We start from the raw sequence: 144179 nt of genomic DNA on the forward strand, positions 1-144179 counted from the left end.
CTCCTGAAATTTGTTGCCATCACTGTGATGCTGTGGACCTTTTCTACATATTCATGTCCTGAGCAAAGACAGAATGCACTGACACCTTCAGCTCAAGTCGTTCCTGCATCTGTACATGCCCACAGTGTTCTCTGTGACTCCTCACTCACATCTGTTCCAAAGCTAACAGGAATCACTGTGAAGTTATTCTTCAGTGAAAGGGAAGATGAACTCTGTTTTCTCAATCTTGTCTTATACAGCAGTGCAAGAAATAGAGCCCCAAACCTGCAAAATAATGGTATTAAAGGCACACCCCTACTAGGAGTGGCAGGTCCAGTGAAGGCAGGAGGTTCAAAACAAAAGATTATTCCTGATGGCACAAACTTCTCTCCTTTGTGTCTTATGGCTTACATTTTTTTCTTCTTTTTCTTTAATCTGAGCCCATCTGACACACTGACTCACAGTGAACATCTTTGCTTTTGAGTATATTTGCTCCCAACTAAGTTCCAATGTAAGATAGTTGCATTTTTGAGTGTTTTCCATCAAACAGGAATGGTTTCCCATTTTAACACTGCTTGTTATACTGTGTGTATGGAGGTCATGATACACCCCTGTAGTTTGGTATATAGGGAGTCTTTTAAATCTTTTCTTTGTGTCAGAAATGCAAATGAATGATGTCATCTTCCATAAAAAAAAGACCTTTGGAAAAATCCCTACATGATTTAAATCTACCTGAATGTGCAAATGCATGGGTGATCTGGTGCACACTGCCTGTATAGACAAGAAATTGTACTATTGATGAGTTAGATATACAGAGAATCTGCACACACTCGTAGTAAAATATCACTGATTTAATTCTGGTGAAATAAAGGGTACATAAAGAGGTAAGACTGTGCTGAGGATAAAATGATGCTAGATGGTGACTAGATAAATCAGTGAAATATCAAACTATGTGATCCTGGGTTTTTTTTTTAAATATATGACCCTGGCCATCTCCTGGAGGAATTGTTAGATTCAGGATATTGTATTGGCTAGACTTTTGGTCTGACCCACTATCGTCACTCTTCTGTATTTAATAGCTTCAGCATAATTGTTTGCACTTCTTGTTTGAAGAAGACTTGCAGAGTGTGAGCAGTCTCAGGCAAACAAAATTAATCTATTGCTCAAGAGCACAGTTGCATTGTTATGTTGAGTCATCTCAAACAGGGTGGGTGAATTTTCTTCCTTCCCAAAGGTATAATGGAGGCATTTTTGAAGAACACTCTGGCAGAAATACATAAAAGGAGTGGCATGAATTGCATTATGGAGATGATTCTTTGTCAGCTATGGAGGGCCAGCAGACAGCTGCCTAAAAATAGCTGCCTAAATTTTAAATCGTAAAACTTAGGAGAGAAGATTCTTTTTTTGTAGTGACGTTTGTCAGCTATTCACTTTTAATGGCAGGGAAAGATCTAGCACAGGTCCAAGATCTAAACTGTACCATGTTATGGATACAAGACGAAGAGTATGCCTCAAATCATGCTTATCCTTTGTGTATCTGGGAAGTATTTCTGGTTAGTTCTTGTGTTATGTCTTGCTCTTGCCCCAATGTTGAAATTTGCTGAGCTGAAGTACAGTGTCCTTGGATATATCTCATCTGTAATGCCATCCAGTGAACGTCAGGGAGAGGCTGATGGTTGTTTATTACCCCCTGGGAAATTGCTCTGGCTAATTTATGTGTGGAGCTCTGCTAGATGGGTAAGAATGCAATCCCATCAGTCTCGGTGTGGAGGGGGAGGATTAAAAGACAGCCTCATCTGCTATGAGAAAACTTCTGTCTGACACCTGGGCCATTAAAGCAAATGACAGGTTTTACTGCAGTGTCCATCTCTTGGAGGGACATTGACAACTTGCTGCTTAAAACCCAAGTCACAGCAGAGCACTTAGGTGACAGCTGAGACCTTGGCATCAACGGCCAATATTGATAATATACAGCACAAACTCAACAGGAAAGGTGCAAAATGGCACAAAGACACAAAGACATGCCTTCTTGGAGTAGGTCAACAAATAATGTTCTGTTGTGCTCCAGGGAGAGAACCTTTTTGCTCTGTGCGTGCTAAAGACAAGGAGGTACCAGCCTTGCTTCTGGTTTTATTTATTCCTGACAAACAAGATTTATGAATTAGAACACTTGCTTCATTACTGAAAGGATCTATCTGCTCAGGGCCCTGACACAAAGATTTCCTTCTAAGATTTTCTGCGCATGCATTTCCTAGCCCCATTTGTACACTGTCTTGTCAGTCCAATAAATCATGACAGATAAGTAAATCCTTCTCTTAACCTTCTGGGTTGATAGCATTGCTAACATTTTCTGAACATATTAGTCCCAGCTTTTCCAAAAGGAAAGACATGTTGCTTTGTTGTGAAGCACAATAAATACAAAAGCATACTTGTTCCCCTTTTGGGTCAAATTGGTAGTTTTTAACCCTTTGTATTGCTTGCATTCAAAGTCTCTTAAGTGCTCCATCAAAGCTTTGAAACTGCTTCTGAAGTCTGTGTGCATCATCGTATTTGAGTGTTTTATCACTGAATACAAATATTGAACAGTGCATTAAGCTTCTTAGCAATTTCACAAACTGTAAAAAAAAAAAAAGAAAAAGAAGTCTGTATTTTTAAAGACTTTGAACTCCTCTCTACTAGCAGACTCCTCTCTCTACTAGCAGAGTAATTTGGTGTACAGTAACTTGGGATTCGAATTGCTTTAGTTTTATCTCAGTTTTTCTGCTACAGGTCTGCAACATGATTAAATTAATTTGACTTAGAATAAGAAAATAAAGCCTGGAGGTTAATGCAGTTTCATTCATATGGAATGAAAATGGAAGTCAAACTGGACTGCAGAAAAATTGCAGCAGAGACAAAAACATTCTGTTTGGAAAAAAACCCTCAAGAAACATCACATTGCCTAAATAACCTTTTCAATATTTCTCAAAAAATTATATTTTGGAGTTTCAAAGGATTTTTTTTCCTTCCATAATGCTCGAGTGCTCAAAGAGTGATAGGATTCTATTTTTCTAGCTCACTGAAAGGTAGCCACAACTTTCCTCCTCTGTCCAGAGAAAAGATAACTTGTTTTAATTAATTTCCTATGACCTTTTAACAAATATGCAAGACAAATCTCTCTTGCTCACCTTTCACAGTGATATCTCAGCCCCTCCCTTTGAAGTTTCATGTCTTCTTTGATGTCCGTGAGTAGCCAGCTAACCAAGCTGTGACATGAGTCTGTGACATGAATTTATTCATGGAGACAGGAACAAGTCAGGAATACAGACATTCCCTTAAGCATTAGTGCTTTATCAGAAGGCCAACCATGAGTTTATCCCTGACAGTAAGTTGAAGTGAGGTCTTAGGTATGTTGATTACCTCTTCCTTTTTGTTAGGGATTCTTTTGCAGCTTTCTAGGCTCAGATGGCCCACACAGAGATGAACTGCTGCAGCAGTTTGCCTTTACAGCAGTAAGTGCTTTCTACTGGAAATTTGGGGGGGACAGGATGGCTGCATAGCTAACCAGGGGTCGGATTCTGAGATGCTTTGAAAGTGTGAGGACTTAGCTGAGGTGATTTAATTAATTTCCCTGGCTTGCTCCAGTAACAAGGTACCACACACTGTGAGCACAGGTCACACATAACAAGAGCAGTTGCTATAATTAGCTGTCATCATTCTGAAATACAAGCACTAAAAAAAGGTCTCCAGGCAGGATTTTTTCCCCCTCTTTTCTTCTTTTTGGCCTCACCCTTTCAGATGAATAGGTCTTCCCTGAAATACATCAAAAGACTGCCAAGCTATGTTCCACAAGGCAATGCAGCAGGTTTCTGATCATACTGGATCTTCCTAGCAGTGAATCTTTCCACTCATTGCATTTTTTAAGGCTGAGACACATCACCTTATCTTTCCTCTTTCAAGGTATCCCATCCATATTTAATGTTTCCTGGGACTTCATCTGTATCCAATTTCCTCTGCATGTCTTGGCCTAAATAGTTGTCAGGTAGCTGCCATTCACAGGACTTTTATTCTGTTTTCTGGATTTTCCAGTGTTGGGTGTGCCAATGCTTACACTTTAGGAGAAAAAAATATCCAATGCTGTCCACAGAGGTTGTGGCTATGATGTTTGATATACTCCATCTCTATTAATCTTATTGGCTAGTGATGAGTGATGAACATAAAATATGCATCATTCACATCTTAGAGATAATTTGTAATGGAAGATGAGTATGCTTCCAGAAAAAAAAAAAAAAAGAAGTAAAAAGGTAGATGTTTGATACCTCACTGCACAGGCATCAACATATTCCAGAGCTTGTTGAACTCTGGTCAAGGAGCCTTAACAAGTGAAAGCTGCTCAGACTGTGGTGTTGCTCTTGCCTGTGATCTGTCTACAGGGAGGAAATAAGCATTGGGTGTTTGAGAGAAGTGTTAGTCTCCAGTGGGATGCTGTGGCTCCTGATTGTCAGACAGCTAGCTAGAGCAAAGAAGGTGCTTGACTCTATGACCTGTAACTCTGAGCAGTAAGCATGCATTTAACTTTCTCGTGGCAGAGATGAACCTCCATTGAAAACACAGCTATTTACAAACCTTAATGAAATTGCAGCAGCCAGAATTCTGAATATAGAGTCAAAAGTGCTCTTCACAAGCAGCAGTGATCCATTCTACCATTACCCATAGCTAATTATTGCTTGGATTCTTTCTTTGAAAAGGAAAGATAAAATTAATGGCAACAGGATCAGATTTTGTAAGCTCTAATGCATGAAAATATCTGCATGTTGAGTCCTGCTGAATTTTACTGGAAAAAACCCAGAAGTTATATAAGGCAGAAGTAAATCTGGAGAAGCATTAAATCAATGACATCCAGTGAAAGTTGCTGCATATTACTTTCACTGCTCAAGGACAAATAAGAAATAGAGATCTGCTCTGCACTGTCTGGGAAGGTCAAAGCTGCACAAGACAGCAGTTGTGCCAGCCGCAGTTGCAGAGATTGCTTGCCAGTGATGTAGCAGGGGCATCTGGCAGGTGCCAGCAGAGTTAGAGAAGGGAATAAAGCTGCTCTGTGGAGGTAGTTACCCAGATGTTAGGCAATGAGGCCTGGGTCCCCTCCACAGCTAGAAGGGTGAGAGGATGAGCTGGCAAAGCAAACTTCCTGGTGTACAATGTGCCTGACACTTGTGTGTTTTGGAGTGTGGACTATTAGACTGCCTGCTAGACACTCCACATCCTTCCTCTGGATAACAAATCAGGTTAAGGTCTGATTTGTACTGTCAAAGACTGGAGTGAGAAAATTTGATATTGGTACCAAGAAAAAGAAGGTTAAAACATCTACCATTTAACATACAGTGATGTTTTTATGTGGTATATTTTTTTGATGGTGGTAACTCAGATGTCTATCAAAAAGTGGAATATAGTGCTCTCTAAAAATATGAAATACTCAACACTATCACACTCTCAGACTTGCATTACTAGTAGCACTCCACACTGACATTATAATAATTGCCATGAAGCTGATCCTACTTGCACTTTAATAATTGTTATTGTGTCTGCTACTGCATCTATAGGCACACTCTGCTTATATTGGAGTTTTTAAATAAGTTTGAAGAATATTTGAGTAATTCAATGCAGACATGTTGTACTAGCTGAGAAGGAATTTCTAATGAACTGTTTTGTGATGTAACTTGAAGGCTTCTAACAAGCAGAACATGACATTCACACTCTCTGACATAATTTTATAACTCCTCAAAACTTTTCTGTCATCTAGGCAATGGAGAGCACTGATCTGTTAGTGTTTGTGTTCTTTATTCCTCTCCTAAGTGAATCTTCTGGTACTTATTTAATTTTATTCCAACCTTTTTTTTTTTTTTTTAGTATTTGAATGGAACAATCCAGGAAAACCCTAGAGATGGATCTTGGGTCAAGCACATACATGCTCTGATAATTTTGGTACCATCAGTAGTGTGAACTCCTTATGCTTTCCCATTAATGCATCCTAATTTACTGCTTGACTGACTTAAACTTGTCCTCTCCACCCTCTGCTGAGGTTGTCTGTAGGACTCTTCTTTAGCACTGGTTTTACTCTTAATAGCAGGCAAAGTCTAAAGTTGAAGATTCCCCTTTGTTTTGTAGCGATAGCAAAAACCACTTGGGCTGTAGAACCAGAGGAGTATGTGACAGTGTGCAACAATCCAGAACCAGGCAACACATTGGTTGTTGCTCTAAGAACATATGAGACTCTCTTTCACCCTTCCAACCGGTGTGGTTTTACACAGAATTTCTGTTTCACTTATTCCTACCAGACACCCAAAGAATTTCTCTCAAATGCGAAACATTCAAAACCCTTGGGAGACCAAATCAGGGATCTAATTTGGACACTGATCAAAGGCCATCCATTAAGTAACTGTCTCCACAGCACTTCATGGAAAAAAAATCCAGCAAAGATGATGGAGAAAGAATGTTCAGCAGAGTCTCCACATTTCCTTTGTATGAGACCTAACTCAATGACTTTCTACTTTTGTTACCAAATTCTAGGTTAAGACAGACAAAGTAATATGAGCATGGAGAAAACTCCAAATTTCCCACTGTTCCAGTGGGTACTCAAGCCTGTTTAAGACAAAGTTGTTTTCACAAATCACTTATTTTATTTGCTCCAATAATGGAGCAAATACTGCTGCATTAGTGCTGTCCTTTGCCTGGGTGAAATAGTTCCATCAAGATTAGCTTGGGATCGTATAATTTCAGTTTTACTGAGCCTGGGATGAAGGTAGGAGGATATCTCCATGCTGCTTCATTGCACTGTATGGCCTTTGAGTCATGCTCTGTCCTCAAGCTGCAGCAGCTTCAGTCTCTAATTTCCCTTTCTGCCCTTGCTTGACTAAAGCTTGGCCCTGATTTAAACAAGGCCAAGTGCTGTCATTAATGCAGCTGCCTATTGATGTCCATGACATGGGTAGTTTATTCTGCAGATGGTATTCAGAGTGGCATTGACTTTTGGGTTGCTCTCAGCACCCCATCCATCAGCTGAGCACTGCATCAGCAATGCTCTGACACTTATTAAATTTAGAGGGTTTGGGATTTTTTAGACAGCTTTATCTGTCTTAGTAGCTTACAGAGAACACATGTTTTTGTCCTACCAACAAAACAACTACTCTCTTTTTCTCTGCTTGGATGTCTTTGGGGAAGGAAAGGGCAGGACAGGATTCCATTCTTGGGCAGAAGGACACAGGCCAGGTGAGTGAGACACAAACCAGATTAGTGGACCCTGTAGGACCCCTGTTTGTCTGTGCTGAGGCAACAGAGTTGTGGGGTAAAACTTATAGAAGGCCTGAGTATGTCTCTTGATGACTTGACTTCAACGTAAAGAGAATTTTCTAAAAACTGAGGAATGGAAATATTCGGAACCAGGCTGTAGAGCTGTAGTTTGCTAAGCAAGGAGCAGAGCATGAGAGCCTTTCCTGTGATTTGAGAGGGAGCTGAACTGGATCCTCTGTCTTAGGACAAAGCCTCCCAAGTTACTCAGTGACAGCTTTGTTCCAGAGATACCCTTCTTTCCCTGCCTCTTTCATGTGCTTCCCTTATTTCATTCAGAAATGACCAGAACAACAGGAGGTCCAAGGCAAGTAAACCCTTGCACACATCTTTGTGCAAGGCAGTCCCTGCCCCCCAGCCTCCTGTGCTGCTCCAGGAGCTGCATCCAGGCCGCTCCATCTGTTCAGCTGCCCTCTGACAGCCCATCTCTCTCATGCTCACCCTCCCTGCTGCTCAGTGGCCTCACAGCTGTGCTGTGTTGGTCCCGCTCTCACCACCAGTCCCCCAACAGATGTTCCCTTTCCAGTTTGCTGGCTGAGGTGGGGAAAGGTCACTGGCATGGCAAAGCAGAGAGGGAGCCAAGTGATGTCATCTCTGACAGCCATTCCTGCCCCTCTTCTCTATGGACTCTGGCCAGTGAGGACAACAGCGAGAGCTGTGATATGGGATCAGGAAGCCAATCCACCTGACTCTTTTTCTGCCTTGAACATGGGTTAGCTGAGGTCTAGGTGGCAAATTGTTTTTGATGCAGGCACTGGGATAGCTGTGAATGAGGAGGATTCTGGATTTCCTTGCATGTGCCAAAGCAAATAACAGAATCATTGCTCATCCAGACTTCTCAGGTTTTTTTTTTCTGCCCCTTTATTCTGTATTTTGTAGGTTCCCCAAGTGGCCAAGCTTTTTCAGGTATCTAGGTTGATGGGGTGGCATCACAGTCTGGCTGCAAATGCCTCCTGTCACTCTCTAAATTGAAGAGGGTTTGCCCTCTTCAATTTAGTCCCTATGGAAATGAGCCTGTGTGAGCACGCTCTCAGGGGATGTGTCCACCTACCTACAAATTCTTTGCCAGCATCATTCATATCTGACAGAAGTGTATTTGTCTCAAAGTGTCCTACAAGTCTTATGAAAGTGTCTTGTGGAGGAGAGGGGTGCATTCACAGTGGAGAGGCTTGTGCTACATTGGCATCAGAGGGTCACAAAAGTAAAGAGACACTGGAAACACTGTTCATGAGTTTTATTTCTAGTATTTCTAGAGTATAATCATTGCCATTTAAGCAAGAGGGGAAATTTCCTAATGACTTGCCTACTTTTTTCTGCATCTATTTATAATATTGTTTATAGTAGTTATTTTTGTTTTGGTGTTGCAGAGTGGCAAAGAATGGCAAAGCACATATTTTCAGTGCTGTTCAAAAACAAACACTAAAAGCAAAGCATTTACAGGCTAAAGTAATACAGGCCTTTCACAGCTCCCTGTAAAGGTGAGCTTGGTTTAATGGAGCACTCAAGAAGTGCTGGCTGTGTTTTATCTAAATATCTCTAGGAGTTCTGCAGAGGAGCCCACAGACTAAGGTATGTATATCACTGGGATCTGCTTGAACTCAGAAGCTTGTGGATAGCCCCTGCATTGTGGGTTAGTATCTCTTCGACCTTTCAGGTCATCAAAACCCCTAGGAGCACCTTTGGATTATGTAGATGAGCCAGGGAGCACATGAGGCTCCTGATGGCTGGTGCTACAGAGCAGTCATGAATTAAATAGGAGATTAATGGGGTTCCCATAATCTGTACCAGCATGCAAGAATGTAAAACTGGCTTTCTCTGAGTGCTTTGTGCATTATGATCTGTTATTAATTTTTCCATCTGCCTGAGCTACCCTCATGGGACCTCCAGCTCCCTGACCCTCCTCCCTGCTGTACTGCTCTCTAGCCAAGCACTGATTGTCAGGCTGTGCCACGTGGGATCATGTCCACCATGAAATTGCAAGTGTTTGGGCCAGCACCAGGGCAGGAAGGTGAGGACAGAGGAGGAGAGCAGGACAGAAGGTTGTGTTTCGCTCCTGGCACCGGTGCAGATGTACTGTGCCTCCAATGACACATTTTCTCACTTGCCTTGCTGGGAGATGCTCAGCAGCGTCTCTGGGAAGGAAGATGTGGCTCTGGAGATGTCTGATCTAGCTGGGGCCCAGGATCCATGGGGAAAATGGGAGCAATGGGGAAATGAACTCCAACTCCAGCAGTGCTCACAGCAGCTCAAAAGCAGCAGATTTTCCTTTTCACATGGCTGCAGATATGTGTGCCTTTCCTTTCATTAATTGTAAAACAGAGAAACAAACAAACATTGGGGATTTTACTGATCCTCAGTTCAACAACTTACCATTTTCCAGTGGAAGCATATATAATTCCCAGAATTTGTAACCAGCTGTACTGCTGTCTGCTATTTTCAATTTCCTTCCCATGATGTGGAGGTGCACCCTGCAGATGTGCTTTCATCTACTCCTTAAAGTAGGTGAGTATATCTCACTGTAAATTAGCCAGACTTTTTGCAATTTGTCTTTTGGAAATGATGTGTAGTCTTTTTATATGTGGCCCTTAGCTGCAAAACCCTCTTAAATCTCTGCCAAATAGGTAATAATGAAGAGAATACATTTTTATGCAGCATGGACCTTCTGACTGCAGCACACAGTTATCTCTTACCCTCCAATGTTCCTGCAGTACATTGAGCTGTCAATCATCAAATGACCTGAAGAGAAAAAGGGAGACAAAGAAGCTGAGGAAAATTCTGGTACTTGAGTGAAAGTACATTTTGCCAAGAGATATCTAATTAAGATCGCTGCAAAATGTGCTTAATGGCGAACTAAATTAGCAGTATATGCTTAATTTGGATCTGCTAAAATTGATGTCTTCCAAAGATGCAGCCCTTCATGGAAAAATTCACATGCAGCAGAATGTCCCTTTTTTAGCTGTCTGTACAGGTGCACAGCTACACCCTTATCCATCTCACAACCTTGGTGTCCCCTTGGACATTATGAGTGCTGTGATGCCTGTGGAGAACAGCCAGAGCACACGTGCTGTGCACATCTCCAGGGAGTCTGGGCACCTGTGTTGCCTTCATCCAAAGGTGTTGTAGGTGGGAGAGGCTCCAAAGGGGATGTGTAGAAGTCAACAGCAATGAGAGCATTCATTGGTGTTGACCAGCTGGTGGCTGCTAAGGACTGCAGCTGTCAAAGTCAGCTGAGGGCTGCTACGTGTGGGTGGGTATCGGCAAAAGCATGAGGCAGACAGATGCTGACAGAGATGATGAGAGCAAACACGGATGTGCCTGTTCCTGATAAAGCACAGATTTTTAGAGGTTTTGCAGCTGGGCTTCATCTTCAAGCACCAGACTCAAGACAGTCTTATCTCCAAGTTGTCCAAGAAGGACTTTTGCAGGACTGATTTTGGCCAGTGAGTGAGGCAAGTGAGGGGTGTTGAAACCAGATCAGGCTGTTTGTTTTGGCTCTAGTTAAGGTGTCTTACTGTTAGCATGAAGGATCACCCCACACCTTTCATGTCCTATTGGGAATTTCACTGGAGAAGCTGTGTTTCTGGGAAGATAAGCTGACCACAAAGCACTTCAGAACCTGTCTTGTGATGGATCCTCATTTTCTGAGTATCTCAGGAGTCAAAGAAACTCTTCATGCCCCACACAAGTCCTGTGTTGGAATTGCCCTCTCTCATCTAAACCAACCTGATGCTCTCTTGACAGGCTCCAGAAATAACTTGCAGTCCACATCTGGTCAGTGAAAAGGAAGATCAGTTGTTTCAGTCTCCAGGTCTCTCAGCATCAGTGGGGCTTATTTTGCTCTTCTCAAAGTGTCATATAAAATGTTTCTCACTCACATGCAATATTTAATACATAACTCACTGCTTGTACATATGCCAGTAACCCTTTAGGTTCCAAAAATTGAAATATATATTTTTTTTCTGACAATATGTGCTGTTGTCAGTACCCTATTTTAGTATTGTAGGATTCTTCTGAAGTCTCAGGTTTGTGGAAAATCTGATTTCTGTGCTTAAGAAATCACTGAAGCAAGTGATCTGAAGTGCACACATTATTTCATGGACATGAAAACAGGGAAGGAAAATATTAGCTCACACTTTGAGCCTTGTAGAGCAGTCCGCCTGTGGTTTCCTTCTCTTTGCTCACCAACCTGACTCATCTGTAAGTACAAAGTTAATTACTGTCTTTATATGGACAAGCCTCAGATCAATCTCTCTGTTTCAGACCCATCTGCTTGTGTCCAAATGAAATTTCAGCCTGTCTGTCTGGCATTTCCTCTCGATGTGTCACCCCCGGCTCCAGTTCAAGAAAGCTAAAACTCAGCTGTTCATCTTTCATCACAACTCTTAGCTGTTATCAACAATCTCTTTTAGGGCAGCTCTGCTGTTTGGTAGGCTGCCCATGTCTTGTATTTTTCCAAATATTTTCAGTTTTCTGCTTGGTCTTTCCATCTTCACATTTAGAAGATACTTCTTAAGCATCCAGAAGGGTGATATTTAATCTTTTGTTGAATCTCCGAATAAAACTACCTTTTGTTAGGAAACCAAAAAACCCTCAAAAAACCAAAGAAACAACAAAAAAAAGTCAAGAACCTAATGAATAACTAAAGTGACTTGTGCTTGCTTTCCTAAGCTGAGGCTCAAATTATTCAGATTATTTTTCTAAAATTTGCTAGTGTTGTTATTTAAGCAAGAACCTGGCACTTGTAAAAGCAGTGTGATTTGGAAAGGAGAATAATTCTATGATTTTCACTATAAATTCAACAACTGTTTAGAGAGAAAGAGATTTAATTCTTTCTTCAAAAGCCTCCCATAGCAAGAATCTGATGGCAACAAAAGCACAACATCAGAGTGGAGAAAACACCAGTCCCCTATCTGAAATCAGTCCTTCAGATCCCTGCATTTAGCTGTGATTAGACATCCTTCTCTGGCCAGGCAAAGGAGCTCTGCAGTTGTATTAGATCTGTGTCGCGTGCCTCTGAATTTGTGTTTTTTCCTTGTATGGGGCTTTGTGGCTACAGCTACAATTTGCAAAGATCAGTGTTTTCTAATTCACTAATTTGCTTGTTGCGGTTTCCATGGTGCTCTCATTTGGCAGGCAGGGAGCACTCTTAACAAGTGCACTGAAGTCAAGCTGGAATTAATTTCTGCTTCTCTCTGTTTCCTTTCCTTACCCTTCCAGTGGAGAGGTGTGGAAAGGGCCCCCAGAATTATTTATTCCAGTTTGGTGGGAAGTAACTGAAGCTGGAGCAGGGGCACTCCTGCCCTCAGCAACACATCCTGTCCCCCATCCTGCAGCAAACATGTCCTGGGGCAAGAAGGAGGGTGAACCTTCCCACACAGACCTAACCCTGATGGAGGAACTCTGCTGATGGAGAGGGAAGGCACAGCAGAGGTGGCAAGAAACACCTCAGTGAGGCATGGCAGGAAGGTGTGATGTTGGCCTGGAAAACCATGAGGTGCCCCCTGTGAGCACAGAACTCAGGGCAGGAGGCAGACACAAGCCCCTGCCACCAGGGTGTGGCTGTGCATCTTCCAGGCCTGAGGTGGTCCCCCAGGTTGTCTAGTTGTCTCTCTTTGTGGAAAGACAACTAGACAACCTGGTCAAGAAATCTGTTTCATTCCCACTCTTGAGGTCAGGGTATTCACCCCTTGCAAAGGTTATTTTATTGAAATGCAAACTGGTAAGTAGACTGCAACAGATCTAAATCCCTGTGCTTTCATTCTGACCAATATGTGTATTTCTCCTTGAGTACTACTTGCTCTGTTTCCTCATCAACCTTTTTTCCCTTTTACCTAAACCTGCAAATACAATTTTTTTTTTTCAATCAAACTTATAAATTCACTCCTGTGGTACACTACGACAGTGTCCTTGCTCTCCAAACCTCAGATATGGGCAGAATCTGTCTGGAAAGCTGTCCAATGGAAAAGAACAGCAGAGCCAGGGCAGTGATCATTCCCTTGCACTCAGCACTGGTGAGAACTGGCTTTGAATTCTGTATCCAGTTCTGGAGCCTCACTGCAAGAAAGATGCTGAAGTGCTGGAGCTCTGCCAGGAGAAGGGCAACAGAGACAGGGGCGAATCTGGAGAAAAAGTCTAATAAAGAGAGGTGAGAGAGTTGGGGTTGTTTAGCCTGGAGAAAAGGAAACTCAGGGCAACCTTATTGCTCTCTGAAAATACTTGAGGCAGTAGCAAGGTGAGGATCTGTCTCTTCTCCCAAGTAACAAGCAACTGCATGACAGGACAGGCAGCTTGAGGAAATGGCTCAAGTTGCTTTAGGTTAAGATTGGATATTAGGATAAATTTCTTCACTGAGAAAGTGCTCAGACATTGGAACAAGCTGCCCTGGGAAGTGGTAGAAATGCTGTCCCTGAAAGTGTTTAGTGAATGTCTGTGGCACTTTGGGACATAGTTTAGTGGTGGACTTGGCAGTGTTGGGTTAATGGTTGGCCTTGATGATCTCAGAGGTCTTTTGCAGCCCTAATGATTCTACAACTCTGTGATTCTCAGCTTCATGTGGCTGCTTGCTGTTGTCACCCAGAATTCACAGCTTCTTTGTCGAGTTTGTGTCCAGGTGACTGTGTTCACATCCAAAGCAATTTGATCTGACTTTAACAGTGAGATTTTGTGATATGGTGTTAGATGCTTTGCAAAATCACTGCATATCATAGTTGCTCTTTTGCCATTTCATACAATTTTTTAAATATTCCTTTGTATTGACTCTCTTCAGTATTCTGTTTGCCTGGTGTCTTCCTTTCCTTCCTTCCACTTTTCTGAGACTTGCACTGTGGTTATTGGGAGTGTGGGATTCTCTGCCCCTCCCTTCTGCCTTCCTCACTTTTTAAAAAAAGTCAAATAATAATGATTACATTATGCTTCAACATATTTACTTGGTTAATAAATATATTACAAGAATTTATTAAATACAGAGAACATGTTGCTAAGTCAACTCCACGTCTTGTAGCACAATCCTCAATTATGTAAATAATCGCCCCACAAATAGTCCCTTTGGGTTCAACAGCAGTACATGGACAAGGGAGGATTTCTTATTAAACATTAAAAATTGGGTCCAATGCACAACATAATGAGACTATATTATGGTAATGATGCCTGCCAAGGTAAAAATAGGAGAGGCAGATGGTAGAGGAGAGAAAAATGCTGAATATTTATCCCATTAACAGTGTGAACCAGTTTGAGTCTTAAAATGAGGGCAGGGAGAGGCAGCAGTGTAAATCCTTTCCCTTGGGGGATCAGTTTCAGTTCTCTTGGTCATTAATGGTCATTAATTCCATTAGCAGCTCTATCTCCACTTCTATTATGAATAATATCACATGAATACTTACCGTACAGGTTCCTATTTTCAATTTAGTTCCTATGATCAGATCTATATTCCAATTCCATGTTTAAAAAAGCAAATGAACAGTGCAGGTAACTGAAGCCTCCCATTAAGAAGTTAGCAGTATAGCCCTTTCTCTTGTAAATTTGATTTTCTTGACAGCAGTCTCCATTCTGCAGCTCCCTTCTTGGACAGAATTCTTTTGGGTGGTAGAGAAGAGTCAGAGAATGGCAACTCTCTTCAGAATTTTTGTTTTAAGATCTCATTGAAAAGGGATTTGTGAAGTTTTTGTGATCCTCAGTTGATTTTCTGGGTTTGTCAGTGTAACTGTGAGCATCATGGTCTGTCATCTAGCCAAGGTAATTAGCTCTCTGTACAGGGAATGAATAGGAAACCTTGAAATCCAAGCTCTAAGCAGAGTGCAGGATCAGTGTGAAAAGGAGCAGTGGGGATATTTTATTTCACTGGACTGTATCACTTCAGACAGCATCAAATAAACTGATGGTGAGAAACACAAGACTGAAAATGGGATAACCTCATGGTATCCAGAGCTCAGATGGAGAAGAGCAAGAATCTTGCCTTGTTTTCTTTCATGTCTTTATGGCCACTCAATTATTTTTTCTTCTCTCTGTTATCCCTTCTAAAATGAGTCTTCTTCCACCCCTGTGGCTATTGAAAGACTACATTGTCCTTCAAATGGGGAGGATCTAATCTTTTCTTGTTTCTGCCCATCATTCCTGGTCAGTTCTTCCCTTTCAACAAGCCACGTGGCTGCACTGTGCAGAAGCTCTGACAGAGCAACTTTCAAGTTTCCTTTTCCAATTGGACTGGCTTGGTTACCTCTACAAGAGTTTGCTCAAGGTCCAGCAGGTGTAAGACCTGTTAAAGTCTGAGGATGTTCAAGATGTTCCATATTGTGCAGTGTTTTAAATCCAGCAGTAACAGTGCCTGAGAAGAGCTGGTGTGAAAATTTTACCAGGATTTTGTCTGAAATGAACAATGTTAAATTGAAGGGGAGGACATTAATAAGCGTTAGGAGCATTGCAAAAATAATTAGAAGTACTAGAAGCCCTGTGCAAAATAAATTAATTGAACCCATACCAAAGATTTCTTTTTAATCAAACTACTTTAGATTCACTATGTTTAAAAATATATAGCAAAAGGTGCGGATCTGATCATTGTAAAAGTACTATAAATAACCTTAAGTTCTTGGAAGCTGCTCAGTTTCCTTAAATGAAGTATTCCCATCTTATTTCAGGGAAATAAGGGTTCCCATTTATTTTTTTATCTCTTGCTTTGTAAGCTAGATTTTCTTCTCATTTGTGCAGATCAGTTCTACTGCCGTCAGAAAGGCTGCATTTTATTCAGAAGTATATAATAGTTGCATTAAATGCAACTATTTCTTTTACTTGATAGTAAAAGAAAGCTTCTGTCATGCCCTGTTTCCATTGGCTTACACTCTCCTCTCCATGGTGAAATAGATTGATTTCTGCACATGGATTATAAATATCAAATATATTCTGCACTAATTTAAATTTTCAGGGATGTAGTTTTTTTCCAAAAGCATCTTAGGGAAAGCAGGGATGCAATTAGATGTAGAGATTATTGTGACTCAGTGACTTTAAGTGGTCAAATTTTACAATACCAAATGTCTGCGCAAGGCAAATCACCCCTAAATTAGTCCTTCTCTGATACCTCTCATGCCAAGATTAGCCTTAGAGCAAGTATTCATTTGTTCCCCATCATCTAAAAACTTATGTGCTTTCTCAGTAGAAGAGGCTGGTAATGTTGTGGTCCACAGCAAGGCATGAAGTTTGGCTCCCTGAAAGGATCTGGGAAACTGGAGACTTGGAAACCTTAAGGTGAATTGGTGGTTTAGAATGTTTTTTAATGCCTTGGTCATTTGAGACATCACTTTATCTCTCTTGTTTTTTTAAAACTTCCTTTAGTCTCCCCCTCTTTCTCTTACATAAAAGCAAAGGAAAAGGGTCAACAAAGGGCTATGGCTCAATTTCTCTATGAGGCAGGTTGGATTAAATGGAGAAATGAAAGAGCTTTGTGCCTTGTTTATCCTTTTCATAAACAGCTGAAAATTAAATCACATGTATTCTCGGTTTTCAATAGCCAAAGCTGAAATGATAGATTTCCATCAGGCTTAGTTTGTTTACTGGTGCACGGGCTACAATATTTGGAGGTCATGTTGCAAACAGAGTTTGCCTTGAAACTGATGCATATCTCACACTCCTGTTTCTTTAGAGTGAAGAGATGGAAAATCAGCATTTGAATTGAAGAATGTCTTGTATTTCAAGTAACCCTACCCTGCAGAGAGTTTCTTGTCTGTATTTCAACAAGTAGCAGGGCTGATTATTATTACTGAAGGTTGCTGAGACAGTTGAGTGTTTGTGGATGTGCTCCTGCTTGTCAGAATGAAAGAAGAGGACCATGTCCAGCTCCCATTTATCTAGGCTTGTACTGTGGCTCAGAGTGACAGGGATGTGACTGAGATATTTGGAATAATAAAATAAGAGGGTACCAGCACAAAGTCATTGGAGGTGGGAGAGACTATGTTGGTGAGGGCTCTTATGAACAAATTCAAGCAAATATTAAGATTTGAGGAGAGATGCAAATATGTACTCAAGGTGCATGTATGACCTGTGGCATGAACTGAGCACATAAAGAAAATTCATGTTATAATTAAGATCCAAATTCACTGTTTACCTTCTACATGCCAGTGAGCTAAATGCTTATTTGTTATTTGTATGCAAACTTGTGATAGAACACACTGGTGAAAGACCATATGATCCTGGTCTAATTGATGTTAGTCTAGGGTCTCCAAGTCCTGTGAATAAAACAGGTTAAATAGAATTTCTGTTTAATTTTTTTTCTGTTGCTCCATGAAATAGTCTCTAATAGCATTAGGTTAATTTGTGCTATCTCCTATAATGGACAATGAAATGTATTTATGGGTAGAAAAGCAGTCCTCGTTGATTTCCCTTCCCTGAATGCAACATCCACTCTTCCTCCCTTTCAGGAGTGAAGAACAAAGTGCTGTACAGCAGCTTCTTGGTGATGTCAGAGTTCAGAATAGTTATGTCTGCAGCCTGGTGAGGCAAACTTTTTGTCCCATTTACACAAATGAAGATAAATCCCAGTTACTAAGGAAAGGCACGGTAATGTTTTAATTGTTTTTATTTTATATTCAGAAACACCTCCTTTAACAGAAACATCAGTGTAGGTACTGCAAACTGAGCTAATGTGATAAGAGAGATACAAGACAAGATAAGCATGGTAACTCACAATGATCTTGTTTCCAGTCCTGTTTCAAAGATTTCTGTTACCCTGAACCTGAAAAGGATAGGTCCTTTCAAAGGCTTTGGGTAAAGCTCTGGTCATGATGTCAGAAATGTGGGGGTGTTTCAGGGAACCAACACAATTCAAAGGACAGACATTAAAACACATTTTTATCTATGTGGGACCTGATTCCCCATTCCCATATGTTTAGCAGATCAATATTAGCTCCTCTGCAGTCAATAGAGCTCACTGATGTAAAATTGCTGTGTGCATGTTCTTAATGATTCATAGTTTTGAATCCTGGCCAGTTCTATAATTCAACCCTCACAAAGGCAAACAACCTCCTGCCAATCTGCCCTTTCTTCTCTCATCCTGTTATTTGTGAGGCGTCTGTAGCCCATTAGCTGGCTTACTATGGTATTAATAAGTGATATAATTATTCATAGCCAGATCTGCTGATAAGAAATCGAATGCTCTGGTAAACAACTGACTCCTTTTTTTCCGTGACATCAACAACAAAGTCAAACAGGGTACTGGAAAAAGGATAATTCCCAGGACAGTGCTAAAAGATTGCATAGTTATGTAGAAAAAGAGGAAAGCTGCTTTCAAAGCACTGATCAGGAATGTTCTGTGTCATTTCCAGCAGACACCGACCACCATGTCTTCTGCTCCCACCAGTGACACAGGAACTCATATGGCTGATCACTCCATGCCAGGTCTAGCCACCAAGGGAACCTGTCTGGTCCCACCACCTTTTCCTCCATAAAACCAGTGCCTCAGGGTATAGGAGAACACAAGTTGGATTATTGGATTAGTTTGTGGTACTTCCCTTCAATGCCAGTCCTACAAGTGCTTGCTGAGCCTCCCTGGCTGGGAGGGTGCTTTAGGGGGAAGCCTTTTGCATAATACAGGACTGGCTGGGCAGGTGTCTGTCAGCAGCCAGGGCTGCTTCTCACTGCTGCTGAATCATGTGCCAGTCATGTTGGCATGGGCACAATCCCCACAGTTAGAATATGTATGGTTTGCAATATGTGTGTGTTTTATATTAAATGTGCTTTACATTACTGTGATTTCTCTGGCTTTGTTAGGGTTGCTCTGACACCCTGTGTGACATCAAACCCTTCCCCTGCTCCCCTTCCTCTCCTAGTCACTACTTGACTGTTCAGTGGTTTTGAGGCTGAGATTAACTGTGGTCAGAGAATTGAAAACTCTGGTTAATGCTGTAAACACTTGTGCAGCTTTTCTTGACAAAGTGCCATTTTTAGTGCTTAAAGTAATTTAAACTTCTTGTTATTTTTTGTTCTTTGAATACTCTGAATAGGAGTAAGGATACTTGCAGGGAAACACATCTCAGTGATCGAATACTATTTTATGTTTCAGGTTAATAACAATGATTTTCAATGATAGTTCAGAGGTTAAGTTCTGACATGACCCTTATACTGTCTGTCACATTTCCTGTGTTACTCCTGGTCTTGCAGTGTAACTACTTTTTTGAGCCTAGAAGCTTCTGTGCAGAATGAAGATGGTTTTCTAAGTCTTCTCTTTGTCAAACTCTATCATTCTTCTGGCATCTTGTCCAATCAGTCAGTTACCCTTGCAGCTCAAAACATTTCAGAAAAATCTGAATTTTTCTAATCTTTGAGGTCTTGGTGCTTTTTATGTCTTCTTTGGCTGAAAGAACTTGTCACTGGCCTTGGTCTTGCTCTCTGAAAGCAATAACATCAAGTGAAAAAACTCACTCTGAAACCATGTTTTTGATGAGTTTCTGAGTAACTGTCTTGCTGAAAGTAATTTTTGATGTGTCTGACATCATTTTTTATGCCTTTTTCAGCACTAGGTTTTTCAGCACCTAAATTGCAACTAGTTCTGTAGCTAGTATTCAACTTCTCTGTGTTGCCTGCACAGGTAATACAATCTCCCTTACAGCAGGTCACATATTAATTTTTAAAATGTGTACTAGGATTTTTTATTGAATCCCTAGGGCTTCCTGCTGAAACTTCTTTTGTGCTGTGTGGGAAACCTGTAGAACTTGCATTCTTTTCAGTGAGTTCCAGGATGTGACTGTCCTGATCTGAAGGTCTGTGGTATCTCTAAAGGTCTGTCTGGGAGAGATCTTGTGTCTGGGGACTGTCAGAACGCAGGGTATTTGAATGGGTCTGTTTACAGGTGATTCACCTCCTTGTAGTATCTCTTGTTTTGGCTTTCCAAAAAGATTAGAGCTGTATTTGCCTAGTGCTGAACTGGAACTTCAGCATCAACATTAGCAGTTCTGCGAGAGCCTTTCAAGACTCTCAAGTGATCAAGTGAAGCAGGATTCGGACCTGTTTGGTCTGAGCCATGAGCCTTTGACAGTTATAACTTTTGCCTACACAAAACCCCAATGGCACTTCTGGGACTTGACTCAATGGGGATGAAGGCCATCATATTGAAAGTAAGGATGGAGCAGAAGTATTTCATTTATTTCTCTGAGATTCCACTCTTCTTCAGGATAACAGAGGCCATTGTCAGTGTTATTTTACTCCCAGTTGTTTCAAGGGTGGTCAAAGCTCAAGTACTATAGGCACTGCTCAAAGAAAGATGTAACCTGCTCTGTTGGCTTTCCTGTGGAATTGATTTAACAAAAGATGTCTCTAAAGTGGGAGGATGAGTGGGTGGGCCAACACAAGATGACTTTCCTGGGCACATATATCCTGGCATTTCTGAGAAGAGTTTTAGCAGTCAATTCTGAGTATGGAAAACAAGGTAGAACAAAAGGGCAGGTGGCATGCCCAGTGAAATGCTAAGGATAGCAAACAATACATGAGTTGTCTGGATTTAGGTTTCAGTGTTGTGGCAATTTGGGCATGAAAGCTTATCAGCTCTTACAATAACATCTGATTATGTTTTTTCTAGAAGGGTGCTTATGTTCTGGAAAAGCCATTATGAAGTTATTGTTTTATTTTAATTCAATTTAAAACCATCCACCCTTTTATAACATCAGCCTCTGCATCTTGCTTCAGAGTGATAGTCATTTGGGAAAAAAAAGGAGGCCTGATAATTAACTTAGTTTTGTGTGTATATCTACAGAGCCACTACAGCAGCAAGAGATTAGAGAGGACTGTTCCTTCTCTTTGTTTGCCTTCCAGCTGCCAAACATGCCATCTCTTCTGTTCTCCAAAGGAAGAAGCAGAGGTGGTAAGTCATGCTGTGCTCAGCTCATGCACTGTGCTCTGCATATGTATTCCATTCAGTGTGAAATACTGGAAGTAAAAAAAAGAATTTTCCTTAAAAACGGGCAAAGTTTGTACAAATATTTATTAGTTGTAAGCAGTGCTTGAAGTCACATAATGCCATAAGAGACTCCACCTGACGAATACAAAGTTCATAGGAAGAACTTTGAAACAAATGTTCAAGTCAGATTATTCAATAAAATACCCCAAACAAACAAACCATCAGAAATAACATTTAAAAAATTGTCGTGGTACTTGTACCACAGGGATCTTTACTGTGGGGTCAAATCTGGACTGCAGCTTTTCCTCCCAAGGGAAGGTGTGTGGCTGTTCTTGGACCCACTACACCCAGAGCAAGCAGGAGGTTTGCTGAGTGGGAATGGGTTGCAGTGCTGAGACCTGAATCACTTTGCTGTGAATTGCTGTGGGTGTTTGTCCTTGCAGGATGCAGGGGGGGTGAGCTGACTGGTAGTCTGGGACTGCTTATCAGAGGACTAAAGGCAAGAGGATGCTGGAAAAAAATACAAGTGTTTGATCCTCAGGTACCAGCACACCTGCACTTGGTAGCAGGTGGCCTCATGCTGCACATACAGTTATCTGACTCTTCCCTTAGGATGCTAGAAAGATAAAGTATGTCCACAGCCCACTTCTGGGGTTGGATGACAGGCTGAAACTTATCCTGAGACATCTCATTTGTATGCTCCAGACATGTCTGTCTATTGAATTATTTATTCCTTTGGCTTTTCCACTTTAATTTCACTTTTCAGAAGCTCAATTTTCTCTAGCTATCATTCTGTATCATGAGTCATGCCCCATATACTGAGCAGTAATAGTGCATGCAAAAAGAATTGTACCAGCTAACACATTGGAAGAAAACATCGTTTTGGAAAGTGGAATCTGCCATGTTGCAGCAGAGCTAGTTTCAAGTTCTCAATTTTAATGAAACTGCCACCTGAACTCTTTTTCCCCCCTAGATTTATTTGCAGTTCTTTGAGATTTATTTCCAATTAATGAAAATATGATTCATGTGATTACAGCAGCCTTAGAAGACATCACAGATCATTGCAGAACAATTCCTCTCTGCAGCCAGCAGGACTGTAATTAGTATAATGTCCACTAAATGACAGCTCATTGTGTGAACCTCACTCACAGCTGCTTTGGGTGCTATCAGTCTTTCAAGACTTAGTATGAGCCAAGTCATGCATAAATGGTGTTTATCTTTGCATTGCAAATATGTCTGAGAGCTTATTATGAATGTCTCCAATTTCCTCAAGATTGATGCTCTAGATCAACCTGGCTCTGCATGCTTTAGCCTAGGAGCTGAACAGGATATTTATGCAAAAATGATTATAGCACCACATATTGAACTTTGAATAGAAGATTTATCAAAATTGCTCTTTTATTCAACAGGAATTCAAAAGTCATGACTAGATTCTTCACACATGTAGCAGAGGAATCTCTTGTCAGCTCCAAGAGGTGGGTGGATGTCTTTTTATTAAGCTACCCATCACAACTCAGAGGGGACTCTTTCAGTTCCCTTTTTTTTTTTTAATGAAGGTGAACTTCATTACTAATTTAGTAATTCAATAGCAATTACTAATAGAGTAATTACTAATTTATCTGGAAACCACCACTCCAGGACCAAAGTCTGCTCCAAGAGGTAACTTCCTAGAGGATCTGACCTTTGATGGTTGCATGCCAGAATTCAATAAGAGATGGACATTTGGGTTGCAGAGAAGATGAAAACTCCTCTGCCCTAGTTTAAAGACTGTGAGTTATTCAGTAAGAGAATGGAGAGAAATTCTGAAAATATGGCTGTCTCTGAAATAAAATCTTAGTCCTGTTTCCTCCTTTCTTCTAGATAGAAACAATTAATAGTCGGCTGATGATACTTATGAATTTATAATTAATTTTTCTTCCTGGAAACTTTTCCCTTTCTCAAGTTTCCTCTGAGACCAAGGGGTTTTTGTGGCAGCTGCTCCAATGGCAAATTTGGATTGTGACAGCAGCACAGTGGGTTTTCCCTGTGTTGTACCAGACCTTGGCTGAAAACACATAGTCTCAACAGGGAGGAACAGCAAACCCTGCAAACTGACGCCACATAACCCTGTAGCCCCTACATTGTCTTTAAACATCTAAGTAAAAAAGAAACAGTATCCATTGTCATGTTAAATTTTTTTCTAATGCCATTTTGCTATAGAAATGGCAATTTGTAGTAGCTGAGGTTGGGATTTTTTGAGCTTCTAACTTAGAATATGCCATCAGGAAATTTTTTGCATTTTGCTTGGGTATGGTACACCAAATTTATTTAGTAGAGAATGTATTGAACTCAATGAAGAGGTGAAAGTAGCCCATGTGAAAGCTGATTGCAGTTAAATTATTGCATTCTGGTCAAATCTTATCTCCCAATGACTCTTCTGAATGCAGGCTTTTTATCGCTGAACCTGGCAAAAAAGATTTCAGTCCAGTTGTTCTTAACATAAGACTTTTCAGAGGAAAGGCCTCATAGGAATCCTGTCAGTACTTTTAGATTGTGGGCAGGATTTATTGTGTTGTGTTTGCTCTTCAAGGCAGTCCATTGCCTCAGTTTTTTGGCACCTTCTTCAGAAAGGACAGAAAAGCAGGAGATGTTGCAGTCATTTTGTCTGCCCAGTAAAAACCCTCTCTGTGAATCTGCAGGAAATCTGGGAGAGGTGAGTGGTCAGCAGAAGCTTCCCAGGGAGACCTTTCCACACAGGAAAGTTTGCATGAAGAGAAGGCTGGTGGAATTGTTGGCAGCTGTGCCAAAAGCACAGGGTAAATAAAACCACCAAAAGATAAAAAGAGAGATCATGCAACTCAGCAGCTGCAACATTCCAGGATATATACCTGCAGTTTCTCCGGAGTCTAACTGGGAGAGAAAACTTTGCCACAGATGTGCATAATGCAATCACTGCTTGAAGTGCTCTTCTTTGGGAGCCTGAAAGGTGCTGCTGTTTGGCTCCCACTGCTTCATCTGTGTAGTACTGACACAGCTAACACAATAAGGAAGAAAAGCAGAGCCAGAAGTTTCCAGCTGAATAATTTAAAACAATAAATAAACTGGGATTATCACTATAAACTTTTCTTCTCCATTCTTTAACTGTTTTTTTCTTTTTACCTTATAACTAATTTTCTACTTTCCATCTTCATCAGCTAAGTTTCTTCACTCAATTTTTATTAATAGCAGTCCAAATCTGTTGCCTATCACCTGCTACTTACTTTTAAATGAAGAATCTGTCCCCATTTTACTCATTTCAATTAATCGTCATGCTTAAATGATCTTCTCCAGTCCTCTCTAACCCCAAGGCAACTCCTATATGCAGTCTTGATAGATAATTAATGACTTTCCATTCCTGGAACCAATGTGAAAGACAAAAGATAAATAAGACAACCAAGAAAAGACTCTCTTTTTTAACCTTTCTTTCACCTCAGTCATTTCAGGAAGGAAGACAAGAAGGGTAATAATGTTTCACTCTTCTTCAAGGAACATCAGCTCTGTTGGTGCCTGGTGTTAATTACCAGAAAAATATTTAAATGAGGGTACACAACTTGAAAAGATTAAGTTCTTTTCTCTTGTCAAGTTGTAGTCGAAGCACAAAATAGATTTCTTCTGTGCCTGTTGACACTGTTAACACCACCTTCCTTCAAGCTCTTAAGTTGTTCCTCAAAATCTAGATAAGCTTAAGAACAAGAACAATGCTTTTTCTGTGTGTATATTCAGAATTAATCTAATTCAATCTACAGTGATTTATAGAGCACTAATTGCTGCCCACTGTCTGTTTTGTGGAAACACTTTGGAATTAAGAGGTACAAGAGTCAAAGTGCTTTACAGTCTGAACTCCTTGTCCCATGCTTAATGGATTTTTTTTTCTTGTCCACTTGTTCTTAGCTCTCAGTAGCAAAGATGAACAGAGATCCAAACTTCACACAGAATACAATTGTTGTTGTGATATTCCATGCAGGAAACAGGGGATTAAATTGATTCAGAAAGTCTTCTTGCTTCCCTTCATCTTCTCTGGGGCAACACTGAGCACTCAAACATATCCTGCCTATTTGAGTGATGATCTGTCATATTTGGCATATTTTCAAGTGCTTGACTGTGATTTGACAATCACCTGTGGCTTTTGCATGCTTGAAGGTCCTTGTGCCATTCCCTCCATGGTGAGAGCTGCCTCCATCCCTCAGTGCCACACAGATTGACCAGGTGAACACCAGCTGGTCCCTCTTTCCTACAATAACCTCAAACCCATGGTTAACTAGATTATGCTCAGCCTGCAGCTGAGTAGAGAGTCACCATTCCTCAGCAGCTCTGTGCAAAGCTGATGATTCTGGTTTGAGAATAAGGGACTTATGGTGACATAATAGATTCATGACAGCATCACAGATTCTCAGGAAGCAGGAATGGCATATTTACTTAATTAAGAGTCTTTTATGTCCCTGTTTACCGTTCCTGCTGGGACTCCCACTATTTAAGAGAACCCTTGAGTACGGCTTTGGTATCACCTACAGTTATTTGATTTGACTCAAACCAGTTCATTTAATAGTAGTCTGTATCTGGTGTGCCAAGGGGTGGATCACATAAGCTGGTTAGCAGGTGCCACTAATAAAGCAATGAACCCTAAAAATAACATCTGCCTCATCCTACGCAGGCTCTCAGATGATAATTACATCACCTGCTACATTGCTCATTAGCACTGTCAGCTCTTCCTTCCTTGGCTCCCAAAATGGTGGGGGAAGGCAAGGCACCTACCCCACCTGTGTTTGGATTTCCACTAAGCAGCTGTTGACTCTTCATCCTTTCATGGAGAGGCTCAGAGACTACAACATTACATTAGATGCTGCTCTGCCTACTTGTCAGGAATTTGCTTGACTGGTTGGTCTGAGACCAAGGCAACAGTGATATTACTTAAAAGAAAGTGAAATCTGACTTATAAAAGGGTGACATTTTTAAAAGCTGGCTATGAAGGTAGTGTTCGTCTGAGGGGCCAGAGGGTATCATCCTGATCTTTAAACATGCAAAGACCACTACCTGGTGATGCTTGACTTTTAGGGGCTGACGATGTGGCTTAGTCTGGAGGCAGAACCTGGAACCCTCGCAAAAGAATGAGAGCAAAAGCGACCATTGCTATTACCTTTACCACCCAATGCTACCCTGATCTGGCAGCAGAGGAGTTCACTCACAGATCACTGAAGACAAGAGGCTCCTTTGATGCCCCTGGCCTGCTGCAGATTGTTTCATTAATTGCTAGCATTAAATGTGACTAGTGAGCTAACTCTATGAGGGGCGTAATGGGAGCACTGAAGCAGGAAGACTTCTAAAAGAACACTCAAAACTCAAGAAATTAAGGTGCTTCCATCTCAATTAGCAGACCTCGTGTAACTGAAGTCTGAGGGGTGAGTACAGTGCAGTCAGATGAAGAACTGTGTGTCTGCTCCAGAATCTAATCTCTCAGCTCATGTGTTATGGTGATAGGATTTGTGTGCTGGGAGGTGCATTATGCAGAGAAGCAGACTGTATTTTCACAAACTTTACTAATGTCACATGAGCCAACATAAAGGCCACAGGGATTTTTGAGAAACCACCAGACTATAGCATCATGGCCTGTGAATACAATATGGACAACCCTGGTCAGGTGCTTCCTGACCCCAGAATGGGGAGTGGTGCTTTCTACACAGCTAACATTGACCCTGCACTCCAGCCCTGCTGCAGGGCAGCTGAGACCCAGCCTAAGAAAAAAGCTACATAGATACAGGTGTGCCCAGCCTGCCACTTTTATTTGATCAAAATGCATGCAAGTATGCAGGGTACAGAAGCTGTGTCCATTAATATTCATGCAGGCTAGCATGTCCCATTGCACTCCTTGGTACTTGGGTGGAGGATCAGCACAGGTTCTTTGTGGTGTCTCTAAGGTCTTTAGAGAGCAGACCCTTGCAAATGACGTGGAGGATAGGACTGCTCTTGGTGCTGTAGTCTTCAGGAAGAAATGTCTTCCAGTCTGGGTATGTGGGAGCTTTTGCACTCCTAAGGAAAGTGTAAGAAATGCCTTAGCATCCAATGAAGATTTATGTAAAGCAATGAAACATATTTTATGTTCATTCCATAAAGCACCTGTGAGTTAGTTCCAGGATGTCAGTAAAGCAGATTTGCCTGCCAGTTGTACTAATAATACTGTACTTACAATAACCTCCAGAAGCCACAGGACTGTATGCATCTCTACAGAAAAAACTACAGCAGGCAGTTTAAAAGCTGCAGGTATAAGATGAGGGGTAATAATAGATTACTCACTATTAATTTTGTCTTGACTATTTTTGTGCATTTACCATTTTATTTACATGGTAAAATGCTACAAACCATATAAGTACCAATAACACAAATGGAGGTCTGATCACACTCAATTCCACAAGTCAAATAATTCAGCTTCCCAGTACTTATCTAGGGTCTACTTATGTTTAAGTTGCCCACCTTGGAATTTTAAAGAACCCACATGACCCTATGTGGCCTTGCAGCAGGATGAATTTGCAAACCAGTTGGCTGTGCTGGCCATATTCAGTCCTGGCTGAGATACAGGTGTATGATGTTGGATAATATACACAGAAAGCATCACTTGTGACAGGAAGGGAAAAGCCAGGGCAGGGACACCTTTGCAAGACTGCGCTAAAAGACACAAGGCAACAGCCGATTGGATGTGGAGTGAATGAAAGATAAAGCAAGGAAGGTTTGCAGTCACTCTGCATTTCTTGAGCCCAAATGTGGCTATACAGAGTAATGAAGAATGTGGATGGGCTAAAACCAGAAGTTTTTCTTCCATGTTTAGTATGACTAATGCAACACTTGGGCTTGGAGACACAGACTTGTTCCAAAGGCTCAAAATAAGATAGTTTTCCCCCTTCCATCCTTCATCACATGGAAGTGGACCCTGTGCCAGTGGGGATGGGGCTCACAGCAGACCCACACCCCTCTGAAAGAGGCTTTTTCAAGCAGCTCATAAATGTCCATGTGGGAAGGCTGCTGAGCCAGGGCCAAGCCAGCACCAGATTTCCCTTTTTTGGGACAACTAGGTCAACAGCAAACATTTAGCAGAGCAGATGCATTGGATAGGCCTGAAAGGTTTCTCCTGGCAGAACAGAGTGAGACTTAGTAGGTGTAAAATGAGGATAGCTTGTGAGAAAGATGCTGCAACCTGCCCAGACAGAGAAGGACCAGGAGCAGAAGAGGTGAGTGACGCCTCTCAGGAAGGCACAAAGAACCACCATTTTTTGCAGGAAGGCCACACTCCAAGGTTTTGGGGACTGCTGCTTTGTTTGGCTGCTGTTTTCCTTGGGATTATCATCATCATCATCATCATTATTATTATTATTTTCTTCTCCTAGACACAAGGGCAAGCAGTTGGCAGCCAGAAGCTGAACTGGCATGGCCCTTGAAATGAAGAATGGCTGGAAAGACAGTGGCTGAAATGAAGAGTGGCTGGCTCTGTTGGCATGGGGTGGGCAGTCTGGAAAGAGCCCAGAGCTTTGCTTTGCAATTGTGCCCATGTTCCTGCAGTGCTGCCCTTGGAAGAGAGCAAGGGGTGGGATCTGCTGCCTGGGCCTGCCAGGGAGAGAGGGTTACATGGAACAGACAACACAAATTGAAGGGTTCACTTCAGTACCACTGCTGCACTGCTTCTGTTAAACGTTGAATTTTACCCACAGCTATGTCACATTTTTTTCCTGTTTGTCATGCAAAGCTGAAACAACTCTCGTGGTCCCTCAGTTTTGTGTTGTCAGCCTCTGACCCTGTCAGCTGGAAAACTGCTGGTAGCATAGTAATTATGCACACATTGATTTACTTCATTCTAATGAAGGTAGATTTAGGTGTGCTTCTCATGGTGTGCATGTGTGACTGATTAACACATTTTAAAGCCTCCTGGCTTCCTCTCCTTCAGGTGTCCCAGGAGAAGTCATTCTTTATTTTCAGTATCTCATTATTGTGAGTCACTGGGTCAAAGCAGTATGATCTACATGATGTTCTGACGATGTTTTCAGGCTGCCAATTTGTACATGGCATGCAGTCCTCTGTCTTTGCCTGATGAACAACGTGCACTTCAGAGCAGTGAGCATCTAGACTCTGCTCGATGTATTGCATTATTTCCATTTCAACTGCTGCAACTCTGGCTTTATATATTATACACATTGTCTAATACAGATAAAACTTCTAGACTTTGCCCATCTAGCTGCCTGTCTCAGTACTTACTGGGCACCATCCACTACTGTAACTTGGTCCTGAGCACACTAAGATAAGGAAAAATTCAGTCATGATAGATTTTTAAGGGAATGTACTCTTGCAATTGGATTGGTGGTAATGTATGTAAGACATAAATACATATTTATGCATGTGTTGTTTGTAGGTACATGAATAAAATAAGAAATTAATTTAAGCTCATTTGATTGAAAAAATTACATTAACGTAGGCAAGTGCTGTGCAGAGTTTCTTGGGGCACTCAGGAGATGGATGTACACGCTGACCTGCAGCAGTCCTACTAAAATTTTTCTGGGCCTCTTTTGTACCAGCCCTGTAAAGTGTTCATTCTCCAGGCACATAGCAGTTTTCTATATAAAGGATGGCTTTAAAAATAACTCCCATGTACCTCTTAGATCCAGATGCTCTTTTTAGCTATGGAAAACTCAACATTGTGATGACATATATTCCCACTGGGGAAAACATTTATTCTCCTTGCATTGCAAAATGGAGTGTGCAAAATCTGGATGATAATTTGGGATCACATTTATTATGAAATGCCTCAAATATGAAATGAAACACTCGTGTTGGTCTGATCCTATTTGTAGTAGAGCAAAATACAGGACTATGCATGGGAATATCATTCACACCCCTCCCTCCTTATATTTTATGTGTTCTATTTAGGAAGCGACCCTTACCCACCAGCCAGCAAAAGAAATTCTATAAAAAGAAAGAGGGCAAAAAATGCATCTCTTTCCTCATTTCTAACAATAATAATGAGCAGTACCGTCAGAGGCACTGTAAAAACTACAAGATATGTGGTAGTCAGGTGTTATCTGGTGCAGATATAAATAGATCAGACAAATGACATCATAGGTTTTTGGGAGAAGAGTAACACTGACAAGGCTTTTGCAAAATAATGAACTTTAGTCCCTATGGCATTTAAGGGTTCTCTTTTACTTTGGATTTAAATAGGATAAGATTGATATGGCATACTGCATTTATTCAGCATCCTTTACCAAAAGAAAGATGTCTTTTAAATGCTCAATAAATCAGACTTGTCTGCACATATTTAAGATAAATGAGTTGGGTTAATTTTACAAAGACATCTGTCTAGTTCCATTTTAGAAAACCTGCATGGTCTCCAGTGGCTTCTTTAGAAGGTTGCAGCTCTTCCAAGTCTCCCATGACACTTTCTGCCAGCCCTGTGCGTGCTCCTCTGATGGCACTGAGCGCTATATTTAGTCAATCAAATCTCGACAAATGATTAGAAAAAAGGACTGTAAGCATTTCTAAGGTATCCAAAGTTTGTAGGCATAAGTGTGGTAGTTCCACTGGGGCAATGAATCCACAGCTGAATGGTGTTGTGCTGCAGCACTCATCTCCAGATGGAGTCACTGAGTCCAAGTGCAGGAAGAGAAAGAAGAAACTGTGATACTGTGTTATTTACTGAAGGGAGAAGATCATGATTTGGGCAGCTCATACTCAATTCATGTTGTTCAGCTGTTCCCAGTACATAGGAAGATATTCTATAGGCAGTTTTATGCTGTGATGAGATGTTAAATGGCTAAAACTACTTTCTGATATGCCAGAAACAAGTGCTCAGGGTGGCCCCACCACAAAACTTCCCTCTAAGTCCACGTTACATACATTGCAGAAATACGTTAGAAATGGTTTGCTAAATGTGGCAAGTGCAAGTGCTGTAAATTTTAAATGGAAATGCTCAGTAACATCTGTTGCTGATGGGTTCAGTGACTGTGCTTCAAGTTGGGTAACTGAAAATTCCATAGTCTGATGCAAAAAAGCCAAGACACATACACTTCTATTCTCCTTCCAACCATCACATAGTCTTTATTAAGCAGAATATTAAATTAAATCTGAGCAGCATTTATCTCCTAAAATTCAGTTTTTCTTAACATATGTCAGATAAAATCCATTCCATCTTCTGTCTGATTTTTAACTGCTTGCTAACACAGTACCTGTTGCAAACTGCATATGGTAGTAAAAAAAGTGATGAGATACTTGTCTGGATTAAGAGTAAGGCATCCAAAATAAATTTGAGTAAAATGACCTTAATTTAGCAAAGTACTTCAGCTTTAAGCATGGAAATAGCCAATGAATCACATGCTTAAAGTAAGACTCATGTATGATATGTGCTTCTTGCTAAATTAGGCATAAATTACATCTACATATTGAATGGCAGCAAAAGCCCAGTAAAAAGACAAAAGCAATCAAGCAAGCAACCAAAAACACAAAGAAAAGATAAACATGAAAGCTTTGGTTCAGAAGCAATAGTTTCTCAGATGTAATGCAGTCCACATAAGGCCTGTTTTGTTTTTTCTCAGTCACTTTATTATTTATTGCTCAGTATCAAAAGGAATAAAACTGACATTGATTAAAGGCCATTGCGATCTGTAGGTAATATTCATATAATTCTTTGAATAGTATGATGCACATTGTGGGGATAAATCAAAGTCATAGAAGACTGAAAAAGGGGGAATCACAGTATGACGCAATCATGTAAACAATAGCACATATGTATAGATTAATACAGATTTCCTTTTCTCCACTTGACAGGCCTGATCAAAAGTAGCAAATATTTCAGTTGTCACAAACATTTGAGTTTTTCCTTTGAATGGGTGAATATATATATATATATATATATATATATATATATATATATATAAAATAATCTTATAAAGCAGACTGGATTAATATGTCTCTACTGCTTTTCCTCTTGATCTTTAAGGATTATCAGAATCCTCTCCCACTGAGTTCATTAGTTGTTTAAGAAAATGAGCTGAGCAAATGTTGTTTGAAGTCAAAAAAAACCCCTGCTGATATTCCCACAGAAGGTATGAAATCAGATAGCTTTGATCAGCCAGGAGTTTGTTAATAATCAATATGGACTGGTTGCATTATAAAGGGCTGTGTTTCAGCAGCTGGCAGCCCTGCAACTTCCTCTGCAATAAACGATGTATAAGAGCAGCAAAATATGTCTCTAAGAGACTGAAGACCAATCTACTCTGACAACTTCTGGTCAAGTGTAGAGTTCACCTGGATTTTATAAGGCTTTGAGCAAAGTCAGCAATTCAAATAGGGCAACTCAGCTACTGAGACCTGGGCTATTCAACACAGCTTCAACCTGACTCAATACATGGGAACAGGATCAGCAGCTGCTGTTTTTAGAAAGAGCATCAACTTTGCAAAGGCATATACTAGCCTGGCATGCAGCAGCAGGATTTAGGACACCAATTTGTGGTTAGTCACAGAAAAGACAGGCATTTAGTTTCAAGCTAGTCAAAGAAGGCATGAATTCAGCAGGGAGCTTTAGGATAGGGCTTAATGTCTACATCATAATACATGCTAAGCTGTTTAAGTGTATTTGGTGCAATTACATCCAATTAAATACTTGGAAATTAGGTTCTCTCTCTTCAAATATCATAGGCCCCTGCTCTACAACAGAATTGGCACCAACTGACTTGTGTAATTTAGTCAAGACGTCCAGGTCCCAGAGACTGCTCCCTGAAAGGTTCCTGTGCCCAGAACACATTTGAAGATGGAGGCTTATATGGACAAAACAGGGATATCTGCACAGTCTCACCAGCATGGAAAATACTCAAGGGGTGATCATGGTGGTTTATGCCAAGGAAAAATTTATGTTGGTGTATTTACTGCTGAATCTGCAAAACTTCTATTTAGCAAATGGAGAAGAGAGCTTTGGTGTGCGAACATACCACCAAGACACCCAGTGCCTTTCTGTCACAAGTTCTGCATTTTGATAATTACAGACTTCAGTCCTGTGTGCAGCCTGTCCTTTCCTAATATTTTCAGCCTTCCAGTGGGTTAGATAACTGTTTTATTTTTTTATAAATAGGATTAATATAGAAAATGTTTTAAGTGCAATAAACACAGAAAAATATAAAATGTTTCAAGCCTGTGGCTGTCTCCCAGCATTTTACTCATTTTCTGTATCACCAGTTCAGGGTGAAGGAAACACAGAGCGATGCTTCCAAGCAGGCTCGTGAATCCAAGGATCAGCTATTTTTGTGACCTATGAGAGCAGCCAACACACACCCAACATACGCTGAGAGCTTTTGTTCATATACAGAGAAAACAAAGGACACACAAATTTGCTACTCTTTCCTATGGGAAGATTGCACAGAAAGAGAAAGTTGCCAGCTTCCAGCGCACAGTGCATTTCTCGAACTGACATTCACACGGTGTCTCCAAACTTATTTTTTGTGAGACTAAACACCAGGACTAAACGCTGAAACTCAGTTGGTATTGGGGACAAATCTGTAGAACCACAGCCACACTCTACTACAAGCATTGGACTGTAGTACAAGGACAGTTTGAACGGTATTTTCCCCCCTCCCCCAAAATACACACTTCAAACAAGAAAGCAGTCCAACATTTTCTAAGACACAAGAACAGGACGCTAGTTTAGTCCTTCAGAACAAGCTGTCTGTCTCCGTCAGGGTTGTAGCAGCCATCTTGCACCAGAAATCAGCCCAGACTTTGTTCTTCGCCCTCCCTTACCTTATTCCTGTTACAATCCAAGGGCCTCTCATTTCCCTGGTGGTTTCTGACTACATTTTCTTTCAAACATTCAACTTTTCATATTTTTTTGTGTTGCCGTGGCAGTCTAAATGTCTTTTTCTTCGTGTTGTTGCAGTTTTCTCACAATTTCCCTGAACATCTGCAAGACAGCCCATCTGGGTTGACACAGTGTGAGATGAGGCAGACAGGCATTGCCAACAAAGGGCTCCCACTGCAGGGAGTGGGCTGTTGGAATCAGATGTTTTCTAAGACGTCTATGGGGACAAAGCCTTTCTTCTTCCCGCTGTATACCTTGATAAAGCCATCGTGTTCCTTTTCAGAAGTCACACAAATCTGAATAAAAAAAAGGTATCAAAATGTTAAACTCTTTGCCATGATCAAAGAGACAAATTATTCCAGGGTATATATCAGGCAGGCTAGACATCCTGCTAGTTACATCTATAAGTAGAACAATCCCTGTTGGACTCTCACTGCTTTGATAAGAATCTCAAACTCACATATTTAGAGACTTACCTTTCCCCTGTCTCCCTGAAGTGCCACATAAGCATGAGAGATATCAAAATTGTTAGGGACTTTGTGGTGGATAAAAGATTTTGAAACTTGAATGTTGACTTCAGCTACTGTAATGATCATGCTGAAGTTGTCTGTGTATGAGAAAAATGGGTATTTCAGATCATGAGCTATCTGACTTCCTCAGCACCTAATGGTGAAAAGTAATCATGGGTCCTTGTATCAGCTGACCTGAATACATGCATATCCTCTTTTGCATGTTAAAGGAGCCTTCGTACTTCTGAGACAGCAGTGGATTATGACATTTACTCAGCCCTCGCACCTGCCTGTTTTGGATACCAAAATGTGTGACCCAAATCCAGCTCTTTGAGAGAGTTTCCATAACACCTGCTCCACAGGGAAGCAGTCATGAAACCATGTGGTCTTTGTAACAGCACAAATATTACACTTTGGCAAAGACTTTCATTTCCTCCTGACCTTTCTCATCTCAGGCATTCCACTTTAAGGTCCTTCTTGAAACATCTGGTAATGGCTGAGCCATTTGAAGGCCTAGTGGCACAGGCACATTAGACTGGGCACAGCACCACACCAAATAAAGACTTGTTTTCAAACGTCTGTGCCAAAGAACTATATATTTCCTACTAGTCAAACAAGGTTAAAATATAGCTGGAAAACTGACAGTCCTATTGAGACCACTCCACACACTGATTTCTCATGATGTCAGTGCCAGCCCTCTATCTGGACTAACACTCATCTCTGTCTGATAAGTATTTACAATGTTTATTTATAATAATTCACAGGATATGAAACGAACAAAAATAGCTCTAATGTATTCCTGGATAAATCCATTTGAGCATGACTATTATGGGTGACACCTAAATACCATGTCTGAATTCTAGGCCAGCCTGTCCTGTTGTTGCATAAAATTTACTAGTAGCACTGATGCTGCCAGAAGGAAATGAAAAGTTATAAGAAGGTGGTGAAGCCGCTTCACATTTACCACCTCTAGTATTTGGAAATATGTAGGTGGATCTCTGTACCTGCAGACAAAGTTTTGGAAAGAAAATGGACTCGTTAATTTTCTTACTTATCCTGCCTACTCAACACTAATGGAATTGGATCCCTGGGGCAGAATGACTGAGCACACCAACGGGGCTGACATGCAATTAGAAAGAATAATGTATTGTTGTTTGGGCTAAATCACATGGAAAGCGTGGGAGAGGTCTAGAATTGATGCTGGCTAGTTTAGGTTCTGTTGCAAAACAGCCAAGCTCATTTATGTCATGAATTCCCAGCACAGCATCTGCTTTCTCTGCAGTCCCATCACCATTCAAAACAGAGAGTGGAAAGCACATGGACAGTGAAAGGTGTTTCTAACTACTGCTTTATGGTGGTCTCTGTCTCTGAGAAAGAAATTATGAGAGAAAAAGCCTGCAAAGAAGCACAAGACTAAGGATAGCCAGGCACGGAGGACTATTCAAGTGTGGGAAGGAACATTAGTTGAAAAGTTCCCCTTTTCAGTTGATCCCTACTGCCATGAGCCTTTGCAGCTTCTCCATAACTAAAGCTGGGTGGTTAAAAGGAGTGATTCAATACATCATTGCATTTCTCAATGCAGACAACTGAAGATATCTGCAAGAATTCTAGCTTTTTGATAGGAACCCCAAAATTATCACATCTCTAGCAGGTCTACATTGCTCATTAAACCTGGTGCATTTTTTTGCTTAACCTCTCTGGTGCTTGTGCAGAACATATTGCAAGAACAGAGTGGTTTCCCCTGTTGTCTTGTATTGTCAGCAGAATGATTTGTGGACAAAAGAAAAATACTGAGTTTTCTGAATACTGTTTTCCTTTGTTTTTGGAGTGAAAAATATGGCAGATTTCTTCCATTTTCAGTGGAGTGGGGTATTTTTTTTTTTGTTGTTGTTGCTCATTTGAGTGCTCCTCTGCTACAGTGGTAACTTTAGATCTTCACTGGGCATGAGGTGTACAATGCCTTTATGTGAGAACTCTCACTCTACACACCAATACACTGATCTGAATTCTCCCAAATTCCAGCTGAAATTCTCTAATACTAAGACACTAAGCCTTACACATGCCAGACCCCAGATGGCAGAGTTTTTTCTCACTACTTTCCAAGGAAGGTTAGAGTTCAGGGGCAGAATAAGCTGGCCACAAAATGTCACACTTTCATAATCCTGTGCCACTCAGGAGGTCTCCTGGGTCTGTGACAGCTGCTGGAACTTTGCAAAGCCCTGGAGCTGCTCCAAATTCTGCCCTTTTCAGAGAAGACTGAATAAAATACCATCTATGGCCACTTTTGCTCTCATCCCCTTTTATGTATGCTGCCATGGATTTATATCACAAGTTGTAGCCTGGAGATTTGGCTCTTGATTTTCTTACATAGGTGTAAATTCAGAGTAATACCGATGAGGACATGGTAGCATCCAGAATTTTGGATTTCAGCTGATGGATCAGCTGTTGTTGAGGATTAGCCTTGATGAGAGATGGCAAAGAAGATGGTTGTGAAGGAAGAAGGTGCCACAGGTACCAACAGGTGGTTATGGTTTTCTGAATTAAGGTGGAAGCTGCTTCAAATGGCAGCTACTCATGCTGGCATGCTTTGGGTGGCAAGCTGCTGGCCTGACTACAAAAGTGAGCCACAGAAACCACTCTTCAGTGAATTTGGTAGGAACACAAAGGGGGGGTTGTTGGGATTTTTCCCCTGCACTCTGGCTCAAGAGATTAGTAGTGGAGTAAGCCAGAGGGTAAGGAACCATATCTCAGGCTGTTTCTCACTCAAAAAGTTATCTTCAGAATTATTTGAAAGTGGGATCTATTATTATAAAGTTGCTTCCCCATTCTTTCATCTCATTATCTTAAAAAAATAGTAAAAAACCCCCTGAAACATTCAGATTGTGACTGTTGTCTGAACTTGTCAACAGCTGCCCTGAAAATTTTTTATCTGTCAGTCAGCCCTGAGCAGGTGGGGGAGATGTGCAATTAGGAAATTGTCCTTTGACCTGCATGGACATTCTTGTTCTAAATCCTGTGCTTTGAATTTGGGCTTAAATGGCCATTTCTCTCTGAGCAGTAATTTTGAAATTGCTGTAACTTTTTGCAGCTCTTCTTTCTTCCACATAATTAACCCATCTGACAGCCACAGACTGGTTCTGATGAAGTAGGACTTTGGTTACGAGGGCAGTACATTTTCAAGATCTATCTTGGAGCCCATAGAGAGTGCCAGGTCAAGAGGTCTGCAAGTTCAGGTTTTCTGTTTGCAAGAATGACAGCACAGGGACACTGTGAGCTTCTGTATCTGCTGCTGCCAGTGCACCAAGGTCCTTGCCTGTTTGAGCCTTGTGATGGAAATGCTGAGCAGTTCAGTTTCCATGCCCATAGAGTCATAGCGCAAATGATGATGAAGGGTTTTGTATCAGTTGTTTCACTAACTTTTGGACCGAGAACACTGTCTTGTTTTGCCTATATCACTGAAGGTTTTAAAGAAGACCTGGACTAGACTGGATGATCTGTGCCCTTGTTTTGGACTCTTGCAAATATTTTGTGTCACTCAGCATCCCTGAATGAATGGGGACACCCATCCCTTCTCAGCAAGACTGATGTCAATGCAAATCAGAGAGAGCTGGAAAACAACCCTATTCCCTTTTAGCCTAGCTGTGAGGTGCAGCACATAGAGCTGGGGAGCACATGAAGAGCTGCAACATTGCTTTCAGTGATGATTTTACCTTTTAAGTGTTCTAATTTGAATGCATAAGTCACTGTGACAAAACTGATTTTCAAAGACAGCTGAATCACACTCTTAGAAGCTCAGCTTCTTTTACAGGATCCCAAAAATATGGGGACAAAAAGTAACTCCTAGGAAATGAGGTGAAAAGGCAGGTAGCAACAAAGCAACCAGGCTAATCAGAAGACCTGAGAGAGGTGGATTTCCTGGGTTTGTAGATCTGTCCTCCAATCCTGCCTTGTTAAGCCCACCTTGTGGATATGAGACATTAGTAAAACACCCACCACAAAATGTTGCATTGACTTCTATGTAAACTCACAGTGCACTCCGGATGAGGCAAAGAGCTTCTGATTCCCATTTTGTTACAAATGTCACGATTTGGGATAATTTCTGTTGCCCAAGATCACTTGCACAATTTAAAATCAATTGTTGTTATTTTAATACAAAAAGCCCAGCTCTAAACTAATTTGTGTTAGTGTGACTGTAGGTGTCAGAGGCAGCCAGGAAAAGGTGTGAGTAGGATCTTTTTCAACGTAAAAACAGACATTCAAACAGCAGATTATTTTGACTTCTTTAAAAAATAAGGATGATCAAACACCTTAAAGGCATTTTAAGAGATGCTTTTCCAAATATTGATGATATATTAGATATTGTGAATTTTTTTAAAATTTTGTGAATATAGGTCAGATCAGAGCCTGTCATCACACAAAGAAGTATACGTATAATGTTTGGTAATGAATTTGGGTAGTCTAGGGCAGAAGTTACAGGCTGGAGAAAATATTATATATATACAAGTGATGATACAATCAGAGTTGGAAATTATGCAGTTCATATTGTTTGTGAGAACAGCTTGAAAGTGAGGAAAGCCACCGAAATTGGTCAGGTTTGGTTTCCTTATTGATAATCTTGATTTACTTGATGTCAGGGGCTGTGCCTGCCTACATCCTACATCCACCCTGATTGAGCCTGGTGGTGCCCAGTCACTTTCTGAACTGGTTTTAAACTCAAAAATCTGCCAGTGAACCTTAAATTCCAAGATGCTGGCATCTCTGAAGCAGTACACTTTTTATCCTCCAGCCTGGGTTTCGTATTGGGTAGTGAAATTTTCAAGGGATCCTTTGTGAAGATTAGCTTGTCCGTATTGCTCAAGATAGGTGAACAAGCTGTGGTTATTCTTCAGCCCTCTCCCTGAATATTGGCTTTGCCAGAAAGGGTGTATGATGCTGAAACTCCAAATGTTATTTCCATGGCATGAAATGATGCCATGATAATTCCAGAAAAAGTATCACTCACTGTGCCTCAAACTTTGAAAGTATTTCTGCTTGTATCTTAAAATGGCTTTTCCTAGGGTAGCCATGTAGCTTTGTTGATATGAATTTATTGCCTTTTGCCTTACAAGAGTAGACCCTTTACCCAGAAAAATTCATATACGACATGAGAGGACAGAGACCTGAAGAATAAACCATGGGAGGTATCAAGCAATATAAAGAAAATATATTATTCTCACAGGATCAGTTTTTCTGTTAGTGTATCATCCTTGCTTTCATTGTCAGAATGGTTCTGTGCTCTTTTTAGACCACATGGAAAGTGACTCAGTGAAGTAACTTTGCCATCCTATAGTCACAGGGATTTATTAGACCAGTTAATGAGTTTTTCTAGCTAAAGTGAGACTTGACAGGAATAAGTAGTGATGAATAATCTCCCCTGCTTGCTAATCTGGAAGAAGTCAGTGCTTTGCACATAGTACATGTATTGCATTCACAGCAGTCTGAACACTGTGCCTGGAGACAGGTAACATGGCTGATGACATTCCACAGAAATTCCCAACAGACCAAAAGACAAACAAAAAAAATTGTGCCTAAGTTTTCCCAGAAGTCCCATTCAGATAACTTTGGTTTTGCCATGCCTTCCCCTATTGCACCTCTCTCTCTGCTTCATGTGTAAAACAGTGGAGAAATAAAGGCCAGTAAATAAGAGAAATGGCTGAAGAAAGAAGAAAGGAAATTTGACTTTGGAAATATAAAATACATTTTTAAAGTAAAAAATTCTCAATAACAATTTTCTTTTTATAATAATAGTTTTTCCACAGTGAAGGCAGAGTTGTTTTTTATAAAAAAGTATAAAAAATTGTGCCCAGTATGGAGGGAAGCAGGAAGCAGATAAAGGTCCATGGCCTCACTGGGGCTGTCCCACTTGGAAATTACTCAAAATGACCTTCAAGCTACTTTAATGTCCTCCTTTTGCACAATTTGTGTGAGAGAGGAGCAGGATCTGTTTGCTATGCTCCTTTCCTCTCATGTCTCTGCATTTGTGTGTTTGTGCAGTCTGATCTCTGCCCCTCTTTCACAACAAATATTTATTTATTTCTTCCTCTGAAACCTCTCCCACATGGAGCAAGCAGCAGACAGCATTCATATTCAGCCTCAGCATTTGTGTGGGCTTGAGATAGAGCTGAAAAAGTTTTTTAAGGAAAGGAGGTAGTAGGGGTACAGGATTTATTCATGGCTTTCTTTATCTCCTGCCTTGCCAGAGAGGATGAGGCACCCTGACTCCGAGCTCCCTTTGTGATGGTATTATGAAAAAGGGACAATAGGATGGTCCTTGTGTTTAGATGAAGCTGCTAGAGCTGCCCACTTGGAAACTGAGGTTTTGTGAGAACTGAGGCAAGCAACTGGGCTCTCACTGCTTGCAGCAGCAGCCACGCTGACAGAGATGATCTGGTACACCCACTAATGAGAAGTGACACAGATCTTGACCATTCCCTCATGCTGGCATGCCATGTTCCGACACTACCATTTCCTACCTTTGCCCTTGTGTATTGCTTATTTTAGAACATAAAGCCTCCAAAAGCTCTTGTTCTGCTCTGGTAATATTTATTTTTTTCTATGTGCACAGACAGAAAAAAATTAAAAGAGATGTTGGGTAAAAAGAATGTAAGAATTTTCTTTCTAGAAACTGCAGAGCTGCCAAATGTACTATGTGTGCAGGGGCAGCTAAAATATATTCTGGTCACTGTATTTCTGTGCCTTCCTTAAAAAGCTGTGTGCACCCAAGGATTGTTAGCACTTTTATGTTTTGCTATGCCCACAAATCAGCAGTAGCCAAGCTGTAAGTTAATCTTATTCACCAGTGCAGTGAAGCATTAAAGAAGTTCTGTATGGAAAAATCTACAGCCCTCAAGTCCACACTGGTTCTGACTTCTTCTCTGCTTTATTAAAATCAGTGGCTGTTCAGGTTATAAGGCAAAACATTTCTGGTGATGTGACACAGTTGCCAAGGGCTTTGCAAGGTGCAGTGAGAAAATCTACCTTTCTATTGCATCCAGATTTCAGAGAACTCAAGCTGTGTGTACCCTTAGTATGTTATCATCCTAATTAGATGAGCATATGCCACAAACCTGTCCCTTAATGCAGGTTTTGGGTCATGGCTTGTGCCTAGTGAACCCATCTGAAGGACACAAAATAGAAGGAGCTGCTGAAAATACACTAGGGTGAATGGACCCTGCAAGTCCTCACTGTATGTAGTACTTAAGCTCACAGGAGCACTTAAAACTTAAAATAAATTACAGCCTGTAGAAAGGGTATTTAAGTGGTGACACACACAAAAAAAAGGATTAAATATACCTTGCAACTGGAGAACAAATGTCACATTTAGGATTTACAGCTTTGTGTCATGCTGTCTTAACTCTCTTCCTGTTGAAGCAAACACAATGGGCTGTGTTTAGATCTTTAGGTAAATCAGGATCTGGAGAGGGAGGTACTATCCTTTATTAGATTAGCTCTAATAGTGGGGAGAAAACCAGATCATTTTTCTGGCACACAAGGTCTACTGCTAAGACTCTGTGTTCATCTCTCTGAAGTCAGTCAGAGAATGAGAAATATATAAAGTAACACTATGAATGTCTGTGAAACTGAAAATTCAGGCTATGTTGGGCATCAAGTATGTGTTTGCACAAGGCAAACACTGTGCTTAACTGCCTACTAGACACTGTTACCATTCAAATAATAAACCTTCTAAAATTGCAGTAAAAAAATCTGCCATCCTCATGTTGCATAATCTTCCCTTCAGTCATTGGTAAGACTGCTGGATGCTCTAGTGAGTCCAGTGAGCGTCCAGCACAGAGGATCTTACCTGGTTCTCTTTCAGAGTTATCTGTCCCTGTTCCTTGCAGCCAATGAATGTTCTGATACACCTGTAAATCTTCTCATTTTGTTGCACTCTCTGAACAAAGTTAGCAGGAAAATATCCAGTTCTGTCATCAATTCTCCCCTATGAAGGAAACATATTGATAGAAGAAGATTGTTAACAGTAGAAGCTTTAATACAATTTCACTATTGAAAACAATATATTTTTCCTTTTGGAAAGAAAACAGACATAAAGTGATTATCACATACCTTCCACCAGTCTTCATTAGAGTCTTCCAGAAGGGTGATCATATCTCCTGGCCTGTGATTAGAAGAGGGATAGGATGTAAGATGACTTACATAATTGTCATGTTGAATCAGCTTTCACAATTCCCTTCTAATAGGAAGGTGGTCCTCACATGGTTATTTTGTTTGAGTGTTCATTGAAGGTAGGGCCAATTAGTTGGCAAGGTTTTCTTCAGTCACACATGTTAATGTAGAAAGGCAGTCTCTGTATCTTGGGGCTAGATCTTTATTTTGAGACAACATCTATGAACTGGAAGTTTTGCTTCCTATTTTTTAAGGAACTGTTTAAAATACAGTCCCTCTTTATTAAACACATTATTGCTTTATTTTAAGACATTTCACACTGTTGGGACACACTACTTCATCATCTGTGTTTTCAAGCTGTGATTGCAGAAGGAAGGCAACAGGAAAATACTTCTATTTTACTGACAAAGGCAATTAGTCAGCAGGGATATAATTCTGCCCAAGAATGTCTTTTTGATTTGAATGGGACATATTTACCTTTCTAATGTGTGGTGCTGAGTTGTAATTGCTAAGTATCAGCATCCAGCTGACTAGTTCCAAAGCAGAGCTAGGAGAATAATTTGGCTGGAAACACTAATAGCAAAATTTGCTAAGCTGATTTTGTGCAGGTAGTTGAACAGTTATTTGACCTTTTCCCCCCCACTGGTGGCACTTCATCAACATTCCTATATACTTATAATAGTGGTATGTTGTAGAAACTAAGTAGGAGACCATTTCCAAAGGGATTAACTCCAGAAAGCTCTGTTTGCTGGATAAGGGACATTTCTTGATCTTAATAAAATTAATTGTTGACCCCTAATTATTCAACGTTCCCTGTTAGTTTCATTGTATTGTTGAGATACCAGCACAAGAGCCTGTAAACACATCTGGAGCATCTGTTATGATGGATAACAGGTTCAATTTAACAGGGTCTTTCAGAGCATGCTTAGAAAATGTGGATCTGTCCAGTATGCAACTGGAGGTGTGGTCAGTGGTGGGCATCCTTGGTACCCTTTCCAAGTGGTTATCATTGCTGCTGAAAACTGGAGAAATAGGCATTTAGTCTTCTAACTGTGCAATCTGAAACAGGATTTTGTTCAAGCCCTCCTCAAGGACATGATTCAAGATGTTTGGAATAATTAAATGTTACTGAGGTGAGGAAGGAAGCTAGAGAAAATGGACAATTTGGTATCCCAGTAGAAAAAGATTTTTTTTTCAATGGGAAAGAATATATGAATCCTTTACTACAGTTAATATTTAATACAAAACACTCAAATAGGTTTTAAGGGAGCCTGCAACTTCAAAGTGAACAGACTGGGGCCAACACCACTGGAGCCGTTACACTTAAAGGAAAAACACTTTCAACAAGAAGGATTTAGAGAGCCTTGTCCAACCCATATTCTTCAGCCTTGTTGTTAGAAAATAATCCAGAAAATATAAATTTATTTGGCTGTCAGAGAAAGATGGCAACTGAACGTAAAGTCTCTCCCTGTCACTTGCCTGAGCACAGAGAATTTTAGGTTGAAGGCCTGTTGATTTTGTTGATTTTCTTTTTCCTAGAAGAGAGCTAATATAAATGTCTTTAGTCTCCAAAAAGGACTCAAAATAGAAATCCCATCTGGACCTGATATTCTTGCACCCTAGATTTAGGCTGCTAATCTCTGATAGGGGGTAACCCACTTGGTTCTTACTACTAGTTGAAATCATTCAGGTCTCATATTTTTCTTCTGTAAATCACAGCTTTGGAAAAGTTGTCTGCTCTACCTCAGTGATCTAGGTTTCAGGAGGTGACAAGGTGGCAAGTCCCTACAGGGACTCCTGTAGGTCCCTTCCAACTATTCTATTCTATTCTATTCTATTCTATTCTATTCTATTCTATTCTATTCTATTCTATTCTATTCTATTCTATTCTATTCTATTCTATTCTATCCTATCCTATTCTATTCTATTCTATTCTCTGCAGTGTCTGAAACATGGTGTTGCTTGTCTTTAGGATTCTCTCTGGTAATGTAAGGCCATCTCTTAGAACAAGTGTATTACTCCAATGTCCTACTTTAATTATGCCAGAGCACTGGAAAATCCAACTGACCGCTCCTGCTGTTAGGGAAGAAATTCAGGCTGTGGTAAATTCCAATTTCAGCTGAAATCAGGGCTACACATCTTCACTGCAGCTGGGAACTCCAGAAATCTGCCCTAACTCTTCCTTCCCCAGCTACTTGCCTTTGGTATGAAGGAGCTGATCAGTGCCTGGCTGGTTCCCAACTTGGATTCCCAGGACACTGCTTGACAACATTGCTCTACTGAACCCACCTCCAGCTAAATGGGAATTCATGCGGCAGAGTTGGATCCTGCCTGGCTCTGCAGTAACAAAACAACATTACCAGCTATTTGGCATCCCTTATGGAACAATGTTAACACATATATTACTGAATTTCTGACCAAGGGACAGACAGCACTGCTGTGGTTGACAATCACTAGTCTAAATCCTAGCTGGTATCCCTGGAAAGAGCCTGGTGTTCCCTGAAAGAGAATGTTTCAGACCACACGCTGCTTTTTCTCCTAAAATGTGGAACGGGAGGATTTTGAAGGTTGATGTGTTTTCTGGATTTCTGTGTCTGGATGAGGATGGTAGTCCAGTGCAGGCTTGTCTGAGAGATGTTCTACGTCATGGAAGAAATACACAAGATGGAATACACTCCTAAAGAGCAGGATGCAAAGTGGAACCTTTCAAGCAGAATAGCTGGCAAGTTGCACTAAAGGTTGCCATGTAATGTGGTTATTTCCTGAAGAGACATTCCTAAAATAATGATCAGGAAATGCCATTAAAGCAGAATGATAGGAAAACTTGTAATTTCTGTGTTACATCCCCCCCTTTAGTTCCAGAGCAATGAGAAGGCACAGCTGGGAACAGGAAAAAGGCTTTCACTGTTGGAGATGATGAGGAGAGGGACATTTCTCTATCAATTCCCTAAATTCTGTGGCACATGCATGATTATTTTGATATAGGGATGCCTTGAAGACAGGTGACATGTTTCAAAGTAAGAACTCCAGCAAGACCATGCAAAATGTGAGCAGCAAGAACAAAATAATTTCAGTGAAAGAAAAGCTGTCCTTTTACTTCACTGGGCTTGGATTAGACCTTTTAATGCAAGCAACTGATGCAGAACTGAGGAAGTAAGTCCTAAAAATAGCAATTAACAAGGTTATTTTGCAAAATTCTCACTGAAAACACTGCCATCCAGCAGCTGGACACCATTCTCTTTTTTCAGACACAACTGAATAAGAGGGAGGATCAAAGAGGACTGGTAAAATTTTTTGCATTAACATGAGAAGTGGTGAATTCCTAGCTGAAAACTTCTGATTGAAAAACAAAGCAGCTGAGAACATTTTATAGCTGAAAGCCATCTTGCTCCTAAAGTGATATAAAGGTTTTTGAAACTTTTAATCTATTGTATCCTTGCCAAAAGAATTGGTCATCTGCTCTTTTTAACTGTAAGAACATCTTTGTATCTTGATGGCTACATCGATAAAAATGTGTCTTAAAAATGTCAGAAGAAACCCTCCCTTCCCCAAAGTCATATATGACCATTAGTGCAAATGTGTCAAATCAACTAATATTTTGGAGTTTACCTCATCTCCAAGTCTTCATTTTCTTGTGGTACAAATTTGTACAAGGCAACATAGGTGTTCATTTGTAACGTGCTTTTATAAAATGGTCCCTTAAAAAAAAAAAAGAGAAAGAGAAAATTTAAATATGTGCTCTGTAAAGGAATTTGGTTCATTTTGTTACAGACAGAGGAACCAGAACCTGATCTTACAATAAATTATCCAGAATCATCTCTCTGCTCTCACAGCTTGAGGGACTATGGCCCAGGTACATTGCAAGCCATTAAGGCAGTAACTACCTTAATTTAGAAAGAAGATTATTTGAACTCGAAGATCAAATTCCAGGCTTCCAAAGAACACAAGCAGAAATTTGCACTGGCTGCTCTTTGGGACAAGATCTCAAAAATGAGTGTGCCTTTTTTGTCTCAGTAGTACATATGGTAGCTCTTATGAGCCCAGTAGTGTACTCTTGGCATTATGTAAGGTGTCTAGTTCTACAGTTCTCCTGGATGGAGCTAGAATTGTACAGTGTACAGGCCCAAATTCAGAGTAGGGAAATCACTTTTTAGAAGTGATTTTAATATTTGAAATCTTTTTGTGTTTGGTTTTCAACAGAGAAGACTGGCTACTCTCTCTTCTCACTTTTTCCACAGTTAATCTGGGGAAAAAAAAAAAAGCAGCTAAGGCAAATACTAAATAATTTTCAAAATCAAATCTGTGATTTTTACATGATGGGAGTTCTATTGTAATTACATGGCCTGCACACTGGATCTTTTGCATTCCCAAATCAATTTGCAATAAGCAGAAAAACATAAGATGATGACAAAGGATAAACCAAAAAGGCATCCAGTAACATGTATTGCTTCCAGCTGTGGCCAGCAGCCCAGAAATGGTGTAAGAACATGACTGTCAGATATCAGTGACCCATCAGACCTAGTCAAGATCCTCAGACAGCCATAAATACAAGAGTTTTACATGACTTCCCACTACCATTGCATCATGACAAAATTTATGCTCATACCGGGGAATGTATACTTTTTGGTTCTTCTCCAAAGTGTTCTGTGCCATTTTCAGAGTATGTAAACACTGAAATAAAGAAAACATATGACATTTTAGGAGTAGTTTAAGACTCTTCACCTAAACAGGATCACCTGGAATTGTTAATCTCTTCCCTTTCTCCCTTATTTTCTTTGAGTCCTTGTGGTCTCCTCTGAGCCCTTCTACACTCCCAACAAAACCATGCCATTGGCACATGACACAATCTCTGTCCTCCAGAATTTACAAGTGCAACAAATGAACCATTTTGATCAGATGAATACACACAAGTACAGCACTACGAATAGAACCTAGGTACTGTAAGTGCATTACTATTTAAAGCCCAGCAGGCTTTTTCTCACATTCAGTACTGGATTGTTGTGTCTAGGATAAGCAGTATTTCCATTTTAAATCACCTGCTAAAGCTGATGATCATATATGAGCAATATTGGGAAAGTTTGTATGCAAAACCTCTTCCTTCCCCTCTTTGACCTCTAACACCAAGCGTTTGATAGCCTTCTTTGGTCCCTCTCTCCACTAGTCCATGGAGTACACTGGATACACTACTTCTCTCTCTGAATTTACAGGAGGTAACAGAATTGTTTTCAAATCAGGGTAGGTAAACTCAGGGTAGGTAAACTACAGGCCTGTAGATGTAAAAATTTGCTTTTTAGTTACTAAATCAGAAACTCATAGAATAAGACAACAGTCACAGCACCTAACATAGTTGATAAGTAATCAGTTACCCTCTATTGCAATTAATTCATGAGCTGACTGGTACTTGTCCTCAGTTATCTCCCTAGAAAAAACACAGTAGCTTTATCCTTTTGACTGAATTTCCCCTTCACATTTTAAGAATGGCCCAGTGTTTCTTGCTTCTCGATAAAGTCTGAATATGATTTTTTTAATAGCTGTAATCTTTGAGCAGTTAGAACCATCAATGTCTTCTGCTACCATTTATTTCTGTAAGTGTTTTGAGCAGAAGCTGGACTTTATAGCCTCTAACAATTTGGCAATCTCGAAAGTGGTAGTATCAGGTGACTTGGGGGCACTTTCTTTTTGTTTCTCTGGCATACAGTTACATGCATTCAGGGGAAAAAAGGGCCAGAGAACACCAATCCTCTGAATTTTTCTCCTGTTTTTTCACTTGCTTGTCCTTTACTTCATTTACACATATTTCTTGGACTAGTCTACATGGTAGTTGACAACCTAACAGAGTCTGTGGAGAAGCTTTATGAGGGAAATAGTAAGGTTCTTTGATAGTAGAGAGTTGTACTTGGATATTGAAAAACATGACAGTGTTCTTGTAACAGATAAAAGACAAGCGAAACGGCAGCCACAACATGCACGAGAAAGATTTGGTACAAAGTGACAGGCATTCATGAGCACATACATCTTCTCTGACAAAATGTAAGGCAATGTTGTAGTCATAAAGTTCAATCTGTGAATGTGAAGGGAGTATGTGAGCTGATACCTGCCACACTTAAGGTGAAAATGTCAACACAAGTTATGTCTGGCTGTCCTGACCGCAGTGGACCTGAGGCCTCAATATGCTCCTCACCAAGTCCTGCTGCAAAGGGACTCTGACCCTGCAGACTATCACAGGTATGAGAAGGAAAACCTTAGAAATAAACCTAATTTACTGCATCATTAATATAGGGGTACATACATGTCTGGCATCTGTATGAAGGGGTTTAAAGTGCTGCTATTACAGATTGGCAGGGTTTAAGTCCTACTCAAATCACAATGCTTTGCTTTTTATGTTCAGAGGAACAGGAGTTAGGAGGCAAATTGAAGATGTTCTGGTGAGAACTGAGTTGGGTAATCAGGAGCCTTTTGGACTTGCAAAAAGTCATTCACTGGACAAAGTAAAAGTATTTCAGCATCCTGTCTGGAGTAATTCCTGTTTAGTGACAGAAAATAAAGCAAGTTACTAATGTACAGCCTTGTGAACTGTGGAGCTGACCCAGCACATGGGGAGGTGGCTGAAATGTGTCCTTGTGTTGGCTGAGAAGCACTCTTGAAAACTGGGCTTGCAGGGAGGATATCCCATATTTGATTCAAGGGGAAAGTGCTCAAATCACTGTTGATAACAGGCTCACAGATGTCACCTAAAGTACATTTCGGCTTTTGGGACAGATAGTAGGTCACAGCATGAAAGAGTCTAATTGGCTTAGAGGAGGCTAAAGGGCTGGAAATTAAGTATGCCATCTCACAGTTGTAAACTGGGAAGCCTTGCTTCATGGAATTTATGCCAGGGCCTGAATGAAAGAATCTCCCCTTGAAGTTGTTGTCATAGGAGTTCTACAGGGAAAATTACATGGCCATGCATGTACTGGGTCCTTTTACCCTTCTGGAGGCTGTCTTTTCTGCCACTTCCCTTAACTTAACTGGAATGGACCTGAGTCATTGAAGCATTAATGTGGAACTTCCTGATAAAGAGGCAGTAGACAACTGAGGAAAAAGGAGTCATGAGTCACTTTGTAGAAACATTTTGAATGTACTTATATTTTTAATCTATGTTTAGTTTGTGGTGTCTGGATGTTAATAGGAGGCACTTGAATCTGAAAGCCATAGAGGTATGTTGTTCATATCTCCACACAACAGAAATCCATCTATTTTCCTACTTGCTTGCCCTAGCAGCAGTAGACCAAAAAAAAAAAAAAAAAAAAGAAAAAGAAAGGAAAGGAAAAAACAGGGATTTTTACATTCTGAAAAAGATTTTACCATTTCCATAGCTTGTGCAAACAGTGCAGGCAGTTTATTAAAAATCTACCAGGAAGAAATTTTTGGAGTGACTGATGCATAATTTATACTCTGAGCCCCTAAAGGATGGATTGTAAAAAAGCCAGTGCTGATCAAAGGAATCGTTAATGTGCCGAGGAAGTTATTTGGAGGTTTGACACATGCTGAGTTTTTAAACTAATCTCTTTAAGTAAGTTCCTTGAATGCCTTTCTGTGCATTCAGTGAATACAGATTTCAGAAAAAAAATGTTTCTTTGGGTTTCAGAAATGAAACTATTGACTTGCAAAGAAATAAAAAGTTATCTGAACATTCAAACAGGGTCAATTCAATCTCAAGTGGCCAGGATTAAACAATGTGGTGCAGACTGAATTCTCTATCTTTAACCAGGTCAGGTCAACTTGCACTTGCAGGACAGAAAACCTAATAAAATTTTCAGGAGAAATCAGGTAATATGGATGAGGTATTCACAAAATAAGAGGAAGGAAATGACAGAATACCGTGAGGAGAGGTGCTAGGACCAAGAGGGGAGGAAAGGAATAAGGAGGTGGCATAATATAGGAACAGACAGCTAAAGCTGGCCTTTCACCTTCATGAATTGGTAGCAGTATGTAAGGAGCACTGGGGGTACCACAAAGAAAAAAAGTTATGCTTGGTGTGGCTTGTTTTTGTTCTGTACATCTTGTGAGATTCAGCAAAGCAGATTTCAGGTGCTATTAGAGAAGTTGCCATGATGGTTTGGGCCTGAACTTGTGCTGAGCAGCAACTCCTTTTGTGTATGACTTCTACTGTAATGACTGAATTCAAGAACATGGTCACAAACACCAACTCATGGTGGCTGAGATTTTATTACTAAACTCTTGATGCTATGATGGTTTTCAAATCCCATCAAACCAATGCTGTAAAAATCATTACTTTTGTACTGCAAATCAAACAAAGGAATTGGGCCATTAATATTACTGGGCACATGCTACAGTTGTACTGAGAAGATGCAATCATAATCAAAATTCACTGTGTTGTGTATTTTACAGACACAAAGATCTCTTATGATTCGTTTTTTGTCCCAAAGAGGTAATGATATACAAAATCATGTGGAAAAATCAAACATATGGAAAAGAAAGTATTTTTTTGGTTCCACTTTGCCAATGTGGAAGCGAAGCACGTTAAGTCTACAGTCATGATCATGAAGTAAATATAGGAGATAGGGAATGGACCTGAACCTTGTCCAGTTGCACTTTTGGACACACCACATTAAGGAAAGTGGTTGCTTCCATTTCATCTGAATGGCAAAAAGCATTCCCCAAATTTTTTGCCCCAACTCACCTCCTGCTTTGGAAACCAGAACACTGCTAAAACCTGTGCATGCCATAACCCCTGGTCTGAAACAGGCTGTACATGGGCCTTTTCACCTGGAGGGGCTGTCCTGGCCTGGGGGCACTCACCGCTGTTGCTTCGTTTTCTGCTTAAGTCAAGGGTGCCTGCAGAGCTATTGCCTTCCTCCGGAACTTCTACCAAGTCAGCTGTCTGCAGGGACAGAAACAGCAAATGAGACAGGATAAATCAGAAAAAGGGCCTGATGAAGTGAAATAAAACCACAGCAAGGACCTTTGGGAAACGCAGTATTTGAGTGGTGAGAGAGCAGAGCAGAGTCAGCTTAGCGGGATGGAAGGAAAAATTGGATCTGATGATGCACAGCACATACCTACTGCACAGGGAGCAGGGGAAGCCCAGAAAAAAAATTCCAGACCAAGTTTGGAGTCTGGAGCACAAAAGATTTCTGCAGTATAAAATAAAGTGAAAGTTAAGGAACAAAGGATTAAGTTGAGCAATGTGCTTCTCTGAACAAAACAGAAAGGGCATGAAGGGATTTGCAGATTCTGCAGGTATACTAAATAGCTATCATCCAGGGGACTGAACATTAGTTGAAACTACTGAATTTTAATATACCAGTTCTGAATACATTATTCAGTAAAATAACTGTAATGTAAGGGTCATTTTAATTTTGTTAAAATGCTGTAAAAGAAAGAGCTAGAGTGCAACGAAGTGGATGAACTCAGTCTTTAGATATCTGCCCTCACTTTCTTTTTAAACAGTCATCTGGCCAGTATGGTTAGGGAAATTGAAACCTAAGTGTTGCTTTTAGAATTACTATGATTTCTTTTCTGTACCATATTAATGTCAGTCATGATTAGGGACCCAGTGTTCCAGGGCATAGGAAAACGTGGGATGACATAATCTCAAGCCTCAGAAGTATACTCTGCATACAGATTCCTTGGTTGAGTAGTCAGCTTCTCCTTGTATAGCCCAACAGGAATTAGGAGCTACTCCAAGCAACTCTGTGCAAGTCTGACCTTAACAAAACTTCGGTCGTTGAACTCTCTATGTCTTTGATAACCAGAAAAAACCCAAAAACGGAATTTGAGTCAGGGGCTTTCTCTAATCTGAATAAATGTAAATTTATTCCAAATCATCTTTCCCAAGATTTATTTTTTTTCCAGCTCACAGATTTTAAGACACAAGAAGGATTTAATGTTATTGTATGACACTCTACAATTGTACTGTACACACAGTTTGCTCTATTGCTTTGCAGTCCTGTGCCTGTATCACAGGAACATTTCTGGTTTTGTTCAGAGAGCAGAATTTGACTTGTTTTATAGGTTTTACATGTTGTTTTTTTCCCCTTTTACTAGTGTTGACAGCAAAGCTTTTTTTAGAAAGTGCTTTCACAATTTTATTTCTCCTATCCAGTACTTTCCTAGCTATTTCTCCACGAAAGAAACCAATGAACAAAGGGGTTGAAACCAGATTTGTGCCACAGGCATCTTGTGGCTATCTTGTTTTCCTTGCTGTTTTAAGAATATGCACTTTGTGGCTCTGTTGCTCCTTGTTTTTAGACTCAGCCTTTTGCAGCAGGTCATGTTTTCTTGAATCTTGCCCAAATAGGCCACCTGAGGATGAGGAGGCATTGCAATAGCAAAGTTTACACAGATCCAGTGCAGAGCATATCTATGGATTCTGGTTGCTGGGTGGAGAAGAGAAAGACTTGCACTGTTGAAGGACTAAGTCCCAGCTATTTTTCAGCTCATTGCTACAACATGTTCTTCAGTTTTCACAGATTAGCTTCATTATTGCTGATTAGTAATTAATATTATTTTGTTAAGTTCTAGTGCATATGGGATGTGTAGTGACTGTCTCTTTAGTATTTACTTCATCCAAAACCTTCTGAGGCAACCTCATTTACCCTTAATGATTTTTCACTGAATGACTACATGACAAATGGTCATATAGAAATGATAGAGGTGCAAAGCTGCTTTTGAGAAGACCCGATCCACAAAAAACTAACAAGAACCAGATTCACATTTACATCACCTCAAGTGCCTTTTTGTATAAATGTGGGTTGCAGAAGCACAGTTTTGAAGCAAGCAGTAGGTAGTAAATCTGGAGCATATGGCCACTTTCTTTTATGGGAAATGCAGAATCCGGGCAGAAAAATCAATGAGTACGTCCACACAGCTCAGTCATGTTAAAAATACTTTGGCTAGTTTAGAGGAAGGTGGCTGTCTCTGCAGAGAGTAGAGGCTGTCTACATGAACTGCATGCAGTATGGAAGCTTCATGGCTGTAGGGGCAAGATACAGCTCCTAAGCCAGTCACCTTTGCTTTTCATCACCTTCAGCAGGAGCACCTCTGCTATGCTGACCCAGAGCGAGGCCTTGGACAGCTTGGACACCACCTGCAAGGTGAAGTAGTATCCCAGGTGTCCCCACATCCCTGGTGTCCCTGGTTTGGTGACGTGGCAGAACCTTGAAGCACATTCCATCTCCCAGGGCTGGGACTCAGCACAGCCTCACAGCTGCATTGCCAGTTCTGCTTGGAGAGGAGCAGGGCAGCCCAGAAGTGAGGATCACTGGGGAAAGGTCATAGTCCCTCTGAGTTATTAACTACAAGTGCTTCTAAGGGCTCTGTGCCACATCCCTGTTGCAGCCACTGGTCAGTACCTACTCCCAGGTCACACGTCAGTTTTAAAGGTCCTCAGCTCCATAATTTTGTTCAGGGTTGTGTCTACCCTGTTTTTTTATCCTTGTCTCGATCCACAAGCTTGTGCTGGCAAAATTTATGTTTTCTCAGGTCTGCTTATTCAATTCTCTAATGTGCTCTATTTCCTGTATGCTGACACGTTACGTTCTCTCTCAGCTTCAATACCCGGGAGAAATTCCTGTAATGAACTTGCGTTCCCAATTCTACGCCCACATCCCACCTAGTTATGATCAGCTCCCTAGAGTAAGCTGACACAGCATTAGTGATTTCTATGCTCGAGTTTTCATTTATAATTCAACATAAACTTTATTGATGTAGAAAGCAATAATTACATTTGTAGAAATTTTGTTTCAAAGGAAATTAAATAATTGAAAGAAAGAAATGTAATAATGCGACAGAAGGTAGAGTCACTTTGGGTTTAAAAAAAAAGGGAATTAGCAAATTCCTTTTAAGGCACAAATGGGGGTGGATAGAGGACATGTCCTCTAATAAATCCCTTGAAGACTTCACTTAGTTCTTGCTTAAATGAGTTTGTCTTCTTTCCCATCTGACATGAATTGGTGCCTGTTTAGAGTCCACCTATACCACCTGAGATTACAGGTGAGCCATATGAATGAGCATGCATTTAAATGCCAGGGAAATGTTGTAACACATACAGATATTAGCATGACTTGATATTAAGCATATAAATATTTGCTTTGACACCTGGAGACCAACTCTCCTCATGTCTCTGTGCCCAGTGATTTGTCCTATGAGGTGTGAGTAGAAGAGGTTGTCAGATAATGTGGGCGTGATTTTTAGAGATGATAATCAGTTTTAGCCTCCAGTGGATTCAGGCGTGATTTTCTTTTTATGGTTATTATTTTTTTGAGGGAGCTAGGGGTGGCATGGAGGGGATCTCTTTGGAATGGAAGAGAACCTCAAACATAGGTCTAAGTGCCTGTTTATGAGAGACTGAGAAAGTAGGAAATGTTCTTTCAATACCATGAAGGATCTTCTGATCTCGTGGATCCCAATACTAGGATAAGGAAGAAATTGGCAATTTTTACTGTTGAACAAGCAAAGGCATGGCCACAAGAACTATCACTTCCCTTGTTCTCTACCTCTTCTGCCATAGTCCTTAAGACAGTGACTTTCATGATTGGAGGGAGTGAATGACAAACATTAGGCTAAAGCCTCCCTGTCTGGATAGAACAGCCTTATCACACCTGTCTGTGTTTGGGGTTTGGAGAGAGAAGCCCCAGTCTGTAATGCCTCCCTCACGATTCTGCACTGGAAAGGGGTGGAGGTCCCAATCCCTTGCTTTGTTGAAGTAGCAGTGTCTTAAATTTTCTGGGCTTGTACTGGGATCATGTACTTTTAAATCTAGGTTCTGAGGATTCCAACTCATCGTTATCACTTGTATGAAGGGCAAATGGCCACCATCAACAGCAGGCACTATGCATCTGCTCCAGCCTGACAGTTCAATATCTCAGTTACACTTCTATATGATATGCAAAATAAAAAGATTAATATTTCCTTTTCCAATCTGATAAAAACAGTTTACTAATTTAATTAGTATTTTTCTCTTTTTCTCAAGAGTCATCTAAAAGATACAATTTGCAAAAATAACAAATTTTCTGGTACCTATATGAAGCTGAGAGTAAGATTTTAGAGTTTTTTTACAGTTTGAAATATAAGTTTTGTGAACTCTGACACAATCTCATGTGAATGAATATCTGTTGCTCCTCCAGAAAGAAAACGGAAGAAAGATCTGGGATACTTACGGAGTTTCTGTTGGGAGAGTCAGACCCACTTCCAGAACTTCCCTTTTTGGTTTTCTGGGCTAAGGAAGTCCCAAAGCGAAGAGTTTCATACACAGGGTCAACCTTATTTCCACAGGCTGCAACAGAAGGAGCAAAACATGCATCAGTCAATCAATACCTTGAGGATATTTCTGGTCATGTTCCTGCTTAACTTGGAGCAACACATGCCTCTACCAAGAGGTTGAGCTGTATGCTTAGAAACAATTTGAGAGACCATGCTGATAAAAAGTGTGTTGAACTTAATGGAATTGCTATCAATTTTCTGCAGCCTCTCTACTCCCATAAAGATCATCCTCCTCTCATCCTGGCTCTTCCATTCTCGGCCATTGCCTTGTCTCTCTTCACCTGCCATTCTCCTTCCCTAATCATCACTGGTGCTACCTATGTGGTGGTAAAGAAGACAGATTACCAGGATATTCTAATCTATGTTTGTCCCTACCAGTGACTTCTCAGATTGCTCTCAACAGTGGCTTTCCCTCATAGCTAGCCACAAGAATAATCTCCCATGGAAGATAAATGGATGTCTTTGTGGGAAACAAGCAAATCCAGTTCAAACTCTCTTCTACATACTTCATTCTTAGACCTCAACTTCCCTTGTGACACAAGGCTGTGGGCATATAGAAAATGGTACATTTGTAGAGCTATGCACAAAGAGGGAAACTTTAGCCAAAGTAATGAGAAAGTGCAACAGATTTTGGATTTTGATTGGAGGAAAGCACACCTCATTTTTTAGACAGAGTTTATTGGAAATGTTTCTATTACTTCTGATAAAAATGATGGGTGTTTTTGAGAAAGAGAAACTTAGATGAAATCATTGTAATTATTTTTTTTAAACTGATGACAGTAAGAATGCAAATGTCATCAGACAAGTAGTTTTAAGTGGACTGCTTAGTTTTGGCTTTGATTTTTTTGCACTTTCAGGTCTGCCTGGTTAGAATACTGGTGGGGAAAAATATTTTCCAGAATAAACTTAACTTCCCAATTTCAAAATGTTTCTTTTCAGAAATTTGGTATTACAGTGAGGAGCAAGTGGTCTTTCAAGTACTCAGACAATGTGCAGACATGATCAATAAGGAAAAATATGAGGAAAGTAAGAAATATGGATGAAAGAGGACAGGAACCTTGCAGCATCCCTCAAAAGCTGGACCAGTGATTTGAATGCCCCCTGCTATTTTGATCTCCCTGTCTTTTACCTGTTTTTTCCCAGCTCAGACCCGCATCTCAATATTTTGGCGTTTCTTCACTCCTAAGTTCCTACCTTGCTCTCAAGTAGTTGTTATGATAAGCAGGGTAATTGCTAAGACGTATGCACACAAGGTTTTGAGTGAAACACACAATGAACACACCCTCTCCTCTTCCAGCTTTGTATCTTTGAAGTGGTCCTTTCCTGAGGTGGCAGAAGGGCATCCAGTCACCGAAAGGAGCTGGACGGCTGCTGAGGGTAAAGACCATGGCTGGAATTCTGCCGCTGCTGCTGCAGAGCATTGCCAAGGGAAGACTGAATGGAAAAGCAGTCAAAACCTACCAATAGGCATCACTTCTTTGATGCAGCCAAACTGCTCGTGAATGAGTAGTGGTGAGCTGTAGTACCGTCGAAATCCCTTTGGCTGGAGGGAGAAAAAGCAAAAATGAGTGAAGTGCATTGCTTGCCTTGGCTGATGAAATAGAAATAGCCTCAGCTCTTTGGTTAGTGGTGGAACATTGTGGTGAGGCTGGAAATTTGCCTCCTGTTGTTCAGTCACTGCGAGGTTTAGAGATCAGATGTTTATTTGATTTTTTGCCTAGAAAAAAAAATTCTATATTTGTGTGGAAGGAGGAGCTCATTTTCAGCTCTCTTTTTTCTTTTGTCTTTCACAAAAGCAAAACTAATTAATTGCGGCAGAAGTGCTGAATCATTAGAAGTTCTGGGTAGTTTCCCTCTCCCTGTCTTCTTATATAATGTGAATTTGCATTGTATTGTATTTGTTAAACATGTGACTATCCTTCCCCACCCTAACTCCAAATCCTCATGCTCCCACACACACATATGTGAAACCCAAAGAATTTAGAACCTTCCTACAGGTTTTTCTAAGGTTTTCTGCTGACTGACTGCAGCTTCCACTGCTTTTTTTTTCCTTTTGTCTTGTAAGGTCAAGAAGCTCTCTAAGCTGTTATCAGATATTCCCATAGTGTCAATGTGTAGAAAAATTCACCATAAAAACTCAAGCTATATCATTAAAGAATACCATAATATGGCAAATAATGGTGCCTACACTGCTTTAAAAAACATATCTCAATTCAGGCAAATTCTTAGTACTCAAAATTAATGCCTTCAAGACATTGGAATTTCACAAATTGTCTCTCCAATTTCTAATGTCTGCAGGCTGTGAGAACTTCTAGTCACAGTGAGAAGTGAGGAAGATTTGAAGAGATGTGCATATTTTCCATATCCTCTGTTCAGTGTACATCAAAACCTGATAGACAACTAGTTCTTCAGGTAATGAGCTGCAGAAAGGACTGAAAAAGACTGAGGTGACTGATAGTCTTGGAGTCTTAGAGGAATAAATTCCAGATTCTTCAGCCTTTGTCTGCACCCAAGCTAGATTCAGAGCATCAGCACGAACTCACAAAACTCCTGCGACTTTGCTGACAACTTCCTGACGTAAATATGATCTCTCTTTTTTTTTTATTTTTGTAAACTAGTAACCACAAGAGCTGAGGCTGAAATCAAGACATGCATGAATGAATTAACATGGGACAATATTTGCCTTATCCAGGGCTTGTCATTCAGCTCTTCACAGACCAACTTCCTATACCAGAATGCCTCATACTACAACTATGATTATGGTTTAGATACATGAAGACTTGACTTGGGGATGTAAACAACAGTAGCTTTCAGTGAGCCCTCTTGGACAGAAAAGATCTTTCCAGTGAAAGGTGGGGTTTGTAGCACTTTTGAAGTCAGTGCTTGCATTTTCCCATCACTTAACACAGTAAAACTCTTTGGTTTTAGCTCAGTTGTCTCAAGTGTCTTCAAGTCACAACAATTCTGAGAACATCTGAAACATGAATCTATGTATTATTCACTTCTCATATTCCAATTGGTATTATTCCAAGTTCTTTTTCCAAAAGTAAACAGAAGGAACCATAGTCCCATAATAGTCAACAAGGTGGGTTAGAATTGTCTCAGACATAGTGTACTGCCATTGCCAATCACAAGATTTTGCTGCTTAGAAGGCAATCCAGGCACTAAAGTGCTGTGTCCTTACGGGGGCAGGCTCTTCCCAGCCCCTTCTGCTGAGAGATTGCTTCAAACTCTGTTGTGTCTTACTGTGAAATATCCCTTGGTTTTCTTTTTAAGGTGAATTATGTTTTTTTATTCAAGCCCTAACTGTGGAGAAAACAATAAAACATAATTTGGAGGATTTTTCATTTGTTAAACCCTACTGAAATACTATGATTAATTTATAGCATTCTTTGAGAGGTTTACACTACAGAATGCACAGCTGAAATCAAGGTAATTAATTTTGTTAGCTAGCTAAATTTGTATTCTGTAACTGTATTTTCACATCCACAAAGCAGACTGGATTTGTGCCTTGGTTTTGTTTCCATCCTTGTGCAGCAGCAATCGCCCAAATTGACAGCAGGGCACCACCTGGCTTCGCTTTTCCCGCCTCAGTAAAGTGATCTGGTGTGGGTTCTGTTAATGCAGCAGCTAAATGCACACCTGGGGTTCAGGGACACAAAAATAGCTTCAGCACAAGCTGCCCTGGGCTGCTCACTTACCAGCTTGCCCATGCACCGCTGCTGCCCGATACTGTCGGCGCACTTGTGGTGGATGCTCATCTTGCACGCCTTACAGCGCAGTCCGTGCTTAGCGTTTGTCCCTGGGAAATGCACAGCAAAGATTGAATTAGACAAAATCAATAGTTTCCATCCATTTAAACAAGTGACCTGAAAGAGCTGATGGGGTCAGTTGCAGTAGAGCAAATACTGGCAACATTCTTTGCCTTAACCTTACCTGCTTTTAAATATGCACATTCGTACACCTATTTTCTTTACAGCCTCTCCATTTTAGGCACTTGTCCCCCAGGTTCTTTTCCAGGGTGTTGTTGCTTTTAGATTTATATTGGATTATGCTCTGCTATATGATAATCTGACCAACAGTGTCCTCTGTGTCATGAACACCAAGCAAAATCCCCTTGTTATTTTGAAAGGTCTTAGCGTGGCTGTGCATGGCTGAGGGAGCCACTGAAGGAGCACCCAAGCTCTGGAGCAGCTCTTGGGAGCTGGGCCATCAATGGAGGCCCAGGTTTTGTGGATGAAGTTAGCTCCAGGCATATGTGAGAGGGTTAACCCATCTCCTTTGCCATTTCCCACCCACAGGCAAACACATCCCTGTTTGTGTGGTTTCTTTTTCCTGCGTGGTTGCTCTGGATTAGTGTGCTGTGAGGATTTTTTCAGTTATAGTTTCTTTTCAATTACACATGCTCAAAACAATACTGACAATTGCTCCTAGGGACTGCTGCTCTCACCATCCTGGGCCAGTGCTCAGAGGGTGCAGGAAGGGCTCCTTACATGTCCCTGAGTAAGGCAGTGAGGGTGCCACAAGTTTGACTATACTTTCCTCCCTTGTCAGTAGAAAAGTTACGTGTCACAGGTAGGGGAGCTACAGCAGAAATTTTGCTTTAAAGAAGAAGAATTCTCCCACTAGGCCAAATGTAGTTCTGCATTAGCTTCAGTGAGGACCTACTCTTAAATGACAGACCCAAGTCTGCTTGCTTCCAGGCAGGAACAGTCACTTTTATTCATACAACCATAACACTTCCTAAACTATGCAGAAGCAGTGATGCTGCAGCAACTCTTTTATCCCCTACAGGACTGTGTAAATGAAACAAGTAAACAACATATCTGTTCATTTTATCTACTGTGAGAATCAGTATGAAACAAGGCAATAAAAAACCCTAAAAATACTTGACATTTTAACCAGCCTTCATTAGTCAGACATGATAAATATTAGTCAGAAGGATCCTGAATCTGAAAGTACTCATTGAGCTCATTGGTTATGTACATGCTGCCAGTTTCATTCAGTGAAGTGCTACCTCAAGAAAGAAGCACTTCAGGGAAGGTTTCATCAAGTTGTTGCCAAAACCCAAGCCTTGTGTTCCACTTTCAGAGGAAGAGGTGTCTGAAGTGGCCACTTGCAAGCCAGGTAAGGCAGGCTGAGGTTGTTGCAGTGAGCCAGGCTCAGATGTTTCACCTGTGTGCTTCCTTTAGGACAGGGAACCAAGATCCTTCCCACCTTCCTATAGAGCCTGCTGGAGTGATAGGGAGTGAATGGGGTTGAGTGTGGGGGGTGCCCCAGGGACTTCAAGGGAGTGGAGTCAGTTCCTGCTCCCCACTTGTTGCCCCTTTTAGCCACCTTTCAGTGTGTGCAGACATCCTTTCTATCCTCTTTTTCTGAGGTCTTTTTTCCTAGCAAACACAGGATTTCTTAGAAGAACACATGCCTGTTTATTTGTTCCTTTTTTCCTGCATGGTTGCACTTGGATTAGTGTGCTGTGAGGATTTTTTCAGTTATAGTTTCTTTTCAATTACACATGCCCAAACCAATATTGACTTCTTTGGCTTTGTGCTTTTATTACTGATGATGAAATGCTGAATCACCCTTCCTGGTGATCAACAACTGGCACTGGGAAAAGAGTAGTTCCCTGACAGTTTTTCATTATAATTATAGGGCAGAATGAGCTAAGGAAAATGACATCACAGCTGGCCTATGCAACATGTCAGTGCTTACACCGGGTCTAATTCTCCACTCGTGCTGCTCTGTACCAAGTTACTCCTAAGATTTAGCTGTGAAGAGGCAGATAATCTTACAGTCCTTCCTGCTGGCTATGTTATGCTTTTCCAGCCATTTTAATGTTAACTTTACAAGGTGGATGTTGGTCCTTACATGTTATAACCATGTGATTACAGAAGATACACACCTGTCAAAACAATTGCGCGCCCAAATGATGTGCAAAATGAATGTGAAGCATCTGAGTTGCTTTCAAAAATCACCACAACTCTTTCAGAACAGGAGTCTGTGGTCATGTGAAAATGAGTAAGACAATTACAAAAGAACAACACTGTATTTCCATTGCTGAGTGCCATATTTTTATATCTGAGTAGCTAAGTAGTGGCCTCAAAGAGAGGAAAAGTATTTCTGTCACCCACTTGAGTCTACAAGAAGGCTTTGTAAATCAAAATCAAAACTATCAAAAGCTCCAATCTTCAACCCATTTTCAGTTCTAACTACTTGGTTTACAGTGGGGCTAGCTTGGAAAAAACTTCCCTGCGTCTCCCTGCCTCCCACTGAGGAATAACTACGGAGCTTGGAGAAGAATCATTTATGCTCAACCACCATATCTCAAGCTCTGAAAATGGCATTTCTACAAGAAACATCTTTTTTTTTCCCACAGAACAATTCTTTCTTCGGTTTCTCTTCCCCATTACGCTAAATCACTCAGAGAACTATGGCTAAGCTGTTTCAAAACTAGTGCATGCCAGGAATCAAATAGCTACATACTGGTAATGTACCTGACCCAAAAGTTTCTGAGATTAAGAAATGGGGCACAATCACAGCTCACATCACAGATAAGAGATTGCATTCAGTACAGGTGTAAATTAGACCAGGGTTTCACTCATTGTATCAATTTCTGGCCTCCTATTTATGCACACTTATTGACCATGCAGATGCCTGAATGGGGCAGGTTTTAGGAGACATTTGGTAGTTTAAGATAGTGAAAAAGCAGGCAGAACACGGATCTTGCAAGGATGTTATGTAAAGCTGAGTGAGTATAGTGACAGATCCACAGTCATGCACTGGTATAAGAGAGTTATTTCATTATGCCTAAAGTAGTGGCACAGGATATAGCAATGTGTTGAAACATTATTTCCCAATAAATTCCCTTGGAAATCATAAGAAAGTTAGGAATTTGGTCTGAACATAATTAAATACTAGAAAATAAGTGGTATTAATGACTCATAAAAGTAAAAAAATAAAAATACAGTGACAAAGATAGTAACAATAATAGCAATAGCTACAACAACACAATAGAGACTATTTGAGGATAATTTTCCTTTGTTGCCAGAGGGTACCAGTCTTTGTTTGAAGTTGAAAGCCTCTCTGTGGCGTGCTTACTCCCACTGGGTTAATCTTTCCGTGGATTGAAGCATAAGGGCAGGGGAAGGGTAAGGCAAGGGTTCACATTTGAGCTGGTTAAAGCACTGTCTGGAAGGTGCAGTGTTCCAATTAGTGAAGTCTCAGACACTAACACAGTCTCCTCAGGGACATGTGCTGAACACACACTGATGATCTGCAAGCCTGACCGTCACTGTCTAGGTTGATTCCTGTCCCCCTAAATAGCTGATGGTTTGATTGCAGCCTACTGTTTATTCCCAGCAGCAGATATTCCCCTATACCAACATTAAAGCAAAGCTGGAAGTTACTGATGCTCACATACAGTAGTCACCGCTTATCTTAGCCCACCTGGAATAATTTTAGTCAGTGGTGGATCAGAAATATAGGATCTAAAGGCTTAAGAATTAAGCTCCACTTGGAGTAACCTAACTACTTTTTTCTCTGGTTTTCACTCAAAGGGGGAATAAACTAAAGCTTTGATAGCTTTGCTATTACCTTCAAAAAGTAATCATCTCTCCTACCTTTTTCTGCAAAAACCCTTACTTAGGTTACTTAAGCTGGTTGGTAAATACTGAGCAGGACAGAACAAAATTCTGCTCAGTTGATTTTTGGTTGCGGTCTGGGGATGTGATTTTCACTATTTTTATTCAAGGCACACTACTTCTTCATTCACCAAACAGAGCAGACAGTGTTTGATGAATGGGCAGTTCTATTCAACATTTATTTTTTACTTTCCTCAGTCAGTGTGTGTCTTTAAGCATCACCTCTTGAGTCCCATGTTAGCCTCATTCCAAATACAAAGTGATTAACGGCCTCATGAGTTTTCTTACGGGCTCACTGTCTTTGTCCCTTGCCAAAACTTGTATGAGATGGCTCTCATTTAGGGGAATAAAGGGTAAAACTGCCATAGGTTGCACCAGTATTATTTTGGCCCAGATGCTGGTGTTTAAGTTATAAAAATTTAAAATTCTAAAAGTGGGGATTTAGAATGGAAATTACTAGACATGTTTAGCTGACTTATAGTGTTCATGAACACTTAACGTGTCCTCTTTGGTCAATGAAGTAGTGTCTATGTGGTTATGAAATTCATACAGAGAAAGAAACCACACAGACATTAGAATAAATGTCCTTTGTGTCCTATTCATTAATGTATCAACTATCTCCCAAGTCTGTAGAGGCTGGTATTCCTTTTTCAAACAGTAAAAAACGCAAAACTGACAAAAGAAACTTCTTTCACTGGAAAAAAGGAGAACATTTCAGGCCAGAATACTGAGTAGGTCTTAAATAAACTTACAAATGAGGTTCTGCCCAGTAATTTTCTTCAGATATCAGCTAATGTATCCAGGCACCAAGGTCTGGAAGGATGCATTGTTTTGAGAAGCAGGTCATGTTTAATAACACCTCACTAGAAATACTCTGTGACTGGGTCAGCTCCCATTTGAATATCTAAACCAGTGGCTAGGTTTTCCAGAACAGTCATGGAAAATTGAATCTTAAACTGTTCTGATAATATGACCTTAAATACCACTAAAAGGACACACTGCATCACTTTTATAAATTTAAATCTTTTTTGGAGGAAGCCTAAATGGAAACAGAACACCTCAATATAGGTGAATGGAAATATTTGTAGGCAGAGAAAGACAGAGGGAACAGGGCAGAATTTGATTCCAACTCTTTTTTTTCTGTGTTTCCTTACAAAAGCAGTTTAGTAACTACTGTGCATTTCAGGAAAGTCACATTTTTCCTAAGGAATGCAAATGAGAATCTACTTGTTACAGGCACACAAAAGGAACCTGTATCAACTCCTTTGCCAGCACAGCTATGGCCACAGCACTGCTGGCTGATGCTTTTTGCCTGTTGCTCCAAGTCTCAACATAAGATTAATAACTGGAGAGGGAGAACGAGCCCTACAGCCTGGAGAAATTTCAAAGAAAACTGCAGATGTTGGTAACAACATGATGTTATACTGGCTGTATAAACATAACTATATTAGGCACTTACGCCAAAGTGGGGGAAAAAAACAGAAAGGAGAGGATAAAAACGTTCAGGTCTATAAAAGAGAGAAAGAGGAAGGGAAAGAGACACAGAGAGACTGTCACCTCCAGCTAATCTAGCTATGACCCAACCACTATTTTTTTATTATTCCAGCTGAGAGGAACATACCACTCAGAAATTGTTTTGACTTAAAACTTTCAAAAATAATATATTTTAGATTAACATAATTTCCCTAGATCAACTTCTGCTGTAGGAGGCTGAAAAAGACACTCATTATAAAAATAATGAGTGTCTTGCCCCTTTCTCCCTAAATGCATTTACAGTTGTCACCAGAAAGCTTCATCCATGCCAAAGTTTATGGCAAATGGAGAATTTTAAGCAAGCTGGGCCACTACTGCAGCAGTGAAGGGTTTAGGATGTCCCCTTAAAAAGAGGAAATCCCCGAAATGGGACCGGTGCCTCTGCAGTTCTCTCTAAGCCTTTGTGCACTCTACACTCATGCCCCTCTTAGATTTTAATTAATTGGTTTTGCATAAATGCTCTGATGCTGAAAGAGATTACTATTTTTAAAAATTCCTCTGTAGCAGCTTCCTGCCCCTGTGGCTGGCTGCTGCTGGACAAGCATTTCTCCTTCTCCTGCTCTATCTCAATCAAGAGCTGTGAGGAGATCAGAAAATAACATTTTCTACATGAGACATCCAGATCTTTAAAGTTAAAATCTTGAGCGTAATTCATCCAAACCACCAGGCTGGTTTGTAAGAATGAGCTGGGAAGTCCTTTTCTCATCCTTCCTCAGCCTCAGCTTCCCTGAGTGCCTCCTGCCACCTTGGGAACTACACTCTCTCCTAATGCCTGTCACCCTTCTGATTATATTTTTTTAACTGAAGCTGCCCCATCACTTTTCCACACTGGCATTTTGGAGAGTACAGAGGCTCAGATCCTCACCTGTTCATCAGGTGAGCCACAGATCAAAGCCTGAACACAGATTTCCCCAGCCACCCTAGAGGGCTGAACACTGGAAGTCATTGCTGCCACATACCTGATTGAGAATTTAAATTGATGGACACAGAGTTACTCTTTAGTAATGACATTTTTTTCTTTATTAAGTTGTGGGTTGGAATTTTTTACAGTTAAATCTGCCACTTCAAAGTGTACACAGCTTTGGGCATGTTAAATTTATAATTTCTTGGGATGAGGCATGTTGTACAGGGATGTCCAACCACATGAGAGGAGGAACCTCTGAACCTGGGAGCAAGCTGCTAGGTCTTGACCTGGTACCTTGACTGCCTGAAGTGTCCTGTTCCCATGAGTGTACCTTGTGCCACTCTAAACCAAACAGTGTGTGTAGATAAGCTGGAGCTTGTGTATTTATGTTCTGTAGAGGGGGGCTTGATATCCAATCATGGTACCTATCCTTGCAATTGAATAAATTTTAGATTATATCTCATTGATAGGTGTGGGTCCATTTGAGTGCCCACCCCAGTTTCTCCATAACAATATCCTATATTTAAATAGCAAGAAAAGTTGCCTTATGTGTAGGCAGGCTACATAACAGTGCATAAAATTAGAATTGACTTCCTAGTGGCATAGTTTTCTTTAGAAATGACATGCTGGGAAAAAAATGAGGCAGTAATAGGCAGGTTTTTCTGCAAGACGGTTATAGAGATGAAAAATATCTCTGCTAAAATAAAGCCTTTTAAAAATTTGGCCATAAGAATTTTTTTCAAAATGCATTTTTCACATATTCAGCAGCTTTGCTCTAAAAGTCTATCCCTGAAAGGAAATTTCCACCTCCGCACTTCTTAAAATATCATCTCAGGTTTTTGATCATCTAAATGTTAATTAGGATGCTGGAACATCATGGTAAATAAACTAACAGCTATTATTGAAAGAAAAAGTCCCTGTCCCCTAAACACTAAACATGCTAAATCATGTCTAACATTCTGTGCTCTGAACAAACTGGCACTGATTTATTGTTACCTACTTTTCTAGATAATTTTCAAGATTGATGAACCTGTGCTTATAGGTCCTTGAACTGGGCTGCTTTGCTGAAAAGGAAAATATTTCAGAGAGGATAGGCATAAACTTGACTGTGTGAAGGGATGGTGGCAGAACTAAATAGGACAAGGGAACACAGAGAAATTAAGCTTGGTGTGTTTTTCAAATGAGGACAAGCAGAGATGAATGGCTGATCTTGGTCTCAGTAGTATTAGTAAACATAGCATCTTAAGTAACTCTTCCTGAGGTGAAGATGATGAAAGTCATATTTCAAACAAGATCTCCATTTTGACAGGCTCAGGTTATTCACACCTGTTTTCTTACATGTTTTGAAATGAAAAGTCATCAGTTGCAGCCTTTTTTCCCTGTGTTTTGAACACTTTGAAAAAGCAGTTGAATTTTTTAAGGCTGCTCACATGTGCCAAAACCTTTATCTTCCAAGGGCCTTGTACCATTACAGAGGAGCTGGAAAACAGAAACCAGAAATCTGAACAAAATCTATAATGTGAAAGGAAGACCAGGACTGTGAGCTTGCTGAAAATGTGGCAAAAGAATTACAGAACAAAAGAACAGTGTGTCCTCAGCAAAAGGATTTGATGTCCTGTCTTCTCTGCTAATGGATTTTTTACATAGCCTGCTGCTTATGTGGCTCCATCATCATCAGTGGATCAGTGGGCTTGAAATGAGAGATGCTATTTGTCAGAAGATCAGGAAAATCAATTAGAACTATAAAATGTTTAGTTCTTATTTTATATATATATGTACATATATGATGGAAATAGGAAATAGAGCAAAAGAAGATCACTACATATGGCCAAAATCTAGTGCTTGGTCAGGATTTGGCCACATGCACAGATTTCTGTTCCAAAGCCATTTCTTCCCTCGGATCACACGTAGCTAAGGAGGATCTCATCAGAAGCTACAGGTGCATTGGCAGCATGATTTGCTTGGACTAGAGGGAATTCAGGGCACCACCATAAGTAACTGGCTAGTTACACCATTTTGGTGGGATCAGTTTTCAGGGAATTTATTTCTACAGTCAGTCAAAATGTGCTTCTACCTTTCAGAATTTTACAACCACATTTTATAGCAAAATGTGTTTCAGTTTCTTTTCCACATGGGAAATATACAATCACAGAATCAACTAGTTTGGGAAAGACCTCTGAGGTCATCAATCCAACCTATAACCTAACACCACCTTGTCAACCAGACCATGGCACTGAAAGCTACATCCAGTCTTTCCTTAAACACTTCCAGGAACAGTGACTCCACCACTTGCCTCAGCAGCCCCTTCTGTTCCTGTTTTCTGTGAATTCTTTCTGTTTTCCAAGCAATGTAAAAACATTCAAACCTTTCACACCAAGTGCAGGCTGGGGGGGGAGTGAGGTGGGGTGGGGTGTTGGTAATTTTTTTCCAGAAATAACTACTGATTTCAGTGAAATCACACAGGTTGGGCAGTAAAAACCCTTCATTTACAACTGTCAAAGAAGCAATCCTAGCCTTCACTGTTATAACCTGAAACAATTCATTACTTGACACATAGCAGTACTGGCCTAAAGCACACCTAGAGGTACACTTCCATAAGGCACCAATTAATAATTAAATGAATAAGAAAAACTTCTGTCAAACTTCTGATTTTACAGAAATGTAAAATGTAGCTCAGCAAAGTAAAAAGAACATTGCCCGCCCAAGGGTCAATCTGGACAGTGAAAAAAATAGGGACATTAAGCTGAAATTTCACTCTATTGCTAAATAATTAAATCATTAATCAAAATCACCAAAGATCTGCTTTTTAAGATCTTATCAATCAACAAGAATAATTCAATGCATCACTCATAATCTGTCCATATTTAGATAGTATTTGCCCTACCTGAATTCACCCTGGCTTCCATTAGGAACCAGCCAAGCCAACACAAACCATAGATTTTCTCATCTACACATGTGGATTGGACCAGCATGGCTATGTGGTTTGTTGTCCAAAACCCTTAATAAACATCCACCATAATTGTGCTACCACTATCAGGGTAGTGAAACCCAGAGGGACAGCAAAAGGCTTGTCAGGTATTATCTGTCTGTTGTACAGTTGTACAGTGTACAAAGCTGTTGTTACAGCTTTCTATAACAAAAGTCCAGCAAAGAGCAGATCAATGTGTCAGAAGATACTGGCACAGAACTGAATGTCAATACAGGTATTAAGATTTAGGAGCTGTCACTGGCAAAGAACAGGTGAAATTGTGAACAGAACGGGCAGCAGGTAACTGCTATGTAAGTGCATGGGTGAATGTGTGAAACTGAACCCCTGAACTCTCAGACAAGAGGCTGCTACTTGCAAGCTGCAACCACTATTAGCTGCTGGAAATGTTGATAATAAGCAGTGTATCCCAAATCCTGCAATTAATAAAGAGACAGGAGACCAGAGCACTAGTTAAAAGGCTGATTATATGCTGTTCTTATGCACATACGTTATTTAGACTGGAGGAACTGTGAGCTTGGTTTCCAGCAAGAATATTTGGTGCCAAAAGGTCCTGAAAGAAAGTCTTCTCAGAAAGAAGAAGGGGGCCAAAGGTGAAGATCCTGGCCTGGGGAGGGATCTGGGAAATGCAGGAAGATCCTGAAGATGAGGAAGCTATGGACATCAATGTTGTACATCAGTGATGGACATTCAGTGATGGACATCAAAGCCAGGGGATGCCCAGGAACTGTGGCTGAGATGGGCAACTTCAAGCAGCATCACAGCAGGAATAAAAAATGAATTTCTGCCCCAATGTCACTAGTAGTGACCCCTCCATGAAGGGAAGGGGAGACTTAGGGAATGAAAGGCTGGTGGTGAGGGAGGAAGTTAGTGTAAGAAAAAATAAAGAGGGTTAAATCTGTAATGTCATTGATTCTTTAATAAAACCTGGTACCCAGGCGCTCTCCACATTGGAATTTTTAACAGTGTAATAAACCCTGCAAGAAAGGCAATATCTCACCTTGCTTCTGTAAACAGATATTATAACCTGAGAGAATTCATTACTTGACACATAGCAGTACTGGCCTAGAGCACACCTACAGGTGCACTTCCATGTGGCACCAATTACTATTTAAATGAATGAGAAAAACTTCTGTCAAATGATGGACATAGACAACTCCCTGCATGTTCTAAAGTAAACTACAATGAAGCCACAGTTTTCAACTACATGTCATTTTTAACTGAGCATGTCTTCAGAATGAAAAGTCAGGACTCGTGTTTGCAGCATCCTTCAGTGTACAAGATAAACTTATGTCAAGAGGGAAAACAGCTCCGTATTGTGTACACCTGGAGAAATGAAATTTTGGCAGATCAGAGAAGAGCATTAGAGAGAAGTTGCAGTAACTTGCATTCCTATTACCAAAGAAGGAAAACATGCGGTGATCCATGTGAGCCGCTAGGATCACTGCTCTCTGAGACATCATTCTATATTAAGGACAGCAACAAGCAAATGTGGGTAGGCATTTTACTCTACATGATGGCAGTGTGCTATTTCTTGCAGAAGCATTTCTGTTAAGTGCCTCATTTTAAGATTTCTGCATCTCAGAGTAAGGTAAAGCTTCTAATAATTTTGCTTCTGGATAATGCTTTTGTCAGCTATTCAGCATTGTAATTATCCACATAACAGTCACACTCTGGTAGATAAGGACCCTAAAGAGAAAAATAACGTTTTTACAAGAAGGTCAGCTAGAAAGAAGATGCACTTAGTTTGCTTATCTGTAAACACCCAACATCCCATGTGAGCTCTGGAAAAGTACATAGCAGGACATAAAAACCCCATTTGCATTCTGCTTCATCCCTTGGCCTTTAAAAAACCTTGAGCTTGCCATTATGTTCTTCACTAGAGCTGATACCAGGAGCAATAGTACCAGGAGCCTACTCACTACTTAATAGGGTGTTTGGTGGTTTTAATGTATTTTTTGGTTAAAAATCACCATGGCTAACATAATATTAAAATATTAATTGTAGATGTGCTAGAAATGCTTATTGTTTTCCATCTAATTAAACAGGCTAATGTTGGTCAACATTTTTTAAAGTCTCTTTTGACTGAGGGATTAACTGCAGTTTCATATTAATAGCAATTTCCCCCAAATTAAAGTGAGCTTGAAAATTATCTTGTAACAAATGTGAAACATGTCTGATGCTGTTCAAGGACAAATTAGAATTTACAATATATTTCCACCCTCTTTTCTCAGCTTAGCAGTTCCTGATTATCCAATTTACTGATAACATTCTTGCCTCATCTCAGAGGAGGAAGCCTTCCCAGAGGATAAACAAACTAAATATTTTCTTTTCAATATTTGCTTGAAAGCATGTTTTAACTCTTTGTTAACAAAGAAAAGTAATGATTTGATGCAGGGATAATGTGCGGCTCCCTGTAGCTTTTCTACAAATGTGGGATTTCATGAATTGGATATTTTTTGCCACGTTTATCAAAAAATAGGAGTAGAAGTAGATGGGGCACATCTATACTGCACATACCATTTTGTTTCTAGGTCTTCACTTCTGTTTTTTCCCACTTTATTTATTTTAACAGACAGAATATGCACTGTTGGGAAATTTTGGAGAGTCCAGATGATACTACCTATACCTGACTGGTCTATAACTAACAGTTAAATGCATACTGTACAGTTTGGGTAAATTAGTACTTCTTATTTCCAGAAGGCTTTTGTTTGGCCCTTCTTACAGGACTCCACTCAGAAGTGGAGAGGTCTATGCTTATGGAGACTTATTAACTCCAGAAAGAGATTGTAGGATAAGCCAGGTTCAATTTCAATCTAATAGGGTAAAATTATTATTTTACATCAATTTTTAGAAGATGTGTGTTAAAAAACCCCAATGTTTCTGTTTCCCCTAAACCTTAGCACAGCAGGGGGAGATGACTTAAACAATTCTCACTCACACTGACTCTCAAAAGTGCCCAGAGCCATTCATTGTTGTCAACTGAAATGGAGTGTCCTAAATCCAGGAATAAATTTAGTGGAAGGAAGGAGGAGGTAGAGGCAGGGATTGTAGATCACTTAGTAATATATGGGATGGCACCTGGTACCAGTTATTGAAAAGGTTGGCCCTTTTTCAATGAATCACAGAGTGGCTGGGTTTGGAAATGTCATCTGGAGATCATTTAGTCCAATCTCCTGCTGAATCAGGTTCTACTAGAGCAGGTTGCACAGGATAATGGCCAGGTGGGCCTTGAATATCTCTGTAACATGAAATCCCACAACTTCTCTGGACAACCTGGTCCAGTTCTCTGGAACTTTCACAGTAAATAAGTTCTTCCTCATTTTCAGATGGATCTTTCTGTTTCAGTTTGTGCCTGTTGTCCCTTGTCCTCTCCCAGGGCACTGCTGAGCCTGAGCTCTTGCAAACACCCTTCAGGTAGTTACAAACATTGATGAGATCCCCTCTCAGCTGTCTTTACTCCAGGCTGAACAACCACAGCTCCCTTAGCCTGTCCTCTAAGTGAGGTGCTCCAGGCCCCCAATCATCTTTGTAGCCATCCGCTGGACCTGTTCCAGGAGCTCCATGTACCTCTTGCCCAGGGAGCCCAGAACTGGACACAGCACTCCAGATGAGGCCTCACCAGGGCAGGATCACCTCCCTCAGCCTGCTGGCAAAGCTCTTCCTAATGCACTCCAGGATACAATTGGCCTTCTTGGTCATAAGGACACTGCTGGCTCTTGGACAGCTTGGGACTGTTGTCCCCTGGGACCCACGGAGCTGCTTTCCAGCAGGTTAGCTCCCAGCCTGCATTGGTGCCTGGGATTATTCCTCCCCAGGCACAGGACCCTGCTTTTGCCTCTGTTGAATTTCTGGAGCTTCCCCTCCATACAACTCTCCAGGCTGTCCAGGTCTCACTGGATGTCAGCACAGGACTCTGGGGTATCAGCTGCTCCTGCTGGTTTTGTAATGTCAGGGAATTTGCTGAGGATGCATCCGTCCCTTCATCCAAGTCATGGATGAATGTGTTGTACAAGACTGGACCTGGTCCCAACTTCTGGGGAACATCACTAGCAACTAGCCTCCAACTGGACTCTTTCTCTACCATTCAACCAGTTCCCAATCCATATGAATGTCCACTCATCCAACACTTCCTGAGCTTGCCTACAAGGATGTATGTGAGACAGTGTCAAAAGCCTTGCTGAAGTCAAGGTAGTCAATATCCACCACTCTCCCCTCACCTACCCAGCCAGTCATGCCATCATAGAAGGCTATCAGATTGGTCAGGCATGATTTTATGATTTTTCCTCACAAATGAAAAAAAAAGGATTCAGCTGCTTTTGAAAGGTTCTTTCAATAGGGAAACTCTTAATCATAAATAAAACAAATTTATGGTGTAGTAGTAATAATGTCTGGAGAATAGATGTTGGAAGGCTTGGCTGTGACTACACAAGCCCTGCTCCAAGGGTATGTCTCCCTTGCTGGAAGCTCTTTACCCTTCTCTACAGAGGACAACTCTGTTCTGATGAAGTGGCAACACAAATTTCTTCCTTTAAGGTCATCCGTGTTGGGAGATGCTAGAGAGACCAGGAAGAGTGGAGGGCGGGACTGAATGAATAACATTATTCTTATCCTTCATCCTGCAAGATAAATAAAAATGCCTTTTTTTGCTTCTGTTTTTTCCAAGATCTCTGTCCAAAGAGCCTTCCACACTACCATAGCCTTGGAAAAAGCCAGTTACAGTCATGTTTCCAGGAGTACTTCTACTTTGTCTTGCTGCCAAAAAGTGGTGATCAATCTGTGACCATTTACTGCACCTTTGTCTACCTGGATAATGCTGGATATAGGCAAGTTTGGACCAAACCAGAATTCTTACTTCATGAAATGAGGCAGCAAGCTTAAAAAAAGTCAAGCATATTTTTTAGGAGAGAGCTGATCAGACTGGAGGCAGAAAGCACTGTGTCATAGTTCCTGTGAAATTTTTCTATATTTAATAAACATCCACATAAATTACAGTTATATAAACACTTCCTCTAACCATGGAGTTTTTCCAGTACTTACTAGTCGCAGTTACTGATAGTCTAAGAGAAGGAGTTCAAATGCAGAATCTAATAGAAAAAGGCTTCATAGCTTCAATCTAGACCTCTTTTTTTCCTTTTTTCCTGCATTTGAAAAGCTCGCCCAATTTATCAACCTTGACCCTAACTTTCTGGAGGATTTTACAATACATCTTTGGGGATAAAAGTGGTTGAAAGTTCTAGCAGCCACAACTGCACAGTGAAATAAAGAAATACAGGCTGTTTCTAAAAGATGAAGTGAGAAATAATTATTCATGGTAGTTTTTTGGCTGTCTGAACCTCCAGAATGACTGGCTAAACCAGAACAGACGGTGGTAGGAGTGAGTCAATTCTGAAGGGATAACACAATTTCACTGCTTAAGCACTACTGATTAATAGACTGAAAGGAAGCTATGCTATAGCCATGTTTTGGTTTTATCTTTTTTACTTGTTTATTTGTTTATCTTTGTTACTTGTTTATTTGTTTCTCTAACTGCAATCTGGTTAGTTCCCCAAGAGGACAGGTACTGAGTTATTTACCTCCAGAGCTGCAAAGGCTCAGAGAATCTGCATCCAAACCAGAAACCCAGTTGCCTTGAGAACACCCATAAATGCATATATGTCAGGGGTGGCATGACCCAGAAGGACCTGGTTTTGACAATTACTGGACATTGCAAACCACAATTTTTTCTGCTCTTCCTGCAAGTTTGTTCCAGGCAAACATGCTCTAACAGGTATGCCAAAAAACCCCAGGTGTTTGATTAAAATTTTGTGCCATAGTTAAGGTTAAGAATGGAGTGAAACAGTTACATATACTTTGGAAACACAAAGAAAGATACAATAAAAACAAGGACATATTTCTTTAAACACAGATTTGAAAGATTGACTTTAAAGTAATATATTTTTAAAAGCAAAGTGCTTTATTTTTTTGCTGAATTACTTATATTTGACTTTGATGGGAATACATTAATTGCATGTAATATGCTTGGAATATGTGGAAAATAACATTTTATCCATGTGAATCAGCACAGGAAATGATCTGCAAATGAGTAAAATGTTGAGAATTCTACAGATGGAGTTTTTTCTTAAAAATACACAATGTTTTACAACCATGGAGTACTGACATCATGTTTTCTTCAACAGTGAATTGTCACAGAGATGATTGATGACACATCAGAGACTGAAGAAAAGCAAGAACTTGCTTCTCACCATAAGACCATAAAACATAATAAGATAAGACATAAGACCATAATCTGATGCAACATTAATTTATCAGTATCTACCTTTGCTGGTGCTAGGTGGTTTTGCCTCCCTTAATTTGTCATTGCCAAAGCTTACCACATTCTTGCTAATCACAGAAAATGGTAGATAACACAATGCAAACTCAGAGGTATCTAACATGGTTTTCTTTTCACTGTGATGTAAAATAAAAACCCAATAAAGCCAGCGTCTCCTAAATGATGATCTAATAATACATTCCACAAGACACTTTGATTTTCAAAATTTTCCCTTGCTGGGGTTAGATATTAAAATAGTAGTAAATACTACTACTAAAACCAGCAAATTAATGGTTTTGTAAGAGAAATACTGTGAGAGGATGTTCAAGGGTGGATATGTTTAGGAAAATATGTAGCCCTCAATGCAGCTGAAACCCCAGTCCTAAACTAACCGATGCCAGGTACTCACAGCAGCAAAACACTGAGTGGGAGAAAGGAGTGCAGAGTCTGCTCCAACACACTATTGATTTACTCTGAAATTATGTGAATTATTACTGTTGAATTCATTATTAGGAATGATGATTTTATTGGAGAATTAGATGCTATAAGAAGGCCCCATTAATGTAAAATGGATTCTGCATGCAGTCTTCAAAGCTCCCTCAAATGTGAAATTTCCTCCATTATTTCATTTGACAGAAAATTACTGCTTCTGTATCAAATTTTTCTTCTGTTTACTGAGGTGGAACTTGAGTCTCAGTCTAGTACAATTAACAGGAGCAGTCCAACTCCTGCCTTTAAAGTGCGGTATGAAGCACACTATTAATATGTTTTTTCTTTTTTGAAATCACATCAATAAACAGATTTTCTTTTGTATATATTGCATTGTACTCTGGGCTGCATGAAAAACATTTGAAAGAGTAAATTTACTCATATATATATATATATATTGATTGCACTGCATCCCAAAGGCAGTATTTGGCTCCTAGTGCCCAGGGATCAAAGAGAGATGATGCACGTATTTTTTCTAGTAAGATAATGTTTCAAGTTCTTTAATTTTGCTGTGAAAAGAGCAGCACAGGAAACCTGCTGCCTCTGCTCCATGTGTCCTGCTCACTCTGAAGCTACAGACGGATTCTGCCACATGAGCGAGACTGAAGCAGTCACTGCACATTCATGCTGTGCACTGTTCTTTACGCTGCCATGTACCAAACACAGCCCCTTAGTTCATGGATCAGAGTGCCATTTAAGGTGAGCCTGGAATCATTCTTGGTGGCAAAATTAAAGCCATCTAAAGTCAAGACACAATTTTCCTGGAATCTTTCCTCCAGCCTTCAAAACATGTATCTGTCTTTGCCTTTATTCTCATCAATGAGGAATTTAAAGTCATAGACTCATTACTCTTAAATGTCACTGCCTGTGAAAAATGCAAATAGAGAGAACAAATCGGCTCCATGTTTCAAGCAGTCAGAGTCCCTGAACAGAAATGAGGCTTTTTCAGTCTGTCTTTGGGAGCAGGCTTGACAGGGTTTCCAGAAAGCTGCCTGTTTTGCTTTTCTATTCCTGTAACCCACAGTTGCAGAACCTATATGGATTAATTGAATGGCAAACAGTTAACATCAAGATCTACCATGCTGCTTAAATAACAATACAGCAAAACCAGGCACAAATGCAGTAAGGACCAAAAAGAGAAGATGGCGGGAAATATAGAAGACGTTTGTCTATGAAAATCAGGGCATCTATACTCCAAGGCATCTTAAGGTAAAACTCCCAACATCTTCTCTGCCTTACCTCCAAGCAAAGATGAGCTGGAGGAGGTCAGAGCAATTTACCTGACTCAGACTGCTACCAGACAAAATAGGTCACATTAGTTTCTTCAGCAATTATAAAAGGCTTCTTCAGCTAATGAAATGGTTAAGATACAGAACAGAAAAACAAAGCCCTCAGCAGAGAGAACAGAAAAAAATTCAGAAAGCACAGGGGGTTAAAGCTGATGTTTTGAAGCTTAGAGCTGTGCTTCAGGACTTTCCTATTCCAGGCAGACACAGATTGCCCAGCAAAGGAGAAGGGCAGGAGTGTTTATGAACTGTATTTACTCTCTGCAAAGTTTGCTGCCAGCAATAATCCGTCATGAGCAGCACTATTTTGAAACACTACTGCTGAGTCATGCAGATTTGCGATGATATTTATCTCCATACAACTTCACAAGAAGCTGCCAGAAATTCAAGGAACTTATATTTGCAGTATATATTTGTGAAAATAAGCTTTGATAGATATCCATTCACATTACTGAAGGAGAAAACTTCTGGGCCTTTTCCCATATATAAAGTTATTTCAATTAACTACTTTTCCAGACTTCCTGTCAAATTCTGGACCATGAACTTCCCTGATTCTGATACTTTACTGCTTCTCTCTTTCATTTATTTTACCACTCCAAGTAGAAAAAAACCTTAAAAGAATGGAAAAATGACACAAAAAATTGTGATTAAAATTCCTTCATTTCCTTGGATTCAGTACAGCTGTGGTGAAGTGAGAATATAAGTTAATTTATGGAAGCAAGATTGTCTTGCATCAATTTTAATGTTCTCTAGACAGCTGCCTTTTCCAAAGACCACAAATTCCTCACAGAAGTGGGGAACACTGAGCACCCTCATTTGAAAAATGTTGATCACTCCTATCAGCATCTTTCAAGAACTTACTATACTGTTACCTAAAAGGCAGTGACTCTCATGCCAAGGGATGTAAGTATCTGACAGTAAGTTATACAAATTGAAGACAATATTTTGTACTCAAAGACCTATGCTACTTCTACATGAAGCTAAATCATTAGCATGTTTAGCTCCCTGTCCTGCCTAAAAGCTTGGAAATTGTGTCACTCACTTTCACATTGGTAAATTGCCACTGAATTTACTCCTGCTCTACTGGGCTGGGACAAGTAGATGGTAAGTAAGCAGGAAGACCAAATCATGTGGACAACACTAGCCATGAGGATGTGAATTTCCAGGATCAGATTTCTGATAGCAGCTCCTGCAGCTTCCCACTGTGGTAGCCATGCAGGTTCTACACCTCTGGGCACTTGCACTTCTCTCTTGACCTCTCCTTGCACAGCCCCATGGATGATCTGCGTGAAGGCTGGCTTTTTAGGTCTTCACACTGCACTGAAATTACCTTACAAGCAGGGCTCAGCAGGGAGGTTTTTTTCTGCACACTAGAGACAATAACAAAATTTTCCCTTGTCAGTCAGTCAGTCAGTCCGTCTGGCTGGAACTTACATACTCATGGACAGCTTCAGAGAGCAGATAGGCCTATCTTTCAAAGGTATAAAGTTTCTGTGAGGTTTTGTGAATAGGATCGGGTAGAAGAATCCCAATTCAGCTGTTATATTTGGTTTTTGACCTGGTCTCCCAAAATATTAATCCTAGACAGCCAACACCCACACCCACACAAGCAGATAAGAGCCTACCACCCAGCAGATGCTAATTCTTGTCCCTTAAGTGACATTTGGGACAGCTGGGGAGGTAGGTATGGTCACCACAGTGAAAGGGAACTGGGGGTGATGGAGTGTGTGCAGGGCTGACAAAAGGAGGAAGAAAATTAAAATTACTGCTGTAGGAAAGAGTGAGGATAGTGGACACATTTGCAATATGGATTTCTGCTGCTTCTAGTGCAGCATACAACTTGTGCTTGGTGCTCATTATAACCTGGATGACAGAAGAGTTTGATTCCAGTTGAATCCCTCACCTGTAATTTGTGATAACAGTATGTGTCTACGAGGCAAGACATCTGTCAACAAATGTAGAACTTGTGTTAGCCTGTGGCAGATATGACACAAATCCAGAACCACTCTGCATGAATATTCTCAAGGAGACTTCTGGGCTCACAAAAATTAGAGAAGGGTCATCCTGTAAGTTCTAGCATGGACACAAATGAGATTGTAAATAAAATTTTTCTTACCAACAATCATATGGTTGCAGACATCACAGAAGGTTGGTTTTTTGAAGATGTGCTCCTGGAAGATGTGAGTCTTGCTGTTTTCTGGCAGCTGTTGAGCTCTGGTGGGTGAAGATGCCTGGCTGTCTGAGTTGGGGAGCTGCCCAGTGCTTGTGCTCACCTCAGGCATCAAGTCTACTTGCAGTTTCACATCACTATTAGTCCTCTGGAAGAAATTGTCTGCACTTTTACTCCGCAAGCTTTTAGTCTTGAAGGAGAGGGATCGCTTCAGTTTCTGCAGCTGCAACAAATAAACCAATTATAATTACTATTTTTTCTACTCTAAAAGCAATGCAAGGCTCCTGGTTTTGGGGTGTGTTGTTGCCAAGTGAACCTGGGAGCTGCTGTTAGACCTTAAACCACCTAAACAATAAAACTGACCTTAAAATTTAACCAGCAATTTCTGAGCAAAGAAAACAGATGCCAATCCCAACCTACCCTACATATGTTTTCTGATGGACAATAAACTTGATAGTCCTAAAAAATGCTTCTTTTGGTCTTTATTTGCAGGTACAACAGCAAAGAAGTATTGCTGAAAGTTGTAGGCATGGGAGAATACACCCTTTGTATTCAAGCGTGAGGGAACTTAGAGCATTATTCATCCTCTAAGATACTTAATCAGTCTGTAAAGCCATTACAGGAATAGCTGTTAAATGGTGGTACATGACAAGTGAATTCAGTGAATATATTTGGTATACTTAAAGTTCTTGAATTTGGCAGAAACAAAGATTATATGCATTTTTTATTATATATTAGCTGGCCAATTGATAGTTAATGAATTAATTAATACTAGTTCACACACATTCACATATGTTCTTGTATGTTGTATTGTATTGATTGTCAGACTATCAAGCACCACAATAAGGCATTATTAAATTAGAGTTGTTAACTCAAACTCTTTATCTGTAAATGCTCTTGTGCCATATCAGCCATCCTCTCATTTTTCATTCTCTTCCCCAGTTTTGTATAAGGCTGAGAGGGGTTCTGGATGAGTCACTGACATGATTAGGAAATGAACCATATGAATTTGTGGGTTTGTCAGCTCCAACATCCCACAAGGAGAGGCCAGGTAAAAGGAAAGGCAGCTCTTAGTCTGCTTTGTGTTTGCCCTCTGTGAAGTGCAATAATTCTGTATCACCTTTCACTCAGCATTATTCAAAGCACTGCAAAATAATTTCAATCACCGCTGCTATTCTCTGGGTGACTGTGATGTAACAACTGAAATTTTCCATGCCGCTCAGGCTGTCTGCGGTAACCAGCAGGAATGGTTTATATTAGAAACTGTTTATGTTAGAAGCAGCGATTATTTGGAATCATAATTCACACTAATATAAAGGGAGGGAGTTTACATGCTTTCCCAAAAAAAGCATAGAGCTGGTACGTCACACTGACTTAGCGGCCTCGGTACTTGCTCTCTCTAGATTCTGTTCCTTATCCATCCATTTTCTTTATGATGTGGCTGACAGTACGCTGCTGGAGAGGAGAGTCAAGACACTCTGGGGGAAAGCCTCTCTTCCACCTGCAGAAGCAAGCAGCTTGTTCCTGGAGAGGGAGACACCAGCTCTCTACCCAGTGTTTCACAATAAAACCCCAAAGTCAAATAAATGGACAAGGAGCTGCTGTTTGCTCCAGTTAACAGTGTTTGGGTTTGCTACATGGGAGCAAACTGCATTCTACTTCCTGAGCTGTTCCTTCACAATGGCTTTGGGAGTAGGGAGGTATCAGAACCTGGGGCCCATATTACATGCACCCACAACTCACTCTGGGCTCAGAGGAGGAGCCCTGGATCCAAAGGAAGGAAATACCTATTTGCAAGGAACTCTCAGTCTGTAGGGGAATGTGAAAATAAGACCAATTAAGTAATTAAATGCCAACTATGAAGTAAGTGCAGTTTATGGTTTCTGATGCTTTTTCATCTGAAGCTTAAGCCATGGACTGACTGAGCATAAAACTCACTGTAAACTAAACTGAGAATGTGAGATCTTCCCTTTTCCTCTTGGACGTTAAGTTACTAGCTCCTGAAGTCACTGAGGTTAGTCAGTTCTGAGATTACTTCATCTCCCCAGTGACAGCCAGGAACTCAACAATAATTCACCTCCTTGCTCCTGAAACATTTCTCACTGAAGGCAGACCTAATTAGTATAGCAAAACACAGAGAATTACAACACCACAAGGTGACTGAAATGGCATCCATTATTGATTTGCTATCCATTTCTACAGTGCCACATGAAGCTAATTAAATTTCAAAATGCTGTTCCTGCCAGAGAAAGAAACCTAAGCTGTGCAATACAGTATTTGTTTTATCATGAAACAACAGTCCTGCTAGTTTGGATAATGAATGCAGTACATTTTAAGAAGCTTTGCATTTACTATCCTTATCCCATTCTCCTGTGCACAGCCATTTACCAGTTGAGGGATCTACCACCAGCTTTTCCTCCCCCAAGCAGAGAAGTCAAGTTTTCAAAAAAAAGAACAGTCCAGCATTCAGGCTGTACCTGCCCAAACTTATGGGTAAACACTAAAGGGCATGAAACTGTGTGAATTCTGTGCATTCCTTCCCAGAATGTTCAGAGGACACATACCCAAGAATGAGTTGAGCAAGTTACCTTCACATATTTGCGAGGCACCTCTGCATTTCTGCAAGCTGATAGCCCTTTCTGAAACTCACTGAGAACCATCCTGTGTTCCTGTGGTTAAATAATTCCCAGACAAGATTGTCATCCCTTTCATTATTCAAAATACAGATTTCATGCCCATTTGCATTCAGACTGGAAGACACTTGCATGTGTGGCTTCTGTTGCATACCAAAACACCAGTGGAAGTCTGGGACTATTACATCCCAAATAGGTTATATGTGTGGAGAAGTGACTTGGAGAAAATGAAGAATATTAACAAAATTTAGCATTTGCACAGCTAATTATACACTTCCGCTGTTAAGAATATCTCTCAGATCAGGTTTTATGCCCTTCATGCATAGGAGAGAATATACAGGGCCACAGAAGATTTGCATTAGGTTTTAAGATCAGATCCAACTTTCCTTTCTCATATTAGGCTCATGAGAGAATTTGAAATAGGGCAATGGTGTGTGATTGTTTACTTAGGAAAAGTTGGCCCAAGCAAGGGCAAGGGCTGGTTGTTATACATATTGTATAAACTATAAAACCATAAAAGCTTAAGTAATTATTAGGCCACACTTAAGTAAGCATCGCTTCCCTTACTTAAATATCACCATCTCCTCATTTTGAAATTTGCTGTGGATTATCCCCATTCTTTTATTGCCAGATTTCAAATGTAATTAAATACATGTATGTAATATATGTCTGGTTTTGGTCTGCTGTAAACTGAGTTAAAGCACTTGTGATGCTACAGCTGCTATAACATTCCCCTGAGGTGGGAATCAAATCTTTCAATAGAGAGGAGCGTATGCAAATTTTAATATTTACACTTTATTTCTGCAGAGTGAATGAGTCCAAAGTTAAACCTTATGAAGACACATTACAAAACTTTGTGAAAAAGCCCTTCAGCTGGGTTTGTTCTACACTCAATACTTCAACTTTTCAGTGAAAAATCATATATTGAGACTGAAACAACCCCTAAACCAAGCACAAGAAGGCTTTAAGAAACATATTTGAAATAAATCTCCTAAGACTTTAACATTTTCTCCATTGTGAGCAAGGCTGCAATTTAGCTTTCATTTAAAGAAAAATAACATTCCCAAAAGCACAGGAGGTTTTCTAGACTCGTGGTAGCATCATGAGACTTCACAATGTTGACACTTCAGAAACATGAGCCCTTGATATTAAAGCCAGGATGTTCCTGTGGTTTGAAATTAGAGTAAGGGAAAAATCTTTGTTTCTAGTTAAAAGCTTTTTATCAGTCACACAGATTCACAGTGACTGCACATACTAACCCCACAGGCAAGGTAGAGATAAGTGCAATAGCTCAACCTCAGAGCTTGATTAACCTTTTTTTTCTGTATCTTGCAGCACAATCTCAATTTTCCTCCAAATCACTGAATGTTCAAGCTTCAAGGGATCAGGAAGGTCTGTTATCAGCACTCCTCCATTCCTAATTCCCCTATAATACAACTCTCTAGCTGCTGTAAGCAGAAAACAGAAGGCAGTAAAAGAACAGCTATTCAAATTCATTGCTAGTGTTAGCTACGTGCCATTGCTTTTGCTGTGAATGGGAATTGCACCTCCCCTCACCAGGACTTTATTTGATGTAATTGTTGGAAGCACCCAATGCTTTTCTACAGTTTTCATTTAAGTTCCCACAAAATTGTAAAGATGTGATTTGAGCTCTTTCACAATCCCTAGCTTGCAATTACAAAGACATGATTCCATTCCGCAGAGTACTTTATTCAGGCTCCTAAGTGCTCCCTGATATCTAGGAACAATTTTCCCCTTGATTCTCCAGCTTGCCTACATTAGCACTTAGCTCAGTAGAAGAGGCTCAGTAGAAGGGAAGGATGAGGCAGGGGCTGCTGAGCACCCAGCGTGCACGCATCAGATGATTTCCCAACAGGCTTGGTCTTGTTGCCCTCTCTGTCACTGCTAGCCATCCCTGCCAGCAGCAGAGGCACCTGTGCAGTGTGGGGCCTATGGGGAAATTGTTTGTACATTTCTACTCTTAACTATTTTCCAGCATAAATTAATAAATGAGTCCTACTTATCAACCCAAATTCACTGACTCACCATATAACCAAGCCCTTATTTTCAGACATCAGCTGTTTGCTATATTGCTACTGGACTAGCAATAAATAAAAAAAATATTGCTTGCTGTTCTCTATCCCTTTCTTTACACTGGTGTAACAGTATCATTAGATCCACTACAAGTAATTCAGGGTATTAACAGAGCTGGAATGAGCCATCAAGCCAGCTTGAATCCTGCAAGCCTTATAAAATGTAGCTATTTTGTTTAGTATGCAGACTAAAAATGCTCTGTCAACAGATTTCACTCTGCTGTGAGATAAACATCCACCTGCTGTAAGGAACCATTTTTCCTTCCTTGCAGCTTCTTAGAGCAAATTTCCAAATTATTTGCCTCTCATATTGGTTTAAAAGAAGGACTCAACACACATGGTTCAGATGATGTTGTGTAGATTTGCTAGAGACAATGTCAGGTACAGGGGCTATTACCAAAAGGGACTCAGACCAAAAGTGTTTCAAATAAGGGAGAGAACAAAGCCTTGATGAATGGCATCTCCTCTGCTGAGTACAGTCCATTTTCTGGGTCAAGGAACATTCAATTTGTATTAGCAACTCTCAGGACATACTTCAGTTGTTTACTTGCATTGTTGAAGAACTGGATGTTACCAGGGTATAAGCTACCCTGGTGCCATTTCTGGGGTCCAGCTAGCTGTGCTGATCTAGAGCCAACAGGGAACCAGCTCAAATAGGAGTGCTTACTTTTTTGTGAGCATGAAGGCTAATGATTTTCTTCTTAAAACTAAGAGATACAAAAGCAAGTGATTTTTGAGGACAGACAAGAGCAGGTTTTTTACAGATTTTGAATTGAAAATTCTCTGCCTTGACATTTTAATGAGCAAAAATAAGATTATAAGATGCCTAAAGGCAGTATGCAATTTCATAAACAATATGTGTGTTTGCCTGCTGATGAGAGGAGTACCATGTCTTATAACATTAACAAGATAAAAGGATATTTCTAATACTTAAGGGGTTGTATTGTTTATTGGCAAGGCATCCATGATAAAACTTGTAAGCAAAGCCGATTTCTTTTCTACCATCTTCTTTCCAAATAATAAATAGTCAAAATGCTATGCTAGTACAATTAGCTAAACTGACTTCAATTGCAGATGATTTATACAGTCTGAGAATCTGGCCATATCATGCAGATGTGTTTGCTCTAGCCAGCTCTCTTGGAAGCTGTATAATTTGATCCACTACAGACAAAGAAGGGGTGTTCATTACTGCAGAATCTGCTACGTATTATATTTGTGTATTTTCCCAAAAAGGTTGCTTAGCTGTTGTTAGAACAAATATTTTTGTTGGTGTTCTAAAAAGGAAATAATTCAATCTTTCTGCTTGAATATTGTATTGAAATAGTCAAAGAAGAGCCATTTGTCATAATACCTACCAATAATATTATTAGTGATTCATTGTGTACCTTCAGCTACTCTGTTTGGCTCTTGTAGCTCTGATCATCGTCCTCAGATTCTCCTCCCTGTCTCATATTATTTTTTAAACCTGCTCATGGATTCTCAGACCTATTTAGAATATAAACCTTTCTAGGCAGGGCTCTTTCTGTGATTTTGTTTCACACATAGAATCCTAAACACAATGAAATGCTCTGATTGGCATGACAGAGCATAGCAGCAAAAATCCTTGAAAGAGCCTCTGGGCTTGAAAGCATGAAATCTGAAGGGATGCCCAGGTGTCACTACCCTCACAAATGTCTGTGTGAATCCCATGTCCTCAGCCCTCTCCTGATGTACTACATCCTTGCCAGCTGGGCATTTGCATCCCTAGTTAGCAGACCTCTGAATTATCCAGAGGTCAGCCTGCACATGTGGCCAAACAGGCACTTTGCTTAGCAGAGCTGTTCATTCTCTGTGACTCTGGTTTGGTTTAAACCAAGATAAAAATTCACCTGGTTCTCAACAATTGCTCCTGCACTTGGTTTGAACTTATCCTACATTTTAATGTGTGTAGTCTTCTAACTCTTCAAGGAACCAGGATTGGCAAATATGTGAGGTAAACGTGAGATGAAGTACATGAAGTTTTAAGGCCTGAAAACATGAAAAGTATCCTATGTGATCTGAATTCCTTTATATATCTTCAAAATTCAGCATCATATATGATAGAAGAAAGTAATGCAGTCCAATGAGTGACAGATTTGAGGAAACACAATTTATTAAGTGTATCAATTGACATCAAATCTCAGGGAAATTCTTTTCTCTCTCTATTATGTTGAGAACTGTCTATGTAGTCCTAAGGCATAAAAAGGGTAGACACTCTATTAGATTGTCTGTAATTGTGACTTACCCTGAGCTCACATTACCTTCCCTGCTAAATTATATTTTCATTGTAACTTCAACAAACTCACAGTCATTTAAAAAGTTTAAAATAGTTTATAAAAAGGAGAAAACATATGCAGAATAAATACTTGTATGAATGAAAATGAAGAAAAATGTTAGGTTTTTTTTAATCAAAAACTGAGTAAAATCCACACCCGAACTCCCAAATTTTATATCTAACATAATTTTTGCTTTTGTGTTTTTGAACAGCTCTATTTTGATGTAGTCCTTTGATTTCTTTTAACCAAACTGTGTTAGATAGAGTAATCTAGAAGGAAAGGAGTGCATATTACATTATCTTAATGAGGTCTAGTGTCTATCAGTATTTCTACAAAGTTCCTAACAGGTTTGATTCAAGTTTATTTTTTGTGGGGAAAATGCTTGTAATAACCCTCAACCATGGTTTGCATTCAACCCGCTTCTAGCAGAGAATCTTTCTCAAATTTGCAGTATTTCAAGATAACAAGTCACAGTATCTTTCAGTATCACAGTATCACAGTATCTTAGAGAATCTGTACTGTAGCTTTCCGAAGTTTGTAATCCAATTGACAAAAATCAGATTATCAGTCCCCAAAAAAGATCTACTGAGCTCACTGATCATCAGTTCTCCCTCCTTTGCCAACATGTGCATAAAGCAAAACACTTTGCAAATCAAACTAAAGAACACTTCAGTCATTATCAAATATCAGGGTTGCAAAATATTTTGTCTCTTTGATCTCCCCTGCTGCCTCACCTAACAAAAGACAGGCTGCTTCTCTCAGGAGCAAAGACTACAAATCCTGTAGCTATATCCAGGATTCTATTCTCCCTGCTGCTAAATAACTGTTTCCACATAGGTGGTAACAGCTGCAGGATATCCTTTATAATTCAGTTTACGAAAGGTGTCTGGTGCAGACTTTTATGTAGCTCCCTTTCATAGTCTGACAATAGAACTGTCTCAAATTTTTCCTCCTGAAACCAAAATAAAAACTCATGAAGAAAGCAAGAGATGGTTAGGAATAGGCCTTCCATAAAAATAAAAAATAAAAAAAAATCAGCCTGTACTTTCAATTTCAAGAAAGGTAAGTGTTTACAACATCTTCTTTTGTACTTTGGGCTCCACCTCAGGCACCTGGTTGCTAAGCAGCCAGTCATCTCCATACTTGGTCTCTACCAGGATGCTGTTATCTCTTGCCTCTGGATGTAGAGGGCATTTGGACTGTTATCTCTGAGTCCCTTCTGGGAATCCCATATTTTGCATCTCTTTTTTGATAGCTCTTTTCCATTTCAGCTTCTAAATGGAACATTTAGAACCCTTTGGTAACTCCTGATTCAGTCATTTATTAATCCTTGCTGTGGCGGACGTGGCACAATGAAATTTAAGAGATTAAAAGGCTGGGTTTCAGAGTGATGTAAATCCAGGCAGCCCTGCTGAGGTGAAAGAAGCTACACTGGTAACTACCTGCTGAGAGTCTTCCAGATTGATAATAATAGGACCTGAGTTTTGTTTCTTTTCCTTCTCATGAATAATATGGAACAAATGTGATTGTGAATGTAACATTAATCATCCTTGACTGTATCTCGTGTCTGTACCTCTATGAAATGTGCATTTCCCCTGCTGATCTTCTGTCTCAGTATGACACCCTTGGACCTCAAAAAAAAAAACCCAACCCAAAACACAACAGTGTTCTGCTAAAAAATGCTGGGCTACCTACAGCAATAGTTTCCACTAATATCTTTGATAGATTTTCTTTTCTTTTTTTTTTCTTTTATTTTTGTAAACAGAGATGTTTTATAATACTTTAAATAGTAGTTTATCTCTTGAAGCAAATATGGAAATACATCTTGCAGAGAGGCTGATACTAACTGAGGGCAAATTAACGTGAACACCACAACCCACATGCGGAATTATCACATTTGTGTCATCTTAAAACAAAAAAGAAGTCCAAGACCTGCTGGGAGTTGTTACACTTAATACTCTGTCAGTGTTTCCACTCTTACTTCTGGGGCTCAAAACTTACACTGTTAAAATTGCTTTGCAATGAAAACATGTAAGTGCTCAGCTCTACGACAAAATAATTGTCACTGGGCCAAATCCTAAAGGTCTTTGCTTACTGCTAACTCCCACTGACTTCAGTGAGCATGTATCCTCAGTAAAGGCTCAGGGTTTGGATGGGTTACTGGAGGTTTTTTTGCTGTTTGCATGTTTTGAAATAAAAAAATATTTTTTAAGGTTTTATACTGTGTTTTATACTTTAAAATAAAGGATTTCTGCAGGCAGCCTGAAAAAACACCTGGCCACATTTGACATTCTGTTACCTGGCTGACTTTATCTAACTTTTCAATTCCATCCTCTTTTTCTTAAACTACTCTTTTCTAAACTGTGCTGCTCTACAACCAATTATAGCTAGATCCAGATGACATTATGCTTCTGCTTCTCCTGTCCTTCCTGGACAATTGTATCAATTCATACTTTGTATAAATATATTCTGTCCAACTCTTGCCTAGCTACTGTGCTTTAACTTTGAGATGATAGTATTTTGTTTTTCAGTCAAAGAAAGAGCTAGAACATGAGAAATGCAAAAATTTGGGTGCTGTATGGCCTATCGGCTTAAAAGAAGCCCACAGGCCAATATTTTTGTCATACATGATCCCACAGATTTCTTCACTCATTTCTTTGCTGCCTGTTCACAAACAGGGACTCAGATCCAAATTTTACAATTTGTTTTCATGTTTCCATTTCAAACACAACTCCATGAGAGATGGCACAGGAACTTATATCTTACAGAATATTAGCAGTGTTTGTTGGTTCCCTTCCAATTTCATTTTCATGGTTCCCTTCCTCTTCTTGTGCATAGTTTTGCAATCTGGTACCAAATTTGCTGCCTTCTATCTTCCTTTTGCCCCTCCTGAAGTCTAACAATGTCTCATTGTGTGAACACTGCTTCTTGCCAGCCAGGGCATTTGGCCACCCTGGCAGCGCTGGTTTAGGCACCACAAATCTGACAGGATCCATACGGTCCTGGTGCACATTGCTGCCCTGAAACCACTCTGGCATGAAGTCCTGGATCTGGGGGCAGAGCTGATAGCACATAAGGAGCAAAGCTAGTCAATCCTCTGGGTTTCTCCATTCTTTATCTGGGCACCCACAGGGTGTTCTTCATCTTGTATTTTCAGTTCTTAAGTCCTATAGCAGCTACCACATACATAACAAATGCTGTGTCAACTAAATTTTTTTCTACCTTGATAAAATTTTCCTTGTCATTTTTTCTGCATCCAGTTATCTTACTGTCCACCATGGCAAAAGTATGTTTATTTTCATATCCAGTCCAGATCTGGTACATTTTCCATTAAAGCTCTTCTCGAAGTGCAAGTTACAGTATGCATTTATTCCTTTAAACAAATCTACTCTAGTAGCTCTCTAATTTCCAAAAAGCATTTAAAAATATTTTTTTGGGGAAAATTATGCTTGTAGTACCTGTTTCCAATGAATCTTTTACTGCTACAGAAAGTTTCTGTCTAACTCTGTCTTTTGTCTTTTTGTTATGACTTTTTAGTCATGCCAAGCAAAATCTGCATTGAATGTCCTACATAAAGAATAGGCCAATTCTCCACATGGAAAATCTGTTTAACTTGGTGATGATATTGTCATGCAGATGACACACAGTTAGTTGGCACTTCATGGAGACATTTGAAGGCCTAACCACTGCTTCAAGAAGTTGACAATGTAAACACATATATTTGGAGATGTTAATTAGCAGGAGTTGTTAAATATGAGATTTATGATCTATCTTTGACTCCTTTTGCCTCAGGCTAATCCATTTCTTTTATATTTTTTCCTAAACCTCCAAGCTGCTGAACATATCTTCAGCCAGCTACTGTTTCAAGATCAACCCTGCAAAACAAAGCCATTTTATTTTTATCCTCACCAGCTGCACAATTTTCCTTCTCAAATTACCTCTATCAAAATTTCAAGATTATAATGACTGAACTGTGAAAATGTGGTTTCATACTAAGATAGCTGGTTTTGTGTAAAAAGATGGTTACATACAGGATACCATATGTAGAAAAGTAGAGAATATAACTCTTTCTGAAGTACATTTTATTCTGACTTTTAAGACTTTTTTAAAGTTCCTCAAAACTCTCTAAATTTAAACTGTTGCTAATGAAATCCTGAACACAAACATCTAATAATTGTAATACTGTTTTTGAAAAAAAAGCTTTTAATACTGTCACGATATTGTGTTCACCTAATAAATGAAGCTTCATAATTTTGGTGTTGCAAGAGAAAAGAGCTGTTGTCACTGAGATATATTACCAATTATTTAATTTAATAAGAGTTACTACTTTGATAGGAAAGTCGGGGATCTTAAAACTGCGAAGCCTTGTCTGACAAAAATAATATCTGTGACTTAAAGAGGAGCAGCATATTGCATGGGGCTGCTTGAGGGATTCAGACAGGCAGGAAAGAAGGGACATAGAAGGAAGAAAGGAAAGTCAAGTTAATAGAGTTTAAAGAATGGGAATATGAATCCTATGAAAGTGGGGAGTTTTTCCATTAAAAGATTCCCTTTGTCTCATCTATTCTACTGTTAGAGTAGGTGCAATTCTTGAATTCTTGATATTAGCTGAGTAACACTGACTTATAAGGCATGTGAAATATTACAGCAGAAATACAGTTACTGTCTACTGCTGAACTAAGGAGCAAGTGCAGTGCTAAATTCTGAGATTTATATCCATTTTCTCCCATCAGTTGCTTTTTTTTATATGCAGCAGAGGCTATGTGTGGGATTGTACTGGAGAGATATTAACTCATGGAAAGGAGATTTTTCTTTTTCTAGAATTCAGCAGCTGGTAGTAAAGACAAAATGACATTACCTCTATTGCTACTTTGGGAATATTGTATTTATTACAGCGTGTTCCCTACAATGCCAGAAAAAAAAATGGGCTAGCTTTCTCATCTTGTTTAAAAAAGAACTGATGCTTTTTTGACTGGACTGAGTGGCTACTTCTTATGGCCAGCATCTAGTGATAGATGCATTCTCCTCTGAGAAAAATCACTCTATTCAGATTTTTTCATTTAAGGTTTGAATGTCATTTTTTTGGACCTTTATGAAATGTTTTTAATTTTTCTACATTCTAGAAGGATTCAGGTAGGTCTATTACAGCTGCTGGCATTCATATTAGCTTTGATAATTGCTAAGGAAGATGTCCAGAGCATTTTTCTTGGATGCCAGGCAGGTACTGCTAAAAAAAGCCAGTGCTGTGAAGAGCAGAATTGCAGCCTGAAGAAGTCTGTGGGAACCTAAGCTTCTGGGGAAGGCAGGAGCTCAAAAGATTTTTCAGCAGCAGCGCACTTGAAAAGGGCTGTTTTGAGTAGCACTGGTCCTCAGTTACCTACCCCAAAAGGAGGGGAAAAGATGGGCAAACTAGGAAGAGGGCTTTATTTCTTCTCCATAAGGAATATTTTGTATTACCTCATTGTTCAGGTTTTAAATTTGTGTATAGTTTCCTGCATAGACATATAAAGACACCATGAGGTTACATCAAGGGGTAAATAGGTACCCACACACAAGGAACAGGCCATGTAAAACTAGAATATGTGAGGAGGTTAAATGCAACTGAAGGCATTCCTCTGTGAATAATGCAAGTACAGCTTGAGTATAGGTGAAAGGGAAAGTACAAACTGTGGGGTTTGCTTTTTTTCCAAGAGTACTTATGGCCTGAGCATCAGCATCCACACAGTGTTTATGAAAGGTCCTTTTCCCTAACAGAAGAACCACTATCCATTTTCTTAATAGAAATATCTAAACTTGGCTAAGCCTGGAAACATGGAAGGTTTTCCTGTAAAGACTCATGTATCAGAGAGCCTGGTCATGGTTTAAAGCATTAGTGTGAGAACAGGAGCAGAGAAGGAAGAAGGAGTCATTGAAAGGCAGAGTGTGAGTGAGTGAGGTAGCACAAAAGTTAACTGGATCTTTAATGGTCAGGAGGATGATCACAGCAGTCAGATCTGCCTCCTGGAGCTGCCATTATAAGCAGTTCTGGGAGGTAGATCTAACTGCTGTGAACCTGCCAAAGACTCCTGCGTGCCCATACTTCGTGAAACTGGTACATGATTCATCTTCTGTTAAGCTGGCTACAGCTTAACAGCAGCACTTCACACTCTGAAGCCTGGACAGGCTCACACTTTTCTCTCTCTTTCTCATAGGTGCATAACTTCCCATTATAGGACTGTCTGCAAACAGCAGTTTCGCTTAGCAAAAATTTTCAAAGTTTGAATGATTTTGTTCCGCGGCGGCATAAAAAAAAAACCCAACTGCAGCTTTTCAGAATGTCTTTGAGAGGCCTGTGGGCAGGAGAAGGGAAAGTCAGACAGACTAGCCATGCAGGGGGACAGACAGCTGACCAGTATTTGTAGGCAAGGTTCAAGACCTCGCTCTGACAGAATCTCAGTGGTGCTCACCTCACTTAAATTTGAGCTTTTAACTCAGCTGTAGCTGCCTACTCTGGTCAATAGAAAAAAGATTTCTGCTCAGAGAGGCTAATTTAGATCACACAAAGCAGGCTTTTCCTCAAAGTCACCTTTGATAAAACAGTTTTGGTCCGTGTTCCATTTATAACAGAGGAGGACTGAACTACTAACTTACCTGCCTATAGTTGGTCGCTAATTACAGGTGAGGCTGTACAATGTAACCTGGGATGCATTTTTCCCTCCTCTTTTGTCTGGAAATTTCACTTGCAATCAGGGAAAGCACCTTAGCAAAAGTTTACACAATTAAGAAACTGAACAAATTGTCAGAACCAGATGTTTTGACATTGAAAAATAAGCAGTAAGTGCTTTTTTTTTAAAGCACTCCAGAAGCATGCATTTCACTGGAATGCTCGTTATCAGAAATATTTGGCAACTCATTACAAGTCACCTTATGTTTATTTGTAAATTATTCCTTAATTAGATAATTTAAATTAAAAGATGTGTGAACATAAGTGAGAAATTATCTAATACCACTTATAAATAATATAAATAAGTACACTAAGAGATACAACAAAAATTGTATATGCCAGGTCCTTGAGTTGACTAATACTAGCTGATAAGAATAAGTGCATTTTGGGCCTGAAACCTCTTAACAACTGGATTCTCAATTTAACTGCACAGCTGTCAGGGACACTGACAAATTTACCATGCTGAATGTTTTGTTCACTCATGAGCATAGAGATGCCCAGTCCAGGGCTGTTTCTCACTGTATGCACAAAGGCAAGAGAGGCTGGGTCAGGGCTTTTAGACTCTCATTTCAGTCACAAGATATTTTGATTTTGGGAACCACAGAATTTAAACTGGCAAGGAAAACACTGGCAAATCAATGACAAATAGTACACCTATATAAGTGACAGTTTAGAAGGTGACTTGTTTGCATTGTGCCAGAAATCTGACCCTTCCCTTGGCTGACAAAAGCTGATGTCTCCCTCCACTATGAATGAGTAATTTTTGCAAAAAAAAAAAAAAAAAAAAAAAGAAAAGAAAGAAAAAAGAAAAAAGAAATTGAATACTGAGATAGCGGGCATTTGTCTGTAAGACCACATTTAACAGTATTTGCTATATCAATCTGTCAGGTTGACTTTGCCCTCTCACCTGTGGCTGTGCCTCCAAAGCATACATTTCTTTGTCTTACTCTGATGAATAAGTGAAAAAAAATTCTAAATGCAGATTTTAATAGCTCTGTGAATACCAGTTTATAGTATTTTTTCTCCTTTCTTAGTTAAGCCTAATCATCAGTTACTGTAGGTCAGCTTCATTTTCCTTTTCTGTTCAGAATATTAGACTGCCAAAATGATCTTCATTAATAAAGCAATGCATGTGTGGCATTTTAATAAAGCTTTCAAATGGCACTCAGAGATGGAGCATATTATGTCTACAAAAAAGAAAAGCATTAAAGTTGTTGCTGTTACTTGCCTAAAGGACTGCAATTCCATATTGAACTTGCAGCCTCCTGTGGCTGGGAAATACCTCTGTCTCACAATTATTCATGCTATGGTATTTTTAACACCAGTGCAGCCCCTAAACAGTAACACTTTCATTTGACAGTACTTAGCAAACCACTCTCATTACTTAAAAACTGGTCAGCTAAGAAATGCTGACCTGTCAGGGAGAAAAATTCCACGAGCCTCTAGTAATGTGAGACTACAGACATGAAACTCATTTTATTTTAATAAATAAGAAGATGGGCAAGCCATTTGTCACATTTAAGTGCTGATGTCAGAGACCAAAGAAATCTGTTATTAAGACATCCATGGTAAATATATTTTACAGGGTTCCTGAGTTAAATTCCCCGACAAGGAGCATTTACTCTCTCAATTGGTCTACTGAATCAAAGGGAGTTTCCTCCAACAGAGGCATATGTCAAAGGCAAACAAATTCATCATTTCAGTCACTCACACATAGATTTCTCATTTTCACAGCTGGTCCTCTTTGCTAATGAACATGCAAGGTTTGCTTATGCTTCAGCACTTTCCTGGGAAATGCTTATTTAACACTGAATGACTGCTTGCCTATGCAACTGGAAGTTGTGCAGGACTGAGTACTGTGTTAATAATATTCAACTCACACTCACATCTGAAAGCCTAGTCTTCTGCCTGACAAACATGAGTATAAATTTATCAAATATGCAATCTTATACCCATCAGGAGTATTCTGCAATGGGTCCTAGGCAGTAGGCAAAATCCCTGTCCTACAAAGAATTACAGTTTTCTATCAAATGGTTAGGACTTACTTGAATTTAAATTAAATAAAGTGCACAGGAAAAATGAACCTCTAAGCCATGTTTTGGATTTCAAAAATCCAAAACTGATGTGCTCCATTACCCTGAAGAAATTTCAGGCCTTCAGCACTCTCAGATACTTAGAGGCATATTTTAGACCGTATCACTCTTTGGAGTGTGACACAGAAGGACCCAAACTTTTAACAGCAGAGCTGTCTTGAATGTACTAGGATGGGCAAGAGACATATAATTTCTCCAAAGCTGTTGCTACTAATACGAATGCTATGAAATGAAGATAAATGAAGAGACTCTGTGAATGTGTGCTCTTGGAAAACTGCATGAAAATAGTTACCTCAAAAAGGAAATTTGGACTAAGAAAAGAATCTACAAAGAAGGTGGGGAAGGGAACAAGAGAAACCAAAAAAGTAAAACAAATGCTGTGGAAATTGAACTGGATCTTTCAAGCACAGTTCTTTAGGTCACAAGATATTAATTGTCAAGAAAAGCTGAGTCCTTTGAAAATGTATTTTAGTAGATGTCAATGGACAGCATTGGGCCAGGGAAAGAAAAAGAAGAAAAAGGCTGTGGTACAGTAAGGACAGGATAAAAGGCTGGTGTGGACCTTCAGCAAGCACTTCAGCTTACCTTCTTCCCAGAACCATGATCCTGGGGAAAAACAACTGAAACAACAGGAAAGAGATTACAGAAATTTATGGCACGGCATTAAAAAAGCAGTTCAATGTGTCTGTTGAGGTGAAAGGGAAAAAAGAAACTAGTTAAGCTCTGTTATTAAATTTTACTTTGAAAGTCTAGAAACAAGTTTCCTTAACATGCTTTATCAAGACAGAAATGATGTAAAGTGAAATGGAGGTCTCTGTTGAGAGGCAGGAAGTGTGATCACAGCAAATACAGATTTGTAGATCTGACCTCAACAGAATTTGACAAAACCAAATCAAAATGAAATAATAAAAAAAGAGAAATCTTTCTAGACCACTAGACCAGTTGTAATGAACAAGATGAACAATTTTCTAGACAATTTTCTAGAAAATGTATTACGTCAAAGGTAGACTGTGTCTATTTGGATTTCATTTAAATTATTGAATATGTTGCTGAAAGGGAATCTATTAGCCAAGACACAAAAGGAAGAAAGTTGTAAATAAGTTTTATGGAAAGTTCAGTGGGAGATGGATACTGTTGAAATGAGAGGTTGAGGGCTGGTTATTGGTGGAGTTCTTCAAAGAACAGCACTGACATAATTTTAGGGTCAATATTGCTCTCTCTACTTTTATTACTGGATTTTTTGCAAAGATTACACAGGCCATAAGGCCATTTCCCTCTGGCATTGTTGAGGAATGCATTTAGCACAGACAGCTCTGTGTGTGCAGCTGCAGACTGAGCTCTGGGTGGCAGGACTCCAGGCAAGACTGTGAACTGATGACCCTTTGCATAACAAAGGGTATGGGGACCTGTAGCACAGCCTGGTGATCAGACACAGAGACATGGCAGGGCTGAGGATTCCAGGCTTTCCCAGGCTTATCTTTAAAGGTGCAAACCCCCAGGGTTTCCTTGGTTTGGGGTCCCACCTTGGAGGCAACCTCTTCAAGATGTTTTTTGCTATTGCACCGTGATTAAATTTTTTTAAGGATCGAACTATCTGGAAATGTGCTATGGGAAATCTGGGGTCAGGTGGGTAAGGAACCCCGGTGTGACTCTGTGAGTGTGGGATGTGAAGCTGGGAAGAGGCCTTGGTCCCAGCTTGGGTGGTCCAAGAGGGACTGTGCAAGAGCAACTCCTGGATGGTCAGACAGGGATGCTTCTTTAACATGAGGTGGGAAGCATCATCACATATGAGGAGGCCTTGGTCTTGAGGGATGGAGTCAGGGAAATGGTATGAAGTTCAGCCCTCGAAATGCCAACTTCTGTGCCAGAGACCTGATTCAAACCACTGCAGATGAGGACAGACAAATGTATCCTGCCTGGATCCCCTGGAAATTCCAGAAAAATAGAATGGAGAACTCTGGTTCACCAAGGGGTGACTAGGAGACACAAAGGTTAGAAGCGAGGTTTCTGGGAATTAATGATACTGTGCAAGCTCTCAGAGAATACCATGCACAAACTCACTCTTTTTCAAGAAAGATTATTCAATACTGAAATGGGGGCACTGCTCTGCTACCAGAATGAGGTGAAGAGTAGAGAGTTCATTTTATGTCAGCCCAGATTATTTAGTATAAAAATTAAAGGTTGGTAAGAGATATGAAAGTCTATTATGTGATGGAAACCTGCACCAAGAATGGAAAGGAGATATTTAAACTAAAGCAATATTACTAAAATTACAATGCCACACAAGCTGTCAAAAAATAAATGTATACTGGAATTAGAAGAGGATGAAGCATAGAGGATATCCCTTAGCCATTTTTAGACCATACAGGTGTTGGCAAAGTAGTTTAGAAGTAGTGGTAAAAGCTGAATTCAACAGAATTACTTTATGAAGAGGAATACAGTGTAAGAGACTGGACCATGGACTGAACTCTCTTCCAGCTGTCTAAATAATTTGTTTTGTTTCAGTGAAAATTTGCACGATTTTAAAAATCCATTTGTTTTTTACTTACCACACCAGATTTCAGTCGAGCCATTTGTAGTTGTAGAAATGTAATAGATGTCTTCTCCATTTTGACACCATTGAAAGTGTGAATAGAATGAACCGATCACATTTCTACTTTGTCTTAGATATCTCAAAGTACCTAGAAACTTATCTGACATATATATCAAAGTAAAAACAATACCAGAGAGTTTCAATCAGAACAGGAAGAAGAAAGAAAAGTCAAAATAAGTGTAAACACAAGAATGAGTCTGCTGAGGAGATATTGATTGGTTAGAGTATTACTTTCCTGCTTTAATGAAACTTTCCTTTACATAATTTGTTGCAAAACATGTAAAAATACTTAAACTAATTTCTTTCCCTTAGTCTTACCTTCACAGCATGTACTCACCATTTGACACAGAGGCATGGAAGTAACACTGAGAAGGAAAACTGTTCTTTCTTCCCCTTTCATGGGATGTTTTTAAGCTGTTTGGTATTCCTTTGAAGACTAGAGCACCAGTTTACATGCTGGGTATCTATCACTGGTGTGGAGGGTGAAACACTAACTGCACACCATACTCCCTGCCCTTTTGAAATATTGATGAGTAACCATCTATGCAGCCTCATAAAGTATTAACTCTTTAAGTGGGGAAGATCTCTGCTTAACAGCATAGCACAAGTTCTAAGTGATTTAAATGCCACATAACCCAAAGAGTTTCAAGCTGTTTATGTTAGTTCAATATCCAATATTAACACCTGGTTTTGAACCTCAAGTAAGCAGTATTGCTCTATTGATCCAGCAAGACAGGTATGTAAGTCCAGTCTTTGTGATAGATGTGGGGATATTCATAAATGAAGTTCACATCTTGAACTTCAATGCTTAATCGTTTTATTGGCTTCCTACTCTTTTCAACTTCCATTTTATGTACTGCTTATCAGGCTAGCTCGTGTTGGAACTACTGCTGCATCTCCTGAATTGCCATACCTGAATTTGAAGATAATGGTCTGCATTTCCCTGAATATTGTCCACTAGGTAGTCAGTGTGTCTAAAAGAGTCAGATTGAGGCTGATTCATTTATTTTTTGAAATACATAGTCCAGATACCATATATATTTGGATATCTAATTTATCTTTTTTTCTTCAATTTTTTAGCTGCTCAAATTACCAAGCTGACTTGAGCATGAGCAACTTCTTTGACCCATGAATTTGTGGTTCAGAGGAAAATTTTGAATCTTTTCAAACATGTGTGATTACAGTACAACACAATTATAGCTGTATTTTAGCAAATACAGTAGACAGAAATGGGAAAACTGTGGAAAAAAAATTGGTCTTCAAAGAAATCCATCAATATTTTCAAACAAGTAACTTTTACATGACAGATTGCCTGCTGTGGTCGGGGTAGGACTTAATAAACCCTTCTGAGGTATATGAGAAAGCCTGAAAGACTTTTAACATATTGACACGGAACTCTAATAGCTTGAAGATCAGCAGTGCTAATCTACCCTAGTGGCACTAGCTCAAGCATTGTAGATGCTCAGGTGCCCCCTAAAACTTAAATTGCTAAAGGAATTTTCAAAGATAACCCTATTTCCTAGGAATACCCCAGCCATTGCTCACAGAAGATTGATAGCAACTTGATTCATAACTAAAGAAATGAGCAGAAGTGGGTTCTTTCCTCTTCATATACAAATGCCAGTAAGGTAAAACAAGAATAAAGTTAATAATAAAGAATTATGTGCCAGCTACACTAAAACACAAAGAAATCATGCCATGTGTAGGATTCCTTTCTTTGGATACATATTTATTCAAATTTTAGTTTTCTTTACAAAATTCCAAGGTACATTTAGATAAAACACATCAGGAATATGATCTCTACTTCCACTAGATTTCTGCTTATATTGCTAAGTTAGTGGTTAAATAAATATGCAATATGTCTTTAATTGCTACCATCCAGAAGAAATTTTCCCTCAGGATTCATTAACTAATGACTTCCTCCCTCGCTGAGTTGTAGATTTACAAAAGACTTTGGCAAACTAGTAATTTGCTCTCTTGGAAACCAGATGTAAATGTCCCAAACAGGTGGGAGCCATAACTACAACTACATAAATGTAAAACAATTAGCAATTGCATGTATTTGTGTGGTACCCTCCTAAAGTCATTCTCCTGATAAAGTATCCACTCAAGTCATACTGAGGTGTGAAGTAAATGTTTTCAAGAGCAAATAAATCAGTTTAATAAATTAATTATTAGTTTTGCAAGATTCTTAGCCTCTCAGGCTTTAGGGTTTTTAGCACAGTAGCAGTACATACAGTACCACAGGATGGTTCTTTCAACAGCCAGGGTGTGCTCACCTGCAGCTAGGCTCCTAATCCACAGGAAAAGCTGGAGGGAGGCTTTAGCATGTGTTTAAGAGTGAGCTGCTTTCCTGCAACAGAGGTGTGTGACTAACACGAGAGTCATCCTTCCAAATTTCAGCTACTTGGTGGCAGCCTGAAGTTCTGCCTCTCAAACTCAGCTCTAGTCAGAAGTTGCAGTACCTGCTCTCTGTTTTCCTCTAAGTACACTCTGGAGGGTGAGAGATAAAACTCATTTCTGGACTTTAATATGAGCAGGGATTATGTGCCACCAATGTCTATGATTACACTGGACTGGATGAAGCTTGCAGCTATTAGTTCTACATCATTTTTTTCAAAATTGCTTTTCTGCTGAAGTGTTTTCAAAGGCATTTTGAAGGTTGCTATTATCCATGTTGGTTCTCTTTGTATATTTGGAGTCATAATAAGTGGAGTGTTTTGCCACAGAAAAAAAAAATCTGTCAAGTTTGAAGTGTTTTTTCACAGAAGAAAGTTGTTCTGGCCTAATTAGATACTGCACAAACAGTTTTGCAGTAAATGCAGCAGACATTAACTTGTTAACATGGGTGCAGAGAGTTCCTGAAGAAAGCCTAGTTTCCTGTGAATGACAGGATAGCTCCCTCAGCATGGGACACCACAGGATAAAAGCAGAAGAGCAAAAGCAAAAGCAAAAGAAGCACCTATGCTTCTGTCAGACTCTAGTTTCTGAAGCACCTTAGGAGTTATCTTAGAAAATAAAAAAACCAAGATCAAGCATAAACAATATCTTTATGAAATCACAGAATTTTTTCCATCCTCCTGTTTCCTTGGACCAAAAAAAGAAAACTTATTACCCCAGTAATCAGAAGACTCTTTTGACTCTATCTATTGCAATGACAATACATCATTCTATCTGATCATATTTGCAGTTCTAAAATGTGAATACACAGATTATTAGTTTACTAAGAATATCTCTATCCAAGTAATGGCATCAACTGCATGGTCATAGCTTTTGCCCATTCCAGTGGATTGCTTCAAATGCTCAAAGACTGAAAAAAATTGATGATGATAATGTTTGATTATAAACTAGTTTGCAGCCTATTTGTTCTCTGTCCAGATGTGCCCAATTCCTGTTGTCATCCTTGGAAGCACATGGGTGCACAAACAGCAAGAGGGAACCCTCTGAGCAGCTCTTCACTTTCTCTGAGTTTTGGATCCATGCCAGTCTGTTTCGGGAAGAGCATTCCGTGACCCAGCGGGAGAGTCCCTCAAGCACCGTTGTTACCAAGTGGCACATGGAGCTCCTGAGCCATTCTGGCACAGGGTGAGGCTCCCAGCTGGGATCACAGGGGGCACACAGCCCACCAGGCCCCATGCACAGCCCACAACACTTGAGCAGCTGGTGCTGGCAGGGCAGTGAAGGCTGCTGGTACTTTTGGGACCTCACTAGAGGCAAAGCTTTCCACTGCCCATATAACACTTCAGTAATTCCAGAGAAGTGGACTCAGGGGGGTGGGATTTAGGTACAGTATCCTTTCAGAGCCCGGGCTTATACCAATAATCCATTTACATTTCATTTTCCATGAACCAGGGAGACTCCAGTAGAGCTAAATGGGTATAGTGAATACTGTATGCTATTATTACTGGAAAAGCTCTTCTCTTTTAAAGAGGTTGTATCACACAGGGAATACCTCAGCTCTCCTCTTTGGAGTACAGCTTCTAAATAAATATATAAAATAAAGAAGCCTAAAGCCCGCGTCAAAACTCTATCCACACACACAGATAATTTGAAATCACTCTCCGGAAAGTGGAAAGCTGTAACTGCACAATAATGTAGCAGTCTTTCTATATTAGACCCAGGCAGCCACTGCCTTTCAACTCAGACCAGCACAAGAGCTTCCCTGTCAAGCAGCTGTTTTGCTCACACCTCCTGAGGCTTTACCCACCTGTAAGCTCCTAGTGACAAGACCCCCCCCATTTTTACATGTTTACACAGCATCACTATGAAGTTCAGAGAAAGATCTGTCAGGTGCTATCATGGTATCAATCATAAGTAAGAGAGGATCAGTGAAAGCATATTATCCAAGTCAGCTGCAAGGAACTTTCATTATGTAAGGTTACTACTTTGCCTTTTGCCTCTCTGTCTTCCAAGTAACAGCCTGGCAGTCAGAAAAACTTTTCACATGCAAGTCAATTAAAAATTCAGAGGCCATGCCATTTGAGCCGAAAGTTGATTTTCAGTAAGGTAAATTGAACCACATTGAAAAACTCACAAACAGAAAAAAGGCTGTGAAAACAAAAATCCTTTTCTTTGTGATGTACACACGTTGTGATAAAGCTGTGACTTATGTCCTGTTTTAAGAGACTCATTAAACAGTGAAAGTTCACTGATGAGTGCCAGAGAAGTAAAGTCAGGTGAAATACCCCAAGCCGCCAGACAAAATTATTTTCTCTGAACCTTTGAGGAAAATCAATTTTTCCAACAAAAACCCTTTAAGTGATCTGATACTTGGTGTGAAAATAGCTAACACTGCACATTGACAGCGATCCCCTCCCCGAGCCCCGTCACTACCCCAGGATGTTACCGTAACAAGGAGAAGAAAACACAGGCAAAAATCCACAAACCCAAACATGTCAGAAGGCAGGTATTTTCCCAGCTCAGACTCCTGAGGTGACAGGCAGAATTCAGAAGCAGGAGTGTCGGAGCAGGCACCGCAGTCAGAGGTGGCTCATTGCACTCTGCCGCTGATCCTGGCACAGGGCTCCAAATGAAAATCAAAGCAATACATCTCTTTTCAAAACAAAGAAAGAGGGAAAAAAAAATCTCATTCTCTGAGTACCTTTGATTCCTGGCTGGTAGTTGATGCTGGAGAGGGGGGCTGCTCTGTGCTCTCCACTTCATTCTCTTTCTCCACACTGTCCACGCTGACTTCAGTCGTGCTGCTCGGAGGAATCATTTTACCTCTAAAACACCGCTACTATCAGGGAAAAAAAAAAGCTACAGATGGTTCTTGCTTCTTTTCATTTAGCGTCCTCTTTCTTCTCTGCTCTTCTAGAGCAAATGAACTCCGATCGCTTGGTTTCACTATATTTGCCAGACTAGAATTCTCTGGATTTTCTTTTTTTTCCCCCTTCTCCTCCTCCTCCTTCCCCTCCTTCCTCCCTCCCCTTTCCTATGCGATTGTGCTGCGAGGGAGTAAGTTATCGATGGTTCCGTAGGTCAGTTGTGTGCCTGCTTTTCCCCGATACTCCTCCCCTCCATATGAAGCCTGGAGGTGTGGAGCAGCGTCGTGACCGCCAGCCCCACAATCAGAGGGGAAGCAGTAAGCCCAAGCCACAAACACACAGACAGACAGACACACACACACACAGACACACACACACGCACGGCACTGGAGGGAGGAGTTGTATTTCTAATGCTGTGAATAGCTCTGGAGGAGCATGTGCTGTCATAGTAGTGAAAGAAAGTAACGCGTGCATGCACATGCACACACACACACACACAGAACCAGGCAGTGTATATGAGATTTGGAAGCATTTTACCTTTTAACAGACTGGTGAAGACAGAGTTGAAGGGTATCCTTATATTCTTTCATGTCTTTCACTGAAGAAAAGGAAGCCCAGCAAAAGGGTTCTAGAAAAAGAAGAGGAAAATTACTCTTTTTCCTTGTCCCAGAGAAAATTATTTAAAATCCCAGCTATTCAGTGTCTCTAAGGCTCCCACCTTGCCCACATCCCAAACCTGCTAGCAAATGACAAGACAGAGTCAGGGGAGAGTAACCTGTGGATCCACATGTTCCTTGCTCCCCTCCCAGGCAGGGAAGCCCCGCTCTGAGGCATGCACACGCAATCTGGGTCATCTGGAGCTCCCACTATCATGCACATACTATACCTGTAGGTTGTCATAGTGATAACACTCCATCAGGCAGCAGCAGAGCAGAGGCAGCCATTGGGAAGAGCCTGTTGGCTTCCCCCAGTGCCGTCATTCCGGAGGATGCAGCACCTGAAGTCATGCTTGGGTCTGCAGTACTGCTGGCAGAAGGTCAGCGTGACTTTGCTGTCTGCCTCAGATTGCTTTATATTGCTTGAGGTTTTGCCTCTGATTTAAATCTGCTGCAAAGGTGCTTGTCAGCTCTCTTCCCTGCTGAATTGAGGTCTGTATTGTGAAAGGTTGAATGGATCTGCTTCCCACCAGATACGCTTTGCTGAGCGGGTGCCACTCCATATGGCTGGTGGAGATGACTCTTTCATTTAAAGAAAACAGAAAAAAGCAACCCAAATATCTTTCTAATAGCAATCCTGGAAAGTGAGAAGGAAAAAAATAGTTGTTTAGTGGATCTGTGCAGGTGTTTGGAGGTGATTTGATCAGATCTAAGTCAGAGGTGATCTTTAGTACCTTGTAGCTCTGGGAGAGGACACCGGATTCCCCTCTGGACCCATCCCTTAGACACACAATTGCTACTTGGAGCTGCCTTGCAGGCCCCCTTCACCTCAAATAATCAGTGTGTGAAAGTGAAAGCAAGTTTACAAGATAGTAGGGGTTATACAGATGAAAGCCAGAGCAGAAATTGCCCTGCAGCCTCTGTATTCTTAATAACTATGCAGAAGTCAGAAAAAAAAAAAATCAGCTTCTCTTTGAATCCCCAGTGAATCTTCAGGACTAGAACTTAGATGGGGAAAAGGTCTTTATGTTTTTGAAACAGAGCATATAAGATACCAAAATCCTTAGCAGACAATAAAGATGAAATGCTGCAATGCTATTTGTACAGCTGCTTCAGAGCAAAAGAGTGTCTTAAGGGTCTGGCAGTAGAACCTATTATTTGGCCTGTAGTCACTAACATGATTACAGGGATCAAAACGAGAACACTGTTTGCTCTTGAGGCAGTGGCAGTAACAACAGAGATTGAAGCAAGGAAATACACAGCTCAGAGGGGCAGATTTGGCAGGTAAGTAGAAGAATTTATTTCCAAGGGTTTGCTTTCTAAAATGCAGCAGTGTCTTAGACCATCCCCTTCAGTGCTGGAGGAATTCTCCAGGTGCAAAGGTAATTTCTTCACTGAGCAAGTAAGATTTGGGCTTTGCAGTAAAATCATCCTCTTAGCAATGAGCAGTGACTCATTAGAGCCACAGTTTTGGAGAATTAGGGCAGCTGTGGGCAACGGAGATCTTGGCAGGGCAACAGCAATTGAAGGCTCCAGCCCTGGCAGTTGCATCCTTCCCTGATGGTCCAGCCTAGAACAGCCAAGCTACGGCCAGCACATGGGGTCTGCCCCCTGCAAGAACTGTTCTGAGTGCCCAGCAACCTGACAGGTGAGAATCATAAAACTGAATTCTGCCTGGTTCCCCACAAGTGTTGTGATCTGCTCTTTCCTGCTAAGAGGCTCAAAAACATCTTGTGAATTTGCAGGTTACATTTGAAATGGGTATGGAGTGGCTGGTTAATAGTTAATTCTCAGAATGTTGTATAATCCTGCACACATTTTGTATGAAGAGCTTGTAACGTCATGATTGTGTAAGTGACTATCATACCACTCTTTACTTCAATTGTTTTACCAAATTAGTACTAACACCGGCTGCACTCCTTCTCTTCCCCCAATTACTCACTTGTCAACCACGATGGATTTGTCAGTTTCTTGACAATTAGCTTGGGAAAGATGAGTCAAACCTAAAATTTTACCAAAAATGCAAAAAGGAAAGGAAACTGGATTTGTTACATTTTTATTTCCTTCCACGGGAGCTGTCTGTGGAAGATCTAATATACAGTATAACAAAACCGACTGATCAAGTTAGAGGAAACGACATCTCTCACCCACACTTCACTCCTGAGAAGTTGGACTTGTGATTACTGCCGATCAGTCTCTACGTGGAGGTGCTCAGAGGAAAAGGGAGCACTGCAGCACTGTGCTTAACAAGAGGAAACTGAACAGCTTCTGTAGTGTAGAGAGGAGTGTGGATTTCTGGAGTGGGGAAAAGCAATTTGGATGAATAAAACATGAGTGCCAATTCCCAGCCCCCAGCTGAAGTTGTTTGGCTGTGTAAAGGCTGTTGTGTGTTGCCTGGAGTCCCTGCCAAGCATTCCTGATGCTGGCTGCACGGCTGCCGTGGTCTGACGCTGGCTGCATGGGTGCCATGTCTTGTCTGCCCTCCTTCACTCCCACTCTCTGGTCCCACACACGAAGGTGACAGGGTGTGGTGTGGCACAGCCCTCTGTGCTGGGCAGCAGCTCTTCCTAAGCTCTGGCTGAAGCCAGCCTGATAAGAGCATCCCCAAGACTCCTGACTCCAGGAATACATAAATACACACTTGCTGTTCTGCTGAGTCCTACCTGCTGGAGACCTCCAAAGTGGCAAGATTAGGCTGGTGGGATCTGGCCCATGCTATGGTTTTTGCCTCCTTTTTTTTTCTTTTTTGATATAGACATTCCTTTGAAATATTTGAACACCTCTTTGCCAATTATATATATGCACAGTGCTGTATTTCACTAAAGGAGTGATAAGAAATCAGTACTTACCAAATATTTTATTTCTGTTTAGACTCCCATATTAGTAGAGGAAAGATAACAAGGAAAAAGGGAAGAGGGAGATATAATTGTCAGTATTCAGAGCTTTGTGCATGAAACATCCCATGCTTCTGAGCTAAGAGGGTCTAAAGGAGCACATAGAAATGATATTGCTTGTAGGTGGCACTGGTTCAAATTACTATGTGCCACTCTCTAGAAATTTACAAAGCTTTACAAAGTGAGCAATCAGTCTGGTTGCTGCAGTCTGGATTCCTCTAAAGCAGACTCTTGAAAGAAATCGGAATCAAGTCCACAGAGTCCAGCTTCCAAGAGGATGCAGACTGAGAGCCACAGAAACCATCAGACACGCAAAAAAAAATGTTGTCCTAGTAGCACTTGCAGTGAAACTTGATCAGCCTCACCTCAAGCCCCTCAGTCCAATTTGTGAGCATTCCAGGTGAGAAACAGTTCTCTTTCTTGAGTATTCCAGGTGAGAAGTCGTTGTGTTTCTTTGTCAAATAGAAACTGACAACAGGACACACTGTGCCATCTCTGATGAGAATTTTACTTTTGGCATGGTGCTTTTGGCCAGATGTACTGGTTGATATCTTTACTGGACCCTTCTCTCAAACATCTGCTTCACCCACAGCTGGCTACTAGACTGCAAGGACCATCGCTCAGAGTATCCTTCTGTGTTTCCAAGTGACAGGCTAGCGGGCTCTCCTCTCCAGCAAACATTGTATCCGCAAAGAAAACAAGATTAAAATAGTATCACGTGGCTGGGGTTTTTGTTTATAATCACTCATCCCTTGTTTGCTTACTATACAATCTTGGCAGTTCATTGAGCAGCTAACATACTAAAAAATCCCTGTGGATTCTGCTTATCTAAATGCCATCTGAGGGCTACAATCATCAGCTCATCAAGCTGGAAGCAAAAGCTGGTCAATGCTCTGAAAGCATTCCCAGTACTAATGGAACACTGGTGGCCTGCATTTTGACTAAATAATCTCAAAGTATTTTTTAGAGGTAAAGTATTAAGCCTCCCACTGCTCCAGGGAGTGTAGCAAATGAGTAACTGTGGAGGAAGCCAAACCAACAGATTTGTGCTTGTACTTAAGGAAAAAAAACAGAACCTCTGCCTAAGTATTAATTTCAAAGCCCTCTTTCTCTCCATCCACATCAATGCCACAGGGAGTGATGAAGAGATCACACTGCATCTTGGGCAACTTGAATATTTCTTTCAGGGAGGTCATGATGAGATTGAAACACTGCTACACAGACATCTAGACCAGGAAAATGAAGAGTGCTGCATCCTCTTGCGACAGCGAGAAATGTTTGAGAAGGGGAGAAGAGGATGTAATTATAAAAGGTGGAATTTAGCCAAGATACAGCATGTAATATGTTCAGTCTTACAAAGCATGGCAATACCTTTAAATAACCAGCGACAGTCCCGACCTGATTTTACTTCTCTGCTGGCAATAAGATTCCTTCTCACTTTTTATAGGAATGCGATATAAAAAGAAGAATCAGTAGCAACATTTCCTGCAACGCACAGATGCTCCTAGAAATTCCTGCCTTTTAATAGCCATTTACTGATTTGGTCCCGTATGACTGTTAACAGGAATGACCTGAACCAATTCAATGTGTTGCTGAAGTGCTGATTTAGCCATGTACTAAATCCTTTCAGGGTATGTCACAAAAAAAATTTAAGAGATAAAGTATTATGATAAATAACATAATCTCCTCTATTCTTTTGAGACTGTGCTTCACTTCTACTTCCTTGGATAGTCATTAAGACTCTTCCAGGTGACTCTCAGTAGCAGTCATAATGGCCTCACATAATTATACCATCTCAGTCAGGCCTGTGTCTCTTTTATCCTCAGCATTTTCCAGGATATGGTGGGAGGAAGGATCAACAGGGTAACCATGGTGGATCTCAATCTTTTTTTTTAGGAAGGTTTTTGATAGAACAGGGATTCAATCACTTCTTTCTTCCCTTGACCTTTCTTGACCTGAATTGCTCCTTAAATTCCTTTGTCTGGATGTTAGCTTTTCCAGGCATGAGCTGGGTATTACAGCTTGCAGAGCTTTACTGGATTTGTTTCAGGTTCCTGTTCTTTCCATTTACTCTGGTACTGAATACCGTCATCATGAGCTATTTCTTAACTAATGTCAGTGAAAATGCATTGAGAGCAATGTTTTGCTTAGACTGTAAATAGAATCCAAAATAAGATCTGGCAAACATTCCCAGCATAACCGGTGGTGAACACAAGGATGTGTTCCATATATATGGTTTGCTGCTTTTTTTTTTTTTTTGAGATATCTTACGGGTATGCACCAATTTTTAACAGGCTGTGCATGCACAATATTTCCTGTCTTAGGTAGTTACAGCATGCTTGTCACTGTAATATTTAGGCACAAACATGCATGGTGAATGCAAAATGAACCTCACTGTTGACTGCAAACCTGCAACTGCTGTACTAATGTATTTTGCTTTGGAAGAAAAATATATTTCTCATTGTTCTAAAAGGGCGCTTTTCTACAGGGTTTTTAGAACTCAGTAGTGCACAGCAAATCTTTTAAATCCCTTTGGACATTAGAGAATGAAAAGCTTTGTAGAAATAGAAATTATTATCAAGATTAACATTTCACTCTATCAGATTAGTGCATGTGTCAACTGGAATAGAAGTGTGTATGATGAGGGTTGCCTACAATTATGTAATTCAGTATAAAGATCTATCACAGCTCTCAAACAAGAATCAAGAAAGTAATTGTTCAGCTCTTTATAAATTGGATGAAAAAGTGAACACGTTGAAGACCAAATATATTCAGTTTATTCCTTGATCATTGATAAGAAGTAAAATTTAAAAGATATTGCTGGTAGCTGGGCTGTTAGGTCTCCACATATTTACCAATTCAAAAGAGAAATGGAAATAAAATTTTAATTGAGCAAAAAGTAAACTTAAAAAACACTGCAAGAGGTTATCTATAATGATTTAAATTGTTTTGAAACAATATAAAGTCTTAGAGCTCAGTGAAAAATTATAATAGGAAGGTAAATTTGTCTTAATAAAGACTATCACAATCCTATGAGCCTATGAAATGTACCATTTTATAGCATTCAGGTTAATTTGCATAGAAAAAATCAGATCTTACTATTAAGAATACAAGCAGTATTTAAACCACTAAGCATTGCAGCTGAGAACCTTTAAAACCTGGTTTCTTCATAGAAATAACACCTACTTTTATGTTGCTTCATTTCATACAGTTGTTTTATCTGTGATGACTGATGTCCATTTGAAATCTCAACACAGAGCATCCTGGACTCACTGCTTCTTTTGAGTTACAGATCACAGCCCCTTATTATTCAAAGGGATCAAGCTCAGCTACAAGAGCAAATGATTTTACTAGCAAAGATATTGAAGATTTTAGGAGTGCAAATGTCATAAAGGAGGAGAAATAAAAGAAAAATGAGGGGGAAACTGTACAAAGTATGAGTGCCTTTACCTTCCTCATTCATAACTATTTTTTTTTCATTGGAATCAAGAAAGAATCACTCAAGGTTTCCTTATGAACCTAAAGTTTCCTTATAAACATAAGGTTTACTTATAAACATGTTAGTCATACCACCTGCTGTAAAACTACTCAATAACTGTCATTCTGATGTCTCAGAATCTGTCTGAATTCTTCAGGCAGAATGGGACTGCACGCCGGACACGGTAAGAGCTGGATCTTTCCTGCTGTTTCCATGGAAAGGGGTATCTCAAATTCACATGGCTAATCACTGAGGTCTATGATTTCAGACTTTGAATAAGCTGGGTACTGAAGTATGTTGGAGACATATTAATGTAATTGGTCAAAATGATTTTGTTAAGATAACTGAGACAGCTAAAGTTAATTAATAATGATTTAGGTAATGTATCTCTATAATTTTAAAATTCCATTTTCATTTTGTAGTCCACAACAATTATGTGTCTTATTAGCCTCTTTACCTGGACCATGAGGAAAGAAAAGACTACTGAGCAATGATCATCAGGATGGTTAAAATTTAGCCAAAAGCACAACAAGCAGAACTGAGTGCTGGTGGTTGGACATATGTAAACGCAGTAGTCCAAAAATTAAAGAAAGCAGAAGTTTGTAGCAGGAGGGATACCCATAATCTCCTAATGCAAGGGATTGTTTCAAACTAGGGCATTCCTCTGGAATGCCAGATACAAGGAAATCCAGCTAATTCTGAAGTCCACATTCAACATTTAAGAGATGAGACATTAGGGAAAGATAATTTCTGTCAGAAAAAGACTGATTCACAGGAAAATATGAAAAGTAAAGTTCTGGCAATCAAGCTGGGATAGAGAGGAGGTCTCTATCACAAAGGGATGTGATCAGCCCTCCGATATGAACTTCTGCAAACATAGAAAATTTGTATGTAAATTGTGAGCTCTTCAAGATAGGTATTGTTCCAATTTGAGCATGTACAGAAACTAGCAGATAGTTGGGGATTCTGTCTAGTCCTAAATATTGCAGGAAAAATTGGATCTTTTAAAAATGGATATGTTCAATCCCAGTGGCACTGTAAATCTAAGTTGTGCAATAAAATGATTGTGTTCAAAAATTTTATCACCAAAAATTTTCCCTTTGCTGCTCCCCTCCTCTCAGTTTGTTATGATAAACACAGTGCTGTTCTGCACTGACCACTAGAAACTAGAGGAAGAAGTATAAAACCATATTTCTTTTTAGAAACAAAGCAGTGCTGTTTTCAAACCTGATACCTTAAGCAAAGACATTGAAATAAAAAAGGTGGAATCTAAAGAGTAACTATATATACACACACTTCCACATATGCTCACATGCTGCATACTTAGCACAGTAGTGGCTTCATGTATTGCAGACATGTTGAAAGATAAGGAATTATGCTCAGGAGAGATGGGGGAAAGAAATCACTGCACTAGGAACTCCATACATCAAAAGTAGTACTGTAGAGGATTATCTGAAAAAAAATCTGCTCTGTATTTGTTGACCCTCTAATGTGAGCTTCGTGTAGATAATCTGTTTTTATCTTCCACAAAGAAAAGCAAAGTATATAGGGTAATGTGAATGATATGCTTTAACTGCAGAGTTGGTAAAGGTTTTGAATTTTCTGTGATCTATTTTTTTAATCTATTGCACCCAGTGGAATTATAAGGACACTTGGAATGTGTCTTAACAGCCATTTCTCCATGAACTGTAATACACTGTTGTCAGATCATTCTGGGATTTTTCAAAAATGCTTAATGGACCTTTCTCTTATGCCACAGAAGTGAAACCTGCTTCCTGTGGCCTAGACCAAAAAGCTGGATCATAATCAAGCACTCAGCTGAAAATCCTAACACCAGTTTGGTCTAAAACACTTTCAGCCTATTTTTCAGGCTTTTATTATTTTAATATGGTTTTCTTTGGTTTTGGTGGGTTTGTTTGTTTGTTTGTTTGTTTGTTTTTTTGTTGTTGGTTTGGTGGGGTTTTTTAAAATTATTCTTATTATTATTCACCTAAGAATTCTTCCCAGACCCCATGCTCAGTAGCAAAAAGATGTAATATGCTGCTGACTCCCCTCACCTCATAGCCATATTTTTTACTCCTTAAAAAATGTGGAGAGAAAGTTTTATTTTAGTGAACCAAAACATCTAAAGGCAGAAAATTGTAAGTAGCATAAAAGAGATGGTAACAAGCAGCTGAAAACATTTTTTCCAGTCCTTTATTGTCAGGTGGTGTTTATTTAGCAGTTGGTAAATAGGCTATTAAAAAGTCTTGAGGACAATTTTGCAAAAGACGTAAATGACACTCAAGTCCTGAACTTTGGTTAACAACAGACAGATAAAGCTAATATTTTAGTTTAAAGAGAACACATCTCACTCTCACCCAGAGAGGCACATTTTGAAAATTACTGTAAAAGCATCTGTGACAGTTGTAAGAAACATCTCTGAGCAATACAGCTTTGCACATGAAGTTTCAGTCCTATTATTCTATTGACATGGGGACTCATTCAGATTCGACTATATATAAAAAAAAAAGAGGTTGAAAAAGTCTTATCTTAAAAGGAAATGTTGAGGATGCATGCAAAATCCTGGGGCCACAGAAATCAGTAAAAGGCCCCAGGATTTCATCCTTTCAAACAAATTGAAGTGGTTCCAGTTAAGCATGTCTGCTGCTATCTGTGGGAATAAAATTGTTCCAAAAAAACAGGTCATAACAGTTATCTGGCAAACAGATCAGACAGTGCTATTATAGCCAGCATGCAAGCCATTTTCCCTGTTAATTATATGCGTCTAATGTCAGAGATCTAATTATCCAAGAAAAATTAAAATTCCTAAAAGAGCACAGAACTGAAAAAAAACTGGAATACAGCCAAACATCCCTGAAGTTTTAACTTATTGAAATGTTAGCCAGAGAGATCAACATCAATTCTGATAATGCTTTAACTATGTTGTGGGTTTTTTCCAAATGGAATGAAAAATAGAAAAAAAAACCCTTGGATTTATCACTCTCTAGTGCTTACTTCTTTTTAGTGCCTTTTGTACCATTGATTGTACCAAATTATGCCAATTACTTTTTTTTTTCTATCATTGTGAGAGAAGCATTTCCTGAAACATACAAATTTATTTTGTCAAACAGTTTTAAACCAGTGTTCACTTTATCTCTGAGAAGACCACTCAAAAATTCCCAAAGGCATGGAAGAATACAAATAACTGCTCTGTGGAAAAGTTAAGGTCATCAATTTTGATTAATATTTTAAATAGAAATTAAAGTTTAGGTGAAATTTCTTCCTGAAAGCATAAGTTTTCTCTGAATAGATGTCCAGCTTGTTTCATGAAATGAGTTAGATATTCTGATGATGAGTATTACTTCTCCCCATCTTCTGCCTGGAGGCTCCCTGGGCCAAGGACCAGGCCTCTTGGGAAGCACTATCCATGTCAACAGCACGTTTGCATTTGGCAACTTTGTCCCACTGTCTCCAGCTGAAATAACTCATCCTCATCTTTAGTCAAGATGTGAGACTGTGCTTTTCACACAGAAAACGGAAAAAAAATGAATGGAAGGAGAAGAAAAACTCTGTGAAATGTCCAGGCATTGGGTTGGCCCCCTGCAGGAAATAGGAGAGCCATAACCCAACTTGCTTTTGAAGACATATGTGGAAGTTTCATTTCTTTAGATCTTATAAATTTTTTAGCTCAAGCCTAAACTCTGTTCCCAAGTTCAACTCCTCTTCTAGCAGAGGGTATAGCACAAGCTGAGGGCAAGTTTGTAAAAGAATTCACCAAAAGGAGGAACAAGTATTAACTTGACATTACGGAAACTATATTAACTACATCACCTGGGACCACAGATGAGACACAAATTAATGGAATCACTGCTCTCATTTTGTAAGAATCTATCCACAAGAGAACAACTTGAAAAAATATCATTCACTATTTTAAATGACAAAGCCAAAACAATTTGTTTTAGCTGTCAGACATTCCAATGGAGAAAGGACAGTCTCTGTTTTTAGCACACACATTCCTATTTTCTGTATTTTTCTGTATAGTCTGTCTTACAAAGAAGTGTAACTATTTCCATGCATTTCAGCACAGTTTAAAAGCCATGTCCCTATTTCAGCCTCAGGGGTTCCTATTAATTCCATTCAAATGTTATATGTTAATTCAGGAAGCAAAGGTTTTCTGTTTTAATTAGTCACCCTAGTTATCAGCTCATATTCCACTATCTGTCCTGGATATGTTTTATGTATTCCCCACAACTGTAGCTTTGATACTGGGGGTCTTATCTAACAAATGGTTTGCCAGGTTTCTCCAACAAATTTAAACTACTATTTTTTTCACTCAGATTATACTACAACACTATAATCCCTATTGGGATTTATTGGCCAATGTGAAGAAGCATGGTTGCCAGTTTAGGCAGCACTGTAACCAGCTGGATAAGTTTTCCCTATGTGGAGAAGGTGAATTGCTGCTCAGCAAGAGCATGGCCAGTGTCCTGGCCTTTGTTAAAGACTCACTGGAGATCTGGAAGAAATCCATGAGCTGTAAACCTTCTTGGGGAATATTTTCTAAAGGCAGGTGAGCATTTGATCTGCTGCTTGAGGATTTTCCCTCTTTTCCCAGGTGGGGAAGGAAAGATCATGGAGTTATAGAGTGATTTGTCTGTCAATGTGTTTGGTAGAGCCTGTGTGCCTGTGTTCACACCACGTGGACTCAGGAACAGACTGCAAACAAATTTCAAAACATGTTTAGGAGAAAGCTAGGGTTTGGTCAGTGATTAGCTGATGGAGGTGAGAGGAAAAACTGCTTCCTACTTATTTAAAGTGAGCACCTATGCACCATAGACTCATTGGCTGTTTCAGCTTGATGCTAGCATGAAGGTCTGTTATTCAAACTGAAGAGAAAGAGGTGGTCTCTTATTCCTTGAAATTCTAATTCAACAATGTAAAGTATCCTATCAAAGACTGTTGAGCCTTCCCTAAGCCCAGCTTTTCAGCTGTAATGCCTTAAGCCATGTAGGCATGAAGACTAATACCTATAATACTTATTGAGACACCAAACATAGCTCCTAGCTCTCTCACTCTTACACCAGTGCAAACTGCCCTCTCCCACCCACACTCTGCCTTGGTCTTTGACTGCAACACTTGTGCACAGTTTATCTCATCTCTTCAGACAAATCTCTCCAGTGTTTAATATTTATAATGTGGACAAAGCCTTTCAAACCTGTGAGTAAATACAGCTTGGTCCAAGCCATGTGGGTGCATGAAAGGAGGAGGGAGTGTGCTTGTGGAAATGCTTTGATTTCTTATCTGTCATGTGTCTGAAGTAAGACCTTTTCTAGACAACTACTCATGGGCAGTGGTCTTTCCATAAAAGGAGGTAATGCACTGTGTATACTGTGTGCAAATGACCTTTTAATTCTGAATGCAAAATTCTTTGTGGATGTCAGCTTTACATACCAATGTATATTTGAAATGGAAAATGGATCAAATGTTGCACAGCGCTGAAGCTGTAACATCTTCCTTCTCCTCCAAAATGAAACAATTTGATTTTTTTTTTGATCCCTTTAGAATAAACAAAGGTAAAAGAGCAGAATATTAAGAACTCAGTTTCTAAAAAGGAATGTGGGGTTTAGTTTTGCTGAGTCAGATACATGGATGGTGGATTTACTGCAGTGCTTTCAAAGCTAATGGCAGCACTCTAAATTTGCACAGCAGAACATCAGATTATGAAACATTCTCACATGCAATCAAATGAAACTGCAAAAAGTGTCTCTGATTTTGATGTAAATTTGTCAGGTGGTTCATCTCTTTTAGAGGAATGATTTCTGCAAATTTTGATGCACTTGACATTAACTGTTACTTAACCACAGCAGAACTTGGACCCAGTAGAGCACTTGATAGTTTAAGGTTTAGAGATATTTAGAGACAATTTCATTACAAGGTTCAACAAAAAGGAACATTTGCCCATATTAAATTCACAGCCCATATTAAACAGCACAGCATTCCTGTGACTGCTCATCAAAGTCAGTAGATAACTTGAAGGCTGTAATGTAAGAGTGTTGGTTTCTCTGAGAATAGAGCAATTGCACATTTAGGAGAGTTCAAAATCCAATTTGACATATATATACATATATATATTCTGCAAATGCTGCAAGAACTTTTCTAGGCACGGTGTGCTGAAATAATTCTTTTGAGTACAAAAATTACAGCCAACAGAGAATTAGCTCCTGGCTACCACCATGGAGTGAATAAATCTCATTAATCTAAACATCTCTAAGTTTTGGATGTAAAAGATGAACTAATGCCTGAATACTGCTTCACACCATGCAGCCTCCTTCTCTCCCCCATTTCCCTCTTGGTCTTGCAGCACAGAAGTCAGGCAGCTCATTCCTGGCACAGCCCTGTCTCATCCTTCTACTTGCTCCAGTGTAACCCATCATCAACCTCCTCATGTATTTTTATGATACTTCTACTAGAAAAATCTATTTCTTTTGCAGCACTGGAAGCTGAGTTTCTGAGGCCCTGGAGGAGAATTGAATGGGACCACTGCATTGTGAAGGGGCTGCAAGAATTGCAGCCTGAAACTATATCAGCTGTAAGCTCACAAACCCTGAAACAAGTACAATGGGGTTTTTGTTTATACCTTCTACACAACAGATTTAAAGCAATCTGGGATGGCCAAACTACCTTGAAATAGAAAATGAGTTTAATCAGCCTGAGCTAATTTCCATGTTTAGATTCCTGTTTTGTGAATGTCTGTCCAAATCCTTAATCTTTGAACTTCATGGCTGTTTTTTTTTTTCTCTCAATGTAGCCACAACTTTAAGACCTCAGTGTATTTGTAGTGTAGCTCGCCCACATCAAGTGAAAAGGATAGGTTTTATTTCTTCAGCATTACACCAGTCACGCATCTTTGCTTCAAGCTGGCAGAGTGGCTCACAAAGGGCCTCAGCAAGGTTCACTTAACACACAAAAAAGCAGTTAGAAATAAGGACACTGAGCCAAGCACACCTCTCAATCAGGTTAGCTCAGCGCTGTGAACCAATCAGCCTAATTAGATAGATGTGATGAGGGGCTACAAACCTTTCTAGAAAGACCCAGCTGCGCACAGAGATGGCAACAGTAATCAGCCTTTGTTGGAGACAAGAAACAAAGCGCTAGCACCACAATTGCCATGGACTGACACTCAGGTGCAGAGCCTCTGTGTTTGTGTGGCACTGGGGCATTTTTAGGTTGCGGCAAAACTCTGCTCCAGTACCTAGACTTACAGAGAAAAAAAGAGTTAGAAGAATGAAGGACGTGTATTAAGTTCTAGTGGAAATAATTGAAAACTGTCAAAGCTGTGAGATGTTGGAAAAAAAAACCCTCCAAAAGAGGCAATTATATACCTGAAGTTTTATGAAGTTATTTCTATGTTGATACAAAAAAAATTGAAAAAAACTTATTTTAAAATGTTGAAATGAGGCAGAATTTCTTTTCATGCTGTTGTATCTCCACACTTTTTTGAAAAATTACAGTTTCCCGTCCTTATGATTATGACTATAATTTAGAAAACATTAATTGGAGCACTATACAGAGTAGAAGTGTCTGCAGTTACTGCCTGAAACAATAGCTTGGTGGATACGAATTAGCTCATCTTAGAATATATTAACTCTGAAGACATATAAGAACAATACAATTACCATTTTACTACTATTCATTTAATTTGAAACACCCAGCTAAAGCACATATCTCAAAAACTCAAAGCATAAAACCAAGAATTTTCTCTATGCATAAAACCCTCCTGACTATATTCTGTGTAATCAAGCATGAACACACGTTTTTCTTCCAACCTGTTGGTTTTTTTGAGTTCTTCTGACAGAAATGTTTTGTTTAGGCAAATAGTTCATTTCAGTGCCTTTAAAAGGGTCCATTTTCAACAAAATATGAACTTTGAATAAAGCTGCAACATTTTTTCTGGAGCTAAAGTTGACAAAGGCTGAATTGGAAGAGGCAGCTCCTTTCATATTTGGGTTACATTCCTTGCCTGAGACTTCAAGGACCTAGAAAGCTGTGGGTCATATTTGCAAAATAGGTTTTATTTAAGCTTTACTTTAAATGGTCTTTAAGTTCCTTCAGGATCTGGTTAACCTAGTTACAAGCTGCACCATCTTAGACAAAAGACAGAAAACAGAAATGCCTGAAAAATGTTCACCGTTTTTTTTTCCTGGTAAAAGAAGGAATCAAAGTGGAAGACTTTGTTTTCTTCCAGTGTAATTCCTCTTACATCTCATCTACTAACTATTGTTATTTTTCCCCCCTCACTTACATTTTCTTTCAGATGCAGATCTGGAAAGTAGTCCCCTGTTCCTAAATTTGTGTCACAGGCACAATGAGCCAGTGGGAGATGAAGGCAGCGGAATTCCACAGGCCCCCCATGGACTCCAATTAAAATGAGGGCCAGAAAGCAATTACTCTGTGAAAGTATATATATCTGCAGCCACCCAGGAGGGGTGCCTTAATAAAGAGTTTTAATGCTGTTGCCTAATTAGCAGGAGGAGAGCTAAGGTTAGCAGTTTTGCATGTTGCAGTGATTCAAAAAATGACAAAGAAGAGTGAGAAATAGTACTTCTAAGGTAAAGAAGGCTTCACTTTCAAGCTCAAACCAACTACCCTTTCATCTGATAGCTGTATGACAGATGGATGGAAAGAGTCTAAGAATAACAAAATTTTCTCGGTTGGGAAAAACCCCTAAGATCATCTAGAGCAACTGTTCAAAGTGTGTTACAGATTCTGGAAAGCTGCATCTTTAAGAAGAAGGAAATTCACCCCTATCATTCTTATTAGGAAAGGAGTTTTAATTAACGTATTTCTTTTGAACCTCACTGCTATCCCATAAGACTCTTCCTCCCTCCTCCTGTCTCATATTTGGGCAAATGCCAGCTTAGTGATGGTGACTCTTCGGACTCTGGGTGATCTTTAAATTTTCTGGTGCTTTTGTTCCTTTCATCATGACGTAGCAAGAAGTTCAGGGGCTGAAACATCTTTGTTAAACTTATCTGGACCACTGTAAATTAATTTAAAAGGGATCATCATCCTACTCTTGACACTCAGCTCTCCTTGCATTCACAGAGTGAACTTGGTTGGTGTCCTGCCAGGCAGGTTGGCTTCAATCTCCATCCCCTCCTCTCAGTGACACCTGTATGAAAAGCCAGACCCTCACCTCTTCTCAAAGAGGGCTAGAAACCAGCTGTTCAGCCAAATTGAGCTGTGGTACAGGGTTTATTGGAAACTTTTTCTAAGGGAGCTGCACTGCCTCCTCTGCCAAACTAGAGTGCCTTTTGCTGTATGACAAGCCACTCTGTACCAGCTTGTGAACACAGACAGGTTCACTGGATTATGTTCAGTCTGGATAGAAGAAGAACTTGAGACAGACATTACTGCAATCATCCTTACTAGAATGGATAGGAAACTCCACTCTCATGGCAGGACATATGAGAACATGCTCTGCCTGCTGTGCTTCAGAGTTATTGGTTTGAGTGTTATTAATCTGGCAGTGCATCCAGAGGAGAGAGTCCCCTACAGCTAATTTGATCATTGGTGAATTTGAGATAGAAGCACAAATATAGAATTATCTCTTCATCCAAGCTTCCAATTTTCCAACCACTTAGCAACTACCCTTATCCTATCTGTATTATTAGAATTTTTTGAGGCCATGGTCCCGTGGACTATTTGTGCTGCCTATGCATACATACCTATTTGTGCTGCCTGGGGATACAGATCCAACGGGTTTATGTGGGGCAAACTGGCACTTTTAGGCTGTTTATTAACAGAAATAATTACTTCTCATGTGCTAATTATTTACTTTGCTACTGGGAAACATGCCACCCTAATATCAACATAGAGCAGACAGCACACACCATTTACACTGAACTTTGAGTCATTTCAGGTACTGCCAGAACATTTAAGAATGGGAATCTTAGAAACAGCTACTACTGTAATATATTTAGAGAATGACCAGAACAAGTTCAATTGCTCTCAAATGCTAGGATCTCCTTATATATGGTCAGCAGGGTTAAAGGTGATAAAGGTAGGTGTATATGTATTTTTTTCCTCCTTTGCTGCACAATTAAAACAATGTATACACGCATTACAGTAAGACTGTACAAGTCGAAAGCCCCAAGGCTAATATCAATCAGAAAGATAACAGCTCAAGTGCTATTATGCCTCTGTACTACCAACTAAAAGAAGAAAACACACCTCATCTACCTTTCTGACATCTCTAATTGCACAGTATTCCTCCCTGCAACCAGCCAGCTGGAGAGGTCAGACAAGAGAAATCCCTATATTGTAGGTCATTCAGAAACTATTCTTCCACTGTTACTGTCATGAAGGGAAAGCAGAAATCTTACAAGAAGCCTGGAGAAGTGACAGGGCTTTCTTCCCTTTTCACCACCCACACAACAGGTCCACACACAGGACAAGAAGATGCTTCTGATGGTGATTAAAAGCTTGCTCTCCCACTGCCTGTGAGGAATTAGACACCAGGGCACTGGCTTAAAAGCCACCATCCAGTTCACAGGCTCCCAAGTGCATGCCAGGATTCCTGTTGTTATGAAAAATCCTCTTATTAATTTCAGCTAGAGCACAGCATGTTTTACCTATGCTGCCTTGCTGGGTACTCTGGACAAAACTCCTATAGCCAATAGTTTGTGTTAAAAACAAAGAGGAGAGAGAAAGAAAACAGTGTTACTTTAAAATAAAATAAAATAAAATAAAAAAACTTTATTGAAGTCAGAAAGATAGTGAGTATATAGAATGTGAGCATATTGAATGGTGAGTCATTCTGAGTGACTTTCTATTATGTGGACCTGGATGATACTTGGGGAGCCCTGAGTCAGTGCAGGGTGTCAATCTGCCATGAGACAGTACACAATGGTAGTGCTGAGTAGCTCATGCTTTGTTTTTTTGGTTTTTTTTTTTTTTTTACATTACACTATGAAGTGTGGAAGATTTTATGATAAAATTAGAATGCTACATCTACTCAGCATATGTCTCTGCACCATGCTATTGTTTCAGCTCTAGCCTACCTGGCTTATTTTAGCTTGAGGCAAATGCTTCACTACAGCTTTGACTCCATTTTGAAATGCGTGCCTTCCATGCTGTTCTCACTGCTTGATAATTGTCTCCTGAGCAGCAGACTTAGTGAGGATGTCACTACAGAAGCACTCCTGACAAATGGCTGTTAATGTCACCGGTAAGAATAAAAGGCAAGGGTCCTGAATGTGCCAGAGACTACAGAGACACAGAACAGAGTTTCTAACAGGCCATGTAATACAAAGTGATTCTTATGGGGAAAAGGGGAAAAGGGGAAAGGAATTAGGGATTTCAAAATTATCTCTTTAATTTGCTGAAAAGAGAAAAAATGGTGCTCAGTTCTGTTCTTAAATCTCCTAATTCAATTTTTGTACATTTCTTCTCAATTTTTCCAGTCCTCATTCTTTCCCAGCTGCATACAGGACGTTTTAGATGCTTGATGGAGACCTTTTCTTAATGTTCCCACTTTGTGGAAATAATACATTTCCTCAATACACAACTGAAACCTTTCCCTCTGTAAGTGGAATTGAAGAACCATTCTCTCAATTTTTATCTTAAGGTTGGCATAATACCCACGAGTCTCTCAGGAACTGCTGCAAACCACATTAGACTGTGATGCATCATGCTTGGAAAGAAGTGAGTCATTATCTCCAGCCAGCATCAGTACCTGCACAGTTTCCCTTGCCCCTGTAGCCCATTACCAGGACCCTTTTGGCCTATGGTCCCAAGTGCAAACTCAATCCAGTACCTTGGGCATGGTTTATGCTAAAGCCCTGCCCGTAAAGGGATGAGTTAGAGATCCACACCACCTTTTAGGCCAGCCTCACTTTTTCTGTATCCCCTGAGCATCAGCAGCTATTTAGCACAAAGCAGAATATTTGCAGAGAGAAGGGGACTTTGAAGAGTAAATGAAAAGACAGGAAGCAGAAGGGGGTGACTTGGTTACACAACAGTATTGATTGTTGCTCATTACCAATAGGTTATAAAGCTCCTTTATGTAGCTTTATAATAGAATAACAAGCCCTGGGAAAAAGCTGTCTGTGCCTTTACTTACAAATAAAAGATATCACAAATCACTGGAACCTCAAGGAATTGAAAAAGCCATCAAACAACTCCAACCAGACATGCTGGCCTCCAATTAAGCTAGAAGTGAAAATGTACTTGCCTCAACATTGTTTTGGATTGAAAAACAAGTTTTACTCAAATTCTGAAAAGTAAAATCTAAAAAACTTGGTAACAAAGGTAGATGAATTTTCTCTGCTGGCAGAATACACAAGACTCACAATTCTCTAGTGATAGGAAGAATTGGGTTTTCACCAAATATATTGAACAATCAATCCAGGAGTATTTGCAGTGCCATTTCCAGGAATTAGTGTCTGCAATAGGATGTATATATAGGATGATTTTTCAAATTCTCTCTTCTCTTACCAAGACAAATAACTTTTTTTTTTTGGTATGTTGTTTTGAAAACTAGAAAACTCTCAACATCTTGCTGCTCTATCATTCATGGTGGAATTTTAAGTGTCTACACAGTCCAGCTTCTTGAGCTCTTTTGAAAATCCAGCCTCTTATCCTGGTGCCTAACTACTTACTGTGAATTAAACTAATTTGCAGAATCTGGCCTGGAATATGAGGACCACCTAACTTGTGTTCAGATTAGATTCACAAACATCTAAAGAACCACTAAAGCAGGCAAGAGACACAAGCACTCTAAAAACTAATTAATCTGTCATTAAACCAATAAAAGGAAAAAAACCCCAAAAACAGTTTAGCCAAAGAGACGCTGCTTGCATATCAGGGAAGACCATAATGATTAAATATTTCTGTAGCTCTTTGCCAGAAGCAAAGCTGTTTGAAACTATTACAGCTCTGTGGTTTGGGGTCTGCTGATGAGGATGAGAAGGGCAAGGTTCAGGCATCCCATGTGGATGTGACATTTTCTTTCTGTGGTGAGGGCAACAGGAAAGGTGCCTGCAAAAGGCTCAGCTCTAGCAGAAAGTGGCTGGTGTTGCCACAGCCCCAGGGTTTCCCAGTAAGGCAAAGGGTGGTCAAGGGACATGGTTGGTGCTTCATGGCTGTGCTCCAGGTGTGCACAGCGCCAGTAGGGAGGAGTATCACAAATCATGGAATAATATGTGCTGGAAGGGACCCACAAGAATGGGAAGGGGATTTTCGAGTCTGTCTTCAGCCATGCTGATCTCACCAGCTCCTATTGCCAGCACAACAGGGGCAGGTCCTCTGTGGACTTCCAGCATGCCAGGTGATGTGCTTGCATGACAGTTCCCAGAATTTCACAGCAGGCAGACAGGTGAGGCCTTTGGCCTTGAACTTGCTGCTGGGGATGTCTTCACAGGGCTATGTAGACACCGTCACTACCATGAAATGTCAAAGCAATTTTCACTTCTACAGATTCACAGCCGCAAGATTAAACAGCTAAGTCCCAGATAAACTCTTTTCTAAACTCTTTTTCTTTTTTTTTTTTTTTTAACAGCACATTGGCTTTTTTCTGTTTGTTGGTTGGAGTTTGTTTGTTTGTTTGCGGGGTTTTTTTTTGTTTTCTATGGTTTTGTTTTGTTAGTTTCTTTTGTTTTTAATCTGACAGCTGATTTCTGGATAGGCTGACAAGGAAATTATATGATGAACTCTTGTTATTGAATTTTTTCTCTCTCTTCTTTCCAGTAGCCAAAACAATATATTTAGAGAAAAATAGGAAAATAAGATTAAACAAACAGACTTCCTATTATAGCATTTTTTTATCACTTCAGAATCAAGAAAACTTTCTTAAATGGCTTCTCTTTTCCTGAGGAACGTGATAAAACATTGGGGTGGGTGCAGGTTTTTTGTGGTTTTTTTTTCTTTGGGGGGAGGGTAAAATTTTGGTAAATTTTGACAAGTTCTTTGTGTTTAGTAAAAACAGGTCATCTCACATGAGTTTCTTAGACACATCCTTCTAATTCCATACTTAAAAGCAAGACATTAGGCTTTTCTCCTGCTGTTTTCCAAATTCTGTATGAACACTGAACATTGAAGTCCATAGTTGTAGGAATAATTAATGAAAGTCTTAAATATGTTAAACCATTTTTCATCATAGCTCTTGGAAAGATGGAACTTGAGAAATAATTGATTATTTTAGGCTAGTAACTAAAACCATAAACTAACAAGCAACAAATAAAATGTAGTTTGTATAAGGTGCTATCCTTCTCCAACTCATTACTAGATTAAAGAAAAAGCATAACCATTTTTGTTTTAGAATTTAAAGCTACACTTTTCTATTAGTGCTGGTATCCCTTTCTTAAACTTTAATTTTGTTTATCATGATCTAAAATGAGGATTTGAAGAAGAAATATTTTCACTTTGAAAATGCTGCAAGAAATATGAAAAAGAATATTATAAGATCCTCATTTTTCCTGAAGGAATTATTTTTTTCTGAACTTAGTTCCCCACTGGGAGATTGTTTAGGTCATGCAAAAATTGATTTTCCATCTAGTGAACAATGTGACTGAAAATTTTTGCTTTAATCTAATATTCCATCCAGTTTTACCTCAAACAGTTCAGCAATCCTAACCTCATTTCATAGGTTACTTTGCAGATCCCCTAACATTTACTTAAAGAAAGATAAAATCAGGTATGCCATTCAATCAAGTAGTAATTGCACATTCAACTAAGTCATATGTTTTTCAGTAACCACACATTTTTATGAAGTATATTAAAAGCTTTGGTCTTCTCTGATTGCACATTCCCTAGAATTCACTAGCACCCCCTAGGAGTTAACACACTGGGTCCCCCTAAATGTAATCATATCATGTCATATATGAAAAATGTGTAATCATGGAAGAAAAAAACATTTCTCCACGCACAGTAATGTATTTATAAAATATGCTTACAGACCGATGCCCACACTTAGCATTCTCTGCACTTTAAACATGTGGTGATGTCAGTTAGGGACATTTTAAGAAGAATACGAGGACACAAAAAAATATTTGCATCTACAAAAGTGCAGTGCCGGAAAAGATTGAAAAACTACCTGTATGCAACAATGTACAAAAATGCAGCTGGTTAATAAAAAAAATTAGGAACATGGTAGATAGTCCCACTACGGCTGGGAGAGGAGTAAAACACATTAGGAAGACAAAATGGAGAAATAATTTGTAAGAATATATTTTGGGGGATCTAAAGAAGAGAGGATAAAAGGATTATAAAACTTTATGTCCTGGCTCTGAGCTCTATGGTAGCTACACCATAATGTGTTTCTCCTGAGAAAAACACCTACACATATAAACAGATAAATAGGATGACATTTCCCTGCCTTTACCTGAAACTCACTGATGAAGCTGAAGAACAATGGTGTGTAGCAGAAATTCAAATGCTCTACCATAGTCTTGGGGCCTATTGAGCTTTTTTGATGTAAATCACAGCAGTTTCTGTAGCCAGGAGAGCTATTTTATTCTCTTTGTCCATTTGAAGGTGTCAACAATCTCATTAAAACTGACTAGGTTGTGGCTGATATTACCAGCTCATGGAGGCAGTGCAAAAGAATCTTGTTTGGAGAGGCAATTTCTCATTTGCCTTAATTATGGCAATTTGCACGCTGCAGATATATCAGGCAATGCAAGCAGAAGATACCAATGAGACCATGCCTGAAATACACACTCAGGTCGTGGTCATCAGCAGCAGTGCTGGTTGCATCTGCTGGGAATTAAAAAAGATCCGAATGCTTCCCAGGAGATGTGAGTGTCCCATCTTTGCTCTGCTATACCCTGAGAGGCAGAGAAGGCTGAAGGCTTGCATTTCCTGGGAGCAGCACAGGGGAGCTTCGCAGCTCAGCACCCCAAACCACAGCCAACAGCTTCAGCTGCTTGAAGAGAAGCTGCTCAGAGGCAGCTCTTGTCCTCCCTCTCTGTCTTGAGTTTGGAGAATTTAGCCAAATTAGAATTCTGTTTCTACAAGCCTTGGGTTTATAGCTTTTGTGCCATAAATTTAACTGTGGCTGGGGATATTGTTTTCCCTTTGTAGCACATCTCAGTGATTCATCGTTTGAAATGATTCATTTACAAACTCAGGGACATTCACAAGGAATTATTTTTGGAAGTGGTCAAATATCCAAGCATTGCAATAGCATCCTAAGGATGCTATTGCAATGCTTGGATTACTTATCCAAAGGCAGAGGAGATGGCTGGCTGAGGGATCATAAGCAGCCAGTACAGGGAAATGCTCCTGTGTGTATGTCCATTTGTCTGCTAATAAGAAACTGAAAAAGGTGGTAAGCAAAGAAGTGATATGACTCACTAAGGCCACCAAATTATTTTCTTCACCACCTCAATATTTCCCCATTACATTTTCAACATTATTTTTTTATTTTGTGACTAAAGTTTAAAGAAAAAAAGTAAAGAGTGTTAGAGAAGAGACATGGCTTTTTGATTTGATTTTTGATTGTGTTTCCCTCAAGGTAAATAATTCTCTCTAACTGTTCCCTAACTAGCAACTCACATCAAACCCACAAGTGCATGCTGTTGGACTTGGAAGAAAAGCCCTGTCAGTAGAGAGGGAAAAAGCCCTGTCAGTGGAGAGGGAACAACCTTTTTATTTCAAAGGGGTACAACTCAACAGCCCTTCCTGGGTGCAGTGGATCAGTGCAGTGGAGTAGGTTCAATGCAACACCACTCCACTCAGCCTCAGGCAGATAAATTCTGCATTTAATGAGAGGGATGAGCTTCTTGCCCAATTCCCCACAGTATGAAAAAATGAATGGGGACAGCAATAAATATAGGAGTAGTCCTGGTTTCTCTGTCTTGTCAATAGCAGAGAAATAGCTATTGGCAGCAGAAAAGGGAAGACCACCCTTTTTGTGGAGCAACCACTCTCTCTCTAGACTGAAAGGAAGTTTCTCACCCTCATAACTTGGTTTTAGGACCTTCTTGATAGGTTTTTTTAGCCCTGGGAAAAAGCTGTGTAAAGTTACAGTACTTTCTTTATAGGCTGCTTTGCAATCAAAAGGACAATGCCTCCCCACAAAACTCTCATCAAGTAACCCACCTGAGCTTTACTATAACTCTGAGTGTGAGCCAAAACCAACTAAGGAGATGCAGGAGTCAGCTTAAACCAGCAAAACCTCATGAAGACTAATTCTTGCTCTGAAGAGGAGGAAGAATAAAATAAGATGAATTTGCTCTATGTTTCCTGGTAATAAGCAAACACATGTCAAGTGAGAATAGAAGTTTGAAAGGCTCTGGAATACAATCTGGCTCTCTTTATAAAAACAGTTTTGGAGTGGAGTGGTTTTTGTTTAGATTCAGTTTCTGCAGTTCATCTTTTGAATCTTGGATTCTCAAAAATTGTATTTTCTCATAATCTCATTTTCTATACATATCTACCTTCTGTGTAGGAAATCCATTCTCACATGGCAGGGCACATCCTTCTGCCTACATTAGGAGCTCCTGTAAGTGAATGATGTGCCTTTCTGAAAATGGATTCTTTCTGGTTTCTTTCTTTCTGGCATGGGTCAGGACTCTTTTGACGTTACACAAATAGCAGTTTTATACTTCTGGTGATTATAATTCTCTCACACTGAGTTTAGGAGTTTGTGACTCTCATGCAGTCTGTCCACTCTCTATATTTAGACTCATAAAACGAATACTCTTCTCTCAGGAAATATCACATTCAGATCTGTCCTTTCATCCTCTGAGAATTTCACCACACTGCAATCATACAAAAAAAGACAGAAAGGCTTGGTTTTCCCCTATATTTAGTCATGGGACAATATCATAGTCTGAGCTGTCTTTTTTTTTTCCCTAAAAATTACAGCTTTCAGTAAGTGACTCAGCTGCTTTGCCCCAATCCCACTGGAAATTCTGCTGCTGATTTTAGTACAGGAAGAACAGTCCAACTTGTTACATCTAAATTTGATCAAACATGAATTCTCTTTAGGATATCACAGTGATACCACATTGATATTAACTTTATGTCATTATCTTTTTTTCCACCACTGGTCAGTAGTTTGATGTAAAGAAAGGCAAAAATTATTATTATGGCTTTTGAAAAATGTCTTTCTAAGGTATCGAATTTTAGAGCCTTCATGACATATTGATATTTATCTAATGCAACTGATCATTCTTGTTATCAGCTGAGATGGAACATCAATAATAAGTAGCATTATTTTGCAGTGATGAGTTTGTATTTTCATTCTGGAGAAGAGTGCAGTATTACTCTCCACTAATTGTTTCCTGGGGTGCATACACACTTGCTGGAGGCTTCAATCAGAACCTAATAGAGTATCACCTAGGGTTAAATGAGAGTACAGATAATTAAGTGCAACATTTATTTTCCTGGTTTTAAGTACCAGTTTATTTGGTGATTTCATGTTTTTTCACCAGACTGGCTGCTTAGCATAGGACAAAGCATGGAATATACTCTCTAAACACAGGTACAAAAAGATAATCACAGGAAATGAAAGCCAGAGACTCTCAGCTGTAATATAACTTGAGACAGCTATACATCGTGCCTGGAAGAGAAAACTTATCTTACAAAAAGAAAGGAGGAAGATGATCAAGGAAAAGGGATATTTAACTTGAAAGATACTCATTAGAATCAGATATAGGATAATATCCAAGGCATGGATTACAAAAGCTACATGCAAAAGAGAGAGATGTGTTATATGAAGGTTCTTTATTAACCAAATGAGAAGGTTATTTATGGATAACTTTTATGCATAGTGTATGCACATAACCTATTTTTACACATGTACACAGCTGGAAAAGTACCTGAAGTAAAATGAGTATGAGCTTTCTGCTCATCATGTACTTCATGTGATTCTGGTGGTTCTTCCAAATCTAACTTTTCATGGGAAGAGTACATGCTGGAAACTCAAGTTTGCACTCAAATAAAGAGTCTTCTATAACTTGGGAGGCTTGGCAGAAATCAGTAAATATTCATAAATTGCAAATCTCCATGCCCAGAAAGGACAATACTCTGATTTCCTGTTTACACCTCTGTAGACCAAGATTACTAATTTAAATGGACGAGAGCTCACAAGAGAAAAGGCAAGACTGGATATTGAAGGTGAAATATTGAAAAGGTTTCTGGGAAAACTGAAAATGGAACATAAAAAGATACTACATTAAAACCTTATCTCTACCAGAACCAAACTGAAGCACAATTTCCAATGCATTCTCAGTGTGTCTGGTCCCAGTTGTGACCTTTTCAATCCAAAAGGGTAGCAATCCCTTTGCACATCTGGAAAAGGACCATACCCAGAGAGATGTATTTGAATGGTTTCATACATGAAGGTAGAACTGCATTTTTATTTGATGCACTTGCCAAGAACATTTGGATTTGCTATGTCTATACTAAGAAAAAAAATTCCCACACCTGTAGTATATGAACAATCACAAAACATGTGTTTGAAGGAATTGTTAAGTGCCTAAGCAGTTGACAGCAAGGAAAAATCACAAAGAAAATAAACACATTTAAGCTGAGAACTCTGAACACAGCAGTAGGGAAACAGGAATTATTAGACTACTTTGAAAACAGTGAGCTGCATTCATCTGCTATTTTACACTGATTTTAATCTGAAATATGAACACACACACACACAAAAAGTCGCAATAAAAGCGAGCAAAAATGGACTGGTAATTGCTCTGTCATACCTCACTTATTGAGACCTGATTTTTAGCAGACCTTCATCTGAAGTGTGTTAAATGGGGTAACAGAGAGCAAACTCACCACCTCTACCAGAGTGACACAATCTTGAGCCTCCCTCTCTCACACAGCTTGTTGGCATGAAAAGAAGTTCCATGTTTCTGGCAGGTTTGGTTAAGACTGGCTAATGGTATCACAGATAAGTGAAGGAGAGGATTGGTAGCCAGAATTTTTTTGTCAACACTTTGTTGACCTAGGAAATACAGCAAAAAAAGCTCTGAGAAATTGTTCTCCAACACCATTTAATGGAGTTAAGCATTAAGTTTAGCATTGCTGGGGCTGTGTTTATCCTTTGGACCAGAGTGACGGCAGAGAGGAGTTTGCTACAGCTCCAAATAAGGATTCAATACCAGTATCACAGGCCATTAGACATCTTGGTCCAATCCTGCTTGCTTAGCCAACACAGGAACTCTGGAAGCAGCAGAAATTATCTTGGAAGAAGTTCCATCAGCTCTACTATCTCATTGTTAACTCTGTTTGGTAAGTAACAATACCTGTCAGGTAAGCATTAGCTGAGAAAATAGGGCAGAAGCTGGATAAGTAGGCAAATGAAAAATAAAGAAAGTGTGGTTTTTCAGCAAAGTGGAATTACAGAGAGGGCATCTCAGAGTATGCAGCAGCAGTCAAGTGTTTTGCAAATATGTTTGAGACACCACTATCAACTTTAATGAAAATGCTTCTTCAAAACACTGTATAATGCATTTGACTGTTCAGAAGTAGGTAGACATAAAAGAATGTAAGATGTGTTTTTCTATAATATTGCAAATAGAAGTGAGGAAAATACCCCCTACCCCTTAGAAATATTTTGATGTCTCTGTCTCCATGTCCTTATAGGTCCAAATATAGCAAAGTAGGACAATTTAAACCCTAAATGCCTAACCACGAATCATTTATTGGAACATTCCTGTCTTCCTATGAAATTATTTGGTAAAAAATCTCAATTAAAATGCAGATCCTTGAACTGTAATTATAAAAATTTCGTTCAATATTTTCCCCTTGTTGTCATGTAGGAGGCTGTAAACTAATATTTATAAAACATACTGTTCCTGTAATTAAAGTCATCACAGTGTTGGTAGTGAGAGGGCTGAATGGGTTTACATCAAAGTGTTCCTCTCAGAGCCCTTATTAATTTAGGAGGTTAAGCTGTTCATAATTTTTTTCCAAGTTTTTGAGCAAATCTTTAAGTGCTAGGAAATAAGAGGAAAGGCTCTTTCTTTCCCCTAAGCCTAAAATGCTGTAAATGCCAAAATTTTAATTAGTTCAGTTAACAATTAATATGAGTTATAATAACCATGAATATTTCCAGCCAAGAGTTTAAGTGAACGCTCTGTGCTTCATCTTTGATGTGAAACTTGACTTTGGTTCTTTTAGCTCTGCCCAAAATCTGGCAATTTATTTGTTGTTAAAGTGTTGAAAAGCTGCCTAAGGAAACCTCCCCCTTTATGTGCCCAGGTAGAGACCTTTGATTTTGAACTTTGGTCTTGAGTAAAGACAGAAGATTTTTGCAATGCAAAATGGTCACGCCTTGTTTAACACTACACAGGGCACAAAGGATCAGTTAGACTGAGTTGGGGATGTTCCAAACCCATAGTTTTTCCTACAGAATGAAGGTTAAAATTATAGCAGGGGTTTCTTGCATGTTGTGTAACAATCTTTAAATGCCATACAAGTGTGCTCAAGAGCTGTATTGGCTACTTGAATGCAGAAAGTTAAACTAAACATCTCATCAGCCTCTCAGACTAAATGTCCCATTCCCAGGCTGCCTCGCCTTTGAAATCTGCATGAGAAAATATCCCTAAGCAGGAGAGCCAATGAATATAAAATATGTGGGAGAACACCACCCACGACAAGAATGCCAACTTAAAGTACCCACATAGACTTGAGAAACCTTGTTGTGTGCTATGAAGATAAGGAAGATTGCCTTAAAATCCTCAGCATACATCCACATACTGCATGGTAGAGGGTGCCAAGGGTTTGCCCTGCTTCTGTGTAGAATACAAGCTGAGGCTAGAAACTTGCAGATAAACTGTGTGAGTCACTTCCCAAAGCTGAGAACTCAACCTGGTGGCATTTTAACTTTAGATAAGAAGAAGATATTTTTCTGTCTTCCATCCCTTTGCTGAGCTTTCCACAGAAATGGGAGCTGGGCATGTGGGTCACAGCCAAACTGCAGAGCACCAGTCCCTCACTTGTCAAATAGCCACAGCCCAACTGCTAAGCCTTCCTTTTCTGTATCACATTCACCCCAGCCCAACAGAGCTGAGCTGCAGCTGCAGCAGTGTGCTATGCAAATCAAATGAGAAATTGCTTTAATATTCCCTTTTCATGGGCTCATTTAAGTACTGAGGTCTCATTTTCCCAGTTTCAGGAAATGTGCTGCTTGGGTTTTTGTTTTTCAGGCTCAATGTTATGTGTTGTCCACAAGTGAAAAAACAACCGGTCTTTTCTTCTTTGTCCGCCTTTTCCTCAGTGTGACATGAGAAAGAAAAATTAAGAAAAATAAACATTTTGACTGACTTACTTGAGGCTTGTTCTTTACTGCCTGCTACAAACAATGTTGAAATGAGTTCATTTTTGTTCTTTCCCATTTTAGGGGTATTATGAGCTGTAGCACCATCTCTCCTCTTAAAATGGAGCACACTCTCTGGGTCGGGCAAAGACACCATAAACACCACTTCATTTAATGTGTCCATTTTATTTTGTATTTATATTACTTAATAAGAACCAGTGGGGAAATTTTGACTTGAATAAATTTTTGACAGGAATTTTAGCAGGAGGGGAATCAAGGGTTTTCCAATATGACAAAAAGTCATTTTACATTCAGAAAAGAAACTATTGAGGCTTGTGCCTGTTCAACCAGAAATATTTCAGTTTATCCAGTTCATCAAGAATCCTTAAGCACATATAATGTTTGATAAAACATTATGCTGTTCCTCATACTACAGCAGAGACTTGAGAAAAATGACTGTAGGGTCTGATTTTTTTTTTCCCCATGGTGGTGCATTTCCTAGAAGTGTAATTCTTCCAGGGTAAGGTTATATTGTACTTCTCCTTCTACAGCAAAAATGATAGAAAATATTCTACATCTGCCTGTTTCTGTCCTCCACCTCCAATACCATTCACTCAAGAGATCACACTCTAACCTTGGTCATTGGACTGGGTAAGAATTTGTACTGGAGCCCTGCTCTTAATCTGGTTTACACTGTGGCCCCCAAAATCTTCCCAAACACAGAGGTGTGGAAAGAGCAGATTAGTGCCAGAACATCTCAGTCTGTCTTTAGTCCTAAGTGCAGCACACCCTCAGGCTGTTCCTGTGCAATGCCCCTGCAGCCATCCATCTAGCTTCTGATTCATGAACACAAGGTATGGGGTGGGATTGTAGGAGATGTATCCCATGGGAAGGATGCTCTCTCTGGAGGGAGATGCTGAAAGACCAAAAATTCAAAGTTTTTTTTTTTTTCCTTTTTTTTAAAATTCACACTGATGAGGAAAATGTACTGTGATAAGTTACTCCAAAGTATTATGTGATTTCAAAGGAATCGTCCTTTGAGAATTTTAATTGGAACAGCTGAAACATTCCTAAATTGAATGACTTTTGAGAATCTCTACCTCAAAGCTATTCTGATTTTACCACTTTCACTAACTGATAAAATATCCTAGACTTTTCTATGAGATAGGAAACCTTTGGATGTTTATTTCAATATCATCAGAAGTCATATAGAGAAATACCTTTGTGTATTTTTTTAAAGTTAGATAAATACTCAAGGAGTATAACAATATAAGCTGCAACTGAAATAATGTAAAGCAATTTATCATATTCAAGGGTTGGACTCAACACTTCAGTTCTGTTTTGATTATTTAGACCTTTCCAACCTTTTAGGGGGTATAGAAAGATCTATAGCAAGCAAAGACATTGAAAAATAATCTCAGATTTCATCAAAGTTAATTGTTTTCAAAATGTTAGTCACAGAAAAATATATTTAACGTGAGGTGCTATCAGTTTGGAAAATGTCACTCCAAGAAGCCTCAAACAAAAGATTTAAATATCATTTTGCTTTTCTTAGCAGTTCAGCAAAATAAACAGGTTTGGAAAATGAATTTGGTCAAGTCAAAAGTACAACTTTTTTGGGGTGTAAAATAATTTAGGTGGTTTTTTTTTCCCCTTTTCTACTCCAGCTACTATTTCGCCATCAGTGCATATGGCTGATGCATCCAGTCCCAAGCACAGATGTTGATGATACACCAGCAGAAATGAAAGATAGAAATGGAGAACACTTGCCATACTCAGGCATGCTGGATAATTGTCCCTAGTTCATAGTATTGCAGGATATTAATCTTATAATGGCAGAGGAATAAGTTTAGATTCCTGCTGGGGATGTCGAAAGGATTATACTTCTAGTCCTTCCCTTCTTCACTATGTTGGTATAGAGGAGGAGTAAGCTTGACTATAAATCATCCTTTGCATATATAAGCTTAGAAAACTCATCAGGTTTTGACATGATGTGTCCCTAGGCATTTAAAGAAAATTTCAGAGAGAACTGACTATATTGCATTAGGAAAACTAATTACCTAAAGCACAATCCAATTAAGATAGGGCATTTAGGGGACAGGATCCCAAAGCTAGGATTGCTTGGGGACTGTTAGTAAAACACTGAACAGGGAGCTTCTGTGAAGCACCATATCTCCTCTATACCCTACATTAAACCAGTGCCATTTTCTAACAATACTCCTGAGAAATCTCTTCTCTGCTTGAGGTCTTATATGCTATGCAATTTCATTGTATAACATAATGACTCTAAAATACATGTATTAAGCATAATGGAGGGGTTTCCATTTCTACATCCTGAGGACCTATGTCCTTCTATTAAAGGTAATATAAGCCAGACATGAGCATGGATATAATACAAATAGTCTGTACAAAGCCAGTCTGGGTATGTAAATAATGATCCTTTGCAATACTCTTTAATAGCCTTCACAGAACCAGATCAGACTTGGAAAAAAATAAGAAATGAGCCATTTTTCTCACTTAATTCGCAACACTTTACAAAAAGCTTGGACATTCAGCTTTTCTAAAACCTACTGCTCTCTATGGTCTCCTACTAGATACCCAAGTCAACAAAAATCTCACTCTTTAAAAATAACCATACATCAAAATTGCACTTGACATAAATTGAAAGAAGCAAGCAATTAAATCCCTCAATATTTATTTTATTTTTTTTTAACTTGGGTGCTCGTGAGAAAAAGGTGAGAAGACTTGTTCAAAATCTCAAAGAACATTTCTGGAAAGTGGACTTTGTGTCTAATTTCTATACTGTGCCTTTAGCCATTGGACTGCCCCTCCTGATGGCCTCAATACATGAAAAACCACCATGCATGCTTGTCATCAAGTTGTGATGTCTCACTGAAAGAGTGGCTCAAAAAGTTAGCAGAAATTAATATATTTAAATGATAAAGGGTAGAAAGCATGAATTCTAGCACTTGCAGGAAGATATACTGAATTAATTATTGAATAAATTGTTAAGAAATGACATTCCTCTTAATGACTAAACCAAGAAATGTCCCAAAGATAGCTATTTCACTAGTCATCTAAATGTAGCTTAGAGACTAAAAAAAAGAAAAAAGAAATATTGCCAGAAATGTTAAAAACCTCCACAAAACGTAAAGTATCCATAAAGTAGTGACTGAAAAAGACATGATCAGAATATTTCTCCTGGTTTTCACAGGGTTTGGTGGTTTGATTGTATAGGTTCTTTGGGACTGATTTACTGTGTGTCTGGACTTTAAATACGTTGAGCATGGGCAGATGGATATAAGAGGAGCACTCTACCCATCCCTGCATCCCTGTCAAATTTTTTAATGCAAATTTTGGACAGAAAGTTTTAGGAAAGTCTTGAAGTTGGCCTATGCTGTGGCAAGGTCAGTCTCTAGCCAAGAAGAGAATTACAGAGCTGTCAGCAACTCCTCTGTTGCTTTTGTATTTGTTGACAGAGGATATTTGGGTCATGCCAGAGGAACTGACTCAAGTAATTAAAAAACAAAAAAAAAAAACCCGAACAAACTCAAACCAACAAACAATTGGAGAGGGGAAGTTGTGGTGAAAAACTAAAGAAAGAGGGAAGAAATGTACCTGGAGACAGATTTCATTATTTAAAATAGTTTACAGATTAAAAATCTATTATGCATCAGATACTTTAACGGTAAAACTGTAATACAAATCAGACTGCACAGGTTACTTAAATAATGGTGTAAAATAATAGAAAAACAAAAATATTTCAGACTTATACAATCAATGTAGAATAAGCCATAGCAGTCAAGGAGAACACTATTGACTTTTTTAAAAGTAATTGTCCTGATGTAGCTGATACATGCCCAAACCTTATCCTGAGGTACTCTTCCCTAGGGTCACACATAGTACCTTATGTAACTACTTTAATTGTCTCTCAAACTCTTACTGCCCGCAGTAAGTGCCACTCTTAAAGACTGAAGTTTGTTCTTGCATGTTAATGCAATATATGCACTGGAGAAACTACAGTAAAAGAGCTCTGAATGGGCATCTGTATACTGGAAATCATTATGTTTTCTGAGGAAAAATGGAATATAAATGTTATTTTGCATGGTAATGAGATTTTGCTGAAGTTTCAAGTCTACTGAGATATGAGATTTATTATCAAGATGACCTAGCTGCTACCTAGTTTCCATGACATTTTTCTAAGTGGGCTGAACTGAAAATCTTGTGTGTAAGCAAGAGAGCTTATTTTTAGGAAATAATAAAATAAAAGTAAAGTTTTATTATAGGGTAGAGATACACATTTATTCTACTTCAAATTAACTCTTCTTAGAGTAATAGACTGTTAGGAAATGAAATTCCTGCTGCCAGAACAAAGCCCCAAAATCATGATAAGTTAAGTTGGAAATTCAAATATCCACATCACTTGCTCAGAGAAGAACAATCTTGATGTGTTCCTAGTGAGAATCCCCAAATAATGCCTTTATTTTTTTCCTAGCTCATTTATTTTACTTTGTCATCTTTTCTGTGTTTGTGATACTCCATTATGGTTTGTCTTGGGACAACTGGAAATATTATTTCTCCTATTTTCAGTCAGCTCTTTCCCAGCTTATGCCTGCACAAGCCTTTATCTCAAATTTTATACAAAAGCAAAGATTTAACTTAGCCTGCATTGCTGGTTTTCACTGCTCCCCTGGTAAATATGAAAATGATCTTACTGTGTGCTTTCTGCTATTCTACATCTGAGGGTTGGGGAAGAGCAACCTATTAATAACTGCACTATTACATTCTTATCTACATCCACTGACTTCCCTAAAACTCTTACTTCAAAGGTTACAAAAAGGCATCTATTAGAGTCTATTCCTCTCCTGTTTCCTACATATTCCCAACTAATCTTGACAATTAGACCACAGATATGTTAAATGCACTCATCATCATCCAAGTATTTCTTTACATCTTTAAATTTGTCTTCATCTGTATTGCTTTTCTATTCTAAATTCCAGGGGGAAAAAAAATCTTTCTAACTATTTATACAGTATACAAAATGAGTAGAGCCTAAACCACACCTTGAGATCCTGGCCACTGAGTTATAAGTAATGTCCTCTGACCATGAAATCTCTTCCTACACTTAAAATAACAACAGCTGCAACAAACTCTTTTACACAGTGCTTAAAGCATTTGACATCTGAGCTTTCTATGTATTTCACAGCTATTCAACAGCATCCTACATAATGAAAAAATGGCAAAAGACAAAAGCTAATAAGTACACTTGTTATAGCAACAGTGATAAAGAAGTATGAGATTATACCATAGGGGATTATTGGTGTCAACTTGCTGTTAACTCCTTCAGCTTGCTCCCACACTAACTCATTTATACCTCTGGGAGATAATCTTTGTGAACAGAAGTCAGCCATGCATCTTCTCTCAGTTAAAGATTTCCTGTTTCCATTTAAATACTGAAGTGAAACACATGTAGATTTGATTAATCCTTTATGATACTTTGCTAAATTGATCACCTGAATTGGAAATATTTTAGCAGACATAACTGGGAATTAATTTCTTCAAGGTTTTAGTGTTCATTTAGATGCCAGAAAAGATGGCAAGCTTTTCAGGAGAGCTTGTCATGGTGGATACTGAATCAGCCTAGAAGCACAGCCCTTATTTATAGATGTGAATAAAAAGTTCTTTTGAAAAGCTTGCTGTGAACACTTTAGAACAGTTTACATTTAAGATGGGTGCATTCACAAGTTCTCAAAAACTGAGGCTTTGGTACAGTGTTGCTGCAGCTAGCCCAGACTGACAAAGAATGAGTACAGGAGTAGCAGAATAGTGAAAAAGTACCAAGTACACAGAGGAGACATAAAAACTGTTCTTTCTAAATGGTTATTGTCATCCATAATGATGTTACAACATCATTACATCATCATTAAAGGATCAAACACAGGACATGAGTTTTCTTTAAAATAACTACTTCCAGCAATTAGCAGAATTGGTTAAGATTAAAAAAAGAAAGAGGAGAAAAGTAACTTTAAAATCATAAAACTCAATTTTTATGAGCTAAAATTCTCCTTGAAGCTGCTGTAATAATGCACTGAAATAGTGAACCCAGAAATAGGAACTTCTAAAAATTTCTGCTTCTATGGAGAGCAAATTTGGCAGCAAAATTGTCAAAATCCTTCAGTCATTAACTTTACTTAGCTTAAGGGAAGCATAAGGGCAATTAAAGGGTCAGCTTTTTACTGACATCCATCTTCACAGACAAGTATAACAATAGTGAAACACTTGATATTTTCACCACAGCTACAATAAGAGTTTTCTCATGAAAGTTTCCTGTGGGATCCAAACTTGCAGAAAGGTCAGAGAAGATGACATGTAAGAGAAAGAACCACCTCTCTCATACCTGGAATAAAACTGAGGGAAAGAGATTTCAGAGTAGCTCAGCCCAGAGGAATACCCAAGGTAGCTGATATAATAGTTCCTTGGCACTATGCAAAACTGTGTTGATTATCAGCCATGGCACCTCCACAGACTTGGTACTTGAGAATAAGCATTGCTACAGCTTCAAAATCAAAGGCTAGAGCATGTTTTAACTATGCATATGGTGAAAAATATTGAACTATTTTTTCCTTAGAGAGTCCCACTTTTGAATTAAAAATAACCATATTTCTTCATGTAAAGATAGCAGCATGGTGGCCATGAAAACAAACCAGCCTCTAAGTATGTAACCAAAAGATCTAAAAGCCTTTGCAAAATGCTGTTTGTATACCTTGAGTACTGTAAGGAAATGAGATATCTAAGAAAAGGATGCATCTGAATTTACAAACAATGAATGGTTGCAAACATAAGCATTTCTTGTTTCAAGTATTTGTCATATCATTAATTTTGCTAATGAATGTCTGTCTCAGAGGACATTTCAGTAGTTTTTTGCAAAATTCTTTGGATTTATTAAAATAAATAAATCAGGATTAAGAACCACAACAAATCACCAGTTCAGTGGGAATTTGCTTGTTTGTTTGTTCGGGTTCTTTTTGTAATTATTATAACTAAAGCCTGTTAAAACACCTCAAATTCTCTCATGGAAGATGGACGATAATTTCTCCTTTGCAGTGTACACAGACACAAACACACACACACACTGATGGTGTCAGGCAACATATCACACCTCATCTCCAGAAAGAAGATGATTATCTACCAGGACATCTAGGGACAGCATTGCCCTGTTTGCATATTTCACTTCCATTTTGAAAACTTCAAGAAATTGTCCCTGCATCTAATTCAAGTTTTAGTAAACAAACTTAGTAACAAAACAAAGGACCAGCATGATAGGTCAAATGGAAAAAGAAGGGAACTATACATACTTGAAATCATATTAAAACATAGAAATTTTATCCCTGCTGTTTGCTTCTAGGCCTTTATCCCAGTTGACAAATATTCAAACATTTGACTGTTGTTCAATGTGTAGGTTCAAAGAATTAAATAAGAGTTAATAAGAATTTTAGTGCAATATTATCTGCTGTGTGATGCATGTGCTCTTTACCAAATTTTTAAGAGCATTTGAACAATAGGGTAAGTCTCTTGTAAAAATCCAATACTATGAGACACAGATACACTACTATTAATTTTAAGCCTTCCTTTTTAGTTTAAATAATTCAAAAGCTATGCACTGTACAGCTGAATTCTCATCTACTCATTAATTGCATTAATGAGTCCTAGATCAGATCAGCCTATGTAAACCACATGGGTTTTCAATTCTAGAACTAATTTTCTCCTTACTTCCCAGGGTTTACTACACACCATATATTGCACCACAACATAGCCTCATAGGCATCTTTCTGCATCTAATCTGAACAAGCTCTTGTTTTGCAACAGGTGCTACCAGATCAAAAGTGGTTCTTCACCACTCTGTATTTGGGTTGATTTTCTTCCTTTCATAAGCTGAAGACAAGATTTAGTGTCTTGCTCCAACTATCTGTAGATTCAGTAGCAGAGATCAAGTCCAACATTTTGCTGCAACTTAACGACCAAAGAGCAGCAAAAACCAGTGGTGAAATCCCCATGAGTGCAGACTTGCTTTGGGTTACAGCATCCAAGGAAGAAAAGGGAGAAGTATCAGCAGTTGTCTGAGTAAAGGGACATAGTCTCAGAGTTCATATTCACTCCTGAAAGTTACTGGAGCATTTTAGTTTTCATGTTCTAACGTTTAAAAAAAAAAGTTTTTCATTCACAAAGCAAGTTAAAATGTTGTGAAAAGAAGTCAAGGAGTGCTTTAGGTAAAATGGCCAGAAAATATATTTCTAAATTAATACTCTTGATAGAAAAGAACAAACTCTTTTTGTTATAGTTGCTGTCATTTCAGTCCTGCCAAAATATTTAAAATTCTCTGTTGGAAGGCACACTGACATAATTCCTTGTGTCCAGCTCAGTGCAACTAGCAATGCTGTGAATGCAGGTGAGCATGTCTGGCAACACAGCTGCATGTTCCTTTCATGTTACTTTCCACCAGCAAGAGAGGTGAAGCTTTTGCCTTTTAATACTTTTAAAGTGGTAAGAACCCTTGATGAGATAAATGCAGTGTTTTTCAGGGGGAAGAACAGTTTAATCTTCATAAGATTACTCTAATTGCTTGGCAGTACTTTATTAGGGCTGGATTTTGTCATTGTGAGTCAGGAAATGGATTGCTGGAATGCCAAGCAGAAGATTTTGGATGCTCTGACTTTCTCATTTGAATACTTATAAAAAACTCAACAGGTTTATTGCATTTTCACTTTCATTTCTTTCCCCATGAATTAATCAACAGGCTGCAGACTAGTCTGGAAATTGAAAAGACTTTTGACATTAAAGCCATTGCAAATGGCTCAGCTTCTGTAAACAAGACCCTAAAAAAATCAAGGTTATTTGGACCTAGTTCTCAATTTCTTATCATTCAATCAAACGACACAATATTTTCCAGTTTTCATTCTGGATTCAAAGCATGCTGCTGAGGCAGAATACATTTTCAGAAGAGGTCTGCAAGCATTCAAGAAACAGCTAGCAGGGAAAACACTAGAAACAAAGGAAACCTGTATCAGAGACTCCCTTTGCTCTTCCCACTGGATGACCTGCATCAGGCTCAGTGTTGCAGAGGATTTCATCACATCTGTGCCTGCACCAAGATCAATTGGGTCTGTGTCTCTACAGCATGAATTAATACAAACTAAGAGCAGCTTTGAATCCTCTGGGAGCCAGGGCTGGCCTTGACATAACTTCCTAAAATTTCTCTCTCTTACTCCTCTTCCCTGAGCCAGGGATGGAGCAATGCAACCTCTTCCTGGGTTGCTGGTTTAATTCAGCAGCACCAAAGTTAAAGCTGGGAAGAGTAGGGGGTGCAAGACCTTCTGAATGACAAAGCTACACCACAAAAAGGACTCATCAAATTGCACATGAGGCAGAGCTCAAACTTTCTACATCTAACTAAGGAGAGAAAAATAAAGTGACTGAGGCCTAAAGTTAGGCTGCTACCTTAACCTGCAATAAAGCACTCTTTTCTATTTTTTTATTTTGTCCTCCATTTAAAACTGGCACAAGAAGCTAGCAGTAAAATTACTAAGGGATTACTTCCGAGTTTCTGACTTTAGAAGATTTTTTCTCAACAAATACCATGGGTGTTGGGAGACAGTAATGGGAAAAATTTTAACAATTAATAGAAACATTAGTGAGCAAACATGGTTTGCAGCTCTCTATTGGTATCAAAGGATGCTTGTGCACAAATGTGATGTTTTGTCAAGTAAGGTGCTATGTACTGCAGATTTAAGTTATCAAATAAAAATAGCAGAGATAATTTCAGCTCCATCCACAGCACTGGGAGCTGGGGAGGGGAGGAAAGTGGAGGTGGGAAGGAATATTTGTGGAGTGAAAAAATTCAGAATTTTTGGGGGGTGAGAAAAGAGGAGGAAAGATTTATATAAAAGCTCTGCAAAAAGTGCTGGAAGAAGAAACCACATTTAATCCAGGCCTGGTCCATATGCAGCTTTTTGAGAGTCTGCCAGTCTATACACACAATGCTGTGTGCCACACATCATCAATATAATTCTGTAATATAATTCTTGTGCCATAGGCCTTTGCAAATATATCCTCTTCAGGCAGACAGCCTGGTGAGAATACATGACAGAGTTAGTAGGCCTGTGAGAGCTTAGACTTGAAAGAGACCAGAAAGCAACTATATGGAGAGCTCAGACAGCAGGACTCTGAGGTACACAGCAGACAGCTATGGGCTCAGCCAGCATAAGCAATGCAAACAATTAGCACAAACTGCTAAATGGGAAAAAAATTAAATCTTAGACATCAGAGTTAATCTGTGTTAGGACATTCAGGAAAGTTCATCTGGAGTGTTTCTTAATGTTGATTGGCCACACAATCTTAAAACCAGTAGGTGAAAATTTACACAGTATAAGAGCAGCTGGCATTCAACTTTCCTTAAAAAAGAATAAAATGAAACAAGCTTAAATTCAGCCATTTGTTTCACTGAAAAAAAAAAAAAGGTTGACAAGAAAGTTATAATACACTCAGCTATAATAGAATTATATTCTCTCTGAATTCTCTGTAGTAGAAATAGAAACCCCAAAGAGATAAGCCTAGATATTGCCAAAAGAAATTTCATACAAGAAGAGAAAATCCCTCTCAAACAGATATCCATATATATATATGCCCTCCATGCTAACAGTTTAAGAGCAATTTCCTTTCTCAAATGAAAGTCTGTGACAAAATAACATATGCTGATTTATTAAAAAATTCTGAGCAAAGCAGATTTTCCTACACTTGATATTCATAAATTCGATGAGGCAAATCTTTGTCTCACACAATCTGTGTTTTCAGCAGAATCATCCTTAATGCAGCCAATTATGTCAGTTTGTGGGGTTTAAAAAGTCTTGGGTATAAATAACACGTGCACATTCCAGGGAATTTTAGCCATTATTGACTCAGCAGGAGCAACATGGGACCTATGGACTATAGACTATATTCTCTGTTCTTTTTCTCTCTCTTCTCCGCGTTTATTTTTCCCCTCCCTTGCTTTGTCTGGGCAAAGCACAGCTCTCATATTCTACTCCATACTCTGCACTGAAGTTTATTGTGGGACTAGAGAGCTTGTGGAAGAGTGTTTCTGCTTCTGAGCCAGCATCTTTGAGAAATTTATTGTGAGGAGCTGAGAGCTTACTGAAGGGTACTGTATAGAATTAAGGGCTTGTTACCAAGTGGAGGTCTATTGTACAAACTTCAGAGCTTGTTAGCCAACACCTTCTGAGTCTAAATAGTGGGCTGGTTGCCAGAGTTAAGGAACTGTACAATAAAGCACAGGAATTTCCTGACCTGTGGTCTGGTGTCTTTGCTCAGATTGATGAGAATTTATAACAAACAGCATGGCCCCTACTGGTGGGTGACAAAACACACCTTCCCCTCCACCCCCTTCCGTAATTGAACAAATTAAAAAAGAAAAATTAAACAAGAAAAAAACAATTGTTGTACAGCTGGTTCCCTGTGCTATCTGAAGTTTTCCCCCTCTCAAATGCTGGTATCTCTTCCACAGGAAAAGTCTTTCCCAGTAGACCCTCATTTTCTAGAAGGGTTGTTTAGAGAAATGGATGTGTGGCACAGTCCAAGATAGCCACACTTGTGGCTTCCCATGTCTTGCATTGCTGAAAGGTTTGTGACAGCTGTATTTCCTGCAGGTAATTCAGGTTTAATCCTGTGTTTCCTGACCACCCCACAGGCCTGTCAGCACTGAGAGTTGTGGTGGGCTGTGTTTGAGCAGCCTGCTCCCCTGGCCTGCTGGCAAAGGTTACATCTGCATCCCTGCTCTTCAATTCTCTCTTTTGGGGGCCTGGTTAGTAACACAGGATATTTTCACTGCTCTTGTGTGCTGAGACTACAAGTGCACATGTGCCCTCACATTTGCTCAAGACTACACATTTGGG

General features: G+C 39.6%; 1 protein-coding gene across 3 annotated transcripts; it reads right to left on the reverse strand.

Moving 5' to 3' along the window:
• Positions 1-31233: 31233 nt before the first annotated feature.
• Positions 31234-103786, reverse strand: STAC (SH3 and cysteine rich domain). 3 transcript variants are annotated; one of them, XM_066556704.1, is made up of 13 exons: positions 103727-103786; positions 103489-103579; positions 102786-102923; positions 79222-79498; positions 59656-59756; positions 57416-57497; positions 55852-55967; positions 51491-51572; positions 47292-47356; positions 46295-46383; positions 42626-42677; positions 42363-42500; positions 31234-34309 (listed from the first exon to the last, which is right to left on the reverse strand). In XM_066556704.1, the coding sequence occupies exons 3-13, from the start codon at positions 102900-102902 to the stop codon at positions 34211-34213; spliced, it is 1218 nt and encodes a 405-aa protein (XP_066412801.1). In that variant the 5' UTR covers positions 102903-102923; positions 103489-103579; positions 103727-103786; the 3' UTR covers positions 31234-34210. The 3 variants fall into 3 exon arrangements, with proteins under 3 accessions (XP_066412801.1, XP_066412793.1, XP_066412808.1); XM_066556696.1 differs by lacking the exons at positions 103489-103579; positions 103727-103786 and having other exon boundaries at positions 102786-103271; XM_066556711.1 differs by lacking the exons at positions 102786-102923; positions 103489-103579; positions 103727-103786 and adding an exon at positions 102571-102674.
• Positions 103787-144179: the final 40393 nt, after the last annotated feature.

Source organism: Molothrus aeneus, chromosome 1 (genome assembly GCF_037042795.1).
Source record: "Molothrus aeneus isolate 106 chromosome 1, BPBGC_Maene_1.0, whole genome shotgun sequence".
NCBI lineage: Eukaryota > Metazoa > Chordata > Aves > Passeriformes > Icteridae > Molothrus > Molothrus aeneus.

Bases quoted from the DNA above. Each gene is read 5' to 3' on its own strand.
- STAC (XM_066556704.1), bottom strand. From the start codon at position 102,902: ATGATTCCTCCGAGCAGCACGACTGAAGTCAGCGTGGACAGTGTGGAG. The intron at 46,384-47,291 runs GTATGAGCATAA...TTTTTTTTTAAG, and splicing joins CAAAAAGTATACATTCCCCG to GGACCATTTTATAAAAGCAC. The intron at 42,501-42,625 runs GTATGTGATAAT...TTTCCTTCATAG, and splicing joins CTAATGAAGACTGGTGGAAG to GGGAGAATTGATGACAGAAC.